Source organism: Benincasa hispida, chromosome 2, assembly GCF_027475165.1.
Source record: "Benincasa hispida cultivar pf3 chromosome 2, pf3_genome.v1.1, whole genome shotgun sequence".
NCBI classification, from domain to species: Eukaryota; Viridiplantae; Streptophyta; class Magnoliopsida; order Cucurbitales; family Cucurbitaceae; genus Benincasa; species Benincasa hispida.
The window spans coordinates 15660194-15782362 of record NC_143479.1 but is presented as its reverse complement, the minus strand read 5'-3'; the positions used below and the strand labels follow the sequence as shown (position 1 = coordinate 15782362).

The following is a 122169-nucleotide window of genomic DNA, read 5'->3' as shown; positions in this document are numbered from 1 at the left end:
GGCACCATGACCCAAGAAGAAGTGGAAAAATGAGGTGGTTTCCATAGTGGAATAAAGTGGGAAATCCCACTTTGAAAGTTTTCAAATTTATTTGATTTATAAAAAAACATATCAAATTTGAAAATTAATTTTGAATTTCATCAAATTAAAATTTTCAATTTTAAATAAAAGTGATCCAAATAATTAATTTTAAATAATTAATTAAACAATTTAATTAATTAAAATAATTTAATATCTAATATTAAATTATCAAAACTATCAATTCCTAATATGAATCCTTATTCATATATAAAATTTAAATTATATTTAAATATTACTATCTCTCCAATTCAATAATTAAACGTATATAATTAATAATTCCCTAAATCTGAATTTGAAAGTTTCAAATTCTCTCATCACACTATTCTAAGGTTTAGTCCGTTTATGAGCTAGTAGGGGACCTAATGAACCTATAGATCATGAGCTCCAATGATCGGAGATTAATTGGCTAAACTCTTTCAACCGAATTAACCGACATTCGTTAACTACCGGGTCACTTCACTAAAGCCTAGTAGCTGCACTCTCCTCACTATAGATATATTTCTGTCCATATGATTTAACCATGATTAGTTAGTCGATCATTCACAGGTTGTTTGTATTTATAGCTGGGTCAAAATTATCGTTTTATCTCTATAATACACTTGCTCCTTAAGTCTCCACTAATCCACTAATAAAAAATTGATTTATGGTCCTACCAATAAACCGAATCTCTCTCAGTCATAGCTGGGGACCCTTGTTAAGACTAGAAGTTAGTACTTAAGGGAACAACCTATCTACGATCCCTAAAGTGGGTAGGAGCAAATTCCATCTTGCAGGACTATGTCCTTAGCTATCTTATCCCTAAAATTGGAGGCTTATTGAGCGTCAATGTTGAGCCACTCTTAACCATGCAGATTAAAGGATAATCCTGAATAAATAGGAGTTCATAGTTAGCTCAAAAGCTAGATCAAGTTATCTTAGTTTATCGAGTTGAAATAGTCAGTTTTAATAGTAAACAACATTATAAAGAAAAGTGATTATTTCATGGTCTGATTTTATGCAAACAACTTTTGCATAGGATGCCTCCACTCACATGCATAGTCAGCCACATCCATAGTATCCCCAAGATAAGGTACCCAACCATATCCTTATACTTATATACCGTTTTGGCTATATACTCAAACTTGATTTTATTTTATGTCTCCACATAAAGTTTAAGTATTCATGCTATAGCCAGGGGTTTATTAGTTTATTGGGTTTAGTCTTTACAAGTTCAATTTACACATTCAATAATAACTTTATTGAATAAAGCTCGTAACATCTTTATTGCAAATAGATATGTTTAATGATTACAAACATCAAGTTTTAGGATATACAACTCAACAAATAAAACATGGAATTATATCCCAATTCTTAGTACCTGGTACACCTCAACAAAACGGTGTATCAGAAAAGAGAAACTGAACCTTGTTGGACATGGTTCGGTGTATGACGAGTTATGTTCATTTTCCTGATTCGTTATGAGGTTATGCAGTATAAACTGTAGCCTATATTTTGAACTGTGTTCCATCCAAGAGTGTTTTTGAAACACTTTGGAATTATGGAATGGTCGTAAAGGTAGTTTATGCCATTCCAGGACCTGGGGTTGTCCAACATATGTGCTTGAGGCGAATCCTAAGAAATTGGAACCTCGTTCAAAACTGTGCCTATTTGTAGGCTACTCCAAAGGAACGAGAGGTGGTTACTTCTACGATCCTAAATATATAAAGTTTTGTGTCGAAAAATGGTACATTTTTAGAAGAGGACCATATCAAGGAGCACAAATCGTGTAGTAAGATAGTATTGAATGAGCTTTTCAATGAAACTACTGAACCTTCAACAAGAGTTGTTGAAGAGTCTAGTACCTCAACAAGAGTTGTTGATGTCTATTCATCTAGTAGGTCACATCCACCTCAACCGTTGAAGGAACCTCGACGTAGTGAGAGGGTTGCAAACCTGCCTATTTGTTATATGGGTTTAAGAGAAACCCTAACCGTCATATCTGATGGCGACGTTGAGGATCCATTGTCCTATAAACATGCAATGGATAATGTAGACAGGGATGAATGGGTCAAAGCCATGACTCTCGAAATGAAGTCTATGGACTTCAATCAGTATAAGATCTTATAGATCAACCTGATGAGAGTAAAACTTACAGGTTGTAAATGGACCTACAAGAGAAAAATGGGTGAAGATGGTAAGGTGCAAACCTTTAAGGTTAGACTAGTGGCAAAGGGTTATATCTAGATTAAAGAAGTAGACTATGAGGAGACTTTCTCACCCATTGCCATGTTAAAGTCTATCCTGATACTCTTGTTCATTGCCACATAGTATGACTATGAAATTTGGCAGATAGACGTCAAGACTTCCTTTTTAAATGAAAATCTTGAGGAGATCATCTATATACAATAACCAGAGGGATTTATAACCCAAGGTTAAGAGTAAAAAGTTTTCAAGCTTAATCGATCCATTTATGGACTAAAACAAGCTTCTCGATCTTGGAATATAAGGTTTGACACTGCGATCAAATTTTATGGCTTTGATCAAAATTTTGAAGAACCTTTTATTTACCAGAAAATCATTAATAGTTCAGTAGCTTTCTTAGTGATATATGTAGACGATATCCTACTCATTGGGAATGATGTAGGTCTACTGCTAACATAAAATAGTGGCTGGCTGCCCAATTCCAAATGAAAGATTTGAGATAGGCGCAGTTTATTCTGGGCATTCAGATCTTTAGAGATCGTAAAAACAAATCGCTAGTCTTGTCTCGGGCACAAATTTTACTACATTTCAGGCACAGAGTTATTTTGTCTAAGGAATAATGACCTAAGACACCTCAAGAAGTTAAGAAAATGAGAGATCCCCTACGCATCAGCTGTTGGTAGCCTGATATGTGTAATATTATGTAGTAGACCTAACATTTGCTATGCGGTGGGGATAGTCAATGGATTTTAGTCGAATCCAAGATTGGATTACTGGACAGCTGTTAAAACCATCCTCAAGTATCTTAAAAGAACAAGGGACTATGTGGTTGTGTATGAGCCTACGAATTTGATTCTTACAGGATACACAGACTCTAATTTTCAGACTGATAGGGATTCTAGGAAATCCACTCAAGATCAGTGTTCACACTTAATGGAGAAGTTGTAGTCTGGAGGACCACCAAGCAAGGGTGCATCGCTGACTCCACCATAGAGGCAGAATATGTAGTGGCTTATGAAACTGCTAAGGAGATTGTGTGGCTCAGGAAATTCTTGACTGATTTGGAAGTTGTTCCAGATATATCAAAGCCCATCACCCTTTATTATGATAATAGTTGTGCTATTGCTAATTCAAGAGAGCCTAGGAGCCATAAGCGTGAAAAGCATATAAAAATCAAATATCACCTGATTAGGAAAATTATGCATTGATGGGACGTGATTGTCATGAAGATCGCTTCAAAGCACAACATTGCTGATTCGTTCATGAAGGCCCTACGACTAAGGTGCTTGAGGTTCATCTAGAGAGTTTGAATTTACGAGACATACCTCATCTAATCTAGGGAAAGTATAAGATTTTATTGGGTGCATGTTGTATGCCCTAGTTTCTTGCTTTTTGTATATTGTTGTATTGTTTTGACTTTTATGATGTACATCCTACTAGCTTTAGGACAAGTAAGAGATTTTTGGGGTTGATTCCCAAAATCTCGTGGTTTTGTAATTTTCAATTATGTGTACAAATAATTTATTTATCTAATAAAATAATATGTATTTTTTTCAAAATTTAGTTACATTAACCCAAAAACCAATAAACTAAGATCAAGGATTATTTGTTGTAACTTAAACATGTATGTAGAGATATACAGGTAGATCGTGTTTAAGTGATAACCTAAACAGTTTGTAGTAGATAGATAAGATTGGGTATGTTATCTTGATGACACTATGAATACGACCCACTTTGTAGTTGTTACAATTATTATAAAGTGCTACAAGTGATCTGATCCTGATCATTCATGTGGAGACATGTGAGCGAGGGTATTCTATACAAAGAGTTTGTATAAGACCGAACTACGAAATGAATATTCTTTCTATATAACACCGTTGTTATAAGAGACCTATATTTCACCAGGATAACCATATGTGACTTGACTTGAATCCTGAGTAACTTCTGCCTATGAAGGCAGTCCTTTGATCTGCATGGGTGAGAGTGATCGATTTTTCAACTCAATATGCCTACCATTTTGGGGATTAATCTGATTAGGGAGCTGGGAACACAACTATATAAGAAGGAATTCATTCTTTCCCTATTGTTAGGGCAAGTAGATAAATTGCTCCCTTAAGGGCTGATTCCGAAACTTGAACAATGTGGCACTACACTCTCTACTAGCCCAAGAGGGGTTCGATTATAGTTGAACTATAACTAATTGTTCATTAGAGGGATCAATAATACTTAAGAAGTTAGATGTAAGTACAACGGCAAAATAGTAATTTTGGCTCAATTGTACTTACGAGTAATTTGTGAAGTGTCAACGCATTGTTGATTGGTTATATCCAATAGAGATAAAAATATATCTATAGTGTGAAGAGTGCAACTGTCGGTCTTTAGTGGATTGATCGACAGTTAATGGAAGTTGATTAATTTAGTTAAAGAGTTTAATTAATTAATTAAGTACCATTGAAGCTTCAAACTATAGGTCCATAAGGTCCGTCGTTAGCTAATTGGGATTAATAAGAATTGAATCAAGTTTGGATTAATTTGAATTGTCCAAATTAATTGAAAGGAATCAATTATATAAGATATAATTAATATAATGCATATGTTACATTATAATATAAAGTTTTAACGAGAGAAATAAATATTTGAGTATGATTCAAATATTAATTATATGAATGTGATTCATGTAAAAAACTATAGGTTAAAATTAATAAGAATATGATTCATATTAATATTATAGTTTATATGAGAGATTAATAAACTATAGGTTATATTATATGTGATATAATATAAACTATAGGTTATACATTATATATGATATAACATATGTTTTTTTTATAGTAAATTAGTTATCATAAATTATTTAATTCAGAATGATGGTTTTTTAATTTTAATTTTGAATTTTTGAAAAATGTTAGAGAGAGAGTTAGTTTTAATAACTCCGTCCCCTCTCTCCTTGAATGACTCTGTTCTTTTCTATAACGTGAAAAAACTTATAGGGAGTTCATACCTATTATCTTCCTTCCATTCTTCTAGAGGTCTCAACGATTGCTCTCTGTGTGAATACTCTTTTTGAAAGATTTTTTCTCTCAACAAAATCCTATCTACCAAAATTAATTCCTTAGAAGCCCACTCCTCTCTAGTTGATTCTCAACACTTGAGAATGACGATTAAGACCTATTGGAGGTATCCATTGACGTTGTTGTGATAGTGTGCTCGTGAATTTGAGGGAGAGTCCCATTTGTTCGTGACCGAAGAGGATTTGTGAAGATTTTGTTCTTCAAGGGTAAGATCCACAAATCCTTATCTTCCTCTCTATTTTTCTATGGAAGCATGTTGTACAAATTAGCAGTTGTTTATCCTATAAAATTCTTGGTTGCTTTGAATTTTCTATTTGTTTCTCAACTTGAAATCAAAATCGTATGGTATTCATGCACTTCTACTTGGGATTCAATCCCTTCACTTTCGACTACTATAAGAACGATGCCTATTAAAGTATGTTGTAGGATTGTTGATTATATAGATAATATTATTTTGTCTATATTAAATGTAATATTTTTCTGTAGAAATTTGTAAAATAACTTTTTATTTAATTGAATTCACATATCAAATGAGTATTAGTAATATTTGATAAAGTATGTATGTGGTTGAAAAACGTGTAATACATAACAAAAAAAATGGAGATTTTTTTTTCCTATAACATTTTATGACAAGAAATGGTGAAAAATGGATATTTGTGCTTTGATGACCTTCAAAATTTGGAAGAATTAAAAGTGAAATTGTTGAACAAATGTGGTGGCATTCCATTAGTTGCTAAGATGATGGGAAAGATTCAATTAAAAAAAATTAAATGATAGAGTAAAAATAAAGAGCAACAATAGGAAGAAGACGAAAAAGAAAAAAATGATGATGAAATTCATAGAGAAAAATTAGGAATAAAAAGTTTTGATTTGTCTATGGTTTCCCATTTTATTTAACTATGCTCTTGCAAGAAACATAGTGGGCTAATTGTTGTTCATTACCCAAAAAGAAAGAAAAAAAGGAAAAAAAAAATTGCTTTAGTTTTGGTTCTTCTTGGTTTGCTTGTCTTTGTTTTGGCTTAGCCCTAAGTTGTGGGGTTCAGGTCGTTTTGTTTTGTCTTTTTTTTTTCTCCTTTGTTTTGTGTTGTCCCTATGGGGTTCGTTTGGCTTTGCACCGAGCTATGGGGTTTGTGTTTTTGGCCCTTTGTCTGTTGGACTTTGGTTGTGCGTTGGTTGTTCATTTGGTTGTCCTTTTGAGCTGTTGTTGGTTTCTTTGGTTTTGTAGTGGCCTCTGTTTTTTGGCCTTTTTGCTTATCTTTTGTTTTTGGTTGTGTTAGACTTTGTGCCTCGGCCTCGGACTGTGAGGTCCTCCTTGTTGTTTTGTAATATATTACCTATTAAAAAAAGCTTTAAAAAATAAAAGAAAAAATTGCAATCTATTTTTTATTTAACACAAAAATGTGTTGGGTTTTATGTCCTAAACCTCGTGGTTTGTAAACAATAAACTTATTCTGAAAATTCAATAAAGTTGTTATAGAATATATGAATTGTTTATTTCGTTTTAGAAATAAATCCAATAAAGTAAATGATTTATGATTATTACATGAATACTTGAACTTTATGTGGAGACATAAAAGTGAATCAGGTTTGAGTAAATAGTCAAAATGGTCTATAGTATATGAATAAGGTTTGGTGCCTTATTCTGGTAACACTATCGGATGTTACCCACTCTGTAGTTGTTACAAGGAGTTGTAAAGTGCTATAGGCGAAGTGATCCTAATTCGTACATGTAATGACATGAGGAGTGGGGACGTCCTGTGCAATGAGTTTGTACAAGATCGGACCACAAAATAAGTCACTCTTACTTTATAAACGTTGTTTACTATTTAAGACTGGCTATTTCAGAGTGATGACCTAGGTAACTTGACCTTAATCTTGAGCTAACTATGAACTCCTGTTTATTGGGGATTATCCTTAGATTTGCATAGGTGAGGGTTGGCTCAATAGTTTCGGCTCAATAAGCCTCCCATTTTAAAGGTAAGACCGGGTAGATAGTTGGGGACATAAGGTGCAAGATGGAATTTACTCCTACCCACTTTTAGGGATAGAAGAGAGGTTGTTCCCTTAAATGTTGACTCTAGGTCTTGAACAAGGGGTCCCACCCTCCCATTGGCACGAGAAGAACTTGGTTTGATGATCGGATCACAAACATATTGTTCATTAGAGGATCAGTGGGACTTAAGAAACAAGAGGTAATCTCAGAGGTAAAACAGTCAGTTGTCCCAACCATTATTACGAACAACTTGTGAAGGGTTAACTTTCTAATCATGATTATATCGAGTGGACATAATACATCTACAATGAGGGGAGTGCAACTCTAAGCTTTAGTGGAGTGACCTAGTAGTTAACGAATGGGGGTTAATTTGGTGTAAAGAGTTTAGCCAATTAATCTCGGATTGTTGGAGCTCATGATCTATAGGTCCACGAGGTCCCTTTATTAGCTCACAAATGGATTAGCTTTAGAGTAGCGTGATAAGTTAATTTGAAACGTTCGAATTAAAATTAAGGGTGTTAGTAATTATATGTGATATAATTACGCGTTTAATTTTGGAAATAAACAAAATTGGAGAATCAATTAATATTTAAATATGATTTAAATATTAAATTCATGGATAGGGATTCATGATGGTGGAATTAATGTTAAATTAATTTAATATTTAATATTAAATTATTTAAATTGTTTAATTAATTATTAATTATTCATTTTATTAGAAAAATAATTTTGAATTAATTTTTGTAAAATTAATAATATTTCAGTTTGATTTTGAATTAAAACACTAGAATTGAGATTTAATTTGAAAAATAGTTTTCAAATTAAGAGAAAATTTTGAATTATCTTTCCATTTAAATCTCACCTTGATCCTCCAAGTACGAGGTGTTGAATAGTTGTGCAATTGATTTGCATGATATTTGTGGATAAACACACAATTTATCAGCCAAATTTGGGCATACAATTCTGAATTGCTGAGATTCTATGGTTGAAGAAATTGTTCTTCAATAGATGCAAAACCAGAAAACCAATGACCTCCTCCCTTAATCCAAGCTTATTTTGAGTCCTATAACTCAATCCAAGGCACCAAGAGGATAGTAGGAAAGACCTTGTGGTGATCCACAACAAGATTTGGAGGAGAATTGCAGCTAGAATTTGAGATTTAAGTAGATCTTCAAATGTTAGCATGAAACCCTCTTGTTAGTTTATGAGCATGCTTAATTCAAAGTCAAAATTAATACATTAGACTGCTTAATGTTCCTTTTTTCTTCCGCTTTATGTTTCCTAACACTAACAATTGGTATCAGAGCATCATTTAAACATTCAATTTAGTTTAATTTTGGCTTGGTGGGTGTTTTTTCATGAGATATATGAAAATGGTGAACTGATATGTATTTCTGAGTTTTGGCATTAAAATTATCTTTGATTCCTTTGTTAAATTTATAATTGGCTCTTGATTGATAAGCTTATATATGTACTCAAAATTCTATAATTTATTTGGAGTCATTAGAGTTGAAACTAAGATGTAATTGAAGAAAGAAGTGAAGAAGGTCGAGCTGCTGCAAATTCCAGAGGAGCTTCTGCCCAGGCAGCATTGCAACGTTGCCCTTAAGCGTTGCAACGCTACTCATGTTGCTGCCCTGTTGAAGAACGCCCATAGCATCACAACACAGGGGTGAGAACATTGCAACGCTGCTCACCCCAACCTAGCATGCACGCTTCAACCCAAACCGGTCGTCCAGCTGAACCGGTCCGGCCGATTCGAGTAAAAAAGGTCTGGTCTGATCTGATTCAGCCTGGTTCAACCACTTTTGAAGGTTTAGAGGTCTGGTTCGAGCGGTCCAGAAGCATTTTGGAGCCAATTCTTGCTGAATTTTTTATGAAACACGAGACATACACAGCAAAAAAAGGACCTAATTACACTCTAATTACTTTTAATTTAAAGGAAAAAAAAATGCATGCAATTGAAGGAAAAACAGTAATTAAAAATTACCTTTGAAGCTCCCGAAACCCGCTTTTCCTTACTGAATCTCGACCCGAACATGAACGGACCACCACTAGAGCTGACCTACTATTCTCTGGACTCAGAACCGGGTTGTGGGACCGGGTGGATGAAGAACCCGAGAGAGAGAAAGAGATTGAAAATAAGATGAAATTTGTGTAGGGTTTGGGTTTGTTTTTTCAGCCCAATTTTGAATACAAAAATTGGCAAATTGTCAAAACTTTTTTTATCCAAATTCAAAAGTCCATATTTATAGAAAAGGGTCATGCAACAATTGCATGAAATCAATTCATAAAAATCCAACACCTAGAATCCACTATCTAAGTAGGTTTAATGTCTCCACTATAAGCCAACACCTAGGCCACTATTTTGTTAGTGGAATTATCCAATAAAAGTTTGGATTTTCCCACTAACTTTAGTCAAAGGACAAAATAGTCATTTGGTCAAAGTCAAACTTTGATCAAAAAGTCAACATTTTGACTTTTTATGATTTTTTTCGTGTTGACTAATTTTGACCTCCTGAGCATAAATCCGCATTCATTTTCTCGAAATTCAAATCACATTTGAATATAAGGTCGGTCAAAGTTTGACTTTTCAAAGTTAAAGTCAACTCTTTGACTTTTTACATCTTTGATCATTTCCATTATTTCCGAGCTTCCGAATATGAATATTATTGATATTTAAATCACATTTAAATATTAAAGCTATATCTCTAAACTGAAAAACCCGACCACTATATCACATATACTTGTTGGTTTCTCTTTGTTCACCTAATTCGAACAATTCGAATCATTCTATCATATTGTTCTAAGTTTATTCCATATGAGCTAGTAGGGGAATCTAATGAACCTATAGATCATGGGCTCCAACGATCCGAGATTAGCTGACTAAACTCTTTAGACAGAGCTAATCAACATTCGTTAACTAACGGGTCATTCCACTATAGTCCCGTAGTTGCACTCCCCTCACTACAGATATATTTTTGTCCATTTGATGTAACCATGATTAGTAAGCTAATCCTTCACAGGTTGTTCCTAATCTCGGTTGGGTCATAAAAACTGTTTTACACCCAAGACTACATCTTGTTCCTTAAGTTCCACTGATCCTCTAATGAGTAATTGGTTTAAGGTCCAACCTATAAACCGAATCCCTCTCGGGCCAAGGAGAAGGTGGGGCCCCTTATTCAAGACCTGGATTCAGTACTAAATGGAACAACCTATCTACTATCCCTATAACGGGTAGGAGCGAATTCCGTCTTGCACCCTATGTTCCCAGCTATCCACCCGATCTTACCCCTAAAATGGGAGGCTTATTGGGCCAGCGATGATGAGCTGCCCTCACCTATGTAGATCTAACGATAATTCCAAGTGAACAAGAGTTCATGGTTAGCTCAGGATTAAGATTAAGTTACCTAGGTCATCAATTAATGAAATAGTCAGTTTTATACATAAAACGGCATTTAGAACGTAAAAAGTGACTATTTCATGGTTCAGTCTTGTGCAAACTCATTACATAGGATGCCCCCCACTCACATATCTCTATATGAACGATTTAGGATCACATCGTTTGTACTAACTACAAAGTGGGCCGCATCCATAGTGTCCCCAGAATAAGGCACCCAATCTTATTCATATACTATAGACCATTTTGGCTATATATTTGAACTTGATCCATATTTATGTCACTACATAAAGTTCAAACTACATTAAATAGCCCCAGGACCTTAGTTTATTGGATTCAAGATTACAATTTCAATAACAACTTTATCGAAGAACAAAACAGAATATGTTTATTAATTTACAAACTACGAGTTTTAGGACATAAAATCTAACAATTTTGTAATACTTAGGCCTTTATTTGCTTGAAAATGCCAAAACTAAAACCATATCAGTGTGTGTTTAATTATTTATACATGTGATGTATGTTATAATTAAATAAATCTTGTATGTGCATAAAGTATGTCATGTAGATTTAAAATCCTACCATAGGAAGCATGTTACATGCATTGAAAGTATGTTATAAAGTGTGATAATATATAGTATACAAGTTTAGGATTTCTTTTATTTGATATAAGTGTTATATTAAATATTGAATTCCTTTGATGTATATTATGGATGTTTAACATGTCTAAAATTTTGTAAATTGTTATAAAATTAGGTTAGACATTTAAAATCCATAACAAAGAACAGTTGCATGCTCACGTAGGTTAATAACTTGTTATAATAGTTAAAATAGGTCGACATCTTGTAAAACCAGGGTTACAAACGCAACGGGTATATAATCTTGTCTAAGGCTGGGGGTATTTAAGTTGACGGTCTATGGAACACCTCTTACTTGGGGATTATGGCTGAATAATTGAGCGTCGGGCTGAATAATTGAGCGTCGTTAACCAGTTTTTTGAGCAATATGTGAGCAGTGTGAGGTTTTAAAACTGGTTTATCACCTAAACATCATAGGTTAAATCCAAATATAAACGTTATACTGGATAAAAACCTAGACTTAGGTTATTTAATTAGCCAGAACAAGCCTAAGAAAATGTATATCCAGTTTAATGTTAGAACACTTCAGTGGGGGTTCAATAACATATATGATATGCTATTAGAACACTTCAATGAGAATAAAATAACATATATGATATGTTAGAACATTTCAGTGGGAGATTAATAAACATATATGATATGATTATTTTTTAGCTCTGTTCACTATCGAAATTCATGTTTCACTTCGTGTCACCCTAGGAGTGACCTCCATTCGGGAAGTGTTTACATGAATTGAGATTTTGGTGAATAGGGGAAGTTGTTCACCATAAAATCAAATGTGACATTTTGATTTTAATTTTCACATACCAAGATGTTCACACCGTGAAGTTCATGCGACACTTCGTGTCACCCTAGGAGTGACCTCCATTCGAAAAGTGTTTGCATGAATCTATATCAAGGTGAATGAGGGGAAGCTTTTCAATGAAAAATCAAATCAAATATACGATATATTGATTTCAATTCTCACATTCCTAGAAAATTCACACCATGAGATCCGTGTAACACTTCGTGTCGATTGTACCTCGACTACTCCATTAGGAAAGTGTTTGTCATGAGATCAAGATCAAAGTGAATGGGGGAAGTAGTTCATAGTAAGTGTAAACTGAAACTCTTTCTTAAAAATTTAATGAGACATTGAAACGATGACATTAGTTGATTAAGTTAAAACCTTCATTTTGAATTCTATGAACCCTTACTTAATTTCTTTTCTCGAAATCATTATTACTATTATAGAATATATCCCGCCGAATAAATAATTAAATTGGTTTGCAAAATCTTATAAAATAAAATTATTGTTAAATCAAGAAAATTTACACCTTAAATTCTTATTGAAATAAAATATTACATTGAATGAAAATTGATTCTATTTTTTCAATCTCGACGATTGAATAATAATAGGTTATTATGATTTCGAGGTGAAGGATATGTGTCAATGTATCCTGCGGTCTTTTCTGTTTATTTGGACAATGAGATTCCTATGTTGCGCCTGCTTGTCGTCTTTAAGTTGGCCTCGCTAGTCATTTTAACGACGGCTATCCCCTTGGAGGGTTTTAACATAGGATTTAGAACAACTCAAACTCCAGAAATGGATAGGATTTCTAAAGTCGTTTTCAACTTTGACTTTCCAATTCGGGAGCATCGTTGGGTCCGGCTTCTAAGGTTTGAAAACGGAGGGTTACACTTATAGAATTACTAAAGTATTAGTAGTTACTGACCAAAAATGGTAGCTAAATGACTATCAAAATATGAGTTATTATGGGGATATTATTTAGTAAAAAATGTCTTGATGGAATATTGTTGCAAAAATAATCTTTGTTACACTATTACTTTGTTAAAACTTGATTGGGTTTAAAAAGCAATTCACTGATAAAATTTGTTTATCTTTTTCAGAATGAGTTATTCTAGGGATAGTATTAATATCGAACCCTTAAGTATTGGAATATTGTTCGAAAGGCATGCCTATTTGTTGAAAGCCAAAAGAAGAATTTTTCCGTGTAAACAAAAATTAAGTGTCTATATTGAAAAATACCAATTTTTTTTGGAAAAATATACGAGATCACCACGTATTATTTATTTCCATAAAAGCTTGCATATATCAATAAAGAGTTATTGATCAAAATTGATACTGTAAACAAAATTTGTTTTGGACAAGTCAAATACATCTTACTCAAAAAGTTTAGAGTACCTTAATGTAGTGGAAGGAATGTATGACTTCCTAGCCATTATTGAGAAACAAGAGTTGTGAAAATAAGATGCATTCCCTATATAGTTTACTACGAAGTCCATAGTATACTAATGTGTTTACAACGATTCTCTCGGCTAAAGTGTTTGAGAATCTCCTAGTAAGACTAGGACTACCAGTTATATAACCTAGGGCAAGTGGGAGAAAAACCCAAGGGTATATGATACCTAAAGGTTAACCATGGGTATGTGATGCCCTAGTTTATTGTATTTCTTTGTAAAAACTCAAAAACTCAGTATTATATATATTTATATGTTACCACTAGAGTTTTAGTCCAAGTGGAAGTTTTTTGGGTTTTATATCATAAAACTTGTGGTTTGTAAACAATAAACTTATTTTGAAAATTTAATAAAGTTGTTATTGAATATATGAATTGTTTATTTCATTTTAAAAATAAATCCAATAAACTAAAAGATCCATGACTATTACATGAATACTTGAACTTTATATGGAGACATAAAAGTGGATCATGTTCGAGTAAATAGTCAAAATGGTCTATAGTATATGAATAAGGTTGGGTGCCTTATTCTAGTAATACTATCGGATGCGGCCGACTCTGTAGTTGTTACAAGGAGTTGTAAAGTACTACAGACGAAGTGATCCTAATTTGTACATGTAATGACATGAGGAGTAGGGGCATCCTGTGCAATGAGTTTGTACAAGATCAGACCACGAAATAAGTCACTCTTACTTTATAAACGTTGTTTACTGTTTAAGACTGACTATTTCAAAGCGATGACCTAGGTAACTTGACCCTTAATCGTACATGTGTTTGTACAAGAGGAGTGGGGGCATTCTGTGCAATGAGTTTGTACAAGATCAGACCATGAAATAAGTCACTCATGCTTTATAAACATTGTTTACTGTTTAAGACTGACTATTTCAAAACGACAACCTAGGTAACTTGACCTTAATCCTGAGCTAACTATGAACTCCTGTTTATTCGGGATTATCCTTAGATTGCATAGGTGAGGGTTGGCTTAACAGCGACGGCTCAATAAGCCTCCCATTTCAAGGGTAAGACTTGGTAGATAGTTGGGGATATAAGGTGCAAGATAGAATTCACTCCTACCCACTTTTAAGGATAGTAGAGAGGTTGTTCCCTTAAGTGCTGACTTCGGGTCTTGAACAAGGGGCTCCGCCCTCTCATTGGTTCGAGAGGGACTTGGTTTGATGATCGGATCATAAACATATTATTCATTAGAGGATCAGTGAGACTTAAGAAACAAGAGGTAACCTCGGAGGTAAAACAACCATTTGACCCAACCATTGTTACGAACAACCTGTGAAGGGTTAACTTTCTAATCATGGTTATATCGAGTGGACATAATACATCTACAGTGAGAGGACTGCAACTCTAGGCTTTAGTGGAGTGACCTAGTGGTTAATGAATGAGGGTTAATTTGGTGTAAAGAGCTTAGCCAATTAATCTTGGATCGTTGGAGCCCATGATCTGTAGATCCACGAGGTCCCCCTACTAGCTCACAAATAGATTAGCCTTAAAGTAGCGTGATAAGTTAATTTGAAATGTTCGAATTAGAATTAAGGGAATTAGTAATTATATGTGATATAATTACGCATTTAGTTTTGGAATTAAACGAAATTGGAGAATCAATTCATATTCAAATATGATTTAAATATTAAATTCATGGATAGGGATTTATGATGGTGGAATTAGTGTTAAATTAATTTAATATTTTATATTAAATTAATTACATTAATTAAATTCTTTAATTAATTATTAATTTTATTAGAAAAATTATTTTGAATTAATTTTTGTAAAATTAATAATATTTTAGTTTTCATTTTGAATTAAGACACTAAAATTGAGATTTAATTTGAAAAATAGTTTTCAAATTAAAGAGAAAATGTTGAATTATCTTAAAGTGGGTTTTTCCCACTTTGAGTCATCTTTCCATTTAAATCCCACCTTGATCCTCCAAGTAGGAGGCGTTGAACAATTATGCAATTGATTTGCATGATATTCATGGAAAAATACACAATTTATCAGCCAAATTCGAGCATGCAATTTGTGTTGAATTGCTGAGATTCTATGGTTGAAGAAACCATTCTTTAATAGGTGAAAGACTAGAAAACCAGTGACCTCTTCTTGATTATTCCTTTAATCCAAGCTTATTTTGAGTTCTACAACTCAATCCAAGGCAGCAAAAGGATAGTAGAGAAGACCTTGTGGTGATCCACAACTAGATTTGGAGGAGAATTGTAGCTGGAATTCGAGATTCAAGTAGATCTTCAAAGGTTAGCATGAAACCCTCATGTTAGTTTATGAGCCTGCTTAAATCAAAACCAAAATTAATGAATTAGAATGTTTAATGATCCATTTTTCTTCCATTGTACGTTTCCTAACTCTAACAAAATGGGTATAACTATTGAATAAAAAAGTTTCAAAACGAAAATAACCATCATAAAAGCAGATAATTTAGAGTTCAGAAAACTGTACTAGATACCCCAGACATATGAACTCAACTCTGCACCTTAAACACAGACATATGAACTCCATAGACATATGAACTTCAGATACCATATCTCAACTTGGCGCCCTAAATAGCCCCTTATGGATTTGGTTTTAACCCTAAGACAAAGCTCTACAAATTCATAAGATTTTCTGGTGACATGCTACTATATTTGATATTTTCACATTTGGTGGAAGCAAGAGCAATCAATGGAGTTTGGTTGGTTCAATGCCTTTTGACATTCAATGCGGTGGTGTTTACTTGAATGGATCTCTCTATTTGATTGGTGTAAACCTAAAAAATGGGCAGAAATACGATTTCTCTTTCAGAAGTTGGTTATTCTAGATGGATGAACATTCAGATATTTAATGGCAATGTTTATGCATCTTGTTACTTATCGTATCCACGTCATAAGATTGAAGTGTAGAGGATGAAAAAATTTGGAAGAGAATCTAGATGGATGAACATTCAGATATTTAATGGCAATGTTTATGCAGCTTGTTACTTATTGTATCCACATCATAAGATTGAAGTGTAGAGGATGCAAAATTTTGGAAGAGAAGATTCATGGACAAGAGAATTTTTTATTAGTGAAATACTAGATGGATGGTGTCAAATCGAATGACCGTCTCAATTAAACTCATCAGAAGCTATGAAGATGGAGATATAGTGTGTCTTGTCAATCATATACATTTTATTTTGTATAATCCAAAGATTGAAAGGATCAAGATGATGAAACTGTCACACCCTACCCTAAGCTCACACTTCTGAGCCCGAGGAGAGGCTTGATATTAACTGATGCTACTTTGGTTAACATACTAGTTTTCTTATATAACCTTACTTACAACAGCAACGGAAAAATATTACATGCTTTACATAGAAACTAGTTTACAAATTCAAGTTACATTTACATAAAGGACACTACCCCAACTACCAATCCCATTTAATACTATTTCTAGACTTGTAGCAGACCTTGACCAACGTCGCAACCTGGGCTCTTCTGCTACCTGCGAGAGAAACACAGAAAACAAACCATGAGCTTTACAAAGCTCAATGAGTGGTATCAAAAGTACAAGTCTTTTACAAGCATTATCACGAGGTTCCAATGCAAACCTCCACCATACCATGAAGCTTTCATAAACCCACCTACATACACGGTAGATGGTTAACATTTCATATAAAAAAATATCAACCTATGTGTAAATAGTTCACCCTTTCATGGGCTCAGAAGCTAGGCTTGTCAGCCCTCTGACCGTCCCATTCAAGGTTTTCTGTCCCACAGGCTCAGGAACTAGACTCCTTAGTCCCCTGACCATCCTGTAAGGATTGATTTTGGGCGCAGGCTCTAGATCCATAGACTCCCTGGCCATCCCATTGTCGTACTCATCTCATAATATAAACTACAACATATCAATTCAAAATATGCTTAAAAGAGTAAAAGAAGTAACCACTCATAGTGATCTGTTGAGATTTTTCTTCCCAGTTCACTCAGTTTCCCTTGTTCCTTCGCTCGACCCTATTTTAGGTTTAAATTTAAGCTTAGATTACTCACTCTTTTGGGCCTTATCTCAAGACATTCCCTTCTTAAAAAAAGTGTGAAAATGTCTTAACTATATTACCTTAAAGTTTCGCCTTGAAATTTCTTGGCGAAAGTTTCGAGTCATAAGTTTACTCTCTTTGGCCTGATTGTTTCCTCACTGATGAGCACCTCTCGGTTTTCCTTGAATTTGATAGCCTTAGATTTAGAATTTATTAAGGCAGCCCTCACACTAAAACTACATTTAATTTAGAAACTTTTGGTTAAAAAATCATCTGATTTGCACGAGTAGTTTGGAAACGCTTCTTGTTTGAAGTTAGCCTATGCATTTGCCCATACAACTTCCCTTCGGCACCTTTGCTCGTACCTCCGCCCGAACAATGCCTTCCCTCCTTCGAATATTTCTTATTCTTTCCTTTCTTTGTGGTTTTTATGTACTTAACTGATTTGTGGGTTGAAGTGAGGCATTTTGCCCCTTTTATAAGTGTTTAACCCTTCTCCTTTGCCCGACATCTCTTCCATTGATCATATCCAGGTGGTTTCCTTATCTTCTACCAACTCCCAGCCTCTTCCACCTCCTGCTTGATGTGTCTTCACCCTACACTATCAACGCATCCCTCATATCAACGCAACCTTAAGTGTCTTCCTCTTCCATAGCCAGCACTTAATGATTAACTTTGCATGTCTTCTCGTGCACCCACCTCATTTACTTAAGGCTTAGACTCCTTTCTAGCAAGCCACATGTCTGGATGACGTCCTTGAATGCGTCCATCCACGCTCATATGCATTCATCCAACTTCATATGCGGTCATCTAGCCACAAATGCGCCCAACCAATTGCCGCAACATTCCTATGTCCGAACACCACCAATTGGCACATGCGTCTATCCTTTCTTTGCATCCCTATGGTGTCCTCTAAATCTCTACATAACGACCTTCAAGTCATTGCCACCTAGCACCTATATGGGACATACTTTCCTTGGTTGATTAACGCAACCTTACCATGTGTACCCCATTAATGCAACTTCGTCATATATGCCAGATGCTCGCAAGGCTCATCCCTGGCCGCATGCCCTCTACCGCATGGCTTACCCTCACCTTATGTGCTTAAGTAGGATTATAACCAACCCTTTTCCATCGCATACTATTTGCTCAAGCCTTTTCTTATGCGTCCACATGCCTCGGATGTCCTTGGCACATAGCACATCACCAACGCATAACATTGCCGCATAGCATCGACGCATAGCTTTGCCGCATGGCACCGACACATAGCATCGCCGTATGACACCAACGCATAATGCTGCCGCATACCATAGACCGCATACCTTTGGCCGCATACATAGCATTGCATCGTCGTATGCATAACATCGTCGTATGCTCGACCAATGCGTGCGTGTATCATTGCCGTATACTCGATCAATGCGTGTGTGCATCTCCAGCACCTTGCGCCTATGTCCGCACAACTTGAGGCTACCGCATGCTCTACTAACCTCTCAAACATAAGCTATCGCATGCTTGTCCCGCATAGCCTTTCCTCTCGGCCATACTTTAGCCTCTTTCAACACCTAAGTAACCTCTCAAAACTTCATGGCTAACGCATGGCACCACACCAACGCATTGTCAAATACTTAGTCATTTTTTTCCTTGGCTTCCAACGCATGATTATATTGAACCAAAATTTCACTAGTTATGGCTTATTTCCAAAGCTATTTAACAAATCCTATTTAAACACTTAGAATTTTCCTACTCTTTAACTTAAAATCTAACTCATACTTAGTTAATCTCTTTTATTTCCTGCTTAAAAAGGAAAATGGAATTCCGGGTTTCACATTTACTTCCCCCTTAAGAAAATTTCGTCCTCGAAATTTAAAGCAATACTGTAAACATATCTTATTCATTTATCTCATCCTTTTTCAACTTTATTTAATTACATAAGTTTTATTTAAACTTTACATAGGTTCCATTCCCAAGTACTCTTTTCTTTAAAACCAATAATCATTCCAAGCTTGGTTTCCCCCTGAGCTACTGGCTGGATCATTGGTTAGACAATCTTTACACTGATGATCGAGTTGTTCACATTTTAAGCACAAACCTTCTCTCCCTTCTTGGTCTCTCCAATGACTCTTATGACATCTATGGCAGGGGTAGTCTTTATTCGCGTCAAAGGTTGGTTCCCGGTGACTAAGGAAACGTTGAAACTCTGGGGATTGTTTCCCTTTATGCCCTGTGCGTCTACAGATATAGCATTTATCCGTTCCCCTCAAACATTCTCCGGGGTGGTACTTCCCACATCTATCGCATAACGGGCTTCTTGCTTGACTTGATCCCATCTAGTTAACAATCATTTCATCAAACAAACATACTTTGTTAAAATATATTTATTAATCATAAACAAAACATATTTATATAGGAGTAATTTTTTATACAACATCTATAATGGAAAATAATACACATCTATCTACACTTCGGGGGTTTTTCCCTTGCCTTTGTTCTCCTTTCCTAATTGGGGGCAGTTCCATTTATAATGACCAACTTCTCCATAGTTATAGCATACATTTTCCCCTCCATAGCAGTGCCCAAAGTGATATCTCTTACAATTTGAACACCACGGCCTTTGGGTGCTGGCTACAGATTCGTTAGGCTTGTATACTTCTTCTAGAGTAAGCTCTTTTTGTTGTTTTCTGCATCCCGGAGTTGGTCTTACTTATCTTTTTATCTAGAACCCCCAAGGAGTATTTTTGGCTCTTTTCTCGCCCCCCACGGATTCTATTGTTGCTAGCGATCTTAGGCTAGCTTCCACACGTAATGCTGTCTCTACTAATTTTGGAAATTCCTGCCTATCAATGCTGGCAGTTATGTGCGTTCGTATCTCACCTCGTAGCCCCCTCAAATCTCTTACATCTTTCAGTTTCATCTAATATTATACTGGCAGCGTATTTTCTAAGTTCAGTATATTTTTGTTCATACTCGGCTACTGATAGTGAGCCTTGTAGGAGGTTAAGAAATTCATTTCGCTTTGCATCACGAAACGTTTGAGGATAGAATTGTTCATGGAAGGCTTTTCCAAATTCCTCCCAAATAACTTCCACCCTTCCCCTTCTTCTATCTTTAAATACGCGCCACCAATCCTCAACTATTTTCTGGAGTAGGAAAGTGGCTAGTGCTACCTTTTTATCTTCAGGGCATCACATTACCCTGAAACATTTTTCTATCATCACGAACCAGGCTTCCGCATCTATTGGGTTCGTGGTTCCTTCAAAGGTCGAGGCTTCTAATACCTTCAACCGTTCAATACCAAATCATTTCTCGGGGTCTATTGACACCCCTCCTAAGTTTTTAGCCAAATATCGAGCAAATTTTCCCATCATTTGCTTGTCTTCTCCAGTCTCTACCTGCAAATGAATTGAACCGCCCTAGTCCTCTTCTATTGTTTTTGAGGTAGCATCTTGAGTCCCTACCGGTTGCTTGCGCGGTCTGCCACGTGGCATGATTCCTATAATAAACCACACATTTAGACATACTATAGTATCACTGTGCTTTTCTCTAGTTTACCCTTTCCCAAAACCTTATGCTCTGATACCAAGTTGTCACACCCCGCCTCGAGCTCAGACTTCTGAGCCCAAGGAGAGGCATGATATTAACTGATGTTACTTTGGTTAACATACTAGTTTCCTTTTATAACCTTACTTACAACAACAGTGGAAAAATATTACATGTTTTACTTAGAAACTAGTTTACAAATTCAAGTTACATTTACGTGAAGGACACTACCCCGACTACCAATCCCATTTAATACTATTTCTAGACTTGTGGCAGACCTTGACCAACGTCGCAACCTAGGCTCTTCTGCTACTTGCGAGATAAACACAGAAAACAAATCATGAGCTTTACAAAGCTCAGTGAGTGGTATCAAAAGTACAAGTCTTTTACAAGCATTATCACGAGGTTCCAACGCAAACCTCCACCATACCATGAAGCTTTCACAAACCCAGTTACACACACTGTAGATGATTAACATTTCATATCTAAAAATATCAACCTATGTGCACATAGTTCACCCTTTCATGGGCTCAGAAGCTAGGTCCGTCAGCCCTTTGAACATCCCATTCAAGGTTTTCTGTCCCACAGGCTTATGAACTAGACTTCTTGGTCCCCTGACCATCCTGTAAGGATTGATTTTGGGCTCAGGCTTTAGGTCTACAAACCCCCTAACCATCCCAACGTCGTACTCATCTCATAACATAAACTGCAACATATCAATTCAAAATATGCTTAAAAGAGTAAGAGAAGTAACCACTCACAATGATCTGTTGAGATCTTTTTTTCCAATTCACCCGGTTTCCCTTGTTCCTTCGCTGGTCCCTATTTTAGGTTTAATTTTAAGCTTAGATTACTCACTCTTTCAGGCCTTATCTCAAGACATTCTCTTCTTAAAAAATGTGTAAAAATGTCTTATATATTACTTTAAAGTTTCGCCTTGAAATTTCTTGGCAAAAGTTCAGAGTCTCAAGTTTACTCCCTCTGGCCCGACTGTTTTCTCACTGGTAAGCACCTCTCGGTTTCCTTGAATTTGACAGCCTTAGATTTAGAATTGTATTAAAGCACCCTCACACTGAAACTACATTTAATTTAGAAACTTTTGGTTCAAAAATCACTTGATTTGCACGAGTAGTTTGGAAACGCTTCTTGTTTAAAATTAGCCTATCATCTGCCCGTACAACCTTGTTCCCTTCGGCACCTTTGCTAGTACCTCCGCCCGAAAAATGCCTTCCCTCCTTTGAATATCTCTTATTCTTTCCTTTCTTTGTGGTTTTTGTGTAGTTAACTTATTTGTGGGTTGAAGTGAGTCGTCCTGCCCATTTTATAGGCATTTAACCCTTCTTCTTTACCCGACACCTCTTCCATTGATCATATCCAGGTGGTTTCCTTATCTTCTACCAACTCCCAGCCTCTTCCACCTCCCGCTTGATGTGTCTTCACCCTACACTATCAACGCATCCCTCATATCAACGTAACCTTAAGTGTCTTCCTCTTCCATAGCCAGCACTTAAGGCTTAACTTTGCATGTCTTCTCGTGCACCCACCTCATTTACTTAAGGCCTAAGACTCTTTCCTAATGAGCCACATGTCTGGATGACGTCCTTGAATGCATCCATCCACGCTCATATGCGTTCATTCAACTTCATATGTGGTCATCTAGCCACAAATGTGCCCATCCAATTGCCGCAACATTCCTATGTCCGGACACCACCAATTGGCACATGCGTCCATTCTATCTTTGCATCCCTGCGGTGTCCTCTAAATCTCCGCATAACGCCTTTTAAGTCATTGCCACCTAGAACCTATATGGGATATACTTTCCTTGGTTGATTAACACAACCTTACCATGTGTAGCCCATTAACGCAACTTGGTCATATATGTCAGATGCTCACAAGCCTCATCCCTGGCTGTATTCCCTTTACCGCATGACTTACCCTCACCTTATGTGCTTAAGTAGGATTATAACTGATAACTGGCAGAAATGCCAATTATTATAAGCCTTTTATTTAGAATCATGAGGGCTAATAAGTAGAAAATGTAGTGATAATACTTAGAATTTGCGAAAAATTGAGTTTTGCGCCGATTAGCACCTAAATCCTCACTGACCCCAATATTATACGTTACTCCATGCCTAAGTCTCTATTTTTGTATCTATCGCAGGAATCAAACGCATGCGTTTGAAATAAGCAATCGCAGACAAATGCATGTGCTGAAGCCAGGCAATCGCAAAAATAAACGCATGCACTGAAGCCAGGCGATTGCAAAGACAAACGCATGCACTGAAAGTTGGATCGCATGCATCCATCGCATGGAAGTTGCGGTGATCGAATGCGTCCATCGCATGGAAATTGTGGTGATCAAATGCGTCCATCGCATGAAAGTTGCAGTGATCAAGCGAATGCGGTGATCAATTGGAAATTGCAGCCACGAAGTGACAACCATAATAGAACAATTATCGCAAGATAGGTAGAACCCATTGATACTTCAGCTGAATTAAGCTCGGATGCATACCTTGGGAGTATCAACAAGATAAGACGATGTGACATTGCCCATACCGCAACAAAAGCAGTAGTGAGCCATAACGCAATCATGAAAGTTGTCGGTGTTTAAACTCTATAAATAGACCTTTGGACCTTCATTTCAAGACATCCGAACTTTTGCCTTAAGGCAGAGGTTTGTGATCACAGATGAGAGCTTGAGCAAAATTTTCAGTAAGAATTCTTCCCCTCCACAAACCAGACCGAGTGACAACCAGAGCTTTCGCCGGAGATATAGCACGAGAGAGACATCTCCACCATTCATCCATGGCACCACCGGCAGCCTTGACGCATAGTCCTTCATTTCTCTTCTAACCTCTATATTGTATTACATTTCAGCTTAAGTTATTAAGACATTTTGTAATCAATGCATATCTTGATTCCTTCATTGCCGTTTTCTTCATCATCTTTATCTCTATCATTGTTTATCTTCAGCGTTTATTTATCAAAGGCGATCGTATACTTAATCGTGTAGCCTAGAGATAGGACACATGTAACAACCCACCGAGAGGTGTGCGTTGTGCGAGTACAGTGAGTTAATCCTTTTTGCTTGGTGAAAGGCTGTAGCAACACTTGTCATGGGATGTTGCAATGCTTGTCTATAAGTTAAATAGTCGCGTCTAACTGCTTCAGAAGGTAAGAGATGGAACGCACTAAAGCAAAATATGCATTGTTCCTAGAGATAAGCACAATCTTATGCTCAACACAACCATACACTATAGAGATATAGTCATGCGGCTGACCACCAAGAGGTGTGCGATGTGTTAGTGTGACGAGCTGGGATTACTCGAGCGATTTAAGATAATAAACATTACTATGCGTTAATGGTTGTTGTGTATCTACCTATTCTCATCGTAAGTCTTCTATTGCTCAATTTGTTTAGTTACGAGTAGGAGTAGTGTGTAAATCCATTAAACTTCTTCTTTTTATTTTTATTCATCGCCTCAAACACATTGCTTCACAAGCATTATTAAGTGACAAGTCCCTGTGTTCGACGTCGGATTACCCGAGAAACTTGCGTTCGCATTATACTTGACGCGAGCGTAAGAAAACTTGTGATAGGAACATGTGATCATTGCATACTAGATTAATGCATTTTCATTCTGACGCATGACCTCAGACGCATGGGCATAAACGCATAGCTTAAGCCATGTCTAACGCATGATTGCATGTACAACCCCATCCGCCCCTAATAATTTTCCTTCCAACAATAACCAACCCTCTTCCACCGCATACTATTTGCTCAAGTCTTGTCCTATGTGTCCACATGCCTCGGATGTCCTTGGCACATAGAACATCACCAATGCAAAACATTGCCGCATAGCATCGACACATAGCTTTACTGCATGGCACCGACGCATAGCATCACCGTATGACACTAACGCATAGTGTTGCCGTATACCATCGATCGCATACCTTCGGCCGCATATGTAGCATCACCGCATCCATCGCATCGCCGCATGCTTGACCAATGCGTGTGTGTATCATCACTGCATACTCGATCAATGTGTGCATGCATCTCCAGCGCCTTGCGCCTATGTCCGCACAACTTGAGGCTACCGCATACTCTACTAACCTCTCAAACATAGGCTGCTGCATGCTTGTCCCGCATAGCTTTTCCTCTCGGCCATACTTCAGCCTCTTTCAACGCTGAAGTAATCTCTCAAAAATTCATGGCTAATGCATGGCACCACACCAATGCATTGTCAAATACTTAATCATTTTTTCCTTGGCTTCCAACGAATGGTTATACTTAACAAAAATTTCACTAGTTATGGCTTATTTCCAAAGCTATTTAACAAATCCTATTTAAACACTTAGAATTTTCCTACTCTTTAACTTAGGATCTAACTCATACTTAGTTAATCTCTTTTATTTCCTGCTTAAAAGGGAAAATGGAATTTCGGGTTTCACATAAACAATTTAAGCAAAGTTTTATAGTTGTTGTAGTGTAGATTCCTTCCATTTTAGTTTTCTCCAAAAGATACTAGGTGTAGGATAGTAGATGATTGAAAAACTTCCTTGATCTTGACTCGTAGTAACATTAAATTATAATGGTTTTTTAAGTTTTTTTTTATTTTTATCCTTTTGCTTATACATCTGTGTTTTTTTTTTCATGAATATTAAAATTAAGTTTATGTAATTTAAAAGTTGCACTAGCGTTGGTCTAAACTCACCCTACTACATTCTTTGTTTAGAAATAGTTTTTCCTTTGTGACAATATGTGGAGTAAGAAGATCGAACCTTATACCTTGAAGTTGACGATACAAATTCATTTTAGTTGAGTCATGTTCATATTATCTTTTAGTTATAATTGTTATTAAAAAAAAATTTGCACTACTATAGAAATTGGGTTATTTGACCTTTTTGCAATGTCAAGTAAGAGTAACCTGACACTTTAAAAAGCATCTGTTGAACGAGAAATTTTGGATCAATCACAAACTGCCACGTCAATCACTAAATTAATGACAAAATTCCAAATCATCAAATTTGGGACCAACTAGGAGGTGACATGTGTCCCATATTGAAGTTGAAGATAAATTTTGATGATGTCACATGGTTTTATCATGACCTTTGAATTAGATAAGATTAATTTGACCCAATTTGATATTATTATTTGGGTTAAAAGTTCAATTGAGCCCAAAAATAGGCTTAATTTGATCCAAATGTCAAATAAGGCTCAAATCCAATTAGTTGGGCCCATGAGCAAAGTCCATGGACCAACCAAGCCTAAGCCCATGAAGCCTACTTGAAAACTCTATAAATAGAGAGGCTTTCCTCATTTGTGGGGGTCAGAAATTCTACACTCCAGAAAGCTTAGAGGGAATTCTCTACAATCAGAAGACTCCTTGACTCCTGAAGCTGACCACGCTTGAGGACTGAAGTCCTTTGAAGATACAAGGATTTTAAAGACTGAAGTCCTTCGAAGATACAAGCATTCTAACCATGCTCGAAGACTAAATTTCTTTGACGATACAAGCATTCTTCCAAGACTCGAAGCTTGAGAACATCCACACACCCCGTTTCTATACATCAAGCATACACATTCAACCGAGAGAGAATCAAAGGATCAAGTACTAGAGATTGAACCACATCGCATCAAATCGACATCGACATCAATACCAACTCAAGTTCAACTCCACAAAACAAGTTTCTTCGGAAGCCTCGTGCGAGAACTAACATCCAAGAAGATCAACAAGCCCAAAGGCCGATCATCTAAGAAGATCATCAAGACCAAAGGTTGATCATCCAAGAAGATCAATAAGTCCAAAGGCCAATCGTCCAAGAAGATCATCAAGCCCAAAGGCCGATCATTCAAGAAGATCAACAAGTCCAAAGACTAATCATTCAAGAAGATCATCAAGCCTAAAGACTGATCGTCCAAGAAGATCAATAAGCCCAAAGGCCAATCATCCAAGAAGATCAACAAGCCCAAAGACGGATCATTTAAGAAGATCAACCAGCTTAAAGATTCTAGTTTATTTTGAAAGCATCAAAATATTATGTAATAGAGATTGTACTTACTTTCTACAAAATTAATACAAATACAAAGTTCAAGTCCACGAAACAAATTTCTCTTGAAATCTCGTGCGAACAAATTGGCACGCCCAATGGGACCCTCTACCTCTCATCTCTCTCTCAACATCCAAACAAATCAATGGCACCAAAGAAAGTTGCATCCAAAGTTACCATCGCAAGTGACACTTACATAGACTCTGTCATCACGGAGAAAATCTGGGAATAGCTATTGAAATCTTCTAAAGGAGGGATCGTCGTCAGAGAAAATCTCTTGTTTGTTAACTATGCTTCTATTTCTGATCAATCAAAAAAAAAAAAAAAAAGAATCACACTTTGAAAGCTTTAGAAGAGCGAGATCATGAAATCGCTGCTTTAAGAGATCAAATACAGGCTCGAGAAACTACTAAGTCAAGCCAATCTCTAGCTACAAAAGTCAATGACAAAGGAAAGACTGTCTTGCAGGAAAGTCAGCCACCACAATCCAACTTTGTCACCTCCTTGTCAGTTCAACAGCTGTAAGATATGATCACAAACTCCATAAGAGCTCAGTATGGAGGACCGTCACAAACTACTCTTTTGTACTCCAAGACATACACCAAAAGAATTGATAACTTGAGAATGCCAGCTGGGTACCAACCTCCAAAGTTCCAACAGTTCGATGGAAAAGGCAATCCAAAACAACATGTGGCTCGTTTCATTGAAACCTGCAAAAATGCAGAAACTAAAGAAGACCTGCTAGTCAAGCAATTTGTCAGAACCTTAAAAGGGAATGATTTTTATTAGTACAATGATTTGGAGCCAGAAGTGACTGACAGTTGGGAATAGCTAGAAAGAGAGTTTCTTAACCGCTTCAACAGCACAAGACACACCATTAGCATGATGGAGCTGACGAACACTAAACAGTGAATGGGAGAGTTGGTCATCGACTACATCAATCGATGGAAAGCTCTGAGTTTGGATGGCATAAGATAGACTCACTGAATTATCCGTAGTAGAGATGTGCACCCAAGGCATGCACTGAGAACTTCTCTACTTTCTGTAAAGGATAAAACCTCATACATTTGAGGAGTTGGCAACACGCGCTCATGATATGGAGATAAGCATCGCCAACAGGGGAACTAAAGCTTTTCTAGTCCCTAAGAGAGAAAGGATAAAGAAGAAATCAAGGGCACCAAAGAGATCGTGAGTAGTGCTACAAGAATCTATGGTCGTTCATGTGAGCTCACTGAAATTTTCCTCGAAATGAAAATAAACAAAATTTGAAAGAAAACACAATGAGGGCAAGAAGCGTCGTCCAACTCTTAAAGAAAGACAGGAGAAGGTTTATCCATTCCCTAACTTTGATGTGACAGACATGCTAGAGCCACTGCTAAAGAATCAACTTATTCAGCTGCCGAAATGCAAGCAACCAGAACAAGCGAGAAAAGTAGATGATTCTAAAACTGCAAGTATTATCGGGTCATTAGTCACCCAGTTGAAAGGTGCTTCGTGCTGAAGAAGCTGACTCTAAAGTTAGTTCGTGAAAAGAAGATTAAGTTGGATCTTGATGAAGTAGCTCAAACAAATCACGCTACAGTAGTGATGACTTCAAGTGTTCCAACATCGTCTGTGTCTTATGATCAAAGAGAAAGCAGGTTTGGAATCTTCGAGCCTATAGTTGTCTGGTTTCAACAAGAGATTTAAATGATAGACTCTCAGAAGAAAGATGAGCTTGTTGAAGATAACGACAAAGGGTGGATCCTCATGACTTGTCGAAAAAGAAGATAGCCAAATTCTACCCAAAAGGCTTCATGCTTCTATCGAAGCTATAGAAGAAGTAACAAGACTCATAAAGAGAAAGGGAAAAAGGAGGCACGAAAGCCTAAGCCTGCTAAGGAAGAAGATAAAGACTTTCCTCAACTTCGACAACAGGTAACTTTGGCAGAATTTCTCCCAAGAAGCTTCCTCGATAATCATCAAAAAGAAGTATAAGAAGTTATTGCATGTCATGCTGTCAGCATAGCGAAAGTCGACAACAATCATATAACTACTGAAGAAGTCAACAACTCAAAAGAAATGAAGCAAAGAGTTTCTGTCTTCAATCGTATCAAGCCTTCAACTACTCGATCTTTAGTCTTCTAAAGACTGAGTATGGCTACGGTAGAAGAAGAAAACCAATGTCCAACGTCTACTTCCACTTAAACGTCAGCCTTCAAAATGCTTAAGTATCTCTACATCAAGGAAAGATCGACCTTCAACATCTACTATTGATCGTCTCAAGACAACAAGTGATCAACATAAAGAGAGGATGAGAATCTTGAGGGCGACATCATTTTATAAAAACAACAACGACAAGAAGATTCATAGTTGTATTTCTTCACGCATGAAGAGGAAGTTGTTTGTCAATATAAATATAGAAGGTGAAGAAACTCATTTTTCAGAGATCCTTGAGTAGAAGCAGATCGTCCAAATTCCATTTTGATTGAAAATACAAATTTACAGTAAACATACAAGATATGCGTTCTTAAATAAATTACAACATGCTTTTTATAAAGAAATAGAGTTCAAGAGATACTACCTTTGAAGAACCTTCGTCTTGTAAATCCTCGAACTGTCATGAACTCAAAAACAGCAACAAACTTGAAGACCCTCTTCAAGAAATCTCACAAACCAAAATAGATGACACTACCAATGGAAGCCTTCGGTATTCTCAAGGTGAAAATCCATGAGTGCTGGGCTTTGACTATTTTGGTTTAGAGGGAGTGTTTGAGTTTGGAGGAAGAAGGAGATTGAAGAAGACGCATAACTCTTCTGTTCACTCTATCATATAGAAGACTTCTCAATCGTGTAGAATCTCATGTAAGTTTGTAAGGAAGAAAAGAAAATAAATTCTTTTATTCCATTTGCCATAAAACCACTTAATCACCCACTAAGGTGGTTGGAGAGAATAAAGGAATTATTATTTAAAATAATAAAATTAATATAAATAAATATGATAACTAACTTATCATATCTTATTTATATTAAACTATATGTTATATTAAATATAATACATAACCTATAGTTTTATTATTGTATCATATACAATATAAACTATAGTTTCTTTTCTCTATTTTACGGTATTTAATATAAATCATATTTATGTTAAATTTTAATAACTGTTTGAATCTCATTCAAATATTTATTTCCTCCAATTAAACTATAATGCATCAAATACATTATAACAATTATATCATATATAATTGAATCAATTTAATTATATCATATATAATTAAATTCCCTCTTATTAATTTGAACAATTCAAATTAACCTAAAAACTTATTCTCAATTAAATCCTTTTGAGCTACTAAGGGGACCTTATGGATCGGTAGTTTGAAGCTCTAACGGTACATGAATAATTAATTAAACTCTTTAATTACATTATCCACCATTCGTTAACTGCTAGGCACTCTACTAAAGACCGATAGCTGCACTCTTCACACTACAGATATATATCTGTATCCATTGGATATAACCAATCAATAGTACGATGACCCTTCACAAAATGCTCGTAAGTACAGCGAGGTCAAATTATGGTTTTGCCCCTGTAGTTACATCTAACTTCTTAAGTACCACTGATTCCTCTAATGAACAATAGATCATAGTTCCACTATGACTAAACCCCTCTTGAGCTAGGAAAGGGTGTGGTGTCACATTGTTCAAGACCCAGAATCAACCCTTAAGGGAGCAATTTATCTACTTACCCCTACTTTGGGGAATGAGTGAATTCCATCTTGTGTAGCTGAGTTTTCAGCTCCCCAATCAAACGAATCCCCAAAATGGTAGGCTTGTTGAGTCGGATCTGGCTACTTTTACCCATACAAATCAAAGGATTGTCCTCGTAGGCAGGAGTTCACAACTCACTCAGGATTAAAGTCATGTTACCTATGGTCATCCTAGTGAAATGAAATTCTCTATTATGAACGGTGTTATATAGTGAGATTAAACATTTCGTGGTCCGGTCTTATACAAACTTCTTTGTATAGAATATCCCCGCTCGCATGTCTAATACATGAATGATCAGGATCAGATCATTTGTAGCATTTACAACATTTGTAACACCTACAAATTGGGCCATACTCGTAGTATCATTGGGATAAGGTACCCAACTTTATCCATATAATACAGACCATTTAGGTTATCACTTAAACATGATCCACCTATATATCTCCATATACATGTTTAAGTTACAACGACAACCTTGGATGTTAGTTTATTGGTTTGTGGTTAATGCAACTAAAATATCACATATTTTATAGACAAAGTGAATAAAAATATCATATATTATTAATCACATAAGAGGTTGTTCATATAAAGTTTACAAACTATAAGACCCTACGAGATTTAGGGCATCAACCCCAACAGAAGGTTCCTTGATGATGAAGCTAATGCTCATCGTATTGATGAATCCTACAAATGAAGAGGGTGATCAAAGTCATGATGAAATAGGAGCTTCTGAAATTTAAATGTAAAAGCTCCTAATCGCAAGAACCTAAACTGAATGTTCCTCCTGGCCACATGAGCTTAAAAGGTGAAAATTTAAAAAAAAAAAAAAAAAAAAAGATTCATTAAACTACATTATAACTTGGTCCCTGTCATTGTAAAGTGTACATAGACAACTTGAAAGAAACTTCAAGTTCAGTCCAGAAAAAAAAAATATTTGAACTACGTCATGACTTGATCCCTTTCTTCAAAGGTACATAGGCAACTTTAACAAAATTAAGTTCAGTCCATAAAAAAAGAGTACCACAATCACCCTACGTATGGCGCTACATGACAGATTGAAGACGTTCATCCCTATTGGGAGAAATACATCAAATTGAAGATGTTCATCCCTTTAAAGAGCTAACACGGTAAATTAAAAGCACACACTTGGAATGGTGCTTCGCTTCCTCTTCAAAGTCAAGTTCGAAGGTTTCACCGCTTCCTCTTTGAAGTCAAATTTGGATGTTTCTTTTCTTCCTCTTAGAAGTTCAAGTTTGGTGCGACTTCCCTGCTTCCCCTAAAAAATATTACTCCCTGCAACTTTGCTCTTTCACTAAAAGTTGTTGCAGTTCTGCCTCTTCTACAAAGATGTTGGCACTACTGTTTCTTCATCTCCAAGTTCAAGGATCAGACTACTGCTTTGATGGTTACACCGTTGTTTCTCCATCTTCGAATTTGATGGTCACACTGCTGCTTCCTAGTCTCCAAGTTCGAAGGTTGCACTATTGCTTCTACAACTCAAACTTCAATGGTTGCATTAATGCCTCTCCATCTCAAAATTAGATGGTTGCACTATTGCTTCCCCGTCTCCAAGTTCAAGGGTTAGATTTCATGCCTCTCCATCTTCAAGTTCAGAGGCTTCATCGATGCTCCTCCATCTTCAAGTTTAGAAGCTTCGTCGATTTCCCTCAATCTTCAAGTTCAGAGGCTTCTTTGATGCCCATCTACAAATTCGAAGGCTTCATTGATGCTCCTCCATCTTCAAGTTCAGAGGATCCATCGATGTTTCTCCATCTTCAAGTTCAGAGGTTTCATCGATGCTCCATCTTCATGCTCAAGTTTGGAGGCTTTGCAATGCCATCTTCATACTCAAAGTCGCAAAGTCAAGCCTACTGCCAAATATTCTTTGGTGCTTCATCAAACTCAAATGCGGAGCATTCACCAATGCTTCATCAAACTTAATTTCAAAGGATTCACCGATATTTCAAGCTCAATTGCAGAGGATTCGTCAATGCTTCATCAAGCTTAAATGTGGAGGATTCACCGATATTTCAAACTTAAATGCGAAGAATTCGCCAATACTTCAAGCTCAAGTGTAGAAGATTGGTCGATGCTTTGTCAAGCTCAAATGCCGATGATTCATTGATACTTCATCAACTCAATTGCAGAGCATTCGCACATGTTTTGTCAAACTCAAATGTGGAGAATTTTTTGATGCTTTGTCAAACTCAAGCGCAAAGGTCTCATTGATTCTTCTCCATCTTTAAGATCAAAGGCTTCATCGATGCTCCTCCATCTTCAAGTTCAGAGACTCCGTTGATGCTTCTCCATCTTCAAGTTCAGAGAATCCGTCGATGCTTCTCCATCTTCAAGTTCAAGATTGGCGTACAAGGTCCGCTTCCATCTTCAAGTTCAAGATCGGTGTGCATGGTTCCGCTTCCATCTTCAAGTTCGAGATTAGTGTGCATGGCTCCGCTTCCATCTTTAAGTTTAAGATCGGTGTGCCTGGCTCCACTTCCATCTTCAAGTTCAAGGTCGGTATGCATGGCTTCGTTCCATATTTAAGTTCATGGTCAGTGTCCATGGCTCGACTCCATCTTTAACATATCTGTCTACGAAGTCATGACGCGACTTCACTTCATCTCCAAAGTTGTGTTATGGATTCGCTTCATCTCCAAACTTATGGTATGACTTTGCTTCATCTCCAAAGTTTGGCGTGACTCGCTTCATCTCCAAAGTCTAGCGTGGCCCGCTTCATCTCCAAAGTCTGGCGGGGCTTGCTTCATCTCCCAAGGCTAGCGTGGCTCGCTTAATCTCCCAAGTCTGGCGTGGCTTGCTTTATCTCCCAAGTCTAGCGTGGCTCCGCTTCATCTTCACAATTCATGTCGATGCAACTTTGCTCCTTCTATAAAAGGTTCAATGTCACCCCCTCTCCAAAATGTTGATGTAGCTTCACTTTCTCTCCAAAAATGTTTGTGTGGTTCCACCTCATATGCGAGATCAAGTTTCGTCTACCTAGATCCACCTCATATGCGAGGACAACTCTGGCCCATCCGACTCTGCCTCGTATGCGAGATCGACTCTGGTCAACCTGAATCCACTCAAAAGTTTGATGGCATATCTGCCTCATCTTCAAAGTCGGGTCAAGAAGTGATATAATAGGGTAGACCTTTTTGGGGTCATCCCTAGGTTGATTGAATGGGGGAGTTGTAAGCTTTTCTGGCCTCCCTCCCCCCATGTTGATCGAGATATATATAGGTAGACCTTTCCAGGGTCATCCCTAGTTTGATCGAATGGGGGAGTTGTAAGCCTTTCTAGGCCTTCCTTCCCCCCTCCCCTATGACGACCAGGAAGCATGAGCACAAGCGTCGATATTCTAGGGTAGACCTTTTTGGGGTCATCCCTAGGTTGATCAAATGAAGGAGTTGTAAGCCTTTCTGATGGCCCCCCATCATGATTAGGAAGCATGAGCACAAGCAGTGATACAATAGGTAGACCTTTTTGGAGTCATCCCTATGTATGTCAAGGAGACGGTCACACAGAGGGGCATTGCTGCAAAATAGAAAACGAAACAGAAAGATCAAAAGAAAGAAGAAAAAAAAAGAAAAGAAACAAAGAAAAAAACGAAAGAAAGAAAAAAAAAGGAAAAAAGGGTAGAAAAAAAAGAGAAGAAAGAAAGAAAGAAAAAAAGAAAAAAAAAAAGAAAAAAAAGAAAGAAAACGTTGGAAGAAGAAAACGAAAAGGAGAGAAAGGAAAGTGAAGAAGAAGAGGAGGGGATGGGGATAATGGAGGGGTTTAGGGTCATATTTATAAAGGTTCCCAGGTTGTGTAACAAATTAGAAAATCTAAATCAAATAAAGATTTGATTTAAAATATTAGATTTTTATTAGATTTCCTAATTTGATTCCATTCTAATTAAATTAAACAAATTTCCTATTTAATTTAATTTTATTAGATTTTGTTCTCAAATTTATCTTCAAAAGGTTTGGACATATTCCATATTTTATTCAAAACCAAATTAAATTGGGGATAAAATTTGAAATTTTTTTATTAAATTAAAAATTTGGTCATATTCCAAATTTCTAAGCTTTTATCTCCTAACCAAATTAAATTGGAGATAAAGCTCAAAATTTTTTCTTAAATTAAAATTTGGCCATATTCCAAATTTTATTCAAAATCAAATTGTTCAATTTGAGATTAAATTGTATACAAAATCTCAAATTAAAATTTGGACATATTCCAAATTTTATCTCAAATCTAAATCATCCAAATTTAGACTTTTATCATCAGGTCAAACTGAACCAAGATAAAATCTCAAATTGATGTAAAATTCGAATTTGAGCATTTTCCACATTTTATATCAAACTCATCCAAATTTAGGTTCTTATAACTATTTTCAAATCAAGTTGTGGGAAAGATCTAAAATTCATCTCAAATTAAAATTTGACCATATTCCAAATTCAAGTTGTCCAAACTTGAGTTTTTATCTTCAATCAAAATAAATTGTTGATAAAAAGAAATCTCAATTGATCTTTTATTAAAATTTGGACATATCCCAACTTTTATCTCAGATCCAAATCAAATTGGACTAAAATCTCAAATTAAAATTTGGTCATATTCTAAATTTTATCCCAAATTCGAGTTAAACTTATGTACTAAATTCATAGTTTGATAGACACATCAATTGAGGTCAAATTCAAGAACAAATATATTTGGTTTTGATTCCAACTTTATATTTTTCGAGATTCATCCACCCATATATGTGCATAAATCTTGAAATGGGGCATTTGTTGAACGAGAAATTTCGGACCAATCACAAACTACCACATCATTCACTAAATTAATGACGAAACTCCAAATCATCAAATTTGGGACCAACTAGGAGGTGACATGTGTCCCAAATTGAAGTTGAAGACAAATTTCGATGACGCCACATGGTTTTATCATGACTGTTGGATCATATAAGATTAATTTTACCCAATTTGATATTATTATTTGGGTTAAAAGTCCAATTGAGCCGCTTAATTTGACCCAAATGTCAAATAAGGCTCAAATCCAATTAGTTGGGCCCTTGGGCCAAGTCTATGGACCAACCAAGCCTAAGCCCATGAAGCCCACCTGAGAACTCTATAAATAGGGAGGATTTTCTCATTTGTGGGGGTTAGCAATTCTACACTCCAGAGAGCTTAAAGGAAATTCTCTACAATCAGAAGACTCCTTTACTCCTGAAGTTGACCAAGCCTGAACACTGAAGTCTTTTGAAGATACAAGCATTCCGAGGACTAAAGTCCTTTGAAGATACAAGCATTTTGAAGACTGAAGTCCTTTAAAGATACAAGCATTCTAACCACGCTTGAAGGCTGAAGTTCTTTGACGATACAAGCATTCTTCCAAGACTCGAAGCTCAAGAATATCCACATGTGGTGCTTCTAAACATCAAGCGTATGCATTCAATCGAGAGAGAATCAGATGATCAAGTACTAGAGATCGAACCATATAGCATCACATTAACATCAACATCAACACCAACTCAAGTCAACTCCATGAAACAAGTTTCTCCAAAAGCCTCGTGCGAGCACTAATCATCCAAGAAGATCAACAAGCCCAAAGGCCAATCATTCAAGAAGATCATCAAGCCCAAAGGCCAATCGTCCAAGAAGATCAACAAGTCCAAAGGCCGATCATCCAAGAAGACCATCAAGCCTAAAGGCCGATCATCCAAGAAGATCAATAAGCCCAAAAATCAATCATTCCAGAAGATCAACTAGCTTAAAGATTATAGTTTATTTTGAAAGCATAAAAATGTTATGTATTAGAGATTGTACTCACTTTTCACAAAATTAATACAAATACAAAATTCAAGTTCCACGAAACAAATTTCTCTTGAAATCTCGTGCGAACAACATCATGTAATCCATTGTTAATATGATAACTTGATCCCGAAATAATGTGAAGACAAATGTTTCTTGATATAACTTCCGTGTCAAGAAAGACAATACACTTGGCACTAGTGACATGTTAAGTTTATTGATTCTTGACATTGATTACGTATCATATATGACAATTCTTTACGTTTTTTATTTGTTAAATGTATTTTTATCTTGACACTTAATAACTGACAAGTTATTTAATTCTTGACATAATTCCAATGTTGTGTATGTCCTTTTTTTTCAAATTAAATACTCCAATTGATATTCTCATTTCTTGTCTTGTATTCCAACAATATAATTTCATCGACTAAATAAACACTACACATCTAGGATCTATCAACTTAATATATTAACTAAAAATTCCGTATATTCAACTATCACCTTTTATACGATCATTCCTCAAATTGCAACAATATTTTCCACATGTACGTGAGCATAATAAAATCTCAACTATTCCTTTTATATACACAACTCAACTTTCAACAAGCACCAAAATTAACTAACTTACTTTAGCAACACAACAAAGAAAGTGACATTGTTTAATAAGTAACCTATCGACAAACATAAATTACTTAATATGTACATAAAGCTTTAAAGTCTGAAGATCGAGAACTAGTTGTCTACTTGGAGGGTCATATAGTTATTGTTTAAGAAAACTTGCAAAAACAAAAAAGAATATGCTTGCTTAAATATAAATAAAGAATTTAAAAATAAATTAATCAAATTTAAAAAAGGGGAATCCTTATAAATAAGAAAAAAACAATAATATTTACACTTTATAGAAAAAAAATTCCAGTTTTCTTTTTTTAAAAATTACCAAAAATACCCTTCTTCCTCATCGATTTTCCTTTTCTTGAATTTTCATTTGCCGCGCTCGCTCACTGAACTCTGCTTCCTCGTCGATGTCGTGATTTTCCTCCTCGCCATCCTCAAATTACAAACACTGTATTGATGTTCTTCCTCGCTTATTTTCCTTATCAACACCATGATTTTCCTCCTCGCCGATTTTCCTTTTCTTCAAATTTGATTTTCTACACTCGCTGAACTCTATTCTTCTTTCTTCCTCGTCGAACGCATTGATGTTCTTCCTCGCTGAATGTTGTTTTTCCTTCTTCTTCGTCGAACGTCGTGATCTTCTTCCTCACCCATTCTCCTTCTCGACACTGTGATATTCTTCCTCGCCGATCTTCTTCATCGAAATTCTTCCTTGACCACAGTACAATTTTTTTCTTCTATTTTTATGTTTGTAAATGTACGTTTCTTCATCGAATTCGTTTACAGTACTGGTGGATTTTTTTTATCTGCATTGCGTTTATGTGATAAATGTTTGTGAATGAATTATTAATGGATGTTTCGGGATAAAATTCTCATTTTAAGGCTTTCTTTAAATTTTACAAAGTTAAACGATCAGATAGCTTTTGTTATGCGATCATGTAGAGTTTACTATACGATCATGTAATATTTTCTAAACGATCATGTAGCTAATGCTACACGATCGTGTAGAGTTTTTTACACGATCGTGTTGCGTTGGCTACATGATCGCGTAGGCGCTCGCTTACTAGACGATTGTGCCGTATTGGATACTCGATGCATCCTTGTGTGCTAAACAATCGTGTAGCACCGTCCATCTATGGCTTCTTCCCCGCAGATAGATAGTTTTCGGTGTGACTATGTATGGATGTGAACATTTTTCTACCATTGATAGACAATGATACACATCTATCACTGTCTATAAGTTATACAAAATGATAGAGTTATATCACTTTCTATCAGTGATAGAGAGTGATATAGTTCTATCACTGTCTCACTGATAGAAAGTGATAGAACTCTATCACTCTCTATAACAGTTTATGAGCTCTATCATTAAGAATATATCGTGCTTGATATACTATGATTGAGCTCTATCATTGTCTATTATTGATAGACAGTTATAGCACTGTCTACTAGTGATACACAATGATAGAGCTTTGCACTTATAGATAGTGATAGACATCTATCACTATCTATTAGTGATATAAAGTGATAAAACTCTATCACTGATCGACAGTTATATAGTTCTATCATTGTCTGTCACTGATAGAAAGTTATAGAACTCTATCACTCTTTATAACAGTGATTAAGCTCTATCACTAGGGATATACTGTGATTGAGCTCTATCATTGTCTATCACTGATAGACAGTGATAGCACTATCTACCAGTGATACACAATGATAGAGCTTTGCACTTATAGACAGTGATAGACATCAATAAGTTTATCTCTACTAATCACTCCCTTCCTAAAAATATTGTTCATAAGGCTCATACTAAGCTTGGTGTTAATATTAGCTATTCAAAAGCTTGGAGGGAAAAAGAACATATATTAAGATCATTAAATGGTGATGCAGCTGAATCATATAGCTTGATTCCACCGTTTTTTGAAAGGTTGAAAGAAATGAATCCAGGTATTATTTCAAATGAAGTATTCTTCTTACAAATTTTGTATCATTGTATATTGTAGATGGATTGTGATAGTCATATATTACTATCAAATGTTATGCATCATTGTCTATCACTGATTGACTGTGATAGCCATCTATCACTATCTATCTACCAATGATAGACAATGATTGATTTGTTACCATTGTGACTAATATAATTGTTTTCATTTATTTTTTCAGGAACATACACTGCTTTAAAGATTGATGAAAATGGACATTTTAAATTCTGTTTCATGGCTATTGATGCATCTATTGAGGGGTGGAGGTACTATAGACCTATCATATCCGTTGATGGTAACAATAATATTTTTCCCCTTGCATTTTCTATTATAGATTCTGAGAATGATGTATCATGGAAATGGTTTTTCGAACATATACAAACTAGTTTAAGGGATAAAGAGCATTTAGTCATTGTGTCTGATCAACATTTGAGCATTTCAAATGGTGTCTTAAGTGTGTTTAACAATGTTGAGTACTGTGTGTGCATTCAATATGTTCTGCAAAATTTGAAGAAGTTGTTCAAGTATCCTTTGATTGACTAGTTGTACTTTAGTTTTTTAAATCTTATACAGTTGATGACTTCGAGTTTAATATGAGATCTATGGAGTCAATTCTCCAAATATTCAAAGTTACCTTATTAATGTAAGATTTTAGAAGTGGTCTCGTGCATATTCTCGAAGAAGAAGGTATGAAATGATGACAACAAACCCTTCAGAGTGTGTAAATTCTATTTTAGAATAGGAACTTACCAGTTGCAAGTTTACTCGATGCAATTAGAGGTTTACTACAAAAATGGTTACATAATCGAAGGAAAGCTAGTTTGTCAATGACAATAATTTTGACTCATTGGGCAGAAAATATATTACGCAACCAACATGAACAATCAAGAAGTTTCATGGTAAGTGTTCTTTATAAAACTGATAGAAGAATGGTATTCAGTGTGATAGATAGTGATAGATTTGTATCACTGTCTATCACTGATAGACTGTGATCGAAATTTATCACTATCTATCACTGATAGACCGTGATAGAAGTTTATCACCCTAACATTGATAATTTCTACAACTTTTTATTTATTTGTATATTTGGTATGTTTGGTATGTTTGTAATATGCTGATCTCTTTTCCCATTTTTATTTATTAGGTTCATCCTATGACAACATTGAATACTCAGCAATGGATGGTGATAAACAATTCCTAGTAAAGCTTATTTTGGGATCTTGTAGTTTTCGAGTATGGGATTTTGAAGAAATTTCATGCTCTCATGTGCTTGCTATTCTTTGGCTTCTTAACATGAATATTTATTCCTATGTATCTAATTATTATTACTCAAGTGCGTTGTCATGGACATATATGGGTTGTGTTCGAACTGTTGGAATCCATTCAGATTGGAGGGTTTTGGATGATGGTATTAGAGCATTACCTCTTATTTTTAAACGTTCAGCAGGAAGAACTAAAAAACAAAGGATTCCATCTATAGGTGAAGCTAAAAGTAGTTCAGTAAAATGTAGTCGTTGTCATTCTAAAGGTCACAATTCTAGGACTTGCAAACTTCGCCTAATTAGTCAATGATGTAATCATTATAGTTCATTTTTTCCCTTGTATTGCCAAATAGATTGATATTAGAACTTTTGCCCTTTGTTGGTTCTATTATTGAGTTTGTAAGTGAATGGAACACTATCTTTATATGAATAAAATTCTTGAATTTCTTTGTTTATATTCCTTTTCTAGATTGAAACATGTGATATACCCATTTATGCAAACACTGATATATACTGATTGATACTGATAGATTTCTATCAGTGTCTATCATTTATACACATTAATATACCATTGTGTTGATATTCGTTGATATCTTTCAATCAGTGTATATCACTGTTATTCTGAAAATGAAGATACTTGATGAACTGATCATGAATATTGATACTGAACTTATCTAATGGTCAATTTGAAAGTCAGTGTTTCTTCTTTACCATCTGATACAGTATATCAGTTTTGGTTATTAAAATTTATATATTGATTTCATTTTTTATGTAAAAGTTGTTGCAATATTAGGATTATCCATGGTTGATTCATTTTTTGGCATCAAAATTAGAAGCATTATAGCATTATAGTAATTAAGTTGAGAGTTGATAGACATTAATAGATGTCTATCAATGTCTATCAGTAAACTATGGAATTGATAGACTTTAAAAGTATATAATATATATTAAAACATTGATAGACACTACGATCGTTTAGAATTTACTAAAGTATCATTTACACGATCGTGTAGTTCCTATCGCATTGTGTACTTGATCGTTTAGCTCCGCATCCAACCCTCTATATGATCGTTTAGCTCATCAGCTGTCATTTACACGACCGTCTAGCCCTAGTCAACTATCGTCTAGCATTTCATCCAATCGTTTACATAATTGAACTATCGTTTAGTTCTTGGAGCTTCGTCCACACGATCGAGCTGTCATTTAGTAAACGACAAAAGAATTTCAAGCCTTAACATACTACCTTCTTTGACTCTTGAATTTTTATTGACCGTTAAATCTGACTGTTTTGTGATTGTGAACGTGAAGATTATAGTCGTCTTGGACACCAAGTGGTATGAGAGCTCAGTGAGCAGTTCTTTTCCCAAGTGGGATGGAGCTTACAATCGTGTTCTTTTTTAATAGACCATCACTAACAGACATTTATAGACTTCTATCATTGTTTATCAATGATAGAATTCATGATGTACCTAATAAAATTACATTGGACATATATTTGATAGTGGTTTATTCATCGTGTACCTGATAGAATTTTATCCAACACATATACAAAAGTTTATAAAATTGATACAATCACAGCAGATAACATCATTAGTATAAGCTAGAATTCTTATAGATGTAGTTCTGCCATCAATGTTCATTGTCACTTGTAACATTCACAAAATATCATTCACAAAATAACATAGTTCATTGTTAGTTGTATTGTAGTCTTTTTCAATAACATTCTAAAACCAAGTTTTAACATTAAGTTTGAGAAGGTTGAGATTTAGATTGAGAATGTTGAGATTGAGGTTGAGAGTTTAGTTAATAGATGTTTAAGCTGAAGCTTGGAGCACTGTCCATCAATGAAGTCGTTAAGTCTTTTTCTTCTTTTTAGGAGATGTTTTTTTTCATTTCCTTTGCCTTTGTTGTTTGTTTCTTTTCTCTCTTGGGCCGCTCATTGACAATTTTTTTGTCATCATCTAATACTTTTGGTCTAAACTTTATACATTTTTCTTTTCCTACAGCTTCAACAACCTAAAATAATAGTAACAAGAAAGAAACTTAAATGTTAGAATTTGAAAACTACATATCATGACTGTAACGACCCGACCACCTAGGACTTAAGTTAGGCCGTTACTAAATACATGCATGCATGGAACTCAAAATGACACTTGGTTATGACGAAATAAATGTTAATTAAATAAGGTAAGTTCAAAAAACTTTCATTAAATTCAAATACTAAATCAATAGTATGATACCCATAAAGGATAAAGGATAATAAATAAGTCTGAAAAATGATTCTTAGAAATAAGTTTTAAACATCAAAACTAAAAGTTGAGAGAAACATGAAAAGAACTCTAAATCTCATGATGCGAACGCATAAAAACTAGTCCCAGTGGCTCGATCACGAATTCCGCTTGTCCATCGTCAGTGCATCTCTACCCTTACCTGAAACAACAACATGAGAAAGAATGAGTATAAAATACTCAGTAAGTAAACCCACTATTGGGGTCAGGCTAGACATCTATGTTCTCTAGATACCCACCTCTGGTGAAACATATAAACTGCTCTGGTCCTCATGGGACACATATACACATGAAATAAGAAGAAGAAGACTGAGTTCTATTTTACTGTAGTTAAGTATGCCCACTACCTCTGGTGAATCCTGAAGGAAACACAATCTGGTGAATCCCGAAGGAGACACAATCTGGTGAATCCCGAAGGAAACACAAACTGGTGAATCCCGAAGAAACACAAACTGGTGAATCCCGAAGGAGACACAAACTGGTGAATCCCGAAGGAGACACAAACTGGTGAATCCCGAAGGAGACACAAACTGGTGAATCCCGAAGGAGACACAAACTGGTGAATCCCGAAGGAAACAAACTGGTGAATCCCGAAGGAAACACAAACTGGTGAATCCCGAAGGAAACACAAAATCTAATGGGCATCTAACTAATTAGTAAGGACATTTGCACAGTCTCAACATCATAATCATCACTGTACAAATCTATGACATGCATATAAACCTCAACCCCATGGCTCTACAACATATACATATACCTCAACATCATGGTTCTACAACATACATGTATACCTCAACATCATCAGATCAAATACAACTATATGGAATCACATACCATCTCATACTAGGATTCAAGTGTCTATGTGCACAACTAAATATTTCAGATCTCGTACCAGAACATACTTTGGTCATATCATACTATCAGTCTATCATGCTGTCATTCTACCATAACATTCATTTATCATGCTAGCATACATCTAATGCCTGGCCCGTGGGCATTTCCAGTAGTAAGATTACTTACCTTGATATTAGGTCGAACCAAAAAACAATTGAATCTTTGTAAAATTCTTGAATCCTTAATCAAGCCTAAACATAAACCAAGCTTTAAAATTAATAGTTAAGGCCAAATTCCAAACACCCAAATATTACAAAATATTTCCAGATAACCTTACCTAAGGTGTGGTCCAATTCGAATTCACTTTCCAAACCTCCAATTTTAAGCCCAAATAATTAGCAAACCAAACTCTTCTTCATATTGAATGAAATTCTTGAATCAACCCCCTAATCATAATTTGAAATTAGAATTACATGATAAAGTTTGAATCAAATACATACTTCACTACCAATGTCTCAAATAAATTATCCATGTGTAGCTTCGTCAAAAAAATTACTTCCAAATGACTTTACCAAAATTTCTCAACAACCAAAATTAATCTACAAGAGAGTAATCAAAGCATAAAACTTACCAAAACTCGCTAAAACAAACTCCAACTTCACTGAACAACACCTCAATACCTTCACAAACTTGAATCCAAAGTTGAAACACAATGAGTATCACCCAATTGATGCCAAAAGTAAACAAGTATTCAAGAATCAACCGAAAACAAACCCAAACGGCAGAAATCTTACCCAAATCGATAGATCCAGTGACGAAAAAAGCGAATGATGCTTGAGCAGTGGTGGACGGAGATCATGAAGAAGAAACTGACGCGGCGACTTTGGGCGGCGTCGGACGGGCTCACGAACGTGAGGAAGAAAAGAGGGGCGGGTTTGACTTTATATAAAAAAAATAATGATAGTAATAGTAATAAAACAAAAAAGGAAATAAATATAATTACATTTAATTCCTTTCCATTTTATACTATTAAATTCTTTTTCCTTTCAAAAGAAAATTAATTCCTACCATTAACTTTTAAATTGAATAATTTCACGCCAACAATTAAATTCCCGCACTTATACTTGAAGTCCAAAATTTCAAAAATGCCTTCCAACTAATAACAATTACTGAAATTCTAAATAATAAAGTTACTGAAATTACATTATTACTAAAAAATGTGTCGGGTCTTACAATGACTGACAACAATAACTCTTGGTTACCTTCTTTTCTTTTGGTTGTTTTCTTTTATTTTCAAGTTTTTTTTTCTTTTCATTCTCATTTTCTTCTTCAGTTTCTTTCTCATCAACTTGTTCTTCAACATGCTCTTCTTGTTCAACAACATTTTTTCCCTTTATCAACAGGTTGTAATAAATAAAGTAATAGTATAGTGTTAGACATTGATAGTATTTTATAAATATCATTAACATTAATTAATTATATTTACCATTTTCTCATTTTTTTAGTTTTGATCTTCTCTCCTTTTTTTTGTTTTTCTTCTTTGTGAGATAGATCAAATTCTTCTTCTTCTTCAAGCTCAGCTTCATGCAATAGATTCAAAATTCTATAATACTTAAGAAGAAAACATATCGCTTTATTTTCTTTCATAGTGCCTATATATTTACCTTATCTTTTTGCTGAACATGATCAGTTTTCTCCATATGTTCATCATCTTCAAATTCTTTTTCCTGCAAAAATGAGAATTAAGGAAGTTATAGACGTATACCATACACTAATAGAATTCCATCAATTCAGTGATTGACCTTATTTACTTCTATCATAAATATCTATCACTGATAGATACTAATAGAATTTTATCAGTGACTATTATTGTTGGGCAGTTATTGACCTTATTGACTTCTATCAGGAATGTCTATCACTGATAGATGATGATAGAATCCTATCAGTGTATATCAATAATAGATACTTCCTATTAAAAGTCTATCATTTAGATTTCAACTTAGATATTTACCTTTTGCTGATCATCATCAATTTTTTCCATATGCTCCGCAGCTTCAAATTCATTTTGCTGCAATAATACAATACAATGTAATGTGTCATTGTTACATAAAAATCAAGAAAGTCATAGAGTTTTATATTAGTGATAGACACTGATAGAATTCTATACCAGTGATAGATCTAATTGACTTTCTTGACAATATGTAGCTTAACAGAGACAATATGTAGCTTAACAGAGAAAACACATAGCTTAAGAGACAAAGAAAACCTTTTCCTTTCTATCCAAACCTTTTCCTTTCTATCCTTTTCCTCGAATACTGTTGTTAATTCTTGTGTCTTTAGGGTTTCCAAAGGTAGAGGTTGTATATCGTCAAAATGATCTTGTGTTTAAATCTCTTGTGTTTGTGTATAAGATTTCTAAAACAAAAAAAAACATAAATCAAATACAAAAAGAATGAAAAGAATGATATTCCTATAATAAAAGACACAAAACAAATGGAATAAAAATGCGTTGACAGGCAGTGATGTGTCACAATCTATCAGTACAAAAACTTGTATACAAACCTTTCCTTCATTCCCAATTTTAATCTACAAGAAAAAAACAATTTTAGTTTAGTTAGTAAATGTATGTTTACATTTAAAAATAAAATAACACATTGCAAAAGACTTATCTGAGCTACATAATTCGCAGCATAATTCACCATTTTGTCAATTTCATAATTTCTTTCAAGAATAAGCTACAAGAAGAAGCTTTGTTTTTCTCTATGGTCTCCTCAACCTCTTTTTCTTGTTCTTCTTGTGAAAGCTTTTCAATTGGAAGTCTTTCTATGATAACTTTTAGCATTCTGATGATCTCTTCTTGACCTTGTTTCAAACTTTTCTGCTCTTTTTTTTATCCTTTGTTGGCCATTTTTCAGTTCTTCTATTTCCCCCATTATATTTTTCCTATGCTCCTTTTTTCCTCCAATTAAATCTCTTCCTTCATTTATTTCTTCTTTTTTTCTCTTTCTATCTTTTCCTTATCCTTTTCTTCCAAATCTATCAAATATTTTATAGTGGTTGATTATGATTCTTCTTCTGTTGGAACTAATGGAATTACACAAAACTACAAGTTTAAACACATGTTAAATCATTAGATCAAAAACAAGGGAACACTAACAAGTTTTTTTTATGATATATGTCTATCACTGTTTTTGCTGATAGACTATTATCTATTTTTTGTTTGAAACCATTGCAGGTAATAAAAACAAGGCTATGAAATTATAGAAAATACTTACATCATTTCTTTGAAAGATATTCTCTTCAAGATTTCTCCAATGATCAGGTTGCAAGCACTCCCATGATATTATTCTTGGAGTTTGATTACAAATTTTTCTTCCAAATCCAATATTTATTGTTGAAAGTTTTGGTATTATTTCGAATGCCCAATAAACTAGTGCCAAAGGAAAACCTTGAAGGCATACAGAATCCTTTTCAGTAGAAGAAGCCTTTTTGAAAAATTTATATGTCAAGTTATATGACAATCGTCCCCAAGGATAGGTTTTAAATTCTTCTTCATTGTCCAATATGTCAACATGTTTCCAATTAACAACATTGTGATCTTGCCTTGGGATTAAAAAAGACTTTAAGAGAAGGAAGTTTGCCAACTTAACCTTGACACTATCACTTTCATAATCATGTAGGAACTTAAAGCTTCTTTCAATGTCTTTTCTATCAATCGAATCATCATTCTTAAAGACTATTTTTCTAAGTTCAGAAATTTGCTCTTTTTCTTCTAAATCTATTGATGGTAGTTGAGTACCACTTAAACCTGTGATTAAACAAAACTCTTTCAATCCAAACTTTGCTATATGCCCATTAAAGTTAAAAGTCAAGACATTTAGCTTATTTGTGATGCATTGTCTTCTTAGAAGGTAGTTTATGAATCTTGTGGGCATTTTCTCAATTTTTATATTTAGAAAGTGTCCGAAAGGACCATTTCTAAAAGTATTTAAATTCCTATCATCTAATTGGTTTTTAATAATTTGTATTACATCTAATGAGATACATATTGTTATCTTCAAATGCTTGTTCTGGTTTTGCATTATTGTTTGATGTTCATGTTCTTGTTCCATCTGTTTAAACATACAAGTATCAGCAATAAACAAGTGATATATGTCTATATTTTATCATAAACTATCACTCACTATTATCATTTAATGACTTCCATCACTGTCTATCATCAATAGATGGTGATGGAAGTCTATCAGTGTCTATCATTGATAGACAGTGATGGAAATCTAAATTTTATCACTTTCTATCGCTGATAGAATGTGATAGACTTCTATCACTGTCTATTGCATACCATGAAATGTAATAAAACAGTGATAGTGTCTATAATTTTCTATCATCGATAGACAGTGGTGGAAGTTCATCACTGTCTATCATCTATAGACACTTATGGAAATCTGAATACTATCACTGTCTATTGTCTCTTTATATACTGAAGCATGACAGTTGTAAGTAGCCTATGAATGATAAAAATATTATCTATAAAAGAAATATCAGAACACCAACTGTAAGTGGCCCAACTAAACATGGTATGAATGATAGACAACATATAATATATGAGAAAATGTCCATATCACTGATAGACAGTGATATACCCCTATCAATGTCTATCATAGTTTGTTTATATCTTTAGTTTTAGTTTCCCTTATTCTCCCTTTTGAGCTTTTGTCTTATTTTATTTATTTGATGATCATTCTTCTTTAACAATCTTCCTTTTGATGTTGCTTACCATCTGTACACAAAATTTAGGGTTAATAAATATTACCAGTAAACAAAATCAGACTCAATAACTATAATCACAAAGAGAAAAGAGTTATATCTTTTGTTGTTGATGTAGTGGTAGAAGAAGCAACAGAAGGATTAAGAAGAAGAAGAAGAAGAGGACCAAGATAACAAACGAAAAAGGGACGTAAATAAAGGAGAAAAAAGCAGTGAACGAAGTCGATTGAAGAAAAGAACCTAAATAGAAAAATGTTGGGGAAGATCAATCAACTTCGATCGAAGAAGCGTCGTGAAGTAGCGTGATGGAAAATAACCAAGTCGACGTGAAGTAGTGTGATGGAGGAAGAAGAAGAAGAAGAAAAAAAAAAAGAGTGAACGAAGTCGGGCTGAAGAAAGAGAAGAAATGTTAGAGGGAAAAATCCCCCTTTCATTTTTTATGTAAAAGTTGGGCTTTGGTTGGACTGCAACTTTCCTTAGGTTTTTTTTTTTTTGCTAAAGATTGTAATTATTTTGGCCCAGATTTTTATATTTAAAAATCCCCCTTTCATTTTTTATGTAAAATTTGTTGCAATATTAGGATTATGCATGGTCGATTCATTTTTTGGCATCAAAACTAGAAGCATTATAGCATTATAGTAATTGAGTTGAGAATTGATCGACATCTTGATAGACACTCATAGATATCTATCAATGATTATCAGTAAACTATGGAATTAATAGACTTCAAAAGTATATAATATATATTTAAACATTGATAGACACTACATCGTTTAGAATTTACTAAAGTATCATTTACACGATCGTGTAGTTCCTATCGCATCGTATACTGAATCGTTTAGCTCCGCGTCCAAATGTCTACGATCGTTAAGCTCATCAGTTGTCGTCAACACGATCGTCTAGCTCCAGTCAACTGTCGTCTACATGATCGTCTAGTGTTTCATCCAATCGTTTACATAATTGAACTATCGTTTAGTTCCTAGAGCTTCATCTACACGATCGAGTTGCCATTTGGTAAACGACAGAAGAATTTCAAGCCTCAACATACTACTTCCCCTGACTCTTGAATTGTTATTGACTGTTAAATCTGAGTGTTTTGTGATTGTGAACGTGAAGATCATAGTCATCTGGGACAACAAGTGGTATCAGAGCTCAGTGAGCAGTTCTTTCCCCAAGTGAGATGAAGCTTACAATCATGTTCTTTTTTAATAAATCATCACTCACAAAAATTTATAGACTTCTATCACTGTTTATCATTGATAGAATTCATGATGTATCTAATAGAATTATATTGGACATATATTTGATAGTGGTTTATTCATCATGTACCTGATAGAATTTTATACAAAAAAGTTTATAAAACTGATACAATCACAGCAGATAACATCATTAGTATAAACTAGAATGCTTATAGATATAGTTCTACCATCAATGTTCATTGTCACTTGTAACATTCACAGAATATCATTCACAAAATAGCATAGTTCATTGTTAGTAGTATTGTAGTCTTTTTCAATAACATTCTAAAATCAAGTTCTAACATTAAGTTTGAGAAGGTTGAGATTCAGATTAAGAAGGTTGAGATTGAGTTTAAGAGTTTATTTGAGAGATATTTAAGCTGAAGCTTGGAGCACTGTCCATTAATGAAGTCGTTTCGGTCGTTTTCTTTTTTTTTAGGAGATGCTTTTTACATTTCCTTTGCCTTTGTTGTTTGTTTCCTTTCTCTCTTGGGCCTCTCATTGACAATTTTCTTGTCATCATCTAATATTTTTGGTCTAAACTTTGTACATTTTCCTTTTCCTACAGCTTCAACAACCTAAAAGAAGAGAAACAAGAAATGGACGTAAATAGAAAAATGTTGGGGAAGATCAATCAACTTCGATCAAATAAGCGTCGTGAAGCAGCGTGATGGAAAATAACCAAGTCGACGTGAAGCAACGTGATGGAAGAAGAAGAAGAAAAAGAAAAAGAAGAAGAGTTAAAAAAAAGTCGGGCTGAAGAAGGAGATGAAATGTTTGAGGAAAAAACGGTTGAAGAGGAAAAATCGGGCTGGGCTTTTTTGGTATTTCACACCATTTTTGGGCTTTGGTTGGGCTGCAACTTTCCTTTTTTTGCTACAAATTGTAATTAATTTGGCCAAGTTTTTTATATTTAAAATTTTCCTTTAAAAAAAAGCTTGCACAAAGCTTACAATTGAGAATATGATTCAAACACTTAAAACCAAATCAAAATAAGAATTAAAGTAGGTAAGTGCAAGTTAAGATGAAAAATAGGTATAATGATGTAGTTGAAAGCACTTACACATTGACAAGCATTTAAATGTACACCTAAAATGATCTACATTCGTAATGACACTATTTGAATGCTAGCAAGTCAAATTGTCTGAAATAAGCTTCAAACAAAAGGAAATTGGAATCTTGAAATTGTGTGAAAAAAAATAAAGCAAAAGTACATCCAAGTGATTTGATATTCACATCAGACCTTCCAACTTGCTTGGTAGTTCTTACCAAGGAAAAAAAAAAAGAAAGAAAAAAGAACGAAAACTGAGCACAAGAGCCCAAAGTATGAAAGCCTCAATCTCTTATCTCATCACCAAAAATGAAAATTTTCTAAAATTAGAGATGCAAACCATGGAAACCATTCAACTTCTCCTTCCCCTTCTACTTATTTCTCCTTGTTCCAATTGTTTTCACCGTTTCTCTCATCATTCAATACAAAACCAATAAAAATTGCAGTGAAACAAAATCCCTTAAAAAATGCAAAGGAAATAGAAAAAATGAATAGTACGATTCATTGTAGAATTTGGAAACACTGAGGCTTGAATGTCACGTATCTACTTATTTCTCCTTGTTCTAATTGCTTTCCTATGGAACCGTCTCTAAAATTTTAATTCACGTTGGTACAGTAATGGAAAAGAAACTTTAAAGAAATCCAAAAGAAGGATGAGTCCAAACAACATTTCCACTACATAGTCTGTTTGGCTATTTACAAAGAATGGAGCATAAACATATAAAATTGATTCTGAATTCTGAAAGGTATGTAGAGATATTAGGGAAAAAGAGGGGAAATGTGAGGAGAAGAAGAGGGAAAAGAGGAAAATAGTGGGTTTGCTATTGGGAATAAAAAATCAGTCAAGAAACGCACTGAACTCGCGAGTCTACGACATTTCTATTCGTTCATGGAAGCTTCTAGCAATGGAGAGCAAACGTAACTCTCCCAATCGCCAGCAAGTAGAGTCTAGAGCTGAATGGAATCACACCACATTGTAGAGGGAGAATGCCAAACAACACTACCAATCACTGGAAGAAGATGCCTATCGCGTAGTTTAACGTTGCCCTATCGCGTATGTTAAAATGTATTTCCACAAGTTGTATAAATACAATAGTAAGGGACTAAAAATAGACCCTAGAAAACTCAACCAACCTAAAAGCTCTCTAACAATATAAACTAAGTATACATTAACACTCTCCCTCAAACTCAAGTTGGTAAACTAGGAATCAACTTTAGTTTGTTAAGCAACTGAAAGAAGCACCCAGGGGACAAAGCTTTGGTGAAAATATCAGCAGGTTGTCAGTTTCAGAAACATCTCATAAAAGCATAGTTTTACTCTGAAGATGATGTTGAACAAAATGACAGTTATTCTCGATATGTTTGGTACGCTCATGAAAAACATCATTGTGAGCAATCTGGATGGCACTACGATTGTCATAGTAAAGGATAGTGGCAAATGGTTGAGGAACTCCCATATTAGCAAGAAGCTAGTGGAGCCATAATAACTCTAATGTAGCATCAGTTAGGGCGCAATATTCAGACTTTGTACTAGAACGAGAGACAACACTCTATTTTTTACTCCGTCAAGAAATAAGAGAGTCTCCGAGATAAAAACAGTAACCTGTGGTAAAACGTCGTTCAGTAGGATCACCATCTCAATCAGCATCAGAGTAATCGGATAAGACCAGGGATGATTGAGATGAGAACTAAAGGCCATGTCCTAGGGTCCTCTTGACATAGTGAAGAATACGAAGAACAACAGTAAAATGAATGGTTCGAGGGGCAGCCATGAACTGACTTACAATATGAACAACATATGCAATGTCAGGTCGAGTTACTGTTCGATAAATAAGACTTGCTAAAAAGTCAACAATAGATATTGGCATCTTCGAGGGGAACACCATCAAACGGAGTCAAGCGAATATTAGCGTCGAGTGGTGTTAAGGCTGTAGTAGAGTTAGTGATCCCAAAGTGCACCAATAAGTCTGAAACATATTTCGTTTGAGACTTCGAGTAACTAGAAGAGCTCATAGATATTTCAAGACCAAGAAAGTAACTCAGTGACCCCAAATCTTTCATCTCAATGTGCTCGCCAAGGTAGTGTTGCAGATCAAAAATAACCTATGGATCATCCCTAGTAATAATCATATCATCAACATATAGAAAAGAACAACAACAATACCATGATCCATCTGACGCGTAAAAAGTGATGTGTCATGAGAACTGGATGTAAATCCAAGTTGAACAATGGTGGAACTGAAAGTTGTAAACCAAGCCTGTAGGGCTTGCTTCAACCCATACAACACTCGACGTTAGAGACACAACTTTTGAGATGAAGGAGAGATACCTGGGGGTGGTTGCATATAGACTTCCTCATATAAGACCCCATTAAGGAACACATTATTGACATCTATCTGAAAAAAAGGCCACTATTTGGTTGCAGCAACGACTAAGAGACTACGAACAGATGTCATTCAGCCACAAGTGCAAAGGTCTCTTCATAATCAATCCCACATTCCTAAGAGTATCCTTTTGGCACTAACCAAGCTTTATATCGTTCAACAGAACCATCAAAGCAAGTCTTGATCTTGTAGACCTATTTGTAACCAATGGGTTTCTTACTAGGAGGCAAGTCAACATAGTCATATGTGTGCATCTAGTCTAAGGCCTGGAGTTCGTCACTCATAGCTTGCTGCCACAGAGGGTTAGTATTCACCTCATGAAAAGAGGTAGGTTCAACCAAGGAACTGATAGTGGAAAAATAGTGAAAGTCTCAAAGATGAGTGGGAGGTGCTCTTACCCGAGTGGAGTGTTAAACAGGAGAAGCAAGGTTAGAAGTAGGTTCAGACTTCACGGGTGAGACAGATGATGGACCAAAATCAACAGAAAAGGGCACTGCTTGCTCTAGCTCAGTATTACGAGAAGATGTAGATGAAAGAAAATAATCAACGGAACCATCAGGAAGAAAAAGATGAGAACCTGAAAGAGAAGCATGAAAGGTTGAGAGACTAGAGAACATTGTATGTAAACATGTTAGTAACAGAACCTTCTTCAAAAAGGTCTCCCAGAAAGTGACATGGTGAGAGATGTGCAATCTGTTTGAAAAAGGATCCCAACAACGAAAACCTTTGTGCTCGGTTTCGTAGCCACGACAGCAACAAAGACATGCACGCTGTTGTAATTTGGTTTGTTCATGGGGATGGAGAAGAACAAAACATGCACAACCAAAGACCTTGAGGTTAGAGTAATTAAAAGGAGTACCATATAAACATTCAAACGGAAAAACATTGTGAAGGGTAGAAAAAGGAAGACGATTGATTGTATAGACAGAAGTAAGGGCGTCCTCTATCCAAAATTTTGTAGGATATGAGTCAGACAGAAGATGGGCCCAAACAGAATTCAGAATGTGGAGATGTTTACATTCCGCTCACCCATTCTGCTGAGAGGTATGGGGACAAGAGTGCCGAACAAGAGTGCCTTGCTGGGTGAGAAAAGAAAGAAGGTCGAATTCCTTATACACCAAGGTGTTATCTGTATGAAGAGCTTTAATTGTACAAGAGAACTGAGTGTGAACCATATTAGCAAAATCAATATATATTTAAGACAAGACAGAATGATGTTCAAGAAAATATATCTAGGTAAGTCGAGAGTAATCATCAATAAACAGAACAAAATAGCGATATCCAGTGACAATAGAAGTAGGAGCAAGACCCCAAGTCAGAGTGAATTAAGTCAAAAGGCTGATCACATATAGAACTGGACTGGGAAAAGGATAATGCAGGCTATTTAGCAAGTTTGCAATTCACACAATCAAAAGGAATAAACTTGGAAATATTATTCAAATTTTTAATAAAAATCAAATGACAGAGTTTGTTAGAAGAAACATGACCAAGATGAAGATGTCATTGATATATAGCAGTCAGTGACAAGAGCAGAAAGAGAAAAAGCAAGCAGCTGAAGTGATGTAAGCACAAACAATCTTCCCACTTTACGACACACACAACTATTTATCCCATCTGTGGATCCTGAACCTAAAACCTAGTAGAGGAAAAAGAAACAATTAGGCCAAGATTACACAACTGTCCATCTGAGGTAAGATTAAAGGTCATGTTTGGAACACAATAAGTATTGGAAAGTTATAACCTAGGAGTGTCAATGGATCCAAGATGAGATATGGTCATACAATTACCATCAAAAGCACAGATGGGAGGAAGGGATATGGCATGAGTGGGTGTAGTCAGAAGGGAAAAATTAGAAGTAATATAATTGCAGCAAGTGGAATCAAGAAGCCACCAATTATCTGGAAAAATCGCAAGAGCAGAATATTAGGAATGTCCTAGAACTCGCAGTTCGTGTTGAACATTCTATTTTATCAATAATAATGACTTGTTGATTCTGCATATTATTATGGTTATTATGGAAATCCAATAAACACATCCTTGGCTATAGTATAAATGTTGTAACTTTATGTAATAACATAAACAGGATCAAGTTGGCAGTATATAGCCTAAATGGTCTGATCAGTATATGGATGGAATTGGGTATCTCATCCTGATAACAATATTGGATGCATCCCACTCTGTAGTTGTTACAAGGGGTTGTAAGGTGCTACAAACGATGTGATTCATAAATCGTTCATGTTGAGATATGTGAGTGGGGGCATCCTATGCAATGAGTTTGCATATAGACTAGACCACGAAAATAGTCACTTTTCTTTATAACGACTGTTTACTTTTAAAACTGACTAATTCATTTATTATGTAACCTAGGTTATCTCGATCTTAATCTTGAGCTAGATATGAACTCCTGTATGTTCGAGATTATCCTTTGATCTACAAACGGTGAGAGTAGCGCAACAGCACTGCTCAATAAGCTTACTATTTTGGGGATAAGACCGGATGAATAGCTGGGGACATAGCTTTGCAAGACGGAATTCACTCCTACCTTATTTAGGGTTAGCAAATAGGTTGTTCTCTTAAGTACCGAGTCCAAGTCTTGAACAATCGGGGCCCTACCTTCTCATGATAGAGAAAGGATTTGATTCATAGAGAGTATGAATCAGAATTGTTCATTAGAGGATCAGTAGGAACTTAAGGAACAAGATGTATTCACAGTGGTAAAATGGTATTTTGACCTAGTTGTGATTACAAACAACCTGTGAAGCATCAACTTACTGATTATGGTTATTAAATGGACATAATATATCTATATTGAGGGGAGTTCAACTATGGGCTATAGTGGAGTGTCCCATTAGTTAATGAATGGGGGTTAGATCGAACTAATCAGTTTAGCCGAGTAATCTCGAATCGTTGGAGCCAATGATCTGTAGGTCCACGAGGTCCCCCTACTAACTCATAAATGGATAAGCTTTAGAGTAGCTTAAGAAATTAATTTGAAACGTTCAAAGTAAACAGAATAGAAGAATATATATTTAAATATGATTTAAATATATGAAAATAATTATTGTGTAAAAAATTAATTTAATATTTGATATTAAATTAATTTTAGAAAATCATTTTTTCAGTTTTATTAATCAAAATGGTTTTGAAATCATTTTATGATTTTAAAAGAAAAATGAAAACGGTTTTGCATGCCATACAAAATGGAAAATCTTGTATTTCCATTATCATCTTCATCATGCTCACACAAACACCATCTCCTTCTCTTCATTAATACTCCAAGCATGATCTGTAAGCCATGCAATTCACTTCTTTGCATGTTCATCTGCAATAAATAAAGAAGTTTGGAGTGATTTGAGAAGAGCTAATGCAGAAATTTTGAGAGAAAATCTCTGTGAGAAGAAAGGGTTCTTCCATTTGGGCTGTTGTGTATTCTTCACTGTTCTTCATTGATTCAAGCTGTTCTTGAGTCCCACAACTCTGTCTAAAGCTCCAAGAGGATAGTGGGGAAGACTTTGAGGTGGTTCACGATGATCTCTGGTTAAGATTGTGAAAGAGTTAAATAACATGCAGCGGAAGTATCAAGGATCCGTAAGTATTCAAACTCACTAATTTTGGCAGAAACTAAAGCATGCTCTTCTAAAAATAGGGTTTCAAGATCATACCTTTGATGAACTCTCCAAGAATCCGAACGTACAACAGTAGTCTTCACCAGAAATCACCGTGAGCCACCTCAAAGTCTTCCCTACTATCCTCTTGGGGATTTAGACAGAGTTGTGGGACTCAAGAACAGCTTGGAAAGGTGAAGAACAATGAAGAACACACAGCAGTTGGACAAGAAGAACAGTTTCTTCTCACAGAGATTTTTCTCTCAAAATTTCTACATTCATTCTTCTCAAATGACTCCATTCTTCTTTATATATTGTAGATGAATATGCAAAGAAGTGAAGTGCATGGCTTGCAGCTCATGCTTGGAGAATTAATGAAGAGAAGTTAATGACTTTTGTGTGAGCATGAAGATGAAGTTAATGGAAAAAATGAATTCTCCATTTTGTGTAACATGCAAAAACCAGTTTTCATTTTTCTTTTTAAAATCACAAAATGATTTCAAAACCATTTTGATTAATAAAATTGAAAAATGATTTTCTAAAATTAATTTCGTAGATTAATTTAATATCAAATATTAAATCAATTTTTGCCCAATAATCATCTTCATATATTTAAATCATATTTAAATATATATTCTCTTGTTCCGTTTAATTCGAACGTCTCAAATTAATTTCTCAAGCTACTCTAAAGCTTATCCATTTACGAGCTAGTAGGGGGACCTTGCGGACCTACAAATCATTTGCTCCAACGATTCAAGATTAATCGGCTAAATTCATTAGTTCTATCTAACCCCCATTTGTTAACTAATGGGACACTCCACTATAGCCCATAGTTGAACTCCCCTCATTGTAGATATATTATGTCCACTAAATAACCATAATCAATAAGTCGATCCCTCATAGGTTGTTCGTAATCATAGCTAGGTCAAAAATACTGTTTTACCCCTGTGAATACATCTTGCTCCTTAAGTTTCTACTCATCCTCTAATGAATAATTTTGATTCATAATCTCTATGTATCAAATCCTTTCTCTATCATGAGAAGGTGGGGCCCGATTGTTCAAGACCTAAAATCAGTACTTAAGAGAACAACCTATCTGCTAACCCTAAATAGGGTAGGAGTGAATTCTATCTTGCAAGGCTATGTCCCCAGCTATTCTTCCGGTCTTATCCCTAAAATGGTAAGCTTATTGAACAGTGTTGTTGGACTACTCTCACCGTTTGTAGATCAAAGGATAATCCCAAACAAACGGAGTTCATAGCTAACTCAGGATTAAGATCGAATTAACCTAGGTTACATAATAAATGAAATAGTTAGTTTTAACATTAAACGGTCGTTATAAAGAAAAGTGACTATTTTCGTGGTCCAGTCTATATGCAAACTCATTGCATATGATGCCCTCACTCTCATATCTCAACATGAACGATCTGTGGATCACATAGTTTGTAGCACCTTACAACTTCTTGTAATAACTACAGAGTGGGCAGCATCCAATAGTGTTACCAGGATGAGATACCCAATTTCATCCATATACTTATTAGACCATTTAGGCCATATATTGTCAACTTGATCTTGTTTATGTCTTTACATAAAGTTACAGCATTCAGACTATAGCCAATGATGCGTTTATTGGATTTTCATAATAAGATGCAAAATCAACAAGTCATTATTATTGATAAAATAGAATGCTTAACACGAACTGCGAGTTCTAGGACATTCCCAACAATCTCCCACTTACACTAAAACTCCAGTGAGAACAAATATATACAATATAATGTTGAGATACATAATAGGAAAAATACAATAAACTAGGGCATCTATAATACCAAAGACATTCTTCCACTTGCCCTAGATTACACTACTCGGAATCCTAGTCCAACTAGGTGGCCCTCGAAACTTTAGTCGAGAGGGCCTTGGTGAATGGATCAGCAAAGTTGTATTTAGAGGCTATTTTTGTGACGAGCACTTCTCCTCTATGTACGATCTCCCAGATGAGATGGTACTTTCTTTCAATGTGTTTTCCACGCTTGTGCCTTCTGAGTTCCTTTGAGTTAGAAACTGCACCACTGTTGTCAAAATATAGTGTGATAGGTAGGTGCATATTTGGAACGACTTCCAAATCAGCTAAGAATTTGCGTAGCCATACTACTTCCTTAGCAGCTTCGCATGCAGCCACGTATTCCGCTTCCATGGTGGAGTCAGCGATACAACTTTACTTGATGCTTATCCAAACTATAGCTCCTTCGTTAAGAGTGAAAACTGACCCTGAGGTAGATTTCCTGGAATCTACATCAGTCTGAAAATTAGAATCAGTGTATTTTGTAAGGATCAAATCCTTAGGTCCATACACAAGCATATAGTACCTCGTTGTTTGTTGCTATCGTGATTCGAGCTAGGAGTGTATTGTATAAAATAATTTTGAAAAAATAAGTTATAAGTATGAATGATGCATTGATGCTTTGACGCGTTGATGTATTCTTAATGCGGTGATGCATTAGAGATGTGCAACAGAACGCATGACACTTCTCTATTGACGTCAAGTTTTCCTAAATCAGACCCAAGTATAAATCCAATTTAGGTTCCTGGTAAGTCCAGGGTCGAACTCAGGGATTCAGATTAAGCTAACACAGACCTTGTGTTGTAACTGTTGTAGAGGTATCCTAAATGTATGGAGAAATGTGCTATTTACACTAAGGTGTTGTGTGTATGCAAGAAGATACAAAAGGGTTGAGCAGAGAATGATGGGTCGTGTGAAAATGGATTTTTAATACAAGTGGTATGCGTCCATCTAAGTTGAGTGTACAAGAACTAGAATGTGATGTGAGTGAGATGATTTGTTTATCTTTATTTATGCATTAGACTATATTCGACACTTCTCAATGCGAATAACATACAAAACCTATCTCTAGGATGTATGCGTCAAACACAGGATGCAATAAAACACCAGTAATTCTATCTCTAGATGTACTATGTGTTCTACTTGATGCTGGCTAACTTATTCTCTCGAATAGTTTAAGCCAAAGATGTTTTTACCAATTTTAGCTGGCTTAAGCATTTGAAATGGAATTATGCATGAAGTATAGATGCATCCAATCATAAACAAGGAATAAACAATGGCAAAATGTGATATATCAAATATGTGAATTTATAAAGAAGAAGATTGTCTTTACAAAAGCAATACTTAATCAGATGAAAGGATGAAAGCGATAAATAAGATGAAAGGAAATGAGTCAAACCGCAGAGTACAATCTCTTGTCCTCTTTGGCTCAATTCTAGTTGTGTACAATTACTTGTATAAGAATTGGATGAAGTGTCTCTCTTAAGCTCGGCTTCCTCCGCTCCTTGATCGGCAGTGGTGGTGGTTCTCTTCCCTTCTGCTCTTCTTGGCACCACAACACAGCTCTAAAAATCTAAAACTACGACTAAGCTAACACTGAGAGTGAAAACTTGAAATTTTCTGAACTTTGAACTCTTGAGGGATTTCTTCTATTTATAGGCGTTGGTCTGATCCAGCTTGATGATGGGCAGCATTAAAGTCCATGCCCTGGTCAGCCGCCTGACACTCAGAAACTTTTCAGACGCCGCCCGCTGCAGTTTCCCATACTTGCAAGTGGTGATTTGACATAAATAGCCTGAATCAATGAATCTTCCTTGTGTTGAATCCCTCCGGCGCATGGCCCATGCGTTAGAACTTTGCCTGCGACACTTTTTAATCATGTGTTAGCCTCTTGTTGAAATCCTGCAATATAATGCGTTAGTGCCGCAGTATTTTAGTAATAAACATTCTTTTGCATGAGTTTGCTAATGTTTGAGTAATTCCATGCGTTTCTTCTAAAAATGAGGAGAATTTATCATTAAAAACCTTAATTGTTCCAACTTAAGAGCCATAATAACTTGTATTTCTACAAGTTATCACCACCCCCAAATTTGAACAATGTTTGTCCTCAAGCATTCCATAAATAATTCTTTGTTATCTCCATTGTCTTTAGTGTGCAGTGTTCGCCTCTCATCATATTCAATTATAAGCTTGAGATAAGAGTTTGGAAAATGTAACGTAGATTGACTCTTTTCTAAAAGGAATAATGTTTAGTTTCAAGTGCGGCAAGCTTTTTGTCAACAACTCCTTTCGTTTCTCAAAACATTCCCGTTTTTTCTAAACCAGCAATGCGTTAGATGTTTTTTAAAATAGATGCCGGCTAAAAAGAAAAAGTATGAATTTTCAATTACCCATGCGTTGTTCCAGGTGTCCCACTTTTGTTTTGGCTTGCCCCCACGGGTATCATGCGAGCATCCAACTACGGGTGAGAGCCCTTCACAACTAAACTCATATCTAACATTCATGTGTTTCAAGATACACTTCTTTAGACTAGATAGGGGAGTTTTTTGGGACGCATTGGTCTAGGAGACTTAACTTCGTTTTGGCTTGCCCCCACGGGTGTCATGCGAGCATCCAACTACGACTAAGTGCCTGTTCCAACTTTAACTCATGCCACTTTGAGGTTTTTCTTTTAGAGGAGTGACAGAGGAGTTGCGTTTAACATTGTTCTATTTTGTTCCCTTTCTTTTTTATGTATTCGATTAATGCGTCTTAACTCGGATTTCCCTCATCCCCAAATTTGGAGATCAGTTAAATCCTTATTGCTAAAAGAGAAACAAAATTTCAAAAAGGCTTTGACAGTTTCAAAAGGAGTTTTGATTTAAAGCTTGCATGCGTTAGAAAGAAAACATGTAGTCTTTTCAGGGCTTCCTCTTCGGGGGCCTGCGTCCCAGCATTTTTGTGCAATAAACCCCTCTGGTTGAAGACTAATTGTAGGTGGTTCCTTACTTCGACAGGGTACAAATATCTAAATTTTCTATCTTTAGTTACATTTTCAGACCTATTGCCGATACTAAGTAGCAGCCAGAAATTTGTATCCATTTTTCATGATATTATGCATGGATCAGGTATATCATGGTGAATTCTATAGAAAAAAATTGTGTCTTCCACAATGGAATTTGATAAGTGAGATTTCGAGTAAGAGTTTACATAATCTTCTTCTGTCTGAAGAAATGATTCATCAAAATAGTGAGTCACCATCGATATCGACACATCTGAGATCGCCAAATGTTCGGGAGTTCCTCTATTCAATCCTTTGTCTTCTTCTTGTTGCTGTATATCTCATTCGTACACATCTTCTCTTTGTTTCTCAAGCCTATAGTGAGTTACAGACAGAGTTCAAAAAGGTCAAATCTTTGATGATTCTATCATACATGATTGAGTTGCGAAAACTTCTGGATAGGTATCCCACATCTAAACTGAATTCTTTATGGTTAAAGAATCTCTTTCTAGTTGCTCTGGAACAGTTAGGAGATTCTCTAGAAGAAATATGGGGTTTTTCGTCGGATTTCAAAGTAGCACGATCTAATTCAAAAATTTTCACCCAATTGAGCACGTCTAGCATATTTTTTCACAGTAGCAGGATCACTATAACTCACTCCATTGAGTTCACCGCCATAGAACTCAACAGTTACACCGACCTGTTCAACACTATACTTCGATTATGCTCTTCGAAAAGGAACATCGGCTCTAACAATTCCGTCTCCGTCTACCAAAACAACCGGAAATGTTTCAAAAAAGGTCGGCATACGGCGTACAAAAAGTTCGCGCCCTTCTTTATCTCTAAAAACAGGGTGTCCTAACCACCCAACAGCTATTCCATCCCCGTTGTCCATGGAACCCGCTCTGAATAATCCACCTTTTGCGGGATTATTCCCGATATAATCATAAAAAGCTAATTTTTCAGGAATTTTAGACCAAGCTTCTGATAAACTTTGATTTTCGGCTAACCCGGCACTAACTCTTCGATATATTTCTTGCTGGAAGTATCCCTGATCCCATTGATAACGAGTGGGCCCAAATAATTCAATCGGGGTAGTTGCTGAACCATACCACATAGTTCCAGCAACAACAAAAGCTGCAAAAAATACAGCAGCGATACTACTCGAAAGGACGGTTTCAATATTTCCCATACGTAATCCTTTGTATAGACGTTGGGGCGGACGAACACTAAGATGGAATAGGCCTGCTAATATGCCCAATGTACCTGCTGCAATATGATGCGAGGCTATTCCGCCCGGAACAAAAGGATCAAACCCTTCGACACCCCACGCAGGATTTACAGCTTGTACCCTTCCGGTTAATCCATAAGGATCGGATACCCATATTCCCGGACCATACAATCCGGTTACATGAAATGCACCAAAACCAAAGCAACCCAACCCTGAGAGAAATAAATGAATTCCAAAAATCTTCGGCAAATCCAAAGAAGGTTTTCCTGTACGTTCATCACAAAATATTTCTAGATCCCAATACACCCAATGCCAGATAGCTGCTAAGAAGCACAATCCAGAAAACACAATATGTGCTCCGGCCACACCTTCGTAACTCCAAATACCCGGATTCGTTATAGTCCCTCCTGTGATACTCCAACCCCCCCATGAATTGGTTATTCCTAAACGAGTCATGAAGGGTATAACGAACATACCTTGTCTCCACATTGGATCAAGAACAGGATCAGAGGGATCAAAAACTGCTAATTCGTATAGGGCCATTGAACCGGCCCAACCAGCAACTAGAGCTGTATGCATTATATGAACAGAAAGCAAACGACCGGATCATTCAATACAACGGTATGAACACGATACCAAGGCAAACCCATGGAAATACCCCTTTATCAACAAAAAATAGACATTATGTAACTTTATTGCACTGAAAAAAAAAACTATGTTATGGACCTCCCCCTTTGAGATGAGAGGATTATCTTGGCGAAAAGATTAATATTTGGTTTATTCTTTTAGTAATAATGGAACAATTCTATTCTATTCGTAGGAACAAAAAGAAGCAAATCTATTCTATACTCGATAAGTACCAATAGGCAATGGTAGATGGGAATTGATCTTATTTTATATGAGTGAATGTATACATACTTGTTCATCATTCAAAAACCTATTCGGAAGAAGTTTCTTCCTTTATTCATTTTGTTTTCCTTTTTTATGAACTTATTAAATCTATGTATCAAATACGCTAAATGATAAAATCTGATAAAGGCTGATCTTATTTATTAAGACAATAAACCCGTTGTTACGCTTCCAGATCAAAGTTAGCTAGACTAATTCATTTTATTTCGCCCAAGACGGATTCATTTAATTATCAAAAATTTGGAGCGTAAAGTGCAATTAGCTCTATTTTTTTTTTGGAGGGGGGGGGGGGTATCCAGATTAATATTATCAATTAGAATAATTTATTAATTTATGGTTTTCTCAGTTGTACTAATAAAATGAAGTATCCAGGCTCCGCATAGAAAAAACTCAATTTGGAATCTATCTATTCTATGATTACTACTTGTATTATATTCGATCTATAAATAGCATTGATAGAAAACTTTTAATCAATCAAGTACTATGATGAATACGTTGGTTGAATATTTGGTTAAAAACATGAAGTAAATTGAAGAAGTTCATTGATATCTTCTTTTTATAAAGCAACTCAACTTCAATTCTTGAATAATCCACATCACTTATGCTTCTATTGTAACAAAAGATTCCCTTTTTATGTGGATTATTCAATTTCCAATTCTTTGTCATTGAGATTCATGGGCAATACCGATTAATATTTTAAGGATAGATATTACCTCTCCTTTTCCTCGTTCAACTAAATTGAAATGATTAAAGTTTTTCTATTTGGAATCGTATTAGGTCTAATTCTTATTACTTTGGCTGGATTATTTGTGACTGCATATTTACAATACTGATGAGGGGATCAGTTGGACCTTTGATTAATTAACCGTTCTTTTTTTTATTGACCTCCTACTTGCTTTATAGGAGGTCAAATTTTGATTTCTGTTAAATTATTTCAGTATAATTTTCCATCTAACAACAACAAGAATCGAATCACGCTCTATAGGATTTGAACATACGACATTGGGTTTTGGAGACCCGCGTTCTACCGAACTGAACTAAGAGTGTTTTATTATCAAACTAAATGCAACCCGAATATATCTTCCATACATATATTATCATATAGAATAGCATAAAATTAAATTTAAAAAGAAAGATTGAAACAAAAATATAACTACAAACACAAAAGAAATATTTCTAGATTTCACGTCTAATTTAATTGAATTTTGGGGGACTATAAGAATCTGCTTCCTGAATTATTATAAACCAACTAGTCGGATTCACATTTTACCCAATCTTCACTTTCTAGCTCGAAGCCAATAACCGAGAGAACTCTTAATACTACAGACAGGAATTTTTCAGAATTTTCTATTGAATGAATGGTACATGATTCTACATCGACAAGCACCAAGAAAAGAAGAAACAAATTATATTATTTAGTGCTTCATTTCGATACTTATTGTGAAACTGCGTTGCTGCGTTAGAAGAAGGATAGCTATACTGATTCGGTATACTCTATAAACACCCTCGGTACAATATTGTCGATCTTACAAAGATATCATTTCAGTTAATTTCCATTTACTAATCTCATCTTTTACGAAATCAAGCCTGATTTTCCTAACGCCTACTTTGTACTTATAAATTTCATATTGTTAATATCATTAAGGTAAGGCAAAGCACAAGACTAGAAAATAGCTAAAGAACAAAAAAAGTATGCTAAGGTCAAATGCAAGGAAAAAAATGATAGAAATTTTTCATTCATTTTCATAGGATAACATGAAATAAACAAACAAGGCAAACAAATACAAAAGATCATCAAATAAAGAAAAGTACAAAATAACCAACACCCCAAAACTTATTGTGCTGGCGCGTCATCCCTGCGTTCTTCTGCATGGTCTTTATCCATAAAACGTAGAAGGTTTCTAAGGTGGGCAGGTAGCGATGGTAGGGCAAACATTACAACCAAGACCTGATTAAAGTACTGCGTTGTGTAAACAAATTGGTCTTGCATTTTTCCTATTTGCTGCCTTAAGTAATCCTTTAGAACCCTGTTTTGTTGTTGAAGACCTTCAATGGACACGAACAATGGTCTAAGTTGATCACTAATGAAAGTTTTCAACTCCTCAATGTCAGTGTTGCGTTGTGGTGGTGCTGGCTCTTCACTTCTTTCAACTGGGTTTTCAAAATTTCCTGCATTACTCGACCCTAACCAATTGGTTAAAAAATGACTGGAGGAGGCACAAAAGTGGGAATTGGAATTGGTGAGGGTAAAGGAAGGGGACAAGGGATTTCTTAATCTATATCGTTAGGTTTTTGGTGCGTCGGATCAAGATTCCCTTTTTGCGGGGCCACTGGTGAGTTTTGGAGAGTGAGGTTTAGGTCTGGTCGTGCTTCTTCATCTATAAGTGCAAGCTCTGCTTCGTAATCTTCATTCTCTGAAGCTTCATCGTTGTGTTCAATTATCCGGACGCGTCTTCTTTTGGGGGCGCGTTTGGATGATCGAGGTCTGGCTGCCACTTCTTTGCGAAATAGCCGCGAAATAAATGCCTGATTAACTTGATGTCCATCAGACCGTCGATCTTCTCATAATCATCCCCCAAGGGATGCCCCCGCGTTCACACAGTGCGCAGATCAGCTATGGAAAATAAAGTTGTCCTCGTAGTTTGGTTTTGATGGCTTTGATCTTATCCCTTATTATTCTTCCTACATCTAGAGGGATGCACTGCATGATATAGTAGGTAGCCAAGACGCGTTCTTTTGACAATGTCTCATCATGCGTTGTAGGCATGATGCTTTTCTTAATCAGATAATACCATAAATTCGCGTCTGGCTTCAGGTTCCTGGAAGATAACATCTTTGCTCCACTTCTTGACGTTTGTCATTTGCTTCCAGGCTTGGCTACAACTCTTAACGCATCTTCAACTTGACTCGGCGTTGGTTTTTCTAAGATGCACTTGCCTTCTGCATCCGGATTACTCGTGATATTGAACTTCATTGATCTTATCGGCTGAGAAGCGCATCAATACCCCATCAACAAATGTTATACTTTTCTCCATCTCGAACTCACTACTGTAAAACTGGCGAACAAGGTTGGGCCAAATTCTTGTGTGCCCAACGCATAGCTGACCCCAACCCATTTCTTCCACGGTTTCAGTTATGTATGCTGGCAATGGGTGACGTTTGGGAAAGAAGCTCTTCTCTGCAAGAATATCACTGAACTAGCGCTTCCTTCCTGTGGTCTTTTTAGGTAACGCGTTGGTTACCTTACGCTTGCCCACCTCATGTGCTTTGGCTTCCCATGCCAGCTCCCTTAATTCGTTTTCCAATTCCCTTTGAAGAGCTGACTTCCTTCACCCCTGCCTTGCAGGCTGATAATGTTTCAATTCCTTCTCTAACGCGTTGTGCCTTGAGCAACTTCCACGCGTTGCATCCTCAGGACCAGATGCGGACTGCTCATCTTCTTCCTCCAAGATTAATTTTCTCTTTCTCGTCACTCTCTTTGCTTTTGAGGGCCCTTCATTTGCGTTAGTTTGGGGAGATTGCGACGCATCTTGACTAACTCCCCTTTCTTCATCTTCTTCATCTTCTTTTTCTAACTCCACTTCCAGCATCATGCATAGCTCTCCACTTTATCCATTTCAAGTGATGCATTGGGTGGGTCAAAATGCATCACTTGTTCTTCTTGGCCTTGATTCATACTTGCCAAGATAGCTCCAAACACTTTTTGCTCGTACCTCCGAGCCAATTCCGCTAGTTCTTTGAGGTTTCGCTCTGATGCAAGACTATCAGAGCTGGGCCTTGGTGGAGTGAATGGTGGGGTGCCTGATGGGGTATGCGGCGACCCAGGGGATGAAATGATGATGGGTGAATGCGGTGGTTGGTTGGATGCGTCTGCTTCAATTGGGTAGATGGTGGCCAAGGGTTGTATGGATAGTGAAGGAGGTGGACGCATTGCAAGTGATGGTGCGTTATGGAGGTAAGCAGGGATGGGGTCATGCGTCCACCCATCAAAGTGATATTCAGAATGAATGGTGGTGAAGCGGGCTTGGTGTAAGGCTTCTTGGAAGTCGTGGATGACGAAGGACGTTGCTGCCTTGGTTTTGAAGGGGTTTTAGGTTTTGGTTTCGGGATGGTTTTAGGCTTTTGGGTAGTTTTAGAAGAAGGGTTTATGATGGCTTTGGTGGGTTTCAACCGAGATGGTCGCTGGGAGGTGGAAGATGGCCCGCCGTACAAAGGTTTGGATGGGACGGTGGTTTTTGACATTCGACGAGGGCTTGGCGGAGGTGATCTTGAAACAGACGAGGAAGAGAAAAAGTTTACTGGCGACATGTCTCCAAAGCTCATTGATTGATTCTGGCTATCGGACGCTGAAGACATCGTTGTCGAAGAGTGACCGGAGAAATGATCGAACTGTGGTGAAGGCGAGAGGCGCTAGGGTTTTTTTTCTTTTCTTTCGCAGAGAGCTTGAAGGCAATGAAAGAAGAAGAAAATGAAATGTTTCAAATTTTATAGGGCTGGGGAGAGAGAGTGATGACGTCAGGCGGGTGCCTGCGTCCACATTTAATGCGAAGTCGAAGGGACGTGCCTTGGGCTTCCAAGCACTCGAGTGTTTTGCATTTTCGAGACGTGTCCTTTCGACTTGGGCCATGCGTTAGACTTAAGTCTAACGCGTCCGTTTATTCCCATCCCAACTATACACAAATTTTTTTTATTATTTAAAACAAGTAAGTCTCTAACTACGAAGGCAATAACATTCAACAATCAATCTTAAAACGCAAAGACAAACACATAAAGTAAACTTCAAACGCAGCAATAAAATACACGATGCAAAAGGAATTAGGGAAGAGGAAGCGTCCCTGGAATATGTGTCGATACGAATGCAGGGATGGTTCGACGCAAGCCTCAGTTGGCTTCGCGTAATGCGAGAGATGACTTTTGTCGTTCTATGCCATCTTCAAAGTAAGGCTTCACTCTTTGCCCATTTACTTTGAAAGCATTTGTGCCATCCTCCCGCGTTAATTCTACTGCTCCATGGGGAAAGATTGTTTTGATAATGAATGGTCCTGACCACCTTGACTTTAATTTTCCTATGAACAAACACAATCGTGAATTGAATATTAAAACTTTTTGGCCAACAACAAACTCTTTCTTACTAATGCGTTGGTCGTGCTAACGTTTTGTCTTCTCCTTGTAGAGCTTGTTGTTCTCATATGCGTTCAACCGTCACTCCTCAAGCTCATTGAGCTGAAGTTTGTGTTGATCGCTCGTGGCATCCAAGTTTAAATTCAGCTTCTTTACTGCCCAGAAAGCTTTATGCTCCAACTCTAGGGGTAAGTGACAAGCTTTTCCAAATACTAAAGAGTATGGAGACATACCTATGGGGGTCTTGTAGGCAGTTCTGTAGGCCCAAAGCGCTTCATCCAGCCTTTGTGCCCAATCATTCCACGATGCATTGATAACTTTTTCCAGTATTGATTTATTTCCCGATTTGATACCTCAGCTTGACCGTTTGTTAGTGGGTGGTATGCGATAGCAATCTTGTGCCTAACATTATATTTGGCAATTAATTTAGAAATAATGCGATTAATGATATGCGTACCTTCGTCACTTATCAGGGCTCTTAGCGTTTCAAAGCGTGTGAAAATGTTCCTGATAAGAAACTTAAAAACAATCCATGCATCATTTCTGGCACAAGCTACAGCTTCTAGCAACTTTGATACGTAATCTACTGCAAACAGGATATATTAATGACCGCAGGACAGGGGAAAAGGTCCCATAAAATCAATGCCCTAGACATCAAATAATTCAACTTCAAGAATATTGTTAAAGGGCATTGCGTCCCTTGATGAGATATTCCCAGTGCGTTGGCAAGTGTCACACTTGCAAACATACTCCCTCGCGTCTTTGAAGAGGGTGGGCTAGAAGTATTCACTTTGAAGAATCTTCGCAACGGTTCTTTGCCCTCCGAAATGCCCTCCGTAAGAAGAGTCATGACACTCAGCCAGGATGCGTTGTGTCTCTTCCTTCGGAACGCATCGACGCATGATGGAGTCAGGGCCTTGTTTATAGAGAAACGGTTCATCCCAAAAATAAAATTTACTGTCGTGTACTAACCGTTTCTTTTGCTGAGAGTTGAAGTTTTCAAAGAACTGCTTGGTAGTTAAGTAATTAACTATGTCTGCGTACCAAGGTTCCCTGCCTTCAACTCTGAACAAGCTTTCATCAGGAAATGAATCTTTGATTTCATTTTCTTGGTCTTGCATTTTCTGATTTTCTAATCTGGACAGGTGGTCAGCCACCTAATTCTCAGTCCCTTTTCTGTCCTGAATATCGATGTCAAATTCCTACAATAGCAACACCTATCTTATTAATCTTAGTTTTGCGTCCTTTTTACTCATCAGGAACTTTATGGCTGAGTGATCTGTATAGATGGTTGCTGACGCACCAACTAAATAAGATCTAAACTTCTCGATGCCAACTACCTTGACATTGTGACCGAACACCTCCTACCTGGGGATTGTGACCGAACTATTGAGAGTTGTTAACTGATTTTATGAGCTTGCATGAGCGATGTGAGGTAATAAAATGTTTTATCACCTAGACATTGTAGGTTAAATCCAATTATAAGAGTTATATTTGGATAAACCACTTAGACTTATGTTGTATGAAATTAGCCGTCATGCCTAAGTAAATTATCCAAATTTTTAGAACATTTCAGTGGGAGATTAACAATATATTTGATATATAGTAATTAGTTCTCACATCCTCAAGAGTTCACACCGTGAGATCCATGCTCAGCTTCGTGTCGATTTTACCTCGACTGCTTCATACGGAAAGTGTTTGCATGGGTCAATAACAAGGTGAATGAGAGAGGTGGTTCATAGTAAGTGGGTGAAGGAAATGTGTCAACATTGTCCTACGGTCTCCTCCATTAGTTTGAACTATGAGGTTCCTATGTTGCGTCTGTTGTCATTTTTATGCGACACTAGCTAATCATTAACCATGGTGATCCCTACAGAGGGTTGTAACATAGGATTCAGAACAACCCAAGCTTCAGTAAAATGAATAGGGTCTTATAGTTCTGTCTTGGATATTGTCTTCTATCTCGGAGGCATCTTCATACTGTCCTATAAGATCTGAAAATGGCGGATCACACTTACAAGAATTACTAATTGTTAGTAAAGATCTTGATCGAAAATGATAACCAAAAGAACTATTGGAATATGAGTTATTCTAGATAATAGTATTTGGTCAAGAAATGTCTTGCTTCTTGAAGGAATTCTTCACTGCCCCATGGTAGCACTTGTTCTAAATCACTTAAGTATTGTTGCAAATAAATAAAGAATTATTGGGTACTTTATTAGTTTTGCTAAAAATGGATTTAGATGCATATTTAATAGAGTTTGTTTAAAATGTTTTAGTAATGTCGAACTCAATCATACAATTGCTCGCTTCTAAAAATTTAATGGAAAGCATTATTCGAATTGGAAGTCAAACATCAATACGATATTACTAGAAGACAATTTGAGGTTTCTATTGACGGAGGAGCGTCCTCCAGTTCCCAGATTAACGGCTACCCAAAATGTTCGGGATGTCTATGATAGGTGGGTGAGGGAGAACGAGAAAGCCCGAGCCTTTATCTTGGTGAGTATATCTGATGTACTCAAGAAGCATGAGGTCATGCCCACAGCCCGTGAGATCATGACATCATTACAGGAGATGTTCGGGCAACCATCATAGTCTATTAGACATGAAACCATCAAGTATGTGTACGTGACACGTATGAAAGATGGGACCAACATAAGAGAAAACGTTCTCAACATGCTGGTCCATTTTAACATTGTGGAGGCTCACAGGGCTATGATAGACGAGACAAGTCAAATGAGCATGATACTGGAATCTCTTTCTGAGAGCTATCTGTCGTTCAGGACAAATGTTGCCATGAACAAAATCACTTATAACTTAACGACGTTGTTGAATGAGTTGCATACTTATCAATCTATGATGAAATTGAAGGAAAAAGAAAATGTTATTTTGAAACCAAAAAAGTTTTACAAGGGGTCCACGTCTGGTACGAAACCCGTTGATGATAAAAAAATTGGTCCTTCTTCTTCTAAGGATAAAACCGTACAAACGAAAAAGAAAGGAAAAGGGAAAAAGAAGTCCACTGCAAAGAAAACAAAAACAAAACTCCCAAGGGAAAATGTTTCCATTGTGGAGAGGTTGGGCATTGGAAACAAAATTGCCCAAAATATCTGACGGAAAAGAAAGCAGAAAAGACTAAACAAGGTAAATATGATTTACTAGTTGTTGAAAAATGTATAGTGGAAAATTCTCACCTTACCTGGATATTAGATTTAGCTGCCGCTAACCATGTTTGTACTTTTTATACCTAAGATGAAAAGAAATTTGATCTCCAATTCCTGACTTTTAGAGAATATGTACAGTGTATCTTTTGAATGTAATGAGGTGTTTGTTTATTCAAGAGGTATTCATATTTGTTTTGCTAGACTTGAAAATAACTTATACATATTACAACCAACTGAAGCAAAAACCATTTTAAATATAGAGATGTTTAAAACGGTTGAAACTCATAATAAAAAGAGAAAAATTTCTCCTAACGCCTATCTTTGGCACCTCAGGCTTGGTCACATTAGTCTCAACAGGATTGAGAGATTGGTAAAAAACGGTCATCTAAGTCAGTTAGAAGACAGTTCCCTACCTTCATGTGAATCATGTCCTGAGGGAAAAATGACAAAAAGATCTTTTTCTGACAAAGGTCTTCATGCCAAAGAACCTCTTGAACTTATACATTCAGAACTTTGTGGTTCGATGAATGTTAAAGCTCGAGGAGGATATCAGTATTTCGTTAGTTTTATTGATGATTACGCTCGATATGGTTATGTTTACTTAATCAGTCACAAGTCTGAAACTCTTGAAAGTTCAAAGAATTTAAGGTTGAGACTGAAAATCAGTTAAGTAAAAGGATTAAAACACTTCGATCTGATCGAGGTGGTGAATATATGGACTTGCAATTCCAAAACTATCTAGTAGATCATGGAATTCAATCCCAACTCATAGCATCTGGAACACCACAAAAAAATAGTGTTGCAGAAAGGAGAAATCGAACCTTATTGGACATGGTTTGGTCTATGATGAGTTATGCTCAATTACCTCAATCCTTTTAGAGGTATGCAATACAGACTGCAATTTATATTCTGAACATTGTTCCGTCCAAAAGTGTTTCAGAAACACCATATGAATTGTTGAAAGGACGCAAAGGCAATTTACATCATTTCTGTATCTGGGGTTGTCCAACACATGTGTTGGTACAGAGTCCTAAGAAATTGGAAACACGTTCAAAATTATGCCTATTTATAGGATATCCCATGGAAACAAAAGGAGGATACTTTTATGATCCTCAAGAAGATAAAGTGTTTGTATCAACAAACACAACGTTCTTAGAAGAGGATCATATTAATAATCATCTACCTCGCAATAAGTTGATATTGCAAGAACTGTCTAAAGATACTACAGATAGATCAACAACAGTTGTTGATCAAGCTGGTCCATCAACAACGATTGTTGTCCCGTCACGTCCATCCTAAGAGTTGGGAATGTTTCGTCATAGTGGGAGGGTTATTCAACAACCTGAATGTTACATAGGTTTAATAGAAACTCAAAACATCATAGAAGATGATGATTTAGAGGATCCATTAACCTTTAAGAAGGCAATGGAAGATGTCGACAAGGAATAATGGATAAAAGCCATGGATGATGAAATGAAGTCTATGTACTTCAACTTAGTCTGGAAACTTGTAGATTAACCACAAGGTGTTACAACTATATGTTATAAGTGGATCTACAAGAGAAAATAAGACTAAACTGACAAGGTACAGACCTATAAAGGCAGACTCGTGGCAAATGATTTTACCCAAAGAGAAGGAGTTGATTATGAAGAAACTTTTTCTCCTGTTGCCATGATCAAATCAATAAGAATATGAGATATGGCAAATGGATATCAAGACAAATTTTCTGAATGGCTATCTTGATGAAAGTATTTTATGTCTCAATCAGAGGGGTTTGTCGAAAAAGGACAAGAACAGAAAGTCTGTAAGCTTAATTGATCCATTTATGGATTGAAACAAGCGTCCAAATCCTGGAATATAAGATTTGACACTGCGATCAAATCTTATGGTTTTGAACAGAACTTTGACGAACCTTGTGTATACAAGAAGATAGTCAACAAAACTGTAGCATTCTTAGTTCTATACGTTGATGATATCTTGGTCATTGGGAATGATATAAGTTTTCTTGCTGACATAAAGAGATGGTTAGCAACACAGTTCCAAATGAAATATTTGGGTGATGCTTGGTATGTTCTAGGAATACAGATCTTTCGAAACTGAAAGAATAGAACATTGGCACTATCTCAGACATCTTATATTGACAAGATGTTGTCAAGATATAATATGCAAAATTCCAAGAAAGGTTTATTTCCTTTCAGGCATGGAATTCATTTGTCGAATGAACAATGTCCTAAGACACCTCAAGAGGCTAAGGAGATGAACATAATTCCATATGCATCTACAGTTGGGAGTTTGATGTATGCTATATTGTGTACACGCCCCGACATATGTTTTGCAATTGGAATCGTTAGCAGGTTCTAATCCAATCCTAGACACGGCCATTGGACCGCAGTAAAAAATATCCTCAAGTGTCTAAGGAGAAAGAAAGACTATATGCTTGTGTATGGACCTAAGGATTTGATCCTTACAGGATACACTGATTTTGATTTTCAGACTGACATAGATTCCCAGAAATCTACCTCAAGATCAGTTTTCACTCTTAACGGAGGAGCTATAGTTTGGAAAAGCATCAAGCAAACTTGTATCACTAACTCCACCATGGAAGCGGAATACGTGGCTACATGCGAAGCTGCTAAGGAAGCAGTATGGCTACGCAAATTCTTAGCTGATTTGGAAGTCGTTCCAAATATGCACCTGCCTATCTCACTGTATTGTGATAACAGTGGTGCAGTTGCTAACTCAAAGGAACCCAGAATTCAAAGTGTGGAAAACACATTGAAATAAAGTACCATCTCATCTGGGAGATCATACACAGAGGAGATGTGCTCGTCACAAAGATAGCCTCTGAAGACAACCTTGCTGATCCATTCACCAAGGCCCTCTCGGCTAAAGTTTTCGATGGCCACCTAGTTGGACTAGGACTCCGAGTAGTGTAATCTAGGGCAAGGGAGAGAATGTCTATGGTATTATAGATATCCTAGTTTATTGTATTTTTCCCATTATGTATCTCAACATTATATTGTATATATTTGTTCTCACTAGAGTTTTAGTCCAAGTGGGAGATTGTTGAGAATGTCCTAGAACTCGCAGTTCGTGTTAAACATTATACTTTATGAATAATAATGAATTGTTGATTTTGCATCTTATTATGGTTATTATGGAAATCCAATAAACGCATCTCTCGCTATAGTCTGAATGTTGTGACTTTATGTAATGATATAAACAGGATCAAGTTGACAGTATATAGCTTAAATAGTCTAATAAGTATATGGATAGAATTGGGTATCTCATCCTGGTAACACTATTGGATGCGGCTCACTCTGTAATTGTTACAAGAAATTGTAAGGTGCTACAAACGATGTGATCTACAAATCGTTCATGTTAAAACATGTAAGTGGTGGCATCCTATGCAATGAGTTTGCATATAGACTAGAACATGAAAATGGTCACTTTTCTTTATAACGACCTTTTACTGTTAAAACTGATTATTTTATTTATTATGTAACCTAGGTTAACTCGATTTTAATCTTGAGCTAGCTATGAACTCCCGTTTGTTCAGATCCTTTGATCTGCAAACGGTGAGAGTAGTGTAACAACACTGCTCAATAAGCTTACCATTTTGGGGATAAGACTGGATGAATAGCTAGGGACATAGCCTTGCAAGATGGAATTCACTCCTACCCTATTTAGAGTTAGCAGATTGGTTGTTCTCTTAAGTACTAAGTCTAGTATTCGATTTCCTTCAGCATGCATAGCTACTCAATCGATGCGAATTAACTAATCTCTATAAGCCCGAAAATCAATTAATTCGAATCTATCAAGCGTCCTAATTCGTAGTTGAGGCTGGAAAGTCGTGACCTAACTAACCTACATGCTTCTAGATGCAATTGGGTCCTCAGCGGCCATAAAGAACTAGAAACGCATGCATTAAGATTCAGGATTCAACTATATTAATTAAGTGTCGGGAAAGCCGTGTTCAAATGATCAATTTATTCTTAAATCTAGATTAAACGTGCGATGCAAAGATTCATGGACAACCTAAAAACCTAAGCATGCTTATCTAATTTGTGCTACAAGGGTAAATTCAAAACATGGACGATACAAGGATGTGTGCGAGCTTGAGTTTAACTAGCGAAGACATGCATTCATGATAAGGGCGTCAATCTACACATAAAAGCAAATCTAAATTAAACAAAATTTTAAAAAAACATAATTCTGAATTAAAGCATAAAATCAGACAGAAAAATCATCAAGAACGTTTGATCTAAGAACTAAACGAAATATTACCTCATCGATTCATAGACAAACCGACGGGATACATTCCAACACATGTTCATAATCTGAAAATAAAATAAAAACTAACCTAAAGATACTGAAAATTAAAGGAAAAGGAAGAAGAATGAAGATTAACTTCGACCTCCATCGATTTGACCTCCAAAATTCGACATGATCTGACCTAAGGCCGAGGAGATATATTTATAAGATTCATCATAGCGTTGCAACGCTTGGAATAGCTTTGCAAAGCTCACTCGCACGCGCGCTTCGCCCCATATTCGTCAAAGATTGTAGCGTTGTAACGCTGGGCATTCTGTCCACAAGCGTTAGGTTGGAGCATTGAGATGGTTGGTACTTGATCCTCAATCACTCGGTAGCATTTCTTTGATTACTCGACAGCCTCTTATTCGATGGTACTCGTGCTCGATGGCTGCCTCAAACTCGGTGGAACTCGATGGCATTTTGGTCTTTTCAACTCCTTTGAAGCTCGGATGTTCGAATTAACTCCAAATTGCTTCAAATTAACCCCATTCTTCACCAAATGATTAATTCTATCTCTTGATTGCTAACATTACCTACAAAATAGAAAAATAAACACATAAAATCCACTAACGAGCCCGAATTAAACTAGGAATATTATCTCTTTTTTAGAGCTAACAAACACCCCCAACTTAATTCTTGCTCATCCCGAGCAAGGTAGAAACATAGAATCAAGTAGAAAATAACTAAAAACATGATAGCTTAATTCGCTAAGTTGTTACTCCAGTCTCAACAGTCAATTAGAATGAAATTTGTAATAAAGAACGAAAATCATTTCTGATCAATCAATGAATCACAAGTTTAAAAATTATTCTTAATCCATCCATGCACGAGTGAGCCTAGAGTCTTGCTAGTTAAACTTGCATAGCCCTGAAAAGTTTTATAAGGTCCTCATCCCGTTTTCCCCTAATCTAGTTGGGTTATCGACCTTGGACATACCAACTTGCATAAACAGGGCAACATTAAGACAAGGGTGCCTAAACTCACACACACAAAACATAAAGGGCATTTGTTTTACCTAGAGGGCTAGCTTTCACACCCTACCGTCGGGAACCGATCACTCTTTTCTTGCGGTCCCTAATTAGACACGGTGGAGATAGCTCTTTTCACTTCTATCCATGCATACATACACACTATTTTTTGGCAGACACGCCGGTTATGCCTCATTTTTTTTTCCAGAATTGCAACTAATTTGCTTTTCTTTTTTTTATTTTTTTTTTATTCACAGTAGGCCATATTTTATCCATTTTGTCTAGTTTTACTCTAAAACAAGCATAGTTACTCCTAAGTCAAGGTGGACATTTCTAGGTGACAACAGAAGTACAAACCAGATAACCCAATTCTAAGCATGCAAGACTTTAATTTCACAAAACAATGACTTAAAGAAGCAAGTAACAAGAATTTTTTTAAAAATTTGGCTAAAAATTCTGATCATGCATTCCTAATGTTCTTTCATGCAAATTTTATTACAGGAAGAGTGCGTTATAAACTATCATGATAACAACAGAGCAAACAGCAAGACAATCAAACACATAACATATTACCTAATGGGTACCCTACCCCCAACTTAAAAATAAACATTATCCCCAATGTATTTCAAGTAAAGCTCAAAAAGAATAAAAACAAGAGAACAGAAAACCTCCACTGATAACAATGTCGTGCAGGGATGGTGGTGGTAGTGGGCTCACCTCTTAGAAAGATGCTCTCCTCTCCTAGGTCATCCCTACAAAAAAAAAAAAAAAAAAAAAAAAAAAAAAAAAAAAATCTAGAAAACAAATAAAGAAAGTAGTAAAATTTTTTTGCCTGGTTCCCTCTAGGAAGGGAAAATTTTTAACATCGATTGCTCGACGTGACCTGTCCCCTATCAAGGCACAAAAAAATTCTCGTATTTATCTGGTCCCTTCTTGGATGAGTCGATATAGATTGGTAAGGCTATAAGGCTCTTCATCTTTTGAAGAAAACTAGACAGGTCAAATTTGGTATTTAAAAAAAAGGAAGAGAAAAATCAAAAGACTCAAGGACTGACTCAACTGAAAATAAAGACTCTGACTCAATTGATTTGACTGACTCTTGAGAACGAGAAGAAAAAATCTAAAAAATATACGATATACCAGACGGTAGAACAGGGCGAGGTTTTTCAACCTCTAACTCTATCACCTAGAAATCAATGGGTTTAGGCTTGGGTTCTTTATAGTCCTCAGAAACTGGTTCTAAACATGGCATGCCATCCTCTAACTCATCCTCAATGTTAACATATATTACCTCATCACCACACGCCTCGGTGTTGTCATAAGATGTATGTAGCAGGGGTTCACATCCTCTCTCAACTGAATCAGAAGATTGAGTGACTGAGTTTCTCAAACTCTGAAGATCAGTTCCAACCTTAATCTGAAGATTAAAAATCTCCTGGAGGTCGTAGATCTCCTACTTAAAAATAATACTGTTAATAGTAAGTTGTCTAATCACATCTTCTAATGACATACCTGAGTCAATGATGTGAGCATGTATTGTCATGTCGGATGTGGTAAGGGGTGAATCATAGTGGAACTGGTCCCATCCTAGGTTTCCATAGTTATAGGACTCCTCCCATCTAGGCAGATGAAAATCGTCATCCATATAACTAGGATACACTCCCATGAAGTAGTCTCATGACATAGGGCTCTACTGCAGACTTGGGCATGCTTGCTCAGGGTGATCAATCCTACATATTTTCACCTGTTGTGAGTTACTTGCAACCAACTGAATAACCAAAGAAGTTAACTTAGCAAGTTAACCTCAAAGGTCAGAAACCTCGTCATTAAGTCGAGATGCTTCATTCGATTGTCCCCATCCTTGTTGACAAAATCTGTCCAGGCAAGAAAACTGACATAAAAAGGAAAATAAATCAAAAGCAAAAGAATACTCTAACTAGAATTTTAACTAACAAAATGTCAATGACTTCCCCGGCAACAACACCATTTTTTACAGAGCCAAAACTCACGTTGTTAATAAGTTTCGAGTTTGGTAAAAAAAAAATTGTAAATACCGAACTACTCATATCACTACTAAAATGTAGCAACAGTGGTAAGTTCGAGTCGATCCGTAGAGAAGCGCGATTGGTTTCGTTAAGTTAATTTTCTAACTAGAGCGATAAATTGGGGGTTTTGATGTGGAAGGGATAAATGTGTGAAACTGAAATAAAATGCAATTGATATATGAAATGGTAAATAAAATAAAAACTAACCTAAAGATACTGAAAATTGAAGGAAAATGAAGATTAACTTCGGCCTTTATCGATTTGGCCTCCAAAATTCGGCATGATCTGACCTAGGGCCGAGGAGATATATTTATAGGATTCATCGCAGCATTGCAACGCGCGTGCGCGCTCTGCCCCACGTTCGTCAAAGATCGTAGTGTTGCAACGCTGGACATTCTGTCCACAAGCATTAGGTTGGAGCATTGAGATGCGTTGACACACTGGCGTTGATTCGGTTCGAAGCGTGCAACGCTTAGAGTAGTGTTGCAATACTGCGTCCACTACCAGAAACTTGCTACTCGATACTCGATCCTCGATCACTCAGTTGCATTTCCTTGATTACTTGACAGCCTCTTACTCGATGGTGCTCGATGGCTGCCTCAAACTCGGTGGAACTCGATGGCATTTTGGTCTTTTCAACTCCTTTGAAGCTCGGATGTTCGAATTAACTCCAAATTGCTTCAAATTAACCCCATTCTTCACCAAATGATTAATTCTATCTCTTGATTGCTAACATTACCTACAAAATAGGAAAATAAACACATAAAACCACTAACGAGCCCGAATTAAGATAGGAATATTAGCTCTTTTTTAGAGCTAATAGGGATAAAGGATATGGGTTAGGGTTTTCTTTTTAATTCATTCCTTTAATTTTTCCTCAATTTAAAATTCAACAAATAAATGCTATTCTTAATATGTAAATAGCATCGGGTAAAAGTTTATTATACTTGACATCCATAAAAAGTCAAGTTATATTAGCGTAAAAAAGTTCGAAAATTTCCGTAAAAGATTCGCTTTTTAAACACTATTCTTGATGTTTTCTCTTAAAAGAAGGTCATTACTCGACTTTTTTTAAAAAAAAATCAAGTATTTAAAAATTGGAAGTGACAAGTAATACAATTTTTGTAGTAGTGCAAAGTTGAAATCTTAGCCAAGTACCAAAACCAAATTTTTAAAGTTTACTTTGTTTTTAGTTTTCAAAATTTGACTTGGGTTTTTAAATTAATAAAAAGTAGATATCAAAACAAGAAATTTAGAGTAAAAAAAAGTGCTTATAAGCTTAAGTTTAAAAATAATAAAAAAATCAAACGTTATCAAACGAGATCTAAATCATTACAAATTAAAATTGAATTATTAAGACATCATTTGGTAACCATTTGATTTTTATTTTTGTTTTTAAAAAATTAAGTCTACAAACACTCCTCATACCTCTCAATTTTTTGCTCTGTTATTTATTTTTACAAATGTTTTAAAAAAGAAAATTTATTTCAAATGGTAAAACTGTTGAAAATATTTATAAGATATAGCAAATTTTTCGAATTATCAATGATAGACGTTGTTATCAGTGTCTACCAATATCACTGATAGACACTTATTGAAGTCTATCAGTATTTATCAGCGTCTATCATTGATAGTTCTAACATTTTGTTATATTTTGTAAATATTTTGGTTTATTTTTCTATATTTAAAAACAACCCTTTAAAAAAAACTATGCCAAATTTTGAAAACTAAAAAAAAGTTTTTAAAAATTTGTTTCTATTTTTTGAATTTAGCTAAAAATTCAACTCTTGTAACTAGAAATATGTAAATCATTGTAAAGGTAAGAAATTGAGAGAAAATGTAATTATTTCAAAAACAAAAGTTATCAAACAAGGTTTAAATTGTTACGCACAAAAAATGTTAAAACAAATAAAAATAAATAAATAATATTAAGAGAAGGTATCCTTTTATTTATGCTCCGATTGACACATAGATTTAGATAGAAATGATTTCAAATTCTAGAATTTTCAAACATGAAAATGGTTTCAAATTCCTTTCTGCATTTGGAATTAAATTGATTTAAAATCATCGAAATTAAATTTATTGTTTGGATACTCACATGAATGAAATGAAAATAAAACATTTTACATTATGCCCTCATGAATTTTGTAGGAGATTATTCTAATTATTATCAAAATATTTTAAAATCAAATAACACTTTGAATCATAAATTAGACTTTTTCTCTCTTTTATATTCCTCATCCATCATTTCCTCTATGTTATGTTTTTCAACAAAATCTAGATAAAATAAAAATAATTATTTCACCACCATTACACCTCTTATAATTTTATATAAATATAAATTTAATTATATATGAATATTAAAAAAAACACCTCATAATTCCATGTGATTCTGAATTTTTTTCAAATAATGTTTTTTTAATAAATAATGACAAAAATAGGGTGGGGGAAAGTATTTCCAAAAATAGGTGTTTAAATCGTGTACCAAGTACACGATTACACCTAAATCGTGTACCAGGTACACGAGTACCTGGCCACCTGGCACGTCCAGTCTGGCGTGGCAGTCATGCAGGTTTGACTGAGGGAATCGTGTACCGGGTACACGATTACCCTAAGTCGTGTACCAGGTACATGACTTCCACGCCTTAAAACCTCCACCTAAACCCTTCTTCTTCCTCACCGAAACGGCTATTCTTCTTCCTCACCGCCGCTTATAATCGTTTTCCCTCACCGAGACCAACTATTCCTTCTTTCTACTTACCAAAATCTCGTTGATTTTCTTCACCAAGGCCTCTATTTCACCGAAATCTTCCAAAATTTCGATTTTACTCAACTTTTAGTCCTCCATTTGATCCTCACCGAATCCTCCATTGTAGCGGTCGTGTTGCTCGATTTTCCTACATTTTTTGCTGCCGAATTTTGCTTGGTATATTTCTTTCTCTAGTTGGGCTAATCAGTATTTATTGTATGTTTTTGCATATTTTTGGGCTGAATTTTGCTTGGTATATTCCTACATTTTTGTATAGTTTATGTATGTATAGTTTATGTATAGTTTATGTATGTATAGTTTATGTATAGTGTATTATATAGTTTATGTATAGTTTATGTTGTATAGTTTTGTGTATGATTTAGTTTATATATAGTTTGTGTATGATTTAGTTTATGTATAGTTTATGTATGATTTAGTTTATGTATAGTTTATATTATTTAGTTTATGTATGATTTAGTTTATGTATGTTTTTAAGCTGATCTTACATTTTTTTATTTGTTTGGATTGATTTAAACTTAGAAATCTTATATGTATAGCTTATGTATGTTTTAGTTTATGTATGATTGATTTAAACTTATAAAACTTAGAAAACTTAGAAAACTTAGAAATTAGAGTTTGTTGAGTTGATATATTAACTTATTTTTTGTCAACTACAACAGTTGAAAAAAGCATAATAAATATGTCGATGCGTCCTGAAGATTTAGTAATCCTTGAACCTGGAAATGATGGAGATAGTGATATCGACGTTGAAGTGGATGAATTATTTGGAAATGACGGTAGTGGTGAACAAGATCTTGAGTTGGTACCGTCGAAAATGTTCAACCAAATAGATTGGAAAATGAAAAATTCAACGTGTGAACTAGGATCTACTTTGGAAGAAAGGAATGTAGAAGTAGATAATTGTAGTTTAATACAAAAGGGAATGTTGTTTAATACTAAAGAAGATTTACAGCCTGCTGTAAAAAAATATTGTGTGACAGAACACGACGAAATTATCGTAGTGGAATCAAATCAGGATCTTTAGTATGTTAAATATAAATCCTGGAGTGACAGTTGTGCTTGGAGGCTACGGGCATGTCGGCGCAAAACTCATGGGATGTTCGAAATCACAAAACTTCAAGGAGAACACTCATGTTTGTTTTCAGAGTTGACACATGATCATTCACAGCTGGATTCAAATTTCATGAGTATCGAAATTCAAAATTTGATTAGAGCTGATCCTGGAGTACCTGTGGCCCTACTTCAAGAAACCATTAAAAAACAATATGGCTATAATGTCAATTATAGACGGGTGTGGCAAGCCAAAATAAAAGCGTTAATTGCTGTGTTTGGCGATTGGGAGAAATCATATTCGGAGCTTCCATATGGCTGAGTGTTGTTGTTCATTACAATCCAGGAACACGAACAGACTGGTTTTTCCTTCCCTCTGATGTGCTAGGTACGACTATTTTTGGACGAGTTTTTTGGTCTTTTGGTCCTACAAGAGAAGGGTTTAGCCATTGTAGGCCATTAATCCAAATTGATGGAACTCATCTATACGGAAAGTATAAGGGAAAATTATTGACAGCCTTATCTATTGATGCAAACAGACATATATTTCCCCTTGCTTTTGCTATCGTAGAAGGTGAAAATTCGTCCAGTTGGTCATGGTTTTTGTGGGCATTGTGTGAATATGTTACCCAAAGAGAGGGTATTTGCTTAATTTCTGATAGACATAAGGGCATTCTTGCTACAATTAATAATGAAGAAATTGGTTGGAGTGAACCCAGAGCGTACTACCGATATTGTCTTCGCCATGTTGCCAGTATTCAATACAAAATACAAATCGAAACAACTAAAAAATTTGGTGTTTAAGGACGGAAATCAACAATTGCACCCTGAATGTCTTGAATTTTTTTTAGACATTGACTTAGAAAAATAGACACAGTCACATAACGATGGGTACCGCTATGAATGGATGACCAACAATGCAGCTGAATGCATGAACGACATTTCTAAAGGTGCTAGAATGTTACTCATTACTTCTTTGGTTAGGCTAACATTCTATCGCACAATATTGTATTTTGAACGCCGGAGACAAGAAATCAGTGAAGCATTCGATCGTGGGGACATATATACAAAATATGCCCTAAAGAAACTGAAGAGGTGGGGAAAACGAGCATCGGCACATACAGTGACATCCATTGACAGGGAAAGTCAAACTTTCGAAGTACAAACTGGCATAAGTATGATTTCTCCCTACAAAGAACAGCACACCCAAGTTTTAAGCTTGAAAGAAGGGACATGTTCTTGCAATAAGTGGCAATCATTCAAGATTCCATGCTTTCATGTAATTGCAGTTTATAATTACATGCATATGACATACCTACCACTTATTGATGAATGCTACAAATTGTCCAATTTCAAGCGTTGTTATGAAGGTCGCTTCCATCCAATTCAACACCCAGATTATTGGCCAGAATTATCATTTACAGAAGTTCATCCAAATGCGAACTTACTCAGAGAACAAGGTCGGCTAAAAAGTACGTGAATTCATAATGAAATGGATTAGAGAGAAGCAAGCCAAAAAGTGCGGTGTACAATTTGTAAAAGAGAAGGACATAACAGATGCACTTGTCCACACCGTACACTAGGTGCTTCGTCGTCTTCGGGTCATTAGGATTTTTATTTTTATTTTTTTAGTGATATATTTCATATATTTGTATTCTTTATGTATTTATAATTTTCATGTAATTGTATATTTCATGTATTTGTATTCTTTATGTATTTATAATGAATTTATTTAATAAACTTATTTTATGTAATTGTATTTTCTTATGTACTTTTTATGTATCTTTTATGTTATCGATTCTATTATGAAATATAATTTGAACTTTTTAGGTAATGGAGCCTGGTCCTTCTAATCCTGTACAATTGTACCAACAAAACACACATCGTTCATAGACAGTATGGGATAATTCTTCCACTATAGTGTTGAGTTATTGGAGGAGGGAGACGACTGCACAACATACTATCCCATTTGATCACCGCATTATTCCATATGTTCAAGAGGTGGGTTTTCTTAGGGTTGCACAGATTGGTTTCATCCAGCTTGATTGACACCTGATTACTGCTCTAGTTGAGCGCTGGAGACCAGAGACCCACACATTTCACCTGCCTTGTGGGGAATGCATGATTACGTTGCAGGATGTTGTCGTACAATTTGGGTTAAGAGTGGATGGGCAACCACTGACAGGCTCACTACAGTATGACTGGAAGAATGTTTGTAAAGAGCTCTTAGGCGTTCTACCAGAGGATCTGAAGGGATCTAGATTGAGTATCCCTTGGTTGGCATCCCAGTTTCCTAAATTACCTCCCGATGCCGACGACATCAGCGTACGTAGGTGTGCACGAGCATACATTCTATAGCTTATTGGAGGATTTTTATTTGCCGACAAGTCAAATACTCTGGTGCATCTCATGTTCCTCCCATTATTGTCTGATTTCGAGCACGCTGGTACGTATTCGTGGGGTGGTGCATGTCTTGTATGGTTGTACAGAGAACTTTTTCGGGCTTCCAATGCACAAGCGTTGGAAATAGCAGGGCCACTAATACTATTACAAGTATGGGCTTATAATCGATTTCTAATTGTAGCACCACAAGTCCAACTACAGGCCTCAGATCATCGTCCACTTAGTGCCAGGTATTATTTTATTTATATATTTATTTCGTTACCATTTTATGTAAGAATATAAATTAATTATATTTTTTATAATTTTAGATGGAGTGGTGTATTAGCTGCCTCTGAACAATCAGCAAATATGTTGCTCGTGTACAGAAAAATATACGACATGCTGACGCCCAATCAGGTAGTAAATATGTATATAAATGAATATTAAATTTTTTTTTTTGTCAGGTTATTTGGACGACATACTCACAGATTTGGTCATCCTTACCTGATTATTGTCGTGATGGTGAAGACATCTGGTTGATTGTTAGTCCTCTTATATGCTTCCATATAGTAGAGTGACATCATTCAGATCGTGTGCTAAGATAGTTCGGTATGCGACAAACGATACCTCCGTTATCCTATACACTCCCAGAACTACATCAGATCGATTTAAGAGGTAAGCACGACCAAAACTGGCGTCGAATCCATGTGGAGTATTTATCCTACTGGCATGGACGACGTGATCGTTGTGCACAGGAAGAATTAATAGATGGGCCAGTTGTATCAGACGACTACTTTCCCTGGTACAATTCGATCACGAGGTGATTTATCTCACCAGACGGTGCTTACTATTACTACATGGTAAGAGATTTAAAACCAGACATTTTCCATATATATAATATGAATATTTTTTAATATTTTTTTTATTCTACAGAATAATTTTATCGGCGATGTTCAACAATATTCAGTGCAGAACAACCTACCAGAATTAGGTTCAATGTGTCAGCAAATATTGATCAACGTAGAAAGTATTATTCAACAAATAAGACGACTCAATGTTGCTAACACCGATCGAAGACGTATTCGTCGTAGACAGCGACAACGGGGTGAACCTAATTTAGAGGGACACGAAGACAATCCCCATGAGGAGTAAGGGCCAGGGGTCGTTTTTAAATCCACATCGTATCATTTTCAAATTGGAAATCTCAAAAGAACTAATTGTAAATATTTTTTAATATCATGGTATTTTTTTTTAATATGAGTGCAAGATACTTTCATTGTAGATTAAATATATAATTAAGTTTAATAATTAAATAATTAAGTTTAATAATTAAGTTTAACAATTAAAAAACAATTATAAGCAATAATGAAGGAATTAAGTTAAGTTTAACAATTAACTTTTTTTTAAAAAAAATATATATATATATATATAAGTGAATCGTGTACCGGGTATACGAGTTCGTTTGACCAGTCAACCAGTCAGCTGACTGAATTAAATGGTACTCGTGTACCCAGTACATGAGTATGCCACATGGAAATCGTGTATCGGGTATACGATTCCACTACCCTAAATCTGTCAATATTTTTCCAAAACACCCACTTTTAAAAATATTTCCCCCAACCCTATTTTTGTCATTATTTATTAAAAAAACATTATTTTTTAAAAAAAAATTATGTGATTCTAAAAACCTTCGAAAAACATTATTTTTAAAGAACAAAAGAATCCCCTTCTTCTTCATCGGCTCTCCTAAAACCCTTCGACTTGAACCCAATTTACAAAAGTTGCAGTGTTTCTCAGTTTGTGGAGCAAATGAGTGGGGGAGGAGAAGAAGGGTTGACTCTTGTTGTGAGGAAGCCGTGTTTCAATTTGCCCACTGGATGCCCAGATTGCCTGCCCGTTTACATCTATTTAAAATTGGCCAATCGTCATTTCCACTTGGATTTCAATCTCATCTACCCTGAATCTGGTAATCTCCCATGTCTTTGCTTTAATTCCTTCCTTCCTTCTTGCATTCTTGTTGTTACTTGCAGTGCCAATTTTATGCTTGGAGCTGCATCCACTGTTTCAATTAGTTGGTTTTCTGTAGTTACTTCTATCTATGACGATGGAATTAGGGTTGAGATTCCTTTGCCATTTCCACCGAATTAACAACTATGGCATCTGTTTTTAACTTTTCTCTGGCAGATATAATTCCTTATGTTGAAACTGGTAACTATGTGGCGTACAATAACGAAAGGGGCGGGGTTATTGAGTGTTTAAGACAGGATGGTATTCTTGATCTTGATTCCGAGTTTCTCTCGGTTCCAGAATGGGTATCTGCAAAATCTATGGTTAGTTCATGGCTTGCAGATGCAATCACGTACGAGCTTTGGTTGGGAACTGGTGGTGGTTCTGCTCAAGAGGTCTATTATTCTGTTCTTCCCTGGCCGATTGGAAAGGTTTTGTTTTTAAAGAAAGTGTACTCTGTGAAGCTCCAACTTGGGATTGACAAAGAAAATGCTGAGCGAAGAGAAGAGCAGGTTTTGTAACTCTGTTATTGCTTTTAGGGGTTGTGCTCTCATCAATTTGCTTTTCATTATAATTGGTCAACTAATTCTAATTATTGGCTGATACTGACAGATTTATAGAAATGCTAATCTTGCTTATGGAGCTTTGTCAACTAGGCTAGGAGAGCAGAACTTTTTATTTGAGAACAGGTGAATCTCTTGGGCTCTGGATATCTTGTTGCATATTATATACTTCTTTAACCGTCCTAATAACTTGATGATGCATCCCTTTTTAACATTGCAGGCCATCTAGTTTAGATGCACTTGTTCTAGGACATCTACTATTCACTCTTCAAGTACTACCTGTGAGTTACTTTTGGATCATTCTTTGGTTGTAGTTATATGAAGCATCTTTTTATTTTCAAATGTTAATTTTTCAGTAATAGTTGGTAGTGGCTCTCTTAACTTATCAAAAATATAAGTAGTTAGAAAATTTATTTGAAGTTAGTTATATGGCCTTTTCCATATAATTTACAACCATGCCTTGATCTTGATTTTTGTTCACATATATATATGGATGGATCCATCACATCGCTTGTGATACAATTATTGGTCTTTTTGTGTATACATGTGTTGAAAATAGGGTTTTAGCCCTAGGGGCATTTTTGTCTTTTCACTGTACTCTAGGGTTTCCCTCTTTTCTATTTAAGCATGTAGCCTTTGTGTATCCTGTGTATCAAATTATAATAAAAACTTCTATACCGTGGTTTTTTCTCCCTGTACTAGGGTTTTCCACGTAAACCTATGCGTGCATCTTTTCTCTCTATTCTCTTTCTTTTTCATCATGTATATGCTATGAAGAGGAATGGTTAGAGTTTAAGAGAAGTGAGCATATTGAGAAGTTATACAATCTAAAATATGTTTATTAATCATAAAGTGATTTCTTATAGTTATGGTAGCAAAAAATTTCTTTCCTCTTGAATCATGTCTTTCACTAATTAATTGTCTTATCCATTGAAGAAAAAAGTATGATAAATTGATTTCTTACTACTGCAATAGTCTTTGCTCTTATCTTATTAAAATACCCCGCTTAATGGACCTTGATCTTTGTATAATAGACTGTACATTACCAAACATTGCCTTCATTTTTTCTTCTCAATTGAAATGGAGTTCTCACTTTGGACCTTGTTGCTTTTTAGGAAACATCAGTTCTTCGCAGTAAGCTTTTAGAGCATAGTAATCTTGTACGATATGCTGAGAAATATATGACAGAGTTGGTAGAAGTTGGTACATCATCGTCACCACCATCTTCTTCCGCACGTTCCAGTTCAGGTGCTTCATCATCAACACCAAGAAGGGGTCCTTATAACTGGAGTAAGATGTTTTGACAGATAGCTATCTTTTTTACAGTCGTTATCAATTGATTTTTTCTTTTGAATTGATGATTTTAGTTAATTGGGACCATGATGTTATATTGCTAAAGCATTTTCTATTGTTCTTATTTCTTAATTCGTTTTCATAATTCTTGTTCTTTTTTGTGATGGATTACATGTGCATTAAAGTTACTTTAGAAGTATTCAGTATTATACTTATGTTCATCTCGTCCTTCTCTTTCTTCTTTTGTTGCCATAATTTTAATAGTGAATGAAGAAGATAACTAGTTGAACATATCTTTCAAATCCTTTTTTTCCAACTTTTTTAGGATGATATCTCATCAAGCTCATTGTACCAATTCACCAACCTAAACCACATCAAATATAGTCTTACTGAATGGGCACTAGACTCTTCTCGGTCATATTATCACCTCAAGATAATGGATTGTGATTTTAATGTGCATGTTTTGCAGTAGTTAATTCATCCTCCGTCATAGCCTTCAAAACTTGTGAAATCCAGTGGTTGAAATTGTTAGGCCACCAATTATGTTGCAGTACAGTAGAAAGGGCAATAAAGGGAAATCACGGTTTGTGGAAGTGTGGCTGTTGAGGGCATGTCTGGGGACCACAATTAGTTAGGAATTGGGAGAGGGAATATATGGGGGGAAACGTGAGTTGGTAGGGGGATGGTCATTTTGGTGTAGGAGTCTCTCTCGAGTGTGAGGCAGTAGGAAGTCTTCTTGTTCTTTGTTCTTCATTGATCATATGACCTTGTAACAGCCATTGGCTGATCTTTGATTGAATAAATATCTTGAGTTGGAGTCCTATCATACTGGTATCAGGGCGTTAACCTGGGAAGGAAATTCAGCAAGATGGATTAGAAGAGATTCGAAGAGAAATTGGAGGTGTTCGATCAAGAAATTTCTAGTTTACGAGTGGAGATTCAGAAGTTGCTGACAATTGAAGAGAATTTGGCATCACTGGCAAAGAGCATCAAAAGATTAGGAGTACAGGCGGAGAAGCATCAGAAGATGTTATTATCATATGTTGTGGAGATGGCGAAAGGCCGATCGACTGTATCAAGAATTGTCGACGAATCCGAAAGTAAAGAGGATTCGGCTGAGGTAAATGGAGAATCAACAGATTCCTTAACGAATGTGGCGAAATCAGGAGTAGACGAAGTGGTGAACGATAGAAGTAAGTTCAAGAAGGTAGAAATGCCAATTTTCAATGGATCGGATCTGGACTCGTGGCTGTTCAGAGCGATCGCTATTTTCAGATTCATAAATTGACAGAGTCAGAGAAGATGATGGTAGCTGTAATCAGTTTTGATGGAGCAACATTGGATTGGTATTGATCCAAGGAAGAACGTGAGCCAGTCAAAGATTGAAAATATTTGAAATAGAGATTATTGTTGCAGTTTTGATCGATGAGGGAAGGATTGATTTGCAGTCGTTTTTGGCGATTAAACAGGAAACGACGGTGGAGTATCGAAATCTCTTTGATAAACTGGTGATGCTATTACCATTCTTACCGAACGAAGTATTGGAAGAGACCTTCAAGAATGGGCTAGCTCCATGGATCAAGGCGGAAGTGGAGTGCTGGGAGCCCGTTGGGCTTGCGCAAATGATGAAGTTGGCCCAACGAGTAGAGAATTGTGAAATAACGCGTATTGAAGCAGACCTAGGTAAGCAAAGCGAAGGTAAGACCCAAACTCTTGTTAATAACATAAAATCTATTGTTCCTGTTGTTGCAAAAGAAGGAGAGATGATTGAACCTACACCGATAAGGACAGTCTCTCTGAGAGGTGTGGCGGCGGGTGGTGTTCGGCGAGAAGGATTGATCGAAAGGTTATCTGATGCAGAATTTCAAGCCAAGAAGGAGAAGGGCTTGTGTTTTAGGTACGATGAGCGATATACAGCGAGACATTGATGCAAGGCTCGAGAGCAAAGAGAGTTACAAGTTTTGGTGGTTCAGGCGAATAAGGAAGAAGTAGAATTGATTGATGATGACGAACCACCAATTGGGGGAGTTGAATTGTAGACGCTTGTAGTGGAAGAGGAGTTAAAGCCTATTGCAAAGTTACCAATTAATTTAGTTGTAGGGCTGTCGAATCCGGGAACAATGAAGTTAAAAGGGGTGATCAAAGGAGAAACGGTGATAATTTTGATCGATTGTGGAGCAACACATAACTTCATCTCAGAAAAGTTGGTGTTCTGTTTGCAGTTACTGATGGTTGAGACCTCTATGTTGTTATTCTGGGTTCTGGTTCTGTGGTAAGGGGAAAGGGGTTTTCCATTCGATGGAATTGTCAATCGAAGAATGGAAGTTGAGGGATATTTTTCTTCCCTTGGCGTTAGGTGGAGTGGACGTAAACTTGGAGGTGCAATGGTTACATTCACTAGGGGTCACAGAAGTAGATTGGCAAAACTTGACTGTCTTTCAGTCAAGGGGATCAAATGATTGTTCTAAGGGGTGATCTAAGCTTGACCAAGGCACGTGTGAGTCTCAAAAGTATGATGAAATCGTGGACAGATTTAGATCAAGGATTTTTTATAGAGTGTCGAGCAATGGAAGGGGGAGTATCATTTACTGAATGGTATGGGGTTGATGAAGTATATACTGTGGCTGAACCCAAACCAGCACTGTTAGCAAAGTTTGAAGATGTCTTTGAGTGGCCTGAAGAGCTACCATCAAGGAGTATTGAACATCACATACATTTGAAAAATGGTACTGACCCTGTGAACGTTAGGCCATATCAATATGCTTATCAATAGAAGAAGGAAATGGAGAAGTTGGTAGATGAAATGTTGTCTTTAGAGTCATAAAGCCGAGTACCAGTCCATATTCAAGTGCAGTCTTGTTGGTGTGCAAGAAGGATGGGAGCTGGAGGTTTTGTGTGGATTACAGAGCACTCAATAATGTTACTATTCCGGATAAGTTTCCAATCCCTCTCATTGAAGAATTATTTGACGAACTAAATGGTGCGAGCATGTTTTCTAACGACTTGAAGGCTGGGTATCATCAAATAAGGATGCATCCTGGGGATGTGGAGAAGACAACATTTAGAACTCATGAAGAACATTATGAGTTTTTAGTAATGTCATTCGGGTTTAACAAATGCACCGTCAACTTTTCAAGCATTGATGAACTCCATTTTGAAACCGTATGTACGAAGGTTCATCCTAGTAATTTTTTTATGATATTTTGGCATATAGCAAAAAACTCCACTTGAAGCATTTGGAGTCAGTGTTATCTACTCTTCAGGAACATGAGTTATATGTCAGTCGAAATAAGTGTCAATTTGCTTGAGGTGGGGTGGAGTATCCAGGACATAATTTCAGGACAGGGTGTGGAGGCAGATCCTGAGAAGATCCATGCAATGTTTGGGTGGCTAGTTCCTACTAATATCAGAGAAGTTGGGGGATTCTTGGGTTTGACTAGTTACTATAGGTGGAAAATTATGGAAGTGTTGCAACTCCATTGAGTTAGTTATTAAAAGATGGAGCTTTTGTGTCGTCTGAAGAAGCTCATGAGGCATTTAAGTTGAAACAAGCTATGGTAACTTTGCCCATGCTGGCATTACCCGATTTAACCAACCTTTTGAGATTGAGACAGATGTTTCAGGGTATGGAATAGGGGTTGTCTTAGTACAACAGAGAAGATTGATTGCCTTCTTTAGCCATACTTTGTCCATGAGGGACCGTGTTAAGCCATGCTTATGGATGTAGTTATGGCAGTTCAACGTTGGTTGGAGGCCCTATCTTTTGGGAAGGAGGTTTGTGGTGAAAACTGATCAGAGGTTGAAGTTTCTGTTAGAACAACGGGTTATTCAAACACAGCATCAAAAGTGGATTGCCTAGTTTTTGGGATACGACTTTGAAGTGGTTTATCGACCAGGCCTTGAAAACAAAACAGCTGATGCATTATCCAGGGTACCTCCTACAGTACATTTAGCTCACTTATCAGATCTTACATCGTTGGATGTGCAAGTCATCAAAGAAGAGATTGAGAAGGATTGTTAATCGCAGTGTTGAAGCTTATTTGTGCTGTTTTTGTGGGGAGAGGCCGAAGGAATGGGTTTCATGGTTGCATTGGGTGGAATATTGGTACAACACCACATACCAAATTTCGGTTGGAGTGACTCCTTTCCAAGCTGTGTATGCCACCACCATTTATATACTATGGTGATTCCTTAACGTCAAACTCAACTCTTGATCAGCAGTTGAGGGGCGTTATTTAACTTTGAGGGTCCTTGAGCATTTGCGGGTGGCCTAGGATAAAATGAAAAAGAGTGCTGATAAGAAGCATCATCATGTGGTGTTTCAAATCGATTGATTTGGTGTTTTTGAAGCTTGGTCATATCAGCAATCTTTGGTACGACAGACATAATGAGAAGCTGTCTCCCAAGTTTTTTGGTCCTTATAGGGTGCTGGAAAGAATTGGACCAATTGCCTATAACCTGGAACTACCTCCCGAGGCTGCAATTCACTCAGCGTTCCACGTCTCTCAACTGAAAGGAGTCTTCCACTTTAGCGGGGTAAAGGGGGGGTTACATACAACCGAGGCAAAGTGGTTTATGATTGAATCTGGGGCAGCATCATGAGGTACAATCAATGGCTCCTCACTTGTCTGACACACATGAATGGATTACTGAACTGGCTAAATATTGGGCTGTAGGAAGAATCCTTCAACGAATGTTTGGGAGGTGTTGGTGGGGTGGAAAGGTTACCAAGCCACGAAGCTACTTGGGAGATTTTTTATGACTTCAAGCAACAATTTCCAGGCTTTCACCTCGAGGACAAGGTGATTTGGAGTGGGCAAGTAATGTTCAGCCACCAGTTATATTGTAGTATAGTAGAAAGGGCAATAAAGGGAAAGCACGTGTTTGTGGAAGTGTGGCGGCTGAGGGCATGTCTGGGGACCACAGTTAGTTAGGAATTGGGAGAGGGAATATATGGGGGGAAACGTGAGTAGGTATGGGGACGGACATTTTGGTGTAGGAGTCTCTCTTGATTGTGAGGGAAGGACAGTAGGGAGTCTTCTTGTTCTTTGTTCTTCATTGATCTTATGACCTTGTAACAGCCATTGGCTGATCTTTGATTGAATAAATATCTTGAGTTGGAGTCCTATCAGAAATCTACAGTCTTGAAAGTTCTTTTAGTTCTTACTTTGGATAATGGGAAATTTTATTTATTTTTCAAGTTTCTGAGCATTGAATGCCTTGGTTGCATAGACCTGTAAATGTTTCTGAAAAAGACTGTAGAAACTACTGTCTGGAATTACTTTCGAATGCTCTAAGAAAACATTCGAAATCTATTATTTTTCTCAATATATTTGATGCGTTATTCATCAGGCTCGAAGCCAAAGCCGAAGCCGAAGAGAGAAAAGACGAACGAGGAGAAAACATTTAAAAGGAGAGCTAAGTATTTTGTGGGCGCACAGCTTGTGGCAGTTTTACTTTTTCTCACCCTCATGGGGAGAGGTGATGATGCTGAAGTGGAGCTGGATGATGATGATGAAGGGTATGATTATACTGAGTGAAAAACTTTTCAATATCTACATTTTTGGAAGTGATGACAAAGCCAGTAACTTTTTCTTTCATTTTTTACTCTCACCAAACATTTTGGTAGCTGACCTCAACATATTGTAAATGGAAGAGAAGTTGCTTCTTTGGTACAAAAGTTGTTTGTCTTTCTTGAAATTTTGAAGAGCTCTTCTGATAATTTGTCAGATTCTAATGAACTGTTTTCATTAATTGGTTCATTTCAGTCCCTCTGTTTTTGAAGTTCTACTCAAGTGAAAAAGGTGAGAAAATAGATTAAGCCCAATGTCCTTGCATTTTGTTCTATCCTTTAAAAACTGCTATTATGAAATGTGTGTGTATATATATATCAATAATGTTAAAAATTAAAGAATAGAGAAGAGAAGAACACAAGGTTACGTGAAAACCCTAGTACAGGGAGAAAAACCACGATATAAAGACTTTTCTTATTCTGTTTTAAATCTGATACATTGAACACACAGGGACACACCGTATAAATGGACAGTAGGAAACCCTAGGGGTCTTACACAATTACATAAATGTCCCTAGGTTAATAACCCTATTTTCAACAAATAATAATTTACTTTTTGAAATTAAGTACTTGTAAAAGCATGATCAAAACAAAAGTGTTATGGATCTAATTGTGAATTTGTGGGATCTGTAATATGCAACTTTTTTCTTACTGCTGATGGATCAGCTGCCTTGAATCCCATCAATCTATGATATTATAGAATCTGTCATTTTATGGAACGATATGTTGAAGATTAGCATGGTTTTTTTTACGACCATCAATTTGAATTCTTATCATTTGGTGTTTCTCACAAACACGACTTTCAATCTAAAAGGCAAAAGAAATAAAGTAATACAGTTTTTATTTTTTATTTTTTTTATGAGTTGAACCACACGTGGGAGTGGGAAGTCGAATCTTTGACCATTTAATCGAAGATATAATACTTTAACTAGTTGAGTCATGGTTGATCATTTTTCTATTTCTTATTGGTGTAGAGAAGAATAATGTCTATTAAACAATATGAGATTTTTTAGGGTGTGATTCGTTCTTTTTTTTTTTTTTTTGGTTCCTTGATTTTGGATTAAATGTTTATTTGGGCTTAATGTGCTTTGACATCATATTAGATAGGGGTTTCTAAATAGAAAGCCTAAAGAAAACTCTATATTTCATTAATGTCTTAAATTTTTTTTTAAAGATGACTTTTAGGGTTAATTTTAGACAATTACACCATTTTTCATGTATTGATATCTGATTTTTATATATTTTTTCTTATTTTCAAAGTTAAAATACATTTATTATAAAGAGCGAAAATGTATTTAATATAATTTTTCTCATTTATCAATTGGAGAGAGAAAATACGTTTATTATATTTTTTTCTATTTTTCAATTTGGAAAAAAATGCATTTAATGAAATTTTATTTTCTATTTACGTTGGTTTTCACATATCAACTTATTGGCTTTTTTTATGGATTAATAATTATTTTAAATATACCTTAGAATATTCTTTACGGATTCATGGTCATTTTAAATATATCATAGAACATTTTGTTAGGTATTCGAAATTATTTTAACCAATATATGAAATATACTATAATTTATAAATTAGAGATTGACTCAATGTTTGACATAAATCACGGTATAAACCAATATATGAAATATACCACAGTATATAAATATTTATAAATTTCATTTGCACCACAGTATATATATCATAATACATGAAGTTCAAATAAAAAAAAAACACTCTCGTTTATATCAAATAAACAAATACATATACCACAGTGTATATTAAATTTCCTACAACAGCTAAAAAATAGTACATATATATTATAGTAAATATAAAAAATAGGAAAAAATAAAACTAAAAGTTGAATCAAGTCTGCCGTTCGTCTACTCCGAGTCCGTCGTCGCCATTCATTTACTCCGAACCTATCGTCGTCGTTCATTGTTCCGAGTCCGCCATCATCGTTTATTTACTCCGAATTTGTCATTATTGTTCGTCTGCTCCGAGTTTGCCATCGCTGTTCTTGCCGTCTCATGCTTGCCCCGTCGTTGGATTGCTCCACGCCATCCGTCTCCCGCCTGTAACTCACACCGCTGGAAGTAGAAAAGAGAGAGAGGAAAAAGGAGAAAAGAGAGGGAGAAGGAAGAAATGACCTTGAAGTATGGGGGAAAGAATAATATATATATATAACGTAGGTAGGACTAAATTGTAAATAACCACTAATATTAATGAAAATAGAGAGACCAATAGTTTTTTTTTTTTTTTTTGTAAAAAATAAAATATTCAAAACATTTACATAATATGGGTCTACTTTCGAGGCCTTTTATGTAGAAATCCCTATTAGATAACATGAAATTCAATTTTAAAATTCATTGGTCATGAGAGGAGTAGTTTATTTATCTTATAAACATTGCGAGGATTTTTGGGTTCACTATTCTTAGATCAGATCTCAATTTTTTTTAGATTGAATGTTATTGTGAACTTAATAAATTCTGATAATATATTAAATAACATGAAATTTCATCTCAAAACTTAATCTAATATATAGTTCATGACAAATTAGGTTGGGGGCATGCTTTAACTTGAGCTTGAGAGGGGTCTAAATAAATTAAGTTAAGTTAAGGTGGCGAATGATAATATAATGAAGAGAAGAAGCTGGATGGATAAATTTATTTATTGCTTACATGACTTTTGCCACGAATCCTATTGCATTTATGACATTGAAATAAAAAAATATTAATGTACAAATAAAAAGTGAATTAACTTTAGATCAATTGGCACATGGATGAAAATGGAACCAAACTCAAATCTTTTGGTTTAAATACTATTTTGGTTTCCATATTTTGATTGTTTATTCATTTTCATCTCTATACTTTCAAAATATCTATTTTATTCTCTATACTTTCAATTTTAGTTCATTTTGATTCCTATATTTTCAACTTTGGTCCATTTTGATCTACTTTTAAAATGTTTGGCTAAATCCTTATACTTTCAAAAAAGTGGCCATTTTGATCCTTTCATTTCTATTTACTTTATTTTTAAGAGATCAAAATGATTACTTTTTAAAAGTACAAAGACCAAAGTGAATATTTTGAAAGTATAAATATCAAAATGAACATTTTAAAAGTACAAAAACCAAAATAAATAAAAGCAAAAAATATAAGAACTAAAGTAGTATTTAAATCCAAATCTTAATGAAAAAATTGTTACATTTTGAAACGTAGGAATTAAATTAAATCCAGGTTCAAAATTTAAGGATTAGATGTGTAATATTTTGAAACTAAGAACCAAATAAAAATAAACTTAAACCTAAAACCTAAGAACAAAAAGCTAATTTTTCCATAAAAGTTTAAACTCATAGATGAAGTGCAAGTGAAATGAGAAATTTGTTTATATTATAATCAATAAATAAATTGTTTTTCTATTATGTTTGGCTTAATAGAAATAATCTTTTTATATTATTCACGTAGAGTTATTGTCATTATTTTTCATATTTTTTGTTAAATCGCACATAGTTCAATTGATATATAATATTTATTAGTATCCAAAAGATTTGTGGTTTAAATTATCCCATCAATTGCACTAAAAAAAATTCAAATGTCATTTGACTTTCGAGCTATGAGAAAAGAAGGAAGGCACATTCTCTACAACCAATTTAAAAGTCACATTAGAAAAGGAAGAAAAAGGTAAGATCATCATTTTGTTGTTTAATAATGAGGAAAATGCTATAAGCACTAAAAATGGCACCATAAAAAATAATGGCCAAAATATCCATAAAATTGACCAGAAAGTCAACAATACCCACAAAACATACAAGTCCCAATAATTTCTTTCCATTTTGTTCTTTTTCTCCCAATCATATTTTAAACCAAATATTATTTTGAAGAATTTATAATTAAGATAGTCATTATACTTATAATTACAATTATCATTATCATGAATCTCCCATTATTATTATTATTATTATTATTATTATTATTATTATTATTACAATACTTTATGCGTCTTCAACATTTCTTCAAACAAAGAACATCAAGCACATCCCTCTCCTCACAGAATCGAAAAGAATATTATATGAAAAAATGTCTTTTCAAATACAGAAAAACATTATTTAAAGGAAACCAAAGTTACAAATGTATAAACGATTTCAACATTTCAAGTAGAAAAAAAAATTGATTTTTGACATTTGAGTATGTAACAAAAAAATATATCAAACAATTTTAACTCTTTTTTTTTTTTTTCTTTTTCCACCTGCATGAGTATAACTTACTAGTATGAACTTGCATTATCAATTTCGATGTTTAAAATTTGATCTCCTACTTCACGAATTAAAAAATAAGAATATTTGTAATATATTTTTTTCAAAAGATATATTTTTTTCTTTTAATATATGAGGTGGGGATTCTTCTTATAGTTCTCGAATTGAAAAACTAGTGGAAAAGCATGCGACAAAAAAAGAAAAAAGAAAAAGAAAAATAATGATTGATTTAAATGGAGGGAAGATCAAGAGAGAGGAAGAGAATATAGAAACGTATCTCAAATTTCAATCATGCAATATTTTGTGTTTTAGAAAAAGAGGACACTAAATATATATTCGAGTAATTTTTTTTTTCTTTTCCTCAATTTAGTTCTCAATTCGATTGTTTAAAACTTTCAATTTAATCATTTCATATGTTTTATTGTTACATTTTTCAACCATATTCTTTGTATCAGTGAATATATTAAAAGTGATTGGTTATAAACTTATTCATTAGTAGGTTTTGTTTTTTTTTTTTTTTTTTTTTTATGAATGTTAAATTGGTTGTTGATAACGAGGTTCGAAATATCGAGGTTCCGATTTTATGGAAATATAGAGACTGGATTTTATGAAAATATTGATGAAATTTTCGAAAAAATTATGGAAATTGTTATGATTAGTTAATGAAACTTTGATTGTGGCTTAATTAGACTATAATTGACCATTTTTAATCACAATTTTTATAAAGTAAGACAACATTTAGATGTTTATTGTAAATGTCTGTATATATGTTGATGCAAGAGCAAATGTTTTAAAAATAAATGGAAAATAATTACAAAATAATATAAAGTTTAGGAATATTTTGAGGTGAAATGACGTAAATTATGAAAATTTTGGATGGTTAAAAAAAACTCACATAATTAAATTTTGAGGTGAAATGGTGTAAACTTAATGAAAAAAAATTGGAATGAAGTTAAAAAATTAAATATATGTTATTTTTTTGTGATTTTTTCAAACTTAATTTCTTTAGAAATGAAAGTTTTTGGTAAAAAAATAAAGCTAAAAATTGAGAAAAGTTGGAAATTAGAAAAAGTAACACGTAAAAAAGACTTAATTCTTTGTCGAAAAGAATATTGACGTGTGAAACTATAGAATTATGTGTAATCATGAGCATAATATAGTTAATTAAAAAATGGAAAATTTCTTGAAATGTCGAAATGGAGAGAATAAGAATATTCTCGAAATCTCGAAATTTTCTCTAAATTTCAAGAAATCTCAAAATTTTGTCGAAATTGGAGAAAAAACGAAAAATTTTCTAATCAAAATTTTGAGGACATCGAAATTTTGATGAAAATTTTAAACCATGATTGATAATAATAAACTTATTTTATTATAAGTAGTAAGTTAGTAGAAATTTAAATGAAAAATTAACCCACACATATGAGAAAAGGCCGAAATTTCAACCTTCTTCTTTGAAATAATATTTAAATGAGAAATTAATCCACACATATTGAATGATAATCCTAATTCATTCTCTAAAATTATACTATTATTACGTCATATATTAATTTATCCGAGACAATGCTAACATTAATGAATGAAAATATTATAATTAAGAAATACTAAAAGATAAAAATACTAAATCAAAACATATGAAATAACGAGGCTAAATTGAAAAAACATCCACACCAAATCCTATGTGGTTTAAAATTTAAATCCTATTCTCATCGTTTTGATTCATTTACTTCTATATATTTTTAAGATGTTCATTTGGTCATTATGTTTTGACTTTGGTTTATTTCAGTTTCTATATTTTCAAAATGTCTATTTTAGTCCCTATATTTCTAAAAATAACAATTTTAGTCTACTCAATTTTATTTGTATTTCATTTTTAAGAAATCACACTCGTTACTTAATTGAAAATTTTAAAAATATATAGATTAAAATGAATTAAACTGAAAATAAAGTAGGTAGGTCGTGATAAACATTTTGAGAGTACATAGACGAAAACAATATTTAAACCTACCCAAGTAAGGAAAAAGAAAAAAAACGAAAATTCTTTCCTATTTTGTTGATTTGTGACAAGTCGAATAATAGTGAAGATCATGTGTCAATATCATGCACCATTATATTTTCTTACCATTCCATTTTGGTGAGGGTTCACATAACAAGCACTACATGTTGTCCAAAATCTTCTCATCTTTTTCTTGTCTCGAAAAGCCAACCAATCTTTTATTTTTCTATAATTACTTTTTTTTTATGAGCATAAAAATAGTGTAACTCATATATTAATTAGTTTGATTAGTTTGTGTAATTCGAAGTTAAGAAACTAAATCTATTTTTTTTACAATAATTGAGAGATAAAAATAGACATCGAACCTCTGATTTCTAAGAAAGAAGACCATGTTAATTACCGTTGAACTAAACTCACTCTGACAAGAAACTAAATCTATTGTTTAAGGTTTATAATGAACGTTTACAATAACTTTCAAAAGTGTTTTAAATGGTGTTTGGTCGTACTTGTGATATTCACTAGTTTATATAAGAAATTAATTTAATATTGATTATTTTTGCAATTTTTTAGGGAAAAAAAGAGAACAAACTGAAAAATGTTAGAATATCATTTTGGTCTATATATTTAGAGATTATTTTCATTTTAGCTTAGATGTCATAGAAAAAAAGATCTTAAGATTAGTTACTAATAATAATTTATAGATTTATAATTATTTTTTCAAAACAGTTTCTATTAGCTTTCTTTCTTTGAAGCATATTATTATTATTTTACTAAGTTCGATACAAAACAATGACTTATTTGAAGACTCATTGAAATCACAACAAAAATGATTAAACAATCGAAAATGCAATATCTAAAATAAAGTATAGAACCTATATATATATATACACACACATGATACAAGAGTTTTTAAAAAAATAAGAAAAAAAAAAGTAAGAATTAGTGGAGGAAGATTTTAGTGGGCCTTAGTAATGAGGAGAAAATCGAAAATTCAGTTGTAATAGATCAATCATGGGCTTCAACTTGGGCCTCTTACATAAACTGTGACCACTGGGCCCCCTTTTCCAATTTGGGATATAATGATTTAGGTATTAAAAAAATTATATTTTTTTTAGAAATATAATTCTAAAATAGAGGAATTTTCAAAAATACAATACTAAGGAAAACTATTTATACAAAATAACAAAATTTAATCTTCTTTGATGGAGATCAATAGAAGCTGATAGAAGTTTAACAGTGTCTATCAGTGATAGAAGCTGATTGAAGTCTATCAGTGATACTATATGATAGACGCTGATAGAAGTCTATCCGTCTTGTTTTTTTTTTTTTTTTTTTACTATTTCTATCAATAGTTTGATATTTTTTCTATCTGTAAAAATTTTTCTTTAAAATATCATTTGTTTAAGTATAATATGTGAGGATAGAGAAATTTGAATTTTTGATATTTAGAGTGATAATACAAGTCAATTATCGAACTATGCTCCTTTTGACCTTTAAAATATAAGCTATAATAACAAACATTTAATTTTTTAAAAATATTTTTTGTGAATATGATAGAGCTAAAAGGGTTTTTTTTTTTTTTTTTTTTTTTTGAAAATGTATTATAATTAAAGTGTGGGGCGGGGAAAGCAAACCTTAGACCTTGAAGTTGATGGTAAAAGTACCATATCGATTGAGCTACGTTCTCGTTGGCAGAGGGGTTTTTTTTTTTTTCCTACCCATCCAAAACATTAAAATAAATAAATAAATAAAACTAACAATTAAATCTCTTAATTCAAAACGCACTAAATCCCACTTGCCTTTCCCACTTAAAACCCAATCTCTTGGTTTTGGCAAATTTCCCCTGTCTTTTAGCTTGAGCCAATTGGTATGTGAATCACATATTAAAACCTAATTTTTTATTTAATGCATATTCCCTCTATTAATCTCTTATCAGTAGATGTGTATTATTTTATTTAATAGATCAATGTTGAGTTTTAAATATAGCTAACATGGCATATCATGATATACAAGAATATAATTAAAAAAAAAAATCATGATCTTTCTTATGTATTATTGTGATCTCTCTGTTTTTTTAACCAATCAAGATTATTTCTTAAATGATTGGTCTGATTTTAAATTCAACCTTATACACTTTTGAATAAATATAATGTAGATTTATAATAATAAAAACCTTAAAATAAATCCATCTTATACATATTATATTCTAATAAACATATTCGAAAAAGACAAACATGTTTCCTCGGAATCATACAGGCAATGGATCAAATATGAATGTTTTAATTAAAGAATAGGTGGGGGGCAAGAGGGAGATGTGACATTGTGCGAATTTGATGCAAATTATTGAATTCATCAAATAACAATGACATCATGGGAAAAAATGTGGTATTTTATAGGTCAAAAGTTATATAATTGTGAAAAGGAGAGTTCCTATTAAAATATATTGATATTCTAAGTAAAGGTTGGGAATTTGAGAGATTTTAAACCAAAATTTGTTATTGAATATAATAATCAATATGGGTATAATGTATACCTTACATTAATAATTTCTCTATCTCTCTCTTCAATTTATGTTGTTCAATTTTGTAATCTGTTAAGAGTTGGTTCTATTTAATGAAAAATGAATGAATGAAGTTGATAATCTCTTAAGTTTTTACTTAATGATATATAATCAAGATAGTTTTTCTTTAGTATATTAAAAATATTTTTAAATAAAAAACTTTTAGAGTATAATGGACATAAAATTTTAGAGAGAAATTCTATTAATTAAGAAGTTATTAGAATTGTTGATAATTAAAAGTGGTTTGATATAATTAGTAGTTTTTTTTAAAACACTTGTTTTCCTAATAGTATTTTATTTTCTTAAAAATACTTATTCACTAAAAAAAAAAAAAAAAAAGAAAGAAATCTGCAACGCTTTGTAAAACGTGAGAAGAATTTACAATGTTGCAACGGTTTCTTGTGACACAATAAAAATTTGTTGCAGCAGTTTCTTGTGACACGATAAAAATTAATTATATATATAAGGCTATTTTTAAATATAGAAAAATAAACAAAAATATTTATAAAATATATCAAATTTTAGAATTATTAATAATAGATGTTGATAAACACTAATAGACTTCTATCAATATCCATCAGTGATATTGATAGACACTAATATAAGTCTATCAGTATTTATCAACGTCTATAATTGTTGGTTCTAAAATTTTGCTATATATTGTAAATATTTTCAACAATTTTATCATTTGGAACAATTTCCCTATATATATCTTGAACATGACACTTGAAAGATAATGTATCAACATTTTATATCGGAACAAGTGGATTTATTTCTTGTTATATTTTTGGGTCTTAGTTTTATAATCTAAACTAATTTTAGTGAGTCAATTTCAATACAACTTAGTAATCAAGACATGCATTTTTTTTTTTTTTTTTTTTGGAGATTGAGGGTTCCATTTTCATACTCTCCACATTGTTAACTAAAAATGAACTTCTAATGAACAATCTCTTGGTCAGTAATTGTTTTAAAAGATTAATAATACATACTAAAAAAATTAGATAATATATTATTATTCCACTAACATGCTACTCCATAGTTTGTTGAGGTTTCTAAAATTTACTTCTTATAAAGTAAAAATAAATAATTAGTAAAAGGTTGTTTAATCAAATTTGTCATTCATAATCTTTAATAATAATGAATAGCTGACTCAACGTTCATGTAACTTACAACTGAGTTGTAATGCAAACAAATTATTTAAAATATTTTAAAATACAAATATTGTTTTGGAAAAAGAAATCCATTAATTATTGTATATTTTGATTGAATCAAATAAACATGTTAATATAAAAGGGATACTTGAAAAAAAAAATTAAATAAAGCATATGCTTTTCATAAGCGCCATACCTAACTCTCTCACCATAGGGATAGAAAGAAAAGAAAGACACTCTTTCCTTTTCTTTTTGGGGGATAAGATTTAGAATTCTAAAGGCAATTAAAATTAAATTTTTATCTCTATGAAATTCCCATTGGTCTCTTTAGGTCATCTTACTCCTTTTGCATAGCCATCATTCACTCACAATGGTTCTTTCTTTCTTTTTGTTTCTTCTCTCTCTTTTTTTTTTCCTTCTTTTTTCTTTTACTTGTCTACTCACAAAAACATTAAAAAAAATTTCTAGGACTTTGGTACTCATCTCAAATAAATTCAAGAGGTGCCTACACTTTTTCTTTTGTTTCTAGACTAAAATTAGAGGGTTATTCAATTGACAAAGTTGGACATTTGGATCCCTCCCATTCCTCTACCCCCATTATGGATCAATTATTGCCACACATTATAAATATATATATATATATAGAGCAATACTTAGTATTACTTAAGTCCATGTTCCACATTCCTCTACCTACATGAAAAATAATTGTTTAATTTTTTTAAAAAAATAATTACCACGTAGCAATGTTTAATTGGGTGCAACAAGGGGTTGCACAATAGACAGATGTAGCCCAGTTGTACCCAAACTTTTCCATGTATTATTAACCAACATTTGAAATGCTTTATCTATATTGTTTGGTTAGTTAACTTAAGCATATAATTCATCTAGTTAAAATATATGTATACAATCAAGATATTAGAGATTTGAATCTCTTGCACTCTTTGTTGTTGAGAAAATATATGTATCCACCACATGCCACTATTTATAGGAAATTTGGCAAGTAGGAGGTAGATTACATGGACACTAATAATGTATAATATTGAGACATATGGACAACACTTTAGGAAATGAGGGCATGACACATGATCAACGGACACTAAGCATGATCATCTAATGGACATCTATTATCATAATATTGATAATACTCTCCCTTAGATGCCCATTATATATATATGAAATATGTCTCGTTAAAACCTTACTAGGAAAAAACTCAATGGAAAAAAAATCCTAGTTTAGAGAAAAGAGTACATATTTCATATAATTTATACTCGTATATTTACTCCCTCTCATGGAAACATCACTTGAGGTCTCTGAATCGCCGCATTCTAATATTTTGCACCAATTTTCCAAAGGTTGCGGTAGGTAATGCCTTTGTAAATAAGTTTATCAGGTTATCTATAACGACTCGACCCCTTAGGACTTAAGTTAGGATGTTACTAAATACATATATGCATGAAACTCAAAACGAAACTCGGTTATGGCAAAATAAATGCTAATTAAATAAGGTAAGTTCAAAAGACTTTCATTAAATTCAAACGTTAAAACAATAGTAGGTTACCCAGAAATCATAAAGGACAGTACATAAGTCTGAAAAACGATTCTTAAAAGTAAGTTTTAAACATCAAAACTAAAAGTTAAGAGAAACATGAAAAGAACTTTAAATTTCATGATGTGGAAGTGTAAAAACTAGTCCCAATGGTTCGATCACGAATTCTGCTTGTCCATCGCCAGTGCATCTCTACCCTTACCTGAAACGACAACATGAGAAATAATGAGTATAAAATACTCAGTAAATAACCCCACTACTGGGGTCAGGCTGGGCATCTATGTTCTCTAGATACCCATATCTGGTGAAACATATAAACTACTCTAGTCCTCATGGGACACATATGCACATGAAACAAGAAGGAGACTGAGTCCTATCCTACTGTAGTTAAGTATGCCCACTACCTCTGGTGAATCCCGAAGGAGACACAAACTGGTGAATCCCGAATGAGACACAAACTGGTGAATCCTGAAGGAGACACAAACTGGTGAATCCCCAAGGAAACACAAACTGGTGAATTCCGAATGAAACACAAAATCTAATGGGCATCTAACTAATCAGTAAGGAAATTTGCACAGTCTCAACATCATAATCATCACTGTATGAATCTATGACATACATATAAACTTCAACATCATGGCTCTACACCATACACATATACGTCAACATCATGGTTCTACAACATAGATGTATACCTCAACATCATCAAATCAAATACAACCATGGAAGCACATACCATCTCATACTAGCATTCAAGTGTCTATGTGCATAAATAAATAATTCGGATCTCGTAACAGAACATACTTTAATCATGTTATACTATCAATCTTTCATGCAGTCATTCTGCCATAACCTTCATTTAACATGCTAGCATACATCTAATGCCTGGCCCATGGGCAGTTCCAGTAGTAAAATTACTTATCTTGATATTAGGTCGAACCAAAAGCAATTGAATCTTTGTGAAATTCTTGAATCCTTAATCAAGGCTAAACATAAACCAAGCTTTAAAATTAATAGTTAAGGCCAAATTCCAAAATCCAAATATTACAAAATATTTCCAGATAACCTTACCTAAGGTGTGGTCCAATTCGAATTCACCTTCCAAACCTCCAATTTTAAGCCCAAATAATAAGCAAACCAAACTCTTCTTCATCTTGAATGATATTCATGAATCGACACCCTAATCATAATTTGAAATTAGGCTTACATGATTAAAGCTTGAATTAAATACATACTTCACTACCAATGTCTCAAATAAATTATCCATATGTAGCTTCGTCAAAAAATCACTTCCAAATGACTTTACCAAAATTTCTCAACAACCAAAATTAATTCAAAAAAGGGTAACCAAAGTATAAAACTTACCAAAACTCGCTAAAACAAACTCCAACTTCACTGAACAACACCTCAATACCTTCACAAACTTGAATCCAAAGTTGAAACACAATGGGTATCAACTAATTAATGCCAAAAGTAAATTAGTATTCAAAATCAACCGAAAACAAACCCAAAAGGCAAAAATCTTACCCAAATCTATAATCCAGTGACGGCAAAAATGAACGACACTTGAGCAGTGGTGGACGGAAGTCATGAAGAAGAAATTGACGTGGCGGCTTTGGGCGGGAAGAAAAGGGGGATGGGGTTTGACTTTTTATAAAAAAATAATAATAATAATAATAAAATAAAAAAGGAAGTAAATATAATTACATTTAATTCTTTTCCGTTTTATACTATTAAATTCCTTTCCGTTTCAAAAGAAAATTAATTCTTGCCATTAATTTTCAAATTGAATAATTTCACGCCAACAATTAAATTTCCGCACTTATACTTGAAGTCCAAAATTCCAAAAATACCCTCCAACTAATAACAATTACTGAAATTCCAAATAATAAAGTTACTGAAATTACATTATTACTAAAAAAATGTGTGGGGTGTTACATTTTCTTTCGTACAAATTTGTTATATAGTGATATCGTCATTTTCTTCAAGATCATGAGTGTAGAAAAACTTCGGTGAAATATGTTTTGTTCTATCTCCTTTAATATATCCTTCTTTTATTTGAGATATGCATTTGTCTTCGTATAATATCATTGGAAGATTTTTATTAGAAGACAAACCACATATTCCATAAATATGTCGATTCATTAATCTTAGCCATACACATTCTCGACTAGCCTTGTGAATTGCAAAAATTTCAGCATGATTTGAAGAAGTGGTTGTTATAGTCTGCGTCACCGATCGTCTTGATATAACAGTTCCTCCACATGTAAATAGATAACCTGTTTGAAATCTAGCTTTGTTTGAATCAAATAAATATTAAGAATCTGCATAACCAACTAGATTAAAATTTGATTTATTTGAATAAAATAAACTCATATAAATCGTTATTCGGAGATAACGGAGTATATGCTAATTCCATTCCAATGTCTTTTTGTTAGAAAAAAACTATATCTAGCTAATAAATTTACTGAAAATGCAATATCTGGTCTTGTATTATTAGCAAGAGGCATAAGTGCACCAACTGCACTAAAATATAGTACTTGAAGACCAAGTAGTTCTTCATTATCATCTCGATGTTGAAATATATCTTTCCTCACATCTAATGAACAAACTTTCATTGAAATGTTCAATGGATGTGTTTTGTCCATATAATTTTTTTTCAAAATTTTTCCTGTATAAGTTGACTAATGAACAAATATCTCATCTACTAAATGCTCAATTTGCAAACAAGACAAAAAAAATTTTTTCCAAAATCTTTCATCTCAAATTATTTCTTAAGATATTCTATTGTCTTTGAAAGCTTTTCAAAAGTCTCAATTATATTTAAGTCATCAACATATACAGTTATAATAGCAAATTTCTGACTGTGATTTCTTTATAAAAACACATGGACATATTGAATTGTTTTGATTTCCTTCTTTCAAAAATTTTCACTCAGGCCATTATACCACATTCGTCTTGATTGTTTCAATCTATATAATGATCTCTGTAACTTTATTAAATAAAATTCCCGAGAATTTGATTTATATGTTTAAGGTACCTTAAATCTTTTTGGGATTCTCATATAAATATCATTATCAAGAGATCCATATAAGTATGTTGTGACTACATTCATAAGATGCATATCCAGAATTTCATATATAATCAGACCAATTAAATATCTTAATGCAATTGCATCCACCACCGGGGAATACATCTCCTCATAATCAATACTAGGTCTTTGTGAAAAAACATTGTGCAACTAGTCTTGCTTTATATCTTGTGACCACATTATTTTCATTTCTTTTCTTCACAAATACTCATTTGTATCTCACAGGTTTGACACCTTCTAGTGTTTGGACTATTGGTCCAAAAACCTAACTTTTTGAAAGTGAGTTTAATTCTGCCTCGATTGCTTATTTCTACAGAAACTAATCTTTTCTATGTTGACATTTTTCAATAGATTTTGATTCAGGATCCTCACTTTAATATATAATATCAAGAGCAACATTATTCGCAAAAATGTTGTCAATAATTACATGAGTTCGATTCCATATTTTTCTGTCATGACATAGTTTATGGAAATCTCATTATTATCTTTAGGTATTTCACTTTCCTCATTAGTCATGTCATGAAATTCTTCACGGGTATTTACACCCTCAACCAAGTCTTCTTGACTATTAATTATTTTTCTTTTACGAGAATTTTTATCTTTAGAACCCACTGGTCTACCATAGTTCTGGTGTGCTCCAAACTCATTAGTGACAACTTGTTGTGTCGGGATATCAATTTTCGATGGAATATTTGCAACTGACATATGTGATTTAGTTACTTTATATGCATCCATAAATGCATCTGGTAACTGATTTGTTATATTTTGAAAATGAATTATCTTTTGAACTTCAAGTTCACATTGATCTACACGGGGATCTAAATGAGACAATAACGATGCATTCCATATAATTTCTTTTTTCAACTTGTTAATTCCTCCCCCTAATATTGGAAAATTTGTTTCATTAAAATGACAATCAGCAAATCGTGCAATAAATACATTGTTGGATTATATCAGCAAGTAGCAGAAGCAACAAGGATCAATAAGCACTCTAATTCATTGATTTTGATAGAAACTAAAGCATGCTCTTGCAGAAACAAGTGAGTTTCAAGTCATACCTTTGTGGAACTTCTTCAAAACTTGATTTCTAGCTGCAAATTTTTTCAAATCTCGTTGTAGACCACCTCAGGATCTTCCCCACTATTCTCTTGGACCTCTAGATTGAGTTGTGGACTCAAAATAAGCTTGAATGAAGGGAACTTGGAGAAGAGCTCACAACAGCAACTCACTTGAAGAACACCTTCTTCAACCCGATTTTTTCAGCAAAATTCTATCGATTGCATGCCTCTACTCCACTACAATCTTCTCAATATATTGCAGACTATCATGCAAAGAAGATGGTTGCATGAGATGCAGCTCACGCTTGGAGTAATTGAAGCCTAAAGAGATGGGTTTTGTTTGAGCAACTTGAAGATGATAATGGAATAAACCACAAATCCATTTTTGTGTTAATTCGATATTTTTCATTTTTTCAATTGATTTCAAAAATCAATTTGTTTTCTAAAATTGAAAATACTATTAATTTTACCATATTAATTTCATAAATTAATTTTCTTAATAAAATTAATAAATAATTATTTAAATAATTTAAATAATAAAATTAATTTAATATAAAATATTAAATTAATTAAATTACGCAAATCCACCTTCACATATTTAAATCAAATTTAAATATTAATTTTTCAATTTCGTTAATTCTTAAAATTAAACGTGTAATTATATCTCATATAATTACTAATTTCTTTAATTCTAATTTGACCGTTTCAAATTAACTTATCACGCTACTCTAAAGCTAATCCATTTACGAGCTAGTAGGAGACCTCGCGGACCTACAGATTATGGGCTCTAACCATCCGAGATTAATTGCTAAACTCATTACACCGAATTAACTCCCATTCATTAACTAATGGGTAACTCCATTAAAGCCCATAGTTGAACTCCCCTCACTGTAGATATATTATGTTCATTCGATATAACCATGATTAGTAAGTTAAACCTTCACAGGTTGTTCGTAATAACGGCTAGGTCAAATGTCTGTTTTACCCTCGAGATTATCTCTTGTTCCTTAAGTCCTACTGATCCTCTAATAAACAATTGATTTGTGATTCAATCAACAAACCGAGTCCCTCTCGAGCCAATGAGAGGGTGGAGCCCCTTGTTTAAGACCCAGAATCAGCACTTAAGGGAACAATCTCTCTACTATCCCTATCAGTGGGTAAAAGTGAATTCTTTCTTGCACCCTATGTCCCCAGCTATCTACCCGGTCTTACACCTGAAATGGAAGTTTATTGAGCCGATGTTGTTAAGCCAACCCTCACCTATGCAAATCTAAGGATAATGCCAAATAAACAGAAGTTCATAGTTAGCTCAGGATTAAGGTCAAGTTACCTAGGTCATTACTTTGAAATAGTCAGTCTTAAACAATAAACAGCGTTATAAAGTAAGAGTGATTGGTTTCATGGTTCGATCTTGTACAAACCCTTTTGCAGAGGACGCCCCCACTCCTCATGTCATAACATGTACGAATTAGGATCACTTCGTCTGTAACACTTTACAACTTTTTGTAACAACTACAGAGTAGGTCACATTCAATAGTATTATCAGAAAAAGGCACCCAATCTTATTCATATACTATAGATCATTTTGACTATTTACTCGAACCTGATTCACTTTTATTTCTCCACATAAAGTTCAAGTTCAAGTACTCATGTAATAGTTAAAGTACATTTTAGGTTTATTGGATTTCTAATAAGCAATACATATATTCAATAACAACTTATTGAATTTTTAGAATAAGTTTTATTGTTTACAAACCACGAGTTTTAGGACATAAAACCCAATAAACATCATGTCAAGGGTTTAAAATATTTAATAATTGACGGAAATCATATCTAACATATATTCCTAACCTCTTTTGAGGACCCATCTTAGTACATTGTGGTAGAGCAATTGAAACATATACTACACATCCAAAAATTCTCAGATGGAAAATATTTGACTCATGGCTATAAGCTAATTGTAATGGTGAGTACTTATGATAAGCTATTGGCCAATGTGTACAAGTGATGTCGCATGCAAAATAACATGTTCCCATATAGATGTAGGAAGCTTAGCTCTCATAAGTGATGGTCTAGTAATTAACTGCAAACATTTTATGAATGATTTTGCTAAACCATTTTGTGTACGAACATGAGCTACAAAGTGTTCAACACTTATCCCAATTGACATACAGTAATTATCAAAAGCTTGAGATGTAAACTCATCAGCATTATCAAGACGAATGGTCTTAATTGTATAATCAGAAATTTGTGTTCTTAACTTAATTATTTGAGCAAGTAATCTTGCAAATGCAAGATTTCGACTTGATAATCAACACACGTGTGACCATCTGCTGGATGCATTTACTAATACCATAAAATATCTAAATGGTCCACTTGGTGAGTTAATGGGTTCACATATATCACCATAAATTCGTTCTAAAAATGCAGATGATTCAGTCCCCACTTTGACTGATGATGGTCTAATTATCAATTTTCCTTGAGAGCAAGCATCATGTGAACCCTGAACCCTAATTTCTCTACTTGAGTATGTTCCCTACTGAGACTAGTATAATGAGCAGGTTGATGTGGAAACTAATGTGTAATTGTATAGAAAAGGGTGAGAAATTAGAAGAAAAGTGTGAATTTGAAAGCTTGACTCTTGGGGAAAACTTGGAAACTTTGGCTAAGTATAACCCATGCATTGGAAGCTAGAAAATTGAATAAGTGTTGTCCATGCATTCGCCTTGCTCATTTAGAGGTTATTTGAAGCATTGAAGGAAGCCAAAGTGTGGCCAAGAACAACGTATGTGGCAGCCAAATGTTTTGAAAGGTTAGAACAATGCATGCGGCAGCCTCAAGTTGCGCATCCAAGGGTGCTGGACGTTGGACACGATGGTATGTGTGTATGCGGTCGAAGGAAATGCGTTGGTAGTATGCGGTGATACGCTGCGAGGGCATGCAGTGATGCGGTGTGAGGCATGCAGCGATGAAGACATGTGGCGATGGACGTGGAAGTGCTACGTGATGGACGCGGTAGTGCTATGCGTTGGTATGCAGCAATGGATGCGATGGATGCGGCAGTACTACGCGATGGTATGCGGCAACACTATGCGTTGGTGATGTGCTATGCATTAGACATCCGAGGGTTTATGGGCGCATAGGACAAGCTAGTAGTATGCGTTGAAGGAGTGTTGGTCATTATCCTAGTTGAGCGCATAGAGCAAAGGTAAGCCATGCAAAGGAGAAGGATATGCAGCCAAAGATGAGCTTGCAAGCATCTAGTATAAGTGACCAAATTGCATCAATTAGATGCACAAGGAAAGATTGAATGGACACATGCGCCAGTTGATGGTGTTCGGACAGAGGAAGGTTGCAGCAAATTGGATGGGCTGCATTTGTGGTTAACGCATATGAGATTGATAGACACATGCAAGGTCGTCATTCGAACATGTGGTTTGTTGGGAAGAAATCTTAAGCCTTAAGAAAATGAGGTGGACGTACAAGAGGACATGCAAAATTGAGCATTTTGTGTTAGCTAATGAAGAGGAAGACACCTTAGTTTGCGGTGATTGAAGGTTGCGTTGATGGTGTGGGGAAAAGACACTTGGACATGCGACCAAGTAGAAGGTGTCAACCTTGGAGGGTTTTTGGACACCTATAAATAGGGCCAAGGACTTCTTTTCAGATCATAATTCAAAAGAACTTTAAGAAGAGCATGAAAGCTGATTAAACTTTGCGTTGATAGCAAATCTATGCGTTGGTCATAAAACTTCAAGAGGAGACGCAGTTAGACAGTGAAGTCTAGAAACAACATCAAATTGGGACGAGGAGTTCGCCCAGTATACTTGTGCGTTTGGAGTGATTTCAAAGCCACCTAAAAGCTCCACAAGTCTAGTTCTTTAGGGTAGGGCTGTCGGAGAAGAAACTCCAAGGGATCGGGATGGAAACTTAGAAAATAACATAAGGGTCAAGCTGTCATATAAGCTTGGTCATTCTTGAAGATTTAAAGATTTCGGCCAAACCACGAGAAGTTATGAGCTTATATTTTAGGGTAAGTTTCCTGAGATATTGTAGAGCATGTTTGTAGAAGGAAGTGTCTCAAAATAAAGCTTAGAACTACGAGTAATCTAAGTTTTAAATTGAATCTGGATTTTAGGGGTTCAAAAGGGAGCCCGAGGTAAACAAAGAACTTCTAGAGAGAAAAGTTCCTAGACAATCAAGGTGAGTGGCTAAAATATTTGACTAAATATTTACAATGTTTTAAAGAAACTGTGTTTTAAAGAAAGATTATTCTCATGCCAACTAGTTTTACAAAGTGATTTCTAAGCAAACCATGAGTTATGTTTTAAACGCATGCATGTATGAAAAGTTTATTGAAAAGCTATTTATGTATGTTTAAATACACCCAGCATCAGCATATCCACTTATGACTAGTCGACCTATACCAAGATCCTGCAGTATACTTTATCATTGAAATCTGGCATTATCGTTAGTATCTTTAAAGACATGTTTTCTATGCATTGTGCTTTACATGCCTTAAAGAGAAAGTCATTTATGACTAATTCTACTTAAAACGCGATACTGAAGGACAGTTGAGAAGGTATCCGAGCAGCTCGATACTGAAATACAAGTTTAGAGAAGGTATCTGAGCAGAAATACCCAGAAATATGACGGTACTTAGTATGGCCCCATGCACGTAGGGAGTTAAAGTCAAAGATTGAGCAAAAGGGTTCACTCTTGACTAGCAGTCAGAGATTGAGCAAAAGGGTTCTCTCTTGACTAGCAGTTGATGTTGGGATTTAACCGCAGCAGGGTTATTCTTAACTAAGAAATAGTTTTAATGTTTTCTGACAAAACAACTTTATATGTTTTATACTTGGAAAATGTTTGTACTGTAGTACAAGGTTACTGTAAAAGCTTATATTTCAATTTAATCTCTTTATTGAGACTATTGTATAAGAATCAGTTATCTTTCTTAAGTCACTCATTGGGCTAGCAAGCTCACCCCATTTTTAAATGTTTTCCTTTCTCCCAGGTAGCGGTCAAATCCTCAGGAGATAGCTCTGCATCTACTCTGGCAGTACAGGATAAAGAAATTGTAACCCGTCTGTTAGGTGGTTACTTTAAATATTGTACACATGTTACAGTTGTTCACATAGGGACTAGGGTTTTGGGCATCGAGACTTGTGAAACTAGTAATGTAATCACTCTATATATGTTGTTTTTTTTAAAATTAATAAATTTTTGCCTAAGAGGCATCCTCTGTGTATGAGTTATATGTTGGTATCAGAGTTATTCTGCAAGAGTTATTAGGCAGTAAGTGTTAACAAAAGGGTTGATAATTGTTGCAGTCATGTCCTTTCCTAGGCTCAGAGGGTAGTCTGGAACGGGGTGTGACAGCTTGGTATCAGAGCAAATGTATACGTAAAACGTGGGTAAAGGTTGAGCATAAACTTTGAGTTTATACTAGCTTAGTATCAAAGCATAAGATTTTGGGTGAAAGAGAGAGTTCATGCATTAGATTAAGTCCCATAAGTAAGTCCCTAACATGTGTACTTAATAATTAGGCAAATATGTTGAGGAGAAGTGGAAGGCTGAGCAGGAAAACTGAGGAGAGGAATGTTGACCCTACCAGCGAAGGCCCTGAAGCTAGATAGGACCTAGATCCGAAGGGGAAGAGAGCTAGAGACCCAAAAGGCCAAGAAACGACTTCTGCAAATGAGTCGAGTACCCTACGGGTAGATGTAGATTCCCAGATGGAGGATCGAGTATTTGATAGAATTGCCCAGAGATTGGTGGCGAGTGTAGGATCGATTCAGACCGATCCAGAGAAGAAATTCGGCATCAAGAAGCTGAAAGCTTTAGGTGCCACGATGTTCAATGGAGCCACAGATCTAGTAGATATTGAGGTCTGGTTGGACTTGATTGAGAAATTATTTAATGTTATGAGATGCCCTGAGGACTGTAAGGTCGGGTTAGCGACATTCTTGCTGCAGAAAGGATCAAAGAAATCGTGGAAAGTGATAAAGGCCAGAAAAAGTAGTTCAGAAACTATGACTGGCCGGAGTTCAGACAAGTATTTGAGGATAAATACTACCCTAGAGCTTTTAAAGAAGCAAAAAGGGAGGAGTTCCTTTGGCTAACTTAGGGATCGATGATGATTTCTGAGTACGAACAAAGATTTACTGAGTTATCTCAGTATGCCCTTCCGATAATTACGAAAGAGAAAGAGAGATGCAGAAGATTTGAGAATGGTCTAAGAAGAAAGATACGGACACCTGTTACCTCTACATATAATTGGGTGAATTTCACTCAGTTAGTTGAGACTGCTATCATAGTTGAGCGAAGTGTAGCGAGGGAAGATATACTCCAACTAGGTGCGGGACAGTTCAGGACGCTTGGAGAAACAAGAGGTAAAATTTTTAGACCCCATTCTCTGGACAGTCAAGTATGAGAGGTTTTGGAGGCACGAGCCAACAAGGTTCAAGTCGAAAGAGGTCAAGACCTGCAGCTGGACCGAGTGGTAGATCAGTATCAGGTCGTACTAGCGAGTCAGTAGCTAGTACAGGAAGGAGACCACTATGTGAAAACTGTGGTAAGCATCATATAAGAGTATGTTATGGCAACAGGAATGTGTGCTTTTAGTGCGGACAAGTAGGGCACTTCAAGAAAGATTGTCCCCAACTAGATCATGGAGCACAAGGTGAACAAAGAGAAGTTACCCAAATTGTAGACCAACCTAGAGCGACCGGAGCCAAAGGTGAGGGATTCGGTGCAACTAAGCAAAAAGGGGTAGCTGGACGACCCCAACAGCAACAGCAACAGCAGCAGGATAAAGTATACGCTGTGACATACCAAGAAGCGGAAGAGGCTTTAGATGTCGTAACTGGTACGATAACTTTATGTAATCAGTCCGCTTATGCGTTATTTGATCTTGGTGCTACGCATTCATTCATATCTAGCATGTGTGCATTACATATAGATAGAGTGCTTGAGCGTATGAATAAGGATTTGTTTATCTCTACGCTTGTAGGAGATACTCTATTTGTACATGAGTATTACAAAAATTGTGAAGTAATTCTTGGGAATCAGAGTTTATGGGTTGACTTGATTCCACTAGAATTACTAGAGTTTGATGTTATCTTAGGTATGGATTTCCTAAGTAAACACTATGCCACTGTGGATTGTTTTAAGAAAGAAACAGTGTTTAAGAAACAAGATGAAAAAGAAATAACCCTGGTAGGAAGTAAAAGAATACTTCCAGGAAGTTTAATATCAGCAGTGAAGGCTAGGAAGTTGCTAAGTAAAGGATATGAAGCTTATTTAGCCTATGTAGTAGTTTCACAGGATAGAAAGCTGAGACCTGAGGATGTACCTGTGGTACAAAAATTCTTAGATGTGTTCCCTGAAGAGTTACCAGGCTTACCACCTGATAGGGAAATAGAGTTTATTATTGAGTTAGTTCCAGGTATAACACCTATATCCCAGGCACCATATAGGATGGCACCAACAGAACTGAAGGAGTTGAAAGTTCAGTTACAGAAACTTGTGGATAAGGGGTACATTAGACCCAGTGTGTCGCCTTGGAGAGCACCAGTTTTGTTTGTCAAGAAGAAAGACGGTACTCTTAGATTATGCATAGACTATAAACAGTTGAATAAAGTGACCATTAAGAATAAGTACCCATTGCCTCGTATAGATGATCTCTTCGATCAGCTAAAGGGAGCCACGATGTTTTCTAAGATAGATTTAAGATCAGGTTATCACCAGTTGGGGGTGAAGGACACAGATGTTCCAAAGACTACTTTCAGAACTAGGTATGGACATTATGAGTTCCTAGTAATGCCGTTTGGATTGACGAATGCTCCTGCGGTATTTATGGACTTGATGAATAGAATATTTCATCTTTATCTAGACCAGTTTGTGATAGTTTTCATAGACGATATACTAGTATATTCTAGTAGTGCAGAGAAGCACAAAGAACATCTGAGGATGACGTTGCAAATGCTAAGGGAAAAGAAGTTAAATGCTAAGTTTAGTAAGTGTGATTTCTGGTTAAACCAAGTCGTATTCTTTGGGCATATAGTTTCAGTTGACGAAGTTAGCATAGATTCCCAAAAGATAGAAGCAATAGTCAACTAGGAAAGACCCATGAATGTAACAGAAGTACGCAGTTTTCTGGGTTTAACAGGTTATTACAGGAGATTCGTGGAGGGCTTTCTAAGATAGCTCTGCCATTGACAATCCTGATCAGAAAAGATGCAAAGTTTGAGTGGTCGCCAGAGTGCGAGCACAGTTTTCAAGTGTTGAAATAGAGGTTAGTATCAGCACCAGTGTTAACTTTACCTACACCGGGTAAAGAGTTTGAGGTTTATTGTGATGCATCCCAACAAGGGTTAAAATGTGTGCTGATGTAGAAAGGAAAGGTAGTAGCCTATGCTTCTCAACAGTCAAAGAAGCATGAATGTAACTACCCTATGCACGATTTAGAGTTAGCAGCAATTGTGTTGGCTCTAAAGTTGTGGAGATATTACTTGTTTGGTGAGTGTTGCCATATATTCACTAATCATAAAAGTCTGAAGTATATCTTTGATCAGAAGAAGTTGAACTTGAGACAGAGAAGATGGATTGAGTTGATCAAAGATTATGATTGTACAAATGATTACCGCCCAGATAAAGCAAATGTGGTAGTTGATGCTCTAACTCGAAAGACCAGATCAGCCAGAGCTACTATCTGTTCAGTGAAAGGTGCATTGATACATGAGTTGTATAATGCTAAGGTAGCATTATCAGTTGGTCAAATATGAGGGTTACTAGCTTCATTTTAAGTACGTTCTATTCTCGTAGAAGATATTCTACGTGAACAGTTAAAAGATTCTGATCTTCAGAAGTTAGCTGAAGAAGTAGGTAAAGGTTTGAGGACGGACTACAATTAAGAAAGAAGATAGGGTATGTGTACCTAATAACTTAGCACTTAAACAGGCTATTCTGGAAGAAACACATAGTTCGGCTTATGCTATTCATCCAGGCCGTACGAAGATGTATAGAACATTAAAGAGATCGTATTGGTGGTCTGGTATGAAAAGAGAAATAACAGAGTATGTTGACAGGTGTTTAGTATGTCAACAAGTTAAGCCAAAAAGACAGAGGCCAGCAAGATTGCTTAATCCACTCCCAGTACCAGAGTGGAAATTGGAGCATGTTACGATGGATTTCCTGTTTGGGTTACCTAGGACACCAGCGAGCTATGATAGTATATGGGTAATTGTGGATAAATTGACAAAGACAGCTAAGTTTTTATCTGTTAAAGTTACTTTTACCCTAGACCAATTAGCTAAGCTGTATGTTGACCGAATTGTGAGTCAGTTTGGGGCTCCAGTTTCGAGTGTATCATATCGAGATTCCAGGTTTACATCGAAGTTTTGGCCTAGCTGAAAGCTATGGGTACCAATTTATATTTCAGTACAGCTTTTCATCCACAGGCGGATGGTCAGTCGGAGCAGACAATTCAAACATTAGAGGACATGCTGAGAGTGTGTATTGCAGTTCAAGGGCAGTTGGGATACGCATTTGTCATTGATTGAATTTGTGTATAACAACAGTTACCATTCGAGTATCGAAATGGCACCGTGTGAGGCACTATACGGAAGACCATGTAGAAATCTGATATGTTAGAATGAAGTCGGTGAAAGGAAATTACTAGGTCCAGAACTTGTGCAGCAGACATCAAACAGTGTTAAAATTATAAGAGATAATCTTAAGACAGCTCGAGACAGGAAAAAGAGTTATGCTGATAAGTGGAGAAGAGAATTAGAATTTGAAGTTGGTGATAAAGTATTTCTTAAGTTGTTTCCGTGGAAAGGAATACTCAGATTTGGTAGGAAAGGAAAATTAAGCCCGAGGTATATTAGACCTTACGAGATAATAGAAAGAGTTGGCCCAATGACATATAGGTTGGATTTACCTCCAGAGTTATCTCGTATCCGTGATGTGTTTTATTTGACAATGCTTAGGAAGTATGTGTCAAATCCTACCCATGTGTTGCCTGAGCAACCAATACAGTTGAAAGAGAATTTTTCTTACGAAGAAGTGCCAATGGAGATTCTTGACAGAAAAGAACAAGTCTTTAAGAAATAAGACAATCCCATTGGTAAAGGTTCTATGGCGGAACCATAAAACAGAAGAAGCAATATGGGAAGCTGAAGAGCAAATAAGAAACAAGTATTCGCAGTTGTTTAATTGACGGACTTGTAGCAAATTTCGAGGACGAAATTTTCATAAGGGGGAGGTAAATGTGAACTCTGAACCCTAATTTCTCTACTTGAGTATGTTCCCTACTGAGACCAGTATGGTGAGCAGGTTGATGTGGAAACTAATGTGTAATTGTAGAGAAAAGGGTGAGAAATTAGAAGAAAAATGTGAATTTGAAAGCTTGATTCTTGGGGAAAACTTGGAAAATTTTGCTAAGTATAACCCATGCATTGGAAGCTAGAAAATTGACTAAGTGTTATCCATGAGTTGGTCTTGCTCATTTAGAGGTTATTTGGGGCATTGAAGGAAGCCAAAGTGTGGTCAAGAACAACGCATGCGGCAACCAAATGTTTTGAGAGGTTAGAACAATGCATGCGGCATCCTCAAGTTGCGTATCCAAGGGCGCTCGACGTTGGACACGATGGTATGCGTGTATGCGGCCAAAGGAAATATGTTGGTAGTATGCGGTGATGCGGTGCGAGGGCATGCGGTGATGTGCGGGTATGCGGTGATGTGGTACGAGGCATGCAGCGATGGATGCGATGGATGTGGTAGTGCTACGCGACGGTATGTGGCAACACTATGTGTTGGACATGTGCTATGCGTTGGACATCCGAGGATTTGTGGGCGCATAGGATAAGCTAGTAGTATGCGTTGAAGAAGTGTTGGTCATTATCTTAGTTGAGCGCATAGAGCAAAGGTAAGCCATGCAAAGGAGAAGGATATGCGGCCAAAGACAAGCTTGCGAGCATCTAGTATAAGTGACCAAGTTGCATCAATTAGATGCACAAGGAAAGATTGAATGGACGCATGCGTCGGTTGATGGTGTCCAGACATAGGAAGGTTGCGGCAAATTGGATGGGCGCATTTGTGGTTAATGCATATGAGATTGGATAAACGCATGCAAGGTCATCATCCGGACATGTGGCTTGTAGGGAAGAAATCTTAAGCCTTAAGAAAATTAGGTGGACGCACAAGAGGACATGCAAAATAGAGCATTTTGTGTTGGCTAATGAAGAGGAAGACACCTTAGTTTGCGATGATTGAAGGTTGCGTTGATGGTGTGGGGAAAAAACACTTGGACATGCGACCAAGTAGGAGGTATCGACCTTGGAGAGTTTTTGGACGCCTATAAATAGGGCCAAGGACTTCTTTTCAGATCATAATTCAAAAGAACTTTAAGAAGAGCGTGAAAGATGATTAAACTTTGCGTTGATAGCAAATCTATGCGTTGGTCATAAAACTTCAAGAGGAGACGCGGTTAGACAGTGAAGTCTGGAAACAACATCAACTTGGGATGAGGAGTTCGCCC

At 35.3% G+C, this 122169-nt stretch overlaps 1 protein-coding gene and 3 pseudogenes across 2 annotated transcripts; 3 read left to right on the top strand and 1 right to left on the bottom strand.

Annotated features, from left to right (window-relative positions):
• Positions 1–27758: 27758 nt before the first annotated feature.
• Positions 27759–63470, bottom strand: LOC150037674 (photosystem II CP47 reaction center protein-like; annotated as a pseudogene). The gene is made up of 6 exons (XR_016527802.1): positions 61979–63470; positions 54955–55065; positions 53584–53744; positions 45739–45795; positions 45392–45454; positions 27759–27917 (listed from the first exon to the last, which is right to left on the bottom strand). The product of XR_016527802.1 is annotated as a photosystem II CP47 reaction center protein-like (transcript).
• A 20388-nt stretch (positions 63471–83858) lies between these two features.
• LOC150037673 (serine/threonine-protein phosphatase 7 long form homolog) lies at positions 83859–86089 on the top strand (annotated as a pseudogene).
• Positions 86090–87221: 1132 nt separating this feature from the next.
• On the top strand, positions 87222–95174 carry LOC120071183 (metaxin-like protein). Its single transcript, XM_039023292.2, has 6 exons — positions 87222–87515; positions 87734–88068; positions 88169–88245; positions 88340–88400; positions 89235–89409; positions 94765–95174. Exons 1-6 carry the CDS (start codon positions 87359–87361, stop codon positions 94950–94952), a joined length of 993 nt encoding a protein of 330 aa, XP_038879220.1. The 5' UTR covers positions 87222–87358; the 3' UTR covers positions 94953–95174.
• On the top strand, positions 90565–91840 carry LOC150037672 (uncharacterized; annotated as a pseudogene).
• Positions 95175–122169: the final 26995 nt, after the last annotated feature.

What these genes read in the sequence shown, in the direction of transcription:
- LOC120071183 (XM_039023292.2), top strand. Translation starts at nt 87,359, where the DNA reads ATGAGTGGGGGAGGAGAAGAAGGGTTGACTCTTGTTGTGAGGAAGCCG. An exon ending in CTGAGCGAAGAGAAGAGCAG is followed by an intron (nt 88,069 to 88,168) that starts GTTTTGTAACTC and finishes TGATACTGACAG; the next exon opens with ATTTATAGAAATGCTAATCT. An exon ending in AAGGGGTCCTTATAACTGGA is followed by an intron (nt 89,410 to 94,764) that starts GTAAGATGTTTT and finishes GTTATTCATCAG; the next exon opens with GCTCGAAGCCAAAGCCGAAG.